Source organism: Entelurus aequoreus, linkage group LG10 (genome assembly GCF_033978785.1).
Source record: "Entelurus aequoreus isolate RoL-2023_Sb linkage group LG10, RoL_Eaeq_v1.1, whole genome shotgun sequence".
NCBI lineage: Eukaryota > Metazoa > Chordata > Actinopteri > Syngnathiformes > Syngnathidae > Entelurus > Entelurus aequoreus.
The window spans coordinates 50,930,035-51,032,347 of NC_084740.1; the positions used below are offsets into that span (position 1 = coordinate 50,930,035).

The following is a 102,313-nucleotide window of genomic DNA, read 5'->3' on the forward strand; positions in this document are numbered from 1 at the left end:
AAGCCGAATTTTCTTGTTTTATTGGCAGATAATTTTGCTTAGTTCAAATAAAATACCCCTCATTTTTGTATTTTTTTTTCTTGTTTTTGAACACTGACTTTTTGCAGTGCATGTAGTCGCTGCTCAATGGACCAAATTACAACCACAATAGTTTATGCTGTGAACAATGCCAAATGGTTCATTGTGTAGATATCGCAGAATGCAGCCAAAGCTGCTATGCAGCCTTGCAAAGCAAAATGAATCCCGTACAGAGCGGAATAAATGACATTAGCTCAGAGGGTTAAAGGCTTACATTAGCTTCTCATTGATTGATTGCAGCAAAGACATGGAACACTGGCATGTATGGTGGACTCTAGATACATCACTTAATCAGATATATACGGTCGCCAAATGAAGACGTTAACCCTTTAACCCCTTTTTCTGTGCCGGACAATGCTCTGCTTCTCATAATGGACCTCCATGCATAAAGGGACAGATTATAGACCATTAGCCGGGGCCAAGCTGATACAAGACAAGCTGCACAATAGCTGACACTGCCAAACTGCTCTATTATGAGACAGCAGCAGTACATTTCCGTACAAAGGGTAATAGAAACACACATTACTTCTCCAGCTGTGCCTTAAAGATATGGGCTTCAGCGGGGGCACTTCAAAGAGCTGAAACCACACAGGAGCCCCGCATCCTGCATCCCCGCTCTGCACTTATCGGAGAACAACAGGACAACCAAGTAAACAAGTGAGAAATTAGAAAGAAATAAGCCTATAAGAAGCTTTCCAAATGACTTTCTTGGCATGTAGACGTCATGGGGTTTTAACAAGAAGCTTATATCTCTAGAGTAGGGCTGTTAAACTCATTTTAGTTGAGGGGCCGCATGGAGGAAAATCTGTGCACACTCGGGCCGGACTATTAAAATCATGACATTGAGACTAAAAAAATAAAGACAACTTCAGATTGTTTTCTTTGTCTTACTTTGGCCAAAAATAGAACGTACACATTCTGAAAATATTACAATACAAATATAGAAAAAGAAAATACAGGCAGAAGTAAAGTTTAGATCCATGAAGGAAAGAAGAAAGTGAATGAATGTTTATAACTGAATACATTGACATATGCATACAAATGTGTTTTCTTTTGTATTATATTTTAAATGAATACAATATATAATATGAGATATAACAGGATAATGCATACATTTATCATTTGCTTTCAAAACCGTAACAAAAAAGTAGGACCCCAAAAATGTACTGTGGGACCCCATTTTTATGACTTGATGGGGTCCCTGGGAACCCATTTTGAAAAGTCCTAGCACCAACACTGATGGAGTATTGGTGCGTGCAAGACAGCAGCAGGCGGCTGTGGCCTGCGGGCCGGTTCTAATACTAATCAAATATCATCCCGGGGGCCATAGATCATTCATTCACAGGCCTGATCTGGCCCGCGGGCCTTGACTTTGACACTTGGCTCTAGAGCAGTGGTTCTTAACCTAGGTTCGATCGAACCCTAGGGGTTCGGTGAGTCCGGCTCAGGGGTTCGGCGGAGGTCAACATTATGATGTGCAGTGACGTTTTCAAATTACGGTAAGTCTTGAATTATACAAAGTATTTCAATGGTTGGAATTTGCACTTTTGCATGATATACTAGTTGCTATGGTAATCTAAGTCACAGCCGCTCAGATGAGGCACCAAGCAATATGGGCGTGGTTTTAAATGTGGGTGTCAGGGACAGACGTGGAAGGAGACTTTTATAACAAAGTTGTAAAGCTTAGTGATGTATCACATATATCAGATAGTAGGTGGGTTGTTTTTTTTACCCTTCGCGTTCATATTTCACTGTTTGTTGCATTTCGCTTGATTGTAAAATATGTCGATCAAGAGTGGGTGTGACGTTCATATGTTGTCAATATTCAGTGTTTTATCATTCATGGTTAATATTGTAAATCCCACATTCTTTATTTTCATGTATATTCTGGGTGTCTCATTCAGTAAAAAAAAAATAAATTCCGTTCCGTTTTTTTGAGGTGGTCTGTCATAACATTTTCAGCATTCAATCAGACATTATTGTAAGGTTTTGTATTAGTGTTCCTAAAAATAGATATATATTTAACGGCCCCCGGACACATTTTTTTCTCAAATTTTGGCCCCCACAGTCAAAAATATTGCCCAGGCCTGGTCTAATTCCTTGTGTGTTAAGCATACTTGGCCATTAAAGCTGATATTGCTAATAAACACATTGTGGATTAACATTTACAGGTTAAATGTAGTGCTGTCAAACAAATATTAAAAAAAAAATCTAATCACAATTTTGCATTTTGATACATAATGACCAATTGATTAAAATGTATTAAAAAACAGATATATTGACACAGTTACAATTTTATTTTTAGCATGTCCTACACAAACATTGTCTTAATGTTCTACCTGAATGTGTTTTATCTAAAGTATCTAGCTCTACATCTGAGTCTATGTATTCTATTGTATTGGTTATGTGGTGCGGCCGTACTTTTCTGTTTTTCATGGACCTTTTTGTCCAACCTGCTAAGCACTACAGATGGACATTAGCCTTTGGCTACAACCTGGCACATTTATATCGTATATGTTCATTATGTAACAAATAAAGCATCAGTATCAGCAAGTACCATCGGCGTGTATTTTGAAGTGAAATTTGCCAATGAGCACACAAGCCGGAGTCTCACCACACATCTTTGCACTGACATGTGCAATAATCTGATCACTAAAGCAAACTGCTACTCCTTTCAGGTAACCATCCAAAGCAGCAAAAATGAAATGTGTGATTAATCTGCTTTTATGCAGGATTAATATGATAATAATTTGTGAATAAAAGATTGATGCATTAATTCTGACAAACTAAATAAATATAATGAAACAATGATGTACAATTATAACCCTTAAATTATATTTTAAAAATGTTGCTATTACAAAAAAGCGCCACTTGGTGTCGCTGTAGACACACCCACTGCTCTTATCAAGCTGACAGAGTTGAGGTACTGAGAGGCTGCTTGTGTGCATGGATGCTTTTAAACACATTGAGACCATGCTGCTCAGATGAAATGCGTGCGTGTGTGTGTGTGTGTGTGTGTGTTTTCTTGTATTTCTGCCCTTCTTGAGACATCAACAAGGAAAAGTACCTTCCATTGAAAAAGTCAGGACCAAAATCATGATCCCAATACGGAAAACCATTGCATCTAATAACGAATGTCTCATGTGCACCCCTGCTGGTGAAATCCATCAAAATTAGGGCTGGCCAACGTATGAAATAACAAGTGTGTGTACACATTTGAAGTGCTACCCCTCTGGCCAACTTATGAAATAACAAGTGTGTGTAAGAAATTGAAACGCGCCCCCTTAATAAATAAAATATGCATATACTGTAAGTAAATAATGAAGATTAAAAACCTATTACAAACAAAAAATAAAACCTTTTTTTATATTTGTATAGTATGTATATATTATTAATGTTGTAAATACAAATCTTTATATATCTAGAACGGGTGGTCCTAAAGAGGTACGCATTTTTTGGAGGTCTCAAAAAGGTAGGAAATACAAGAATGTGTGTGTGTGTGTTCTTGTATTTATATCCTGCTTGAGACATGAACAAGGAAAAGTACCTTCCTTATGAGGACCGGTGACCAAGTTAGGACCAAAATCCTGGTCCCAATACGGAAAACCATTGCATCTAATAGAGAGTGTCTCATTTGCACCCCCTGGTGGTGAAATCTGTCAAAATTAGGGTGGTCCCAAAAAGGAGGGATTTTTCATATTGACTGTGTGTCAGTTTTAAAAGTGCTCCCCCTCAGTCCAACATATGAAATAACAAGTGTGTGTAAGAAATAGAAATGCGCCCCCTTTGGCCAAAATTAATTAAAACATTTTAAATAAATATGCATCTAGAGACATACTGTAATAACTTGAAGTAAATAATGAAGATTAAAATCAAATTACAAACAAAAAATTCAACAAAAAAAAAGCTAACTAAAAGCAGTCTTTTTCTCTCCATGTGTCGACTTTTTTCTTATAAAATTGGGAACAATTTCTCATATTCTTTCTGTTTCTGTAATTTTGCAATATTTTCTCGTAAAATTATTACTTGTTAATGCAAAATAGTGACATTTGTCGTATTAAATTTAGACTTTTATCACAATATTGCAACTTTTTTTTTGTTCTTGTAAAACAGTGAAATTTTTTGAGTAGAAATATGACCTGTCATAATTTTGCCAAGTAAAATTCCGATTATTATTATAATATCGCCAAAATGTTTGTTTTCTTATATAATTGTGACTTTTGTTGGGTAAAATTACGACTCTTTTCAGAAAATTGCCAAAATTTTAAGCTTTTCTTGTAAAATTGCGACTGTCATTGAGTAAAATTTCAACTTTTACTGCACAAATGTTCAGTTTTTCTTGTAAAAGTAGGGTGGTCCTAAAGAGGTAGGCGTTTTTTGGGGGTCTCAAGAAGGTAATAAATACAAGAATGTGTGTGTGTGTGTGTGTGTGTGTGTGTGTGTAGGTCCTCTCATCTATCTGTCTGCAATACTCTCCAAACATAACAGTGCCCGGCGGCTCACAAATGACTGCATAGTGCCCCTCTGCTGAAGCAGAACCGCATACATTATTCCACATCTGAACCGGAGGTCCTGCCAGCAGGGACTGCGACTTCCCAGCCAATAAAAAATACATAACATGCGGAGTTGATATTGAAATAACTGCAGCAGACAAAAGAAGAGTTCAAAATTGCACACAAAACAATCGTCACCAGAAATGAGTTGCATCTGATATTTGCAAGATTGTTCCAGCAGCAATATGATGTAGATGATTACATGCAAATAAATAACAGATGGAGAACATAATTATCTCGTGTTTTTTATACATCCAAACTGTAACCTTTCTAAAATCATAATTATTTCCCCATCTGCTGCTATCAAGCTTTACTTTGCTCTGACTGGTGAAGGAAAGGTAATCAGACTCTTTAAAAGGTGGCTGGACAAAAAATAATCAATAGTATATAAGCGGGCATGATGAATGTGAAGTTTGTGCTCAGAGGACATATCGATCAGTTTCAGTCAAAAACCATGTAGATGTACAATCAATGAGGATCTTAACACGCACACACATACATTATTGTATTTGTTACCTTCTTGAGACCTCCGAAAAATGCCTACCTCTTTAGGACCACCCTCTCTAAACATATAATAAAGAGTTGTATTTACAACATTAATAATATATACATACTATGCACATATAAAAAAGGTTGTTGTGAAAAATGAGTCGGAAATTCACAAGAAAAAGGTCACAATTTCACAAGAAAAACTTAGAATTTTGGCAGTATTAAAATAAAAGTCGTAATTTTACTCAGCGCAAGTCAACATTTTACAAGAAAAACTGAAAATGTGTGCCATAAAAGTTGGAATTTTACAAGAAAAGCTTAAAATTTTGGCAATTTTATGAAATGAGTCGTAATTTTACTCAACAAAAGTCCTAATTTAATAAGAAAACTTAAACATTTTGGCGATGTTATAATAATAATCGGAATTTTACTTGGCAAAATTATGACAAGTCATAATTCTACTCAAAATGTCACTGTTTTACAAGGACAACAAAACAAATTGGCAATATTGTGATAAAAGTCAGAATTTAATATGACAAATGTCCCCATTTTGCATTAAAAAGTAATAATTTTATGAGAAAATATTGCACTATTACAGAAACAGAAAGAATACGAGAAAGTGTTCCCAATTTTATAAGAAAAAAGTCGACACATGGAGAGAAAAAGACTGCTTTTAGTAAACTTTTTATTTTTGAAATTTTTGTTTGTAATTTGTTTTGAATCTTTATTATTTACTTCAAGTTATTACAGTATGGCTCTATATACATATTTATTTAAATTGTTTTAAATTAATTTGGCCAAAGAAGCGCATTTCAATTTCTTACACACACTTGTTATTTCATATGTTGGCCAGAGGGGGAGCACTTAAAATTTCTACACACACTTGTTATTTCATATGTAGACCAGAGGGGGAGCACTTTTAAAACCGACACACAGTCAATTTGAAAAATCCCTCCTTTTTGGGACCACCCTAATTTTGATACATTTCACCACCAGGGGTGCAAATGAGACATTGTCTTTTAGATGAAATGGTTTTCCGTATTGTGACCATGATTTATGTCATCACTTGTTCACACCTCCTCATATGGAAGGTACTTTTCCTTGTTGATGTCTCAAGCAGGGTATAAATACAAGAACACATACACACACACACACATTCTTGTATTTGTTACCTTCCCGAGACGTCCAAAAAATGCCTACCTCTTTAGGACCACCCTTTCTAGATGTATAAAGATTTGTATTTCCAACATTAATAATATATACATACTATGCAAATACAAAAAAGGTAAGCTTTTAGTTAATTTTTTAGCTGTTGAATTTTGTTTGTAATTGTTTTTTAATCTTTATTATTTACTTCAGGTTATTACAGTATTTCTCTATATACATATTTATTTATTTAAAAAAAAAAAAAAAAGGGCCAAAGGGGGCACTTTTCAATTTCTTACACACACTTGTTATTACATATGTTGGCCAGAGGGGGAGCACTTCACATTTTGAAATTTTTACACACACTTGTTGTTTCATATGTTGACCAGAGGGGGAGCACTTTTAAAACCGACACACAGTCAATTTGAAAAATCCCTCCTTTTTGGGACCACCCTAATTTTGATAGATTTCACCACCAGGGTTGCAAAAGAGACATTGTCTATTAGATGCAATGGTTTTCCGTATTGTGACCATGATTTATGTCATCACTTGTTCACACCTCCTCATATGGAAGGTACTTTTCCTTGTTGATGTCTCAAGCAGGGTATAAATACAAGAACACACACACACACACACACACACACACACAAAAACACACGCACACATTCTTGTATTTGTTACCTTCTTGAGACATTCAAACAATGCCTACCTCTTTAGGACCACCCTTTCTAGATATGTAAAGATTTGTATTTGCAACATTAATAATATATACATACTATGCAAATATAAAAAAGGTAAGCTTTTAGTTAATTTTTTTGCTGTTGAATTTTGTTTGTAATTGGTTTTTAATCTTCATTATTTACTTCAGGTTATTGTCTCTATGTCTCTATATACATGTTTATCTATTTTTTAAAATTAATTTTGGCCAAAGGGGGCGCATTTCAATTTCTTACACACACTTATTACATATGTTGGCCAGAGGGGGAGCACTTCAAATTGTTGCATTTTTACACACACTTGTTATTTCATATGTTGACCAGAGGGGGAGCACTTTTAAAACCGACAGTCAATTTGAAAAATTTCTCCTTTTTGGGACCACCCTCATTTTGATAGATTTCACCACCAGGGGTGCAAATGAGACATTCTCTATTAGATGCAATGGTTTTCCTTATTGGGACCATGATTTGGGTCCTAACTTGTTCACCGGTCCTCATATGGAAGCTACTTTTCCTTGTTGATGTCTCAAGCAGGGTAAAAATACAAGAACACACACACACACGCGCACACACACGCACGCACGCACGCATGTTGACAAGGATAAGTTTGCAGCTAAAATAATCACAACTATGTTATTGTTCAAGCTCAAGCAGTTTTCTTTTTTCAACATAGCACACAGCCTTGATGGCGACCACGGCTGGGCGTGGTGCTCTTGTCTGGGAAGGACAATAAGATCTTCTGGTGAGCCTCTAGCAGGAGACATGGATCAGCCCTGCAAGTCCATAAAGATCCTGGATGACAACCAGTGCATTACCTGTGGTATCAGTGCTATCACATTGCTCAACACTAACAGACATAAAATCCGGATTGCATGTGAGAAATTGTAGCCCCATATTAATGCACAATAAAGCGGAAATATTATGTTGCCTGTGTAATATGTTTGAAATGCAACTGAACGCCAATCAGCTTGTATCATGTACAATCTCAACTGCCATGGTCCAGTCTCCCTTTGGTCTATCAATATGAGACGTGTGCTGGAAGCTATTCTCCAGACTCCAATGTAATATCATTAAGAGCGGATACACTGACATATAGCTGTTGCTAGTGATTATATTTTAGCCACTGAGGCACATCTGGAAAAAGTTGAATGCAATAGAGATTTCTAGGCAATAACCCTTGATAGCTAGGTGGGAAATACATGTTGGGGTTACATTGCGGCTCATGGTTGTTGATTTTTTTATTGGCCTGCGGCACATTTAAAATAGATGCAAAATAAATACAGTATATTTACATAAGGGCTGACCAAAATAATGAGTCAAGTCGTGTGATTAATCGCAAAAAAATGTGCATTAATCATGTATGTACGCAGATTAATCACGCAAATCATTTTGCTTGAACATGCTGCTTCACCTAACCATGGATGGTTACCTGATAAGTGGCACAGGTAGTTTTTTTTTTTGATTGATTGAGACTTTTATTAGTAGATTGCACAGTGAAGTACATATTCCGTACAATTGACCACTAAATGGTAACACCCAAATAAGTTTTTCATCTTGTTTAAGTCGGGGTCCACTTAAATTGATTCATGATACAGATATATACTATCATCATAATACAGTCATCACACAAGATAATCATCAGAGTATATACATTGAATTATTTACATTATTTACAATCCGGGGTGTGGGATGAGGAGGGGGAGGGGGGTGGGGGATTGCATCATCAGAGAAATGGACATTGAAACAGTGTAGGACTGACTTGGTAGGATATGTACAGCGAGCAGTGGACATAGAGAGAGAGAGATCAGAAAGCATAAGAACAAGTATCTACATTTGATTATTTACATTTGATTATTAACAAACCGGGGAGGTGGGATGTGGAAGGGAGGGTGTTAGTCAAGGGTTGAAGTTGCCTTGAGGTGTTGTTTTAGTGCGGTTTTGAAGGAGGATAGAGATGCCCTTTCTTTTACACCTGTTGGGAGCGCATTCCATATTGATGTGGCATAGAAGGAGAATGAGTTAAGACCTTTGTTAGATCGGAATCTGGGTTTAACGTGGTTAGTTATTATTGGTTAGTTAGTTATGTGGTCAGTGATAAGGTCAATGCAAAGATGAGTGAGGAGACTGTTGCTTGCTGTCAAATTTCACTCCAAAATAAACCTTGACTGGACTTTAGACAAAGCTGTTACCAGGTCTAAATAATGCATTCGCGTACAATATTCATATTGGGGTATTTTTTAATCATGATTAGTAGGGGTGTAACATTTCATTTAGCATCAATTCGATTCGGTATTTGTGGTTGCCGATACAATTCAGGGACTATCTTTTTTTTTTTTTTTAGGACTGTACTATCCAAAACAATTCAATGAGTTAAAATCGATTCAGTAACTGAAATAAATACAGGATTCTGGACACTGCAGGGGGAGTTTCCTATATTCATGTTTTTTCTTGTAAGGTAATGAGGTATTATGTAATGAATTATGGATACAAACAAGCAAGTAAAGAACAATCAATGCAGTCACATCTTATTGACATAAAGTGCAAGCAACGCTTCAGGTTGAATTAATAAGAGGAAACCTTTTCAGTAATTTTCAATAAAACTAGAGTCACCAAAATTTTAACAGTAGATTTACATGCTAAGTCAAGGTCTACGAGCCGGCCATACAGTATCTGTTCTCCGCCCTTGCATCGCCAATAACGTGACAACTTTTTTGCAATGTGTTACTGCCATTAAATTCTAAGTACCGTATTTTTCGGACTATAAGTCGCAGTTTTTTTCATAGTTTGGCCGGGGGGTGCGACTTATACTCAGGAGTGACTTATGTGTGAAATGATTAACACATTAGCGTAAAATATCAAATAATATTATTTAGCTCATTCACGTAAGAGACTAGACGTATAAGATTTCATGGGATTTAACGATTAGGAGTGACAGATTGTTTGGTAAACGTATAGCATGTTCTATATGTTATAGTTATTTGAATGACTCTTACCATGATATGTTACGTTAACATACCAGGCACGTTCTCAGTTGGTTATTTATGCCTCATATAACGTACACTTATTCAGCCTGTTGTTCACTATTCTTTATTTATTTTAAATTGCCTTTCAAATGTCTATTCTTGGTGTTGCGTTTTATCAAATACATTTCCCCAAAAAATGCGACTTATACTCCAGTGCGACTTATATATGTTTTTTTCCTTCTTTATTATGCATTTTCGGCAGGTGCGACTTATACTCCGGAGCGATTTATACTCCGAAAAATACGGTATCTAATGTATCTAATCCATTATTATTATTATTATTATGTATGCATCCCTGTTGATGGTGTTGGCCCCTAGCTTCCTAATTTCCATAGCCTTCTTGATGCATCTCTTCTATTTATTTGTTTCTGAAGAAATAACTTCCCCTTTGGTTCCGGAAGTCGGTGCGTCGCCATAGTTTACTTTGCTGTCACTTTAGTTGTGTCGGTCGCTTCTTTTGTGGCTTTAAGTTGTCTTGCGGCGTTATTGTTGTGTTGTGTCGTTTGTCTGTGTAGTGGCTTTTGCAGTCGTGCAGATGCTAAAAGCTTTTGTGTTGTAATGATATTGTAATGCCCGGCGGTGGAGATACAGACACAGATGAACGCGTCACAGATATTACACTATTGTTTTGTGAAGTTTGCATTTTTTATGACCTTTCTCTACAACTGTAGATATCCGCCATTATGTGTTTATTATTAAAAGTGCTAAACTTCATATTAAGTCTGCCGTTCTAAATCCAATGTTTTCCTTTTTCTAGTACCGATACAATCGATCGATTCCCTTCTGAAACGATATCTGAAAGGTATCTACGGTACAGGCCAAAAGTTTGGACACACCTTCTCCTCATTCAATGTGTTTTCTTTATTTTCATGACTATTTACATTGTAGATTGTCACATCAAAACTACGAATGAACACATGTTGAGTTATGTACTTAACAAAAAAAGGTAAAATAACTGAAAACATGTTTTATATTCTAATTTCTTCAAAATAGCCACCCTTTGCTCGAATTACTGCTTTGCACACTCTTGGCATTCTCTCCATGAGCTTCAAGCACACCTGTGAAGTGAAAACCATTTCAGGTGACTACCTCTTGAAGCTCACTGAGAGAATGCCATGAGTGTGCAAAAAAGTAATCAGGGCAAAGAGTGGCTATTTTGAAGAAATAAGAATATAAAACATGTTTTCAGTTATTTCACCTTTTTTTGTTAAGTACATAACTCCACATGTGTTCATTCATAGTTTTGATGTGACAATCTACAATGTAAATAGTCAATAGTCATAGTCAATGAGAAGGTGTGTCTAAAATTTTGGCATGTACTGTATATTTTCCGAAAGGCAAAGATTGATATACTTGAAATTTAAGAATATAAATCGATCTATCGATATATCGATCAATCGTCACACCGCTAATGATTAGTCCAAATTTAAAAGTGTGATTAATCGGATTTAAAAAATATAATAATTTGACATCACTAATATGTTATATGTTCAATTAGAAAAATATACAAAAACATCAAAGTGGCCTCGCACATTTTTCTTACTTTTTCAGTACATGGCCCTTGGAAGAAAACATTTGGAAATTTCATCAGAATCAATTAAATTACATTTGATTTTGATTACAGCAATCTAAATATATTAAATGTAGGCTTATGTATTGCTACAGAAACATCTAAATTTCAATGCATTACAATCGTACAATTCTAACAAATCAAAGAAAATAAATGTTGTTTTTTTTACACTTGTTAAAAATCATGTTAAAAAGTGGGACACAGGAGCACATCTGTCATGAGAATCAAATTAACATTTATTGTAATTGTTTTATTGTAACACAATTTTTTTATTTTCCCCACTAGTATAACCGTCAAAAATAGTTGATAATAGTTAACAGATTAGAATAGCTGACAAAGGCTGTATGATGATGACAATTTTATATGCTATTATAAACACATCATCTCATTTTGTGAATCACAACTTAACGGTTCATTTATGAAAACTGTTGTATTTACTATTATTAATTTAAATTGTGTTACAACGTGAGAACAGGAAGTGAAGAAATAGTAACTGCTATGAAGTGGGAAAGGGGACCGATTAAAAAAAGTCAGCTTTTTCTTACTCCTTTTCGGACATGTTTCTAATGAGAAAGTGGACATTTGTGAAATATGTGCTGTATCACAATGTAACTGAATAATGTATGTTTGAAATAAAATTGAACAACAGCAACAAACAACAGCAGCAGCAAGAGGAACATGTCTTAAAATCTAAAAAAAATGCTTGAACGAGTATGAATTTTAGTTTTCATGACTGACCATAAACCCACAAGTGGAAATAACACTTTGCTGTATTGTGTTGCACACCACAAAGAACCAGACGACATGCATGCAGGCATGGAGGGAGAGACGTCAGAGAAACTAACCAAATTAAAAAACACTTAAAACTAGAGATGTCCGATAATGGCTTTTTTGCCGATATCCGATATTCCGATATTGTGCAACTCTTATTATACAGTCGTGGAATGAACACATTATTATGCCTAATTTTGTTGTGATGCCCCGCTGGATGCATTAAACAATGTAACAAGGTTTTCCAAAATAAATCAACTCAAGTTATGGAAAAAAAAATGCCAACATGGCACTGCCATATTTATTATTGAAGTCACAAAGTGCATTATTTTTTTTAACATGCCTCAAAACAGCAGCTTGGAATTTGGGACATGCTCTCCCTGAGAGAGCATGAGGAGGTTGATGTGGGCGGGGTTGGGGTGGGAGGGGTTGAGGTGGGGGCGGGTAGGGGGTAGCGGGGGGTGTATATTGTAGCGTTCCGGAAGAGTTAGTGCTGCAAGGGGTTCTGGGTATTTGTTCTGTTGTGTTTATGTTGTGTTATGGTGCGGATGTTCTCCCGAAATGTGTTTGTCATTCTTGTTTGGTGTGGGTTCACAGTGTGGCGCAAATTTGTAACAGTGTTAAACTTGTTTATACGCCCACCCTCAGTGTGACCTGTATGGCTGTTGACCAAGTATACCTTGCATTCACTTGTGTGTGTGAAAAGTTGAAGATATTATGTGACTGGGCCGGCACGCAAAGGCAGTGCCTTTAAGATTTATTAGCGCTCTGTACTTCTCCCTACGTCCGTGTACACAGCGGCGTTTTCGAATTCATACATTTTACTTTTTGAAACCGATACCGATAATGTCCGATATTACATTTTAAAGCATTTATCGGCCGATAATATCGGCAGTCCGATATTATCGGACATCTCTACTTAAAAGCTAAAACTCCTAAAGAAGTGAGCTCAGGCATAGAGATGTTGCAGCTTACGCTTCAGAGACATTTGTACATTTGCTCGGTGGTAGCCCGGGTGTGTTTGTGGAAGAGATGAAAAGGGATGAAATACAAGGTGTTAAGCTATGCGCAGTCACACCGCCTCGTCTCCCTAATATTTGCTCTCTTGGTCAGGGCCACCTGCCCACTGACACGTAAATCAAATACTGATGTTGTTGCGGTCCATTCAGAACCCAATGGAGTGCACATTTTTTAATCAGTAGTTCAGGCTAGGTTCTGTGGCTGTGAGAAGCTAGGAATGATTTGCAACAGCTTTGTAAAGAGCTACAGCGTGCGCTACCATAGCATCCAGCAACTAGTAGTTGCAGTGTGAAGTCAAACCCCCTTGGTGCTGTCCATGGTTCTGAGAAGAACAAACCCCCTTGGTGCTGTCCATGGTTCTGAGAAGAACAAAAGCATCAAAGCAAAGCTGCCCTTCACTCAGTATGGGGAGGATGTGCACTGTGAGGAGGGAGGCGCTATGTGCACTTGATTCAATTAAGCATGCTGTAAGGCCTCCCTTGGGAGTAGCCTGCAAAGAAGGCGGCTGCTGGCCTGTCTAACAAAGACATTCAACCCACCCCTCGGACCTTCTGAATCCGCCTCATTAGTCTGCAGAGTAAGCGGTAAAATATCTCAGACGCTGGAGCCTACGTGCGATAATATCAAGAGGAGTATTTTTGTTTCTCACTGTCTGCCTGGCAACATTAAAGACAATGATTTTTGAGGATTTTCATCCAAACGGTGAACAAAAGAAGTACTGACCAGAGAAGACAGAACATCTGTTTGGGTTATTTTGTGAATGCAGATGTTTTTTTTTTTTTTATACATTTCTAATATTGCAACTCTCTAGGATCTGTTTGAATTACTACAGAAGAACTACTGGTAAATTATACCATATGTTCCATATTTATCGGTCTAATATGAGGAATTACCGTATTTTTCGGACTATAAGGCGCACTTAAAATTATTATTTTTCTTTCAAAACTCGACAGTGCGCCTTATAACCCGGTGCGCCTAATGTACGGAATAATTCTGGTTTTGCTTACCGACCTCAAAGCAATTTTATTTGGTACATGGTGAAATGATAAGTGTGACCAGTAGATGGCAGTCAAACATAAGAGATATGTGTAGCCTGCAATATGATGGCAGTCACACACAAGAGATACGTGTAGACTGCAATATGACTCAAGTAAACAACACCAACATTTTATATGTTCCATTGAAAATATACACTACCGTTTAAAAGTTTGGGGTCACATTGAAATGTCCTTATTTTTGAAGGAAAAGCACTGTACTTTTCAATGAAGATAACTTTAAACTAGTCTTAACTTTAAAGAAATACACTCTATACATTGCTAATGTGGTAAATGACTATTCTAGCTGCAAATGTCTGGTTTTTGGTGCAATATCTACATAGGTGTATAGAGGCCCATTTCCAGCAACTATCACTCCAGTGTTCTAATGGTACAATGTGTTTGCTCATTGGCTCAGAAGGCTAATTGATGATTAGAAAACCCTTGTGTAATCATGTTCACACATCTGAAAACCATTTAGCTCGTTACAGAAGCTACAAAACTGACCTTCCTTTGAGCAGATTGAGTTTCTGGAGCATCACATTTGTGGGGTCAATTAAACGCTCAAAATGGCCAGAAAAAGAGAACTTTCATCTGAAACTCGACAGTCTATTCTTGTTCTTAGAAATGAAGGCTATTCCACAAAATTGTTTGGGTGACCCCAAACTTTTGAACGGTAGTGTAGAACATTACACAAGGCACTCAAAAATCTATCAAAATGTTTTAGTAGGACTTTGGAAAGCTATGAAGCCACACCGCTTCAACATAGGAGTATTATTATGGTGTGTGTATAAGGTAAGACATTATCTGGCGTTTTGTTTCGCAATATTATGCAAAAGCAACTTTTTTTACCTTCTGGTACCTGCTGATGTGTATTTAGCCTATGCACAAGAACAAGAAACAAGAACGAACAAGAAAATTTGGCATCACATCTCAGCCACAAGCTGTAATACCTTACTGAGATCATTTAGGACCAAAACCCTTAAAACAAGTAAAACACTCTTGGGAATAATAATTGATCATAAATTATGTTGGAAACCGCATATTGAATATATAAAGGGAAAAATATCCAAATCCATTGCTATTCTTTATAAAGTAAAACACATGCTAAATAAGAAATGTTTGCATATGTTATATTATTATTTTATTTTTCCATAGTTAACATATTGTGTTGAAGTTTGGGGAAATGTTTATAAAACAAACGTAGACCCAATAATTAAACTTCAAAAAAGGGTCATTAGAATAATAAATAAAGCGTGCTACTATGAACGTACCAATCCATTATTTATAAGTTCTAATGTGTTAAAATTTTCAGATATTGTGTTTTTAAAAACAATGGAAATTATGTTTGGAGTAAAGAACAACAGCCTTCCAGCTTGTATTTTTAGGTTATTTCAAGTAAGAGGAGAAAACTATAATTTACGGGGGATATTGGTTTTTGAAATATGTAAAGCAAGAACGAATACAAAATACTAATGTATTTCAGTTTTAGGAGTTAAATGGTGGAACAAGCTCAGTGATGAGTTGAAGACATGTACTTCTTTGTTAAGGTTTAAGAAAACATTGAAAGGTGAAATAATTGAAAATTATAAAATATAGCAACGATTACTTTCATCCCATTGATTTTTTTTTTCCTTTTTTAATGTTGATGTTCCAGGTAATCTTATTTTCAGTGAATGTATAGGATAGGCAAATATAAGCCTTGGCTTCAGCCTATTCCTTTTTCGGTCATGCTTTTTCTTTTCTTTTCTTTTTGTGTGTAAATGTGTATGATTGTTATATATGTATAATTTGTACTGTACTGTCACACAAAATGGTTAATGGTTGATTATATGACCGAAATAAACTTATTTCATTTCATTTCATTTCACTCTAACATAAAATCTGCTTAGTGAGAAGAATTATCTTATCAGACAGAAAATAAGCAAATATCACCCTTATTTGAGATATTTCATCTTACTTAGATTTCAGTTTTTGCAGTGTACCAAGTGAACGAACAACAAAGTGAACCACTGAATCATCGTTTGTCGCTGAACGATGATTCAGTGAGACTAACTCACTAGCCATTGGGGGCGGGGCCATCGACGTCAGCGAGTCAGGAAGGAAACATTGAAAACTGAATTGGCGTCTTTGTAAGCCTGTTGTCCTCTATGTTATAGTTAATTTTTGTATTTATTAATATATATGTTGTATATGTGTTATGATTTAGGGACGGCATGGCGTAGTGGGTAGAGCAACCGTGCCAGAAACCTGAGGGTTGCAGGTTCGCTCCCCGCCTCTTACCATCCAAAAAATCGCTGCCGTTGTGTCCTTGGGCAGGACACTTCACCCTTTGCCCCCGGTGCCGCTCACACCGGTGAAATGAATGATGAATGAATGGTAGGTGGTGGTCGGAGGGGCCGTAGGCGCAAACTGGCAGCCTCGCTTCCGTCAGTCTACCCCAGGGCAGCTGTGGCTACAAATGTGGCTTACCACCACCAGGTGTGAATGAATGATGGGTTCCCACTTCTCTGTGAGCGCTTTGAGTATCTAACAATAGAAAAGCGCGATATAAAATCTAATCCATTATTATTATTATTATTATGATCCGTTGCCCGGATCATGTTTTGTTGTGTTAGTTTGCCTACCTCAGTTCTGTTTTCAGCACCCCTGGGTTTGTGTTTTGGTTTCCATGGGTGTTTCACCTGCCTCTGATTAGTGTTCGAGACGCTCACCTGCTCCTGGGCACTAATCAGAGAGCTACATATTCCTGTCTTTCGCCACACACTGTCTGGCTGTCTTAGTTGCTTCTATGCAACAAGTCTACTTATTTCATTCCTTATGCTAAGCTTTCGCGCTAGCTTCCTTAGCTTTGCTTACCGTGCAATCGGCATGCTAGTTTTATTTATTTTGTATCCTGTATGATTTATGCGAATAAATCATTATCTCACCTGCACCTTGCCCCTGGGGTTCCTGCTGCATCTTGGGAGAACGACCCGTGCATAACCGTGCGACCATGACGTTACAATGTGTTCACAATATATGTATGATGTGTTGTATGTTGCACGATTGTACCAAGAAAAATTCCTAGTTTGTGAACCCGTTCTCAAACAATGGCAATGAAACGATTCTGATTCTGTATTGATGTATCAACCCACCCGCTACTGACAAGCAGGTGGACTACAGATGTCTTTTGTCATGATCCATGTCCCGGATCATGTTTTGTTATGTTCTGTTAGTTTTGGTAGTTCCTGTTTTTTGTGCACCCTTGTTTGTTTTAGTTACCATGGTTACTTATTATTTCCACCTGCCTCTGATTAGTGTTCGCCCGCTCACCTGCTGTTTACGGATGTATGTTATATTGTCTTCATAGTCCAGCGAGTTAATCCGTTTTTGGGGGGAATTGAAGGGATTATTATGATGCGTCTTATGAGTCTTACGGCCTGAGGGAAGAAGCTGTTACAGAACCTGGAGGTTCTGCTATGGAGGCGGCGGAACCTCTTTCCAGTATATGGTGTGCAACCCTTAGAACAACTGCAAAAAAAAAGTAAATGGGAAATAAAACTGCAGCAATATCTGTCTGTGTGAGTTGTGGGAGCGTTAATAGAAAATATATCTCCTGGCAAACATCACTCACGTCTGTTATTGCACTCGCTTTCAAAGTTTCCTTTGCTTCACAGAAAATAAGCTCAGGATTTAGCCTTTGCGAATGTCAGCCCAATAAATATTGTACTCTCTCGCCACAATGCATGTTCATGTTGCTTACATGCAGAAATAGGAGAGTAAACATCTGCTTGCCTGGATGCCGCACTACGTATGTGAATATGAGCTTGGGGGATTGTTTTTCAAGCTCATATTGCAACATTGGAAGGACAGAAAAATGTACGGAACTGAATGTTTTTAAATTAGATTATTGATGGAGTTTTCTCCCATAAAAGCCTTCAAATACAATATGTGCACTCATATTCCACCGCCCTGGTGCCTCACACTCACACCTGCAGTGCTATGGGACACTTGACTATTTGAGCCATCATTGCTGGACCCACTGATAATTACACCGCCTCCACCCACCTTTCCCCGCCCAACCGGCATGCCTCGCTAGAGTCGTGTCGCTCCATTGCAGCAATAACACTTGTCTAAATGATTGCATGGCACTTTACTGCGCGCCTGACAGTCCCCATTTATTCTTCCACCCAACTGAAAAGAAAAAACACAAATTAATCTGGCACTTTAGGTCCCCAACCCCACGCCTGTGAATAATTTATTACTGCCACCTCAAACCACAACCCCCCCTTCTCCAAAATCTCCACCATTAGTCAGGATGCTTTTTATGGCTGCCTGGATCAGGGGGACTAGTTCTAATTTGCTAAGTAATCACACATTTATGCTAAGTGGTCAATTTCTCATGTATAACTACACAATACAATCTGTACTAAAAATGTTATCTTTACCAAGATAATGATACTGTCAGAGAGGTATTCATTTAACAATACTGCTTTTATTGTGATTCAACTGATGCACTGCAGATCCACCCTACAACCAAAAAAATAAATAAATATATATATATATATATATATATATATATATATATGGCTAAATTAATACCCCTCTGGCAGTTTTTCAAAAATATGCTGATCTCATTTGCGTTTGCCTCATTTTGACAGTCCACTTGCAGGTACCGTATTTTTTGGAGTATAAGTCGCACCGGAGTATAAGTCGCACCTGCCGAAAATGCATAATAAAGAAGGAAAAAAACATAAGTCGCACTGGAGTATAAGTCGCATTTTTGGGGGAAATGTATTTGATAAAACCCAACACCAAGAATAGACATTTGAAAGGCAATTTATAATAAATAAAGAATAGTGAACAACAGGCTGAATAAGTGTACGTTATATGAGGCATAAATAACCAACTGAGAACGTGCCTGGTATGTTAACGTAACATATTATGGTCTTCTTCATCGTATGGGCAGCTGTTTTCCGGCACCCGGACCTGAGGCCGAGGGTCTATGCCTTTTACCACCCCAGGCCCGGGGGGCCCTCCCGTTCATATGTCAGGACACACAGAAGTGAGCCAGGTCACCGAGCAGTCATCCAGGTCCGCCAGGCCACGCAAACCATTAGGAGCACGATAAATCGGGCAACGCAGGATCACGTGGTCGGCAGTCTGCTCCTCCGCGCCACACTCACACGTCGCGTTAGGTGCTAAGCCCCACTGGAACATGTTTGAGCGAAAGCGACCGACACCAGTTCGGAGGCGGTTAAGCCTCACCCAGGCCGCTCGTGGTAGTGAGAGGCCTGGTATTGAGCCGGTGTCAGGTATAAAGTCACGGAGTCTGGAGGAGATGGTATGCTCCAGGTCCGTGCTCCATTTGTGATTCGCCCAGTGAGCCGCCCTGATGTTGTTGTCACTGCATTGCTGCAGGAGCTTCAGGGCGGCTGGTACCAGTGGGTCTCTGGAGGGGAGGCGGGGCGTTGGCTCTGAGGAGAGTGTGAGCCTTTCATGGAGCAGGTGGTTCTCATCCATGTTTGCCCGGCCCGCCAGAGTTGCTACAGCACCTTGGCGACGAAGCTCAGCGGGTTGGATGCCTGCTAAGATGGGCAGTAGCTCCACAGGGGTGGGGCGCAGGCATCCAGTGATAACACGCAAGGCTTCGTTGATCGGGACATCAAGTTGTTTAGAGTGAGCACTGCGCGCCCAGACAGGTGCGCAGTACTCAGCAGTTGAGTAGACCAGGGCAAGTGCTGCTGTTCGCAGAGTTCTTGCCCCGGCACCCCAACCGGACCCGACCAACCGTCTCAGCAGTGAGACGCGGGTGTTGAGTTTCTTGCGTGTTGCCAAGAGGTGTTTACGGAAAGTGAGCGACCTGTCCAGGGTGACCCCAAGGTATTTAGGGTCAGGACGAGGGTCTTCAGGTGTAGGACGAGGCCGGCATAGGGTAAGGGAAGCCCCATCCGGCTTCCGCACCTCGAACCTGATCTCACGATCCGCTTCCCAATTGTATAGGTGGAAAGCTTGTGTCACCGTCTTGGATTCGCTGAGCTTCAATCTCCAGTTATGGAGGTAAGCCACTAAAGTCTCCATGTCCTGGCTTAGAGTTCCCTCCAAGGCCTGCCAGTCCCTGTCGGAGTGCAGCAGCGCGAGATCGTCTGCGTATGCGAACCTCCGTGAGACTGTGGCAGGCAGGTCGTATGTATAGATGTTATACAGGAGGGGAGCCAGGACAGATCCCTGGGGGACGCCATTTTTCAGGCGCCGCAACCTGCTTTTATCTCCGTTACTGGTGGTGAGAGTAAAGCTGCGGTTCCAGACAAGCTCCATGATCATTTTGACCATGTGCCTGTCTGGAAGCAGGCGGAGAAGTTTGCAGGTGAGGCCGCGGTGCCAGACTGTGTCATAGGCAGCAGTCAGGTCTATGAAGACGGCACCGGCCTTCTTTTTCGCCTCAAAGCAGTCCTCGATGTCCTGGGTAAGGAGGGCGACCTGATCCACCGTGGACTTCCCACGTCGAAAACCCGCCTGCTCCCGGGGGAGGTGGGGGTCTATGATGGGCTCGACACGGGCGTGAATCAGGCGCTCGAGGACTTTAAAGGGGACGCAGAGCAACGAGATTGGTCTGTAGCTCGTTACGTCATCCTTTGGCTTGTTCAGCTTGGGGATAGCGACAACAGTGGCCCTTCTCCAAATCCTGGGGATCCGGAGTTGGCGCAGGCAAGAAGACAGGAAAACTCTCAGCCAGGACTTCATTGCAGGGGCAGCGTGGAGCACGAGTTCTGGGCAGATGTTGTCAGGCCCAGCAGACTTGCCTGGTTTGGTATACTGGAGGGCAGCTGTGAACTCCTCCGGTGAAAACTCACCGGAGATGTTACACTCGCTAGATGTTGTTGTCCTCCAGAGGTCTGCAGTTTCATGGCGCACCGCCCGGGAAAAATCTTGATTTATCCCGGTATATGCCCCGTTTTTCACAACCTGTGCTGCAATAGCATTTGCGGTAACGGGGCATGTTCGGGGTGCGCGCTCAGACCTACCAGTCAAGTTGTTCAAAGTGCTCCACGCGATACGGCTAGTGTGCGAGAAGTCGATGGAGTGGACTGCCTCTTTCCAGCGCTGGTGCCTCTTCCTTCCAAGAGTGGAAAGAAGGGCAGTGGCTGAATTGTTAGCCTCCGGGCCATAGGGAGCCCGGAGGAAGGCGCTGTAGAGGGTCTCGCACTCGCCATCCCAGCATGGTTTGTAGTTCTTACGCCGGCCGCGTGGGATGGCTTTTTTGGCCGCAGATGTTAGTGCCCTACAGAAGTCCTGGTATGCCTCGTCCACGTTGGGTGTGTCTGGTGGTGGGAGACACCGTGTGGACTTGTTGGTATGGAGGCGATAGAGTTTCCAATTGGCCTTCCGGAAGTTCCATCGCTTCATCGGTCCGCTCGGAACTGTTGTCACGAGGTCGGGCACCGATATCAGCGACGGTCGGTGTTGCGACCTGGGGAACATTCCTAGAACACGTCTGTCGGGGAGCTGGGTGTCCACACCGACACTCACAAAAGCCAGGTCAGGGTTCGTGTCAGTGTTATGCCGAGCGGAGTGAAAGCTGGCTGGGCCCTTCGGGTTGTAGAGAAGGTTGAGCGAGTTGCGCTCTGCCCAGTCAGAAAGAGTTTCCCCGCTCGGTGAGGTGGTACTGTATCCCCACCGTGTATGCCGGCAGTTGAAATCACCAGCATATACACACGGTGGTTCAAGCACTGGCAGTGACACTGGCGTGAGTTGTGAGGGTGGTGGTTTGTAGACGTTGACAATTTTGATGTCGCCAACGTCCACTCGCAGCCACTCGATCTCGGAGTTGTCCGGTGATCGATCGGCGAGGGTCCAGCTCAGATCGTTGTGGACAAACGTGGCAAGGCCATGCTTCTTGCTCAGGATTGACCCAGCTAGCGTGAAGTTGGTGATCGCTAGCTTGTCCGCTGTTGGGCGGTGGGTTTCCTGAAGGAGGATGACCATGGCTTGGGTGGTGTGGGCCATGTGCTCGATGACGGATGTTTTGGCATCTGTGAGCCCTTCAACGTTCAGTTGCAGTATTCTTGGTTGGAGACCGGCAGCAGTGTTGCTACCAGATCTCCGCCCAGACTGCCCCTGGACGCCAGAACGGGAGGGTACCCGAGTTGAAAGTTTTTTGTTTCGCCGCGTTGCCATGGAGTAGAGCAGCGCGGTTACTTGCAGGGATCACGGCGTGAACGTAAACTTTCTCGATCCCCACACATATTATGGTAAGAGTCATTCAAATAACTATAACATATAGAACATGCTATACGTTTACCAAACAATCTGTCACTCCGAATCGCTAAATCCCATGAAATCTTATACGTCTAGTCTCTTACGTGAATGAGCTAAATAATATTATTTGATATTTTACGGTAATGTATTAATAATTTCACACATAAGTCGCTCCTAAGTATAAGTCGCACCCCCGGCCAAACTATGAAAAAAACTGCGACTTATAATCCGAAAAATACGGTAATGCTGAAAGGTACAAACAGGTTTTGGAGCAACATATGTTGCCATCCAAGCAACGTTATCATGGACGCCCCTGCTTATTTCATCAAGACAATGCCAAACCACATGTTACAACAGCGTGGCTTCATAGTAAAAGAGTGCGGGTACTAGACTGGCCTGCCTGTAGTCCAGACCTGTCTCCCATTGAAAATGTGTGGAGCATTATGAAGCCTAAAATACGAGAACGGAGACTGTTGAACAACTTAAGCTGTACATCAAGCAAAAATGGAAAATAATTCCATCCCTGAAAAGCTTAAAAAAAAAATGGTCTCCTCAGTTCCCAAACGTTTACTGAGTGTTGGTAAAAGGAAAGGCCATGTAACACAGTGGTAAAAATGCCCCTGTGACAAATTTTTTGCAACGTGTTGCTGCCATTAAATTTTAAGTTAATGATTATTTGCAAAAAACAAAAAAGTTTCTCAGTTTGAACATGAAATATCTTGTCTTTGCAGTCTATTCAATTGAATATAAGTTGAAAAGGATTTGCAAATCATTGTATTCTGTTTTTATGTACGAATTACACAACATGCTAACTCCACTGGTTTTGGGGTGTTGTACTATAACTGCAGAGCTGTGATTTTAAAGTTAATTTCAACAAAGTTACAACTAAATGCTGTAACTGCACAGCATACAAATCAGTTTGAATTGACAGTCACTTGTTACAGAAGACTATGATTACAGTATTTTACTGTGGAAAAATACTGTTAAACGATGTCAAATCCTGGTCAATTCTTACAGCGTAGTCATTTCTTAAAATGTCTTTCAAAACCCTTTTAGGGTCAATAGTAAGTAAGTCGCATTTATTTGTAAAAGTCATTACTTTTAGTCACATGGTCTAGTTTGTAGTCTGGACATGAGAACAGAAGTGACTCTATGACAATTATCACTTTTGCACCCCCCACACCCCCAAGGGGGAGCACAGACTTCAGGCTTCACACTCTCTTGTGTGCCATTATATTTATGTAAATTAGACACAAATCAGGGCCAAATCTGGGGGCATCCTTTCCTGTTAGTGCTAATTATTGATGAATGCTATATTGTATACATTATGCATGAAGTATCTCCTGTGCAGTCACACGTTATGACCTTGAGCACAAGGACCCGGTCTAGCAAGTCCGATAAAAGCATCTTGCAGTTTCATCACAAGCCATAAAAAAAAAAAAAAGATGGTAAACGGAGCAGTCAGATATCTGGCAAAATGTATCATGATAACCTTTGAGAGCTTATAGGTTGTATTTTTTGTGATCTATAAAAGAACAGAGTGTTGGCACAATAATGTGGAGAGGCAACTACAAACCCCGTTTCCATATGAGTTGGGAAATTGTGTTGGATGTAAATATAAATGGAATACAATGATTTGCAAATCATTTTCAACCCATATTCAATTGAATGCACTACAAAGACAACATATTTGATGTTCAAACTGATAAACATTTTTTTGATGCCAGCAACACGTGACAAAGAAGTTGGGAAAGGTGGCAATAAATACTGATAAAGTTGAGGAATGCTAACTTAACTTATTTTTGCACTTAACTTGTTTTATGATGGTGATATTTTGAAACTGGAGCTATAGGAAAATATAATGGTCGGCCAGCATAACAAAATGGATGAACCTTTGACTTCCATCTGCATGTTCTGAGTGACTCAGTTCACTTCCAATAAAGACATCAGCACAGCCCGACTCAGAAGCTGAGCTCAGCCCAGACTGCATCTCTAGGGAGAACATCTTAGGAGCAAACACCAGGGAGGAGAACAGCAACTCTCAACAAATATTCTCTGCTGTGGCTTGAGCAAATCAAGTGAATAACACAAGAAGTATGCAGTTTACAGTCACACCATTTTTATGTTAATAGGAGAGTCTGGCTGAGAATGAGAGATATGTGCAGATCAACAGTTGGCACAAGAAGTGCGATGCCAGCAGGCAGGGCTGTTGTGGCCGAGCTGGGGTGAGAGCGTGCCCAGCACCTGGCTGGGAGGCTGGCAGATGGTACTGACACTGGGGCATAGGTCCTCATGATGCAGCCACTAATACTTCTTGGGGAGAGGATGAAAAAAGGGCAAGGGGTATAGGTGAAAGAGAGGAAAGTATGGTGCCTAAGATTTTGGGTCAAATTGCTTAGAAGACCTCAATATGCCTCAAGCAAACAGATGTTTAGACACATTAAAAAAAAGATATACAACAGAGCATACAAATGTCATCAGTATGCTCCACCAGGCAGACATGAATATTGCCAAGAATGCTATACCCAAACCACCTGACGTGTGCTTATCCACAGGGATGTTTCAGCTTGAAATGTCATTGGCAGTGCGCAAACAAAAGGTCACCGGTGACACAGGATTCAGAGCTTCTTATTGATTCCCAATCCAGCACCATTATGGCTAACAATTACAGCTGGCACTGAAATGCTAATTTTTCAGTGTGCCTAGACTTCTAATGTGGTGCATACGCATGTATAATAAGGTCAGAGACTCCTCTGTGACTTGTGGAACACATGTGTATTGGGTACCTTTCCATTTCCAAAGAGCACATGCAGGAAGTTGTCCATCCATCTTCAACCGCTTATCCGGAATGGGGTCGCGGGGACAACAGCTCCAGCAGAGACCCCCAGACTTCCCTCTCCAGAGCAACATTAGCAACTTCCTCCTGGGGAATCCCGAAGCGTTCCCAGGCCAGAGAGGAGATGTAATCCCCCCCATCTGGTCCTTGGCCTGCTGCGGGGTCTCCTCCCAGTGGGACGTGCAACGAGGACCTCCCTAGGGAGACGCTCGTGAGGCATCAGCACGAGATGCTCGAACCACCTAAGCTGGCTCCTTTCCAAGCGAAGAAGCAGCGGCTCCACTCAGAGTCTCTCTCGGGTGACTGAACTTCTCACCCTATCTCAAAGGGAGATGTCAGCCACCCTTCTGAGGAAACTCATTTCAGCCGATTGTATCCGCGATCTTATTCTTTCGGTCATGACCCACACTTCATGACCATAGGTGAGAGTAGGAATGTAGATAGCTCGGTAGATCGAGAGCTTTGCCTTCTGGCTCAGCTCTCGTTTCGTCACAACAGTGCGGCAAAGAGACTGCAATACTGCCCCAGCTGCTCCCATTCTCCGGCTGATTTCCTTCTCCATCTTTCCCTTACTCGTGAACAAGACCCCGAGATACTTAAACTCCTCCACCTGGGACAGAGTCTCATCCTCTACCTGGACTGTACAAACCATCGGTTTCATGCTGAGAACCATGGCCTCAGATTTGGAGATGCTGATCCTCATTCCAGTCGCTGAACACTCGGCTGCGAACCGCTCCAGTGAGAGCTGAAGGTCACGAACCAAAGGCACCTTTGGTCCGTGACCTTCAGCTCTCACTGGATCAGGACCACATCATCTGCAAACAGCAGTGACGCAACCTTTAACCCCCCGAGACGTATACCCTCTACGCCATGGTCACGACGCTGCCTAGAAATCCTGTCCATGAAAATCACAAACGCAGGAAGTTGTATATAATATTATTATTATATTCTCTTTGTAGTGGGAGGGACCATATTTGGTAACTTAAACTTGAAACGAAATGGATCTTACACACATTACTAGTATAGTGTTCAAGTGATTTATCACAGCCAATCATGAAGAAAGGTAAATATAATAGGAACAAAGTTACAATTAAATACAATTAAAACTACATGTATTTTATTATTATAACTAATATAAAAATAAAGATTGGGGGGAAAAAAGTTATAGTAATGAATATAATTTCTCTAAGGTTTAAACTATGTAGGACAGTGGCACCTCAACTTATTTGAGTAATTTGAGTTACAAGCCTCCCAACCGCTAGTTGTCATAGTGATTGTCAAAAGGAACCCAGTAAGATCCACTCCTGAACTTCTGGTCTTAATCACTAGTATTAGCTTCTAGCGAAAGATCGGCATCAATGTCACGGTGCGGACTTGAACCCGCTTCCCTCCTGCAACTGAGTGTCACAGTTCCTCCTCTGGCTGCTCGCCTGGACACGCCCCCCGCTCACGCTGAGCGCAGCACGACCACGCAGCGACAAGCCTGCAGACAATCGGCATTATGCACACCTGGGATTAATGAGGGCGAGCTGGATAAAGGACCAGTGGACCCAAGGATCCATGCAGTAACTTAGTTACCTCTTTGTGTACCGTAAGCCTTATGCTCTCTCTCTCTGCGTTTTCCCCTACGTGTTTCTGACGTCCGTGTTGCTCTCCCGCAGTGCCTTCCCGAGGTTTCCCCTTTGAGATCTCACGTTGTTTCCCCGGTGTTTTGGACTGCCTTCCTCGATTCCCGACTCTCGCCTGGACACGGACCTAGTCTCTTCTCTCCTGCCCTGGATCATCTGCCTGCCCCTCAGACTGCCTTGCTCCTTCGCTCTCGACAACACTTGGTAACACACACTTCAGTTAACCTAACACATAGCCTCACACATACACACACCTGAGTTTTGTCACACACTCCATTTCCTTAGTTTAGTTTATTAGTTAGAAATGTTTATTATTATATTATATATTGACTATATATATAATAAATTATTGAACATTACTTCTCCCTGGTGTCTGTGGCCGTCATCTCCCCTTAGTAAACATAACAATCAATTTGTTTTCCAGAAGAATAAATTAAAGAAATAATCAAAACTATGTCCTACTGTGTGGCCGATATGACAAGGCAGTTTGAGCGCTGCAATGCTAGTCTGCAGACTCGGCACCTTACTGAAGCAGTAGGAGCCAGCTTTTTTTTGCCAGCTAAGACGTTAAAATAATACATAAATGTCAGACATTTATCAATGATAATATGAAGCAGCTGCTGATGGTGTGTTTGATGGAGAAGCAGCCCGCAGGAGACACCGTGGAAGTAGACTCTGCTAAGTATAAACGACCAGCGTTCAGAGCAGCATTTCTTGTGCTAGCTCTGCGCACCATAGAGAGCAGTCCATGCAACAGCTGCTGTAGCTATGGTGACAAATATGCAACGATTAACTAACTTAACTGTGGACCTTGGACACTATCCAAGATAAATTCTGTACATTATTAAATTACATAATAAAATGACAATATAGCAATTGTTTATAGTACATCGTTGCGCGTCTCCCATAACAATGTGACGTCGGAGTATGTTAAGGTAACGTGAGGAGTTCCACAGGGTTCGGTTCTTGGCCCTGCACTCTTCAGCATCTACATACTGCCGCTATGTGACATCATACACAAATACGGTGTTAGCTTTCACTGTTATGTTGATGACACCCAACTCTACTGACCTGATTGTAGTCACCTGGAAGTGTGTCTAAATGAAAATAAACAATAGATGTCCAGCAACGTTTTGCATATTAACGCTAAGAAAATACACCGGCACCTATTTAATAATACCACCTAAAGGCCTATTGAAAGCCACTACTACCGACCACGCAGTCTGATAGTTTATATATCAATGATGAAATCTTAACATTGCAACACATGCCAATACGGCTGGGTTAACTTATAAAGTGCAATTTTAAATTTCCCACTAAACTTCCGGTTGAAAACGTCTATGTATGATGACGTATGCGCGTGACGTCAATGGTTGAAACGGAAGTATTCGGACACATTGTATCCAATACAAAAAGCTCGGTTTTCATCGCAAATTTTCCACAGTTTTGTGGACATCTGTGTTGGTGAATCTTTTGCAATTTGTTTAATGAACAATGAAGACTGCAAAGAAGAAAGCTGTAGGTGGGATCGGTGTATTAGCGGCTGGCTGCAGCAACACAACAAGGAGGACTTTGACTTGGATAGCAGACGCGCTATCCGACGCTAGCCGCCGACCGCACGGATGATCGGGTGAAGTCCTCCGTCGCTCTGTCGATCGCTGGAACGCAGGTGAGCACGGGTGTTGATGAGCAGATGAGGGCTGGCTGGCGTAGGTGGATAGCTAATGTTTTTAGCATAGCTCTGTGAGGTCCCGTTGCTAAGTTAGTTTCAATGGCGTCGTTAGCCACAGCATTGTTAAGCTTCCCCAGGCTGAAAAGCATTAACCGTGTATTTACAGGTCCATGGCTTAATAGTATTGTTGATTTTCTGTCTATCCTTCCAGTCAGGGGTTTATTTCTTTTGTTTCTATCTGCAGTTAAGCTCGATGCTATCACGTTAGCTCCGTAGCTAAAGTGCTTCGCCGATGTATTGTCGTGGAGATAAAAGTCACTGTGAATGTCCATTTCGCGTTCTCGACTCTCATTTTCAAGAGGATATAGTATCCGAGGTGGTTTAAAATACAAATCCGTGATCCACAATAGAAAAAGGAGAGAGTGTGGAATCCAATGAGCCAGCTTGTACCCAAGTTACGGTCAGAGCGAAAAAAGATGCGTCCTGCACTGCACTCTAGTCCTTCACTCTCACGTACCTCATCCACGAATCTTTCATCCTCGCTCAAATTAATGGGGTAATCGTCGCTTTCTCGGTCCGAATCGCTCTCGCTGCTGGTGTAAACAATGGGTAAATGTGAGGAGCCTTTCAACCTGTGACGTCACGCTATTACCGGTACAGGCAAGGCTTTTTTTATCAGCGACCAAAAGTTGCGAACTTTATCGTCGATGTTCTCTACTAAATCCTTTCAGCAAAAATATGGCAATATCGCGAAGTGATCAAGTATGACACATAGAATGGATCTGCTATCCCCGTTTAAATTAAAAAAAATAATTTCAGTAGGCCTTTAAGGGTTTACTACTTACGTATAAAATACTACACAGTCTAGATCCATCCTATCTTGTATTGTATTGTACCATATGTCCCAGCAAGAAATCTGCTTTCAAAGATGAAAGCGTCAGATGAAAAAAAATTTCTCTGCCTTCAATCGTCTCCATCTTTCAAAGGCATCCCCAATACATATCCTCGTTTTGTTCCTGTCTTGGTCATGAATAAGTTGAGAATCGTAACTTTTAGATTTACTAAGGTCTGACATGTTTAGTAACTTTACCAGTGGCAGTAGCTAGACGAAGATGGTGGTGCGTAACTGGCAACCTGGATGTGACACAATCACGGACTTTCTAATTGGTCAAACGGTGGAAGGTGGGACATCGAAATGAAAACAACAAGATTTCGGGTCTGTAAACATAATTTTGAAATGAGCATATCCTGGCTGAACTACTGTTATCAGTTATAAAGGTATTCGAAAAGAACATGATTTATTAATGCCTTTTGACATATCAGTGCCATTTAATGATGACTTGACATGAAATTATTATATATGGCTCCTTTAAATTATCTGCGATATGTTGTCTAATTTTGAGTTAACTATAAACTAATTGCGATTAATCGCAATAAGTTGTTTTTATCGTTTGACAGCCCTAATTTCAATACATTTCAATGAGACGTTGATTTAAAATAACAGTTAAAAGCTCTTTCACATAACCGAGCTCGTAAATTGAGGTACGAGTGTATTTCAAATATTAAACTAAGTAACAAAGAGTTGTTCTATTTATTATGAAAAAATACATCAACTATGTTTTGCAACAAATTCCACCAATCTATATAGTTAAATTAGGGCTAAAAGTTTTGTACTTGGGGGAAAAAAAGAAACTTCAAGTTTTGATGTTGAGTATATAAAGAATACAATGTATTCAATTAAAATATATATATATGTACAAACGTTTTTTTCCAGGTTGAATAAAATCATTCTTCAGTTTTTCGGTTCTTTTGAACACATGTATTATTTTTATTTTTTACTTGTGTATATTTTGTTGTCCAAATATCACAAGGACACACTCCCCACACTAAATTCGGGCCAAATGTCTAAATCTGAAAAAAAAAATAAAAAAAATAAAAAAAAGATTTTAATTAACCAAAAGAAGATCAGAACCTCAAAAGAAATTATTAAAAATTTTAACAAAAAAAAAAATTGGAATTTGATAAAAAGCTCAATTCAAAATAAATAAAAGTTAAACATTTAAATATAGAATGTATTCAAAATAATTATCAGAGTGTATCATATTCAACCTTAAAAAAAAGATTCTCTGCACGTATTTTTATTTTAAATACACCAATATATTTGTCATAACTAGTATTTCAGTTTCAAAGTATTTTTTCAAGGATGAAACTTTGGCCCTAATTTAGCTTCATACTAACCAACATATTAGTGTCATGATCATCCTTTCCCATTTAAATATGTGTTTGATTTGTTTTCCCACAATCACAATTCACTGCAATATACATCCTGCAATCCAATTATATGCACCACCATCCATCCATCCATCCATCCATTTTCTACCGCTTGTCCCTTTTTTGGGGTTGCGGGGGGAGCTGGAGCCTATCACCACGATCCAATCAGTAATTATTTTCTTGCATGTCTTCAAAAACAGATCGAAGCACAACAGAGCTATGAGAGTCTGAGACGATCATGCGAAGTGGTCTGTTGCCTGCCTGAGCACAGATGGAAGCCGAGCAGGATGTACCGACACTGCTCTTGCCCATTTGCGCAAGCACGCGCATGCGTATGCATGTACATGACTAATGCTCTCACCTCATAAATTCATATCTACACAGTGGAGGTGACCATGCAGCCAAGTGCACAGCACAGGAAATGAGACGCTGATAGGCAAATTGGCCTTTTAAAAATGTGTCACATTCTGTTAGGGAGTCATAACCTGCCATACTCTGTAATCAAACCTTTTATTTCCGGTTTTAAAAATGGCAATGCAACAACTCCCAGACATGTCGATCAAAGGCTGCCTGTGGTTCACAGAGACATGCAAGGCCACGCAAGATAATTAGTGCATCAGGGCGATCAATACCGCACGCATGGGAGGGGGGTTGAACATGCAAGAAAAAGCAATCTAAGGAAGAGAAGTGCAAAGTAAAGCACAATTCAAACAGGCAGCAGTCATTCAATTTAGTGATTCAATTCACCATGCAAGGCAATCAATAGTGTGGGATCGCTATAGTACAGAATGTTTTGTGCAGGACGCCAAGCTTTTTCAATTCACAACAATATTCATAACACAATGCATGAATGAGCAGTGAGGGGTAAAACCTATTGATTCCCAGCAAAAGCTACTGAAAGCTCCTGAGTGAGTGGACAGGCAAGCAGTAAACAAACAAATGGCGAGGCGCAAAGGCAGGAAGACGGATGGATGAATGCAGGGGGATCAATCGGCAGAGGAAGAGTGGAGCTCCCCGAGGGCGAGCGGGGCCTTTTTAGCACCATGTAACGAAAGAGTGATGAAAGGTGCCCTGAGCATGGAAGACAAGCAGCATGCAAAGATGTGTATGTATCTGTGTGAGTTGGACCATGGGGCGCTGTGTGACAGACGGCGAGCGCGAGCGACAAACAGAGCTTGAAAGAGAGGAAGACATAACCCTCCCTTCCTGCCTTGCTACCTGGAGGACAGCCATGGCCCACCCTCAGTCAGTTACAGCCAACATGACAAAAACAGGCATTTTGAGTCCATTTAGATTAAGCTGAGGATATAAAACCCCATCTTCTTTTTGCAAGTTATTCTTGGGGGAACTCTATTAAAATAAGCCAGAAAAATCATGACAATATTCAACAGTTAAAAAATGCTAAAATGTAATTATTGCAGACTGGGGTCTAAAGGCAAAATAAATCAGCAAGAATGATTCCATTTAAACCCAAATAGCAATCAAGAGTGCAGATATCTGACAAGGCTGAACAGTTCTAATTTGCATCAGCACCATCATAGAAACTCACCAGTTGTAAAGTATTTGTCGGAGTTGTGTCCAGGATTGATACATTATTGACAGTGAAATATTGGCACATATACAATAGAAAAATAGGGATGATACTCGAACCCGGTTTTCCCGGTTGTTCGATAAGAAAATAACCAAGTCCTCGGACTCGAATCCCTATTTGAGAACCGGTACCCGTTATCGAGACCACTATATTAAAGAAAAAGAGTTGGTTCTTTATTCGAATCCCTGGGAACGAATCCCGTCCCGACAAGAAATGCCCCGTGGGACAGCACAAGAAATTACGTCACGTAGCTCAGTCATTAGGTGCAGATGGGGAAAGCAGGAAAAAAATGGACCGGAAAAAGCGCTCCAAGGCATGGCTTAATTTCACCAAAAAAAAAGAGGAAGCGGCAATATGCAATTATTGCCAGGCTTCGCTCTCGTGTAAGGGGGGTAAGCACAACAAGCGTGTCGTGTCTTCGACACGTGTTGAAGCAGCGGCAGAGACGACGAAGAACGCCCCTCTTCTTCTGCCAGCTGCCCAAGTCCCAGCTACAGTGCCGGTGACGCCGGTGAGTAACTAACGTTAACTGTTGCCGGTTAATTTCCATATCTGTTCACTTGTAGTAACGTTACCTCTTATGTCAACCAGGACTGCAGTAATGTTAGCTAGACTAAAGTTACCTTAGCATAGTCAGTGGCTAACGATAACGTTAACGTGAGCCTTTTTGTATGTGTCTGATAACGTTAACGTTATCTTGTAGCCTACACCACGACAGAGTTTGCAAGTCTGTCCAATAAACTAGTGCTTTCTTTATTTCTTTAGTTTATTTGGAACATGAACACACTTACAGTATAATACATCACAGTTTCATATCATTTCACTTCACAGGAGTAGGAAGAAGTAAAGCTTATTTAATCCTACCCCTTTCCCACTTCATAGCGTTTACAAATATATACATCATTTACTGACCTTTTTATGATAAAATATCTGTGAATTAGTATATACAACAGTTTTGTAATATGTAATTAATTAATTCAGTCATTATAAATATACTGAGATGAAGAATCTTATTTTCAATAAGGTTGAAAGTATTTCTCATAATTTTTCTTCTTCATTTGAACAACCTCTTAAACTGGATCATATCAGTACAATGTTTAACTTCTTTACTTAATCCATTCCATCATTTAATTCACATCATTTTAGCTGTTTTCAATTTTACCGATTCATCGAACTTTAATATTTTTGACTCAATAAATAAAGTGTTTTTTATGTTCTCTATATCCAACATTATGTATCAGTCTAATTAATTTTTTTTTGTAACACGGTTAACGAATGTAGCGCACATTTGTAGTTATTTCCCCACATTTCCGCACAATAACTCAGATATGGTAATACTATAGTAGCGAGCAGTAGAGAATGTGAAGTGATTTGTTAAACCAAATATTGTGTGTTTTTTTCCATATACAACAACCTATCTGGACTCCATAAGAGAATCGATAAGGAATCGGTTCGATAAGAGGATTCGATAATAGGCTTGAACTCGATAATTTCTTATCAAACATCTTCCCTATAGAAAAATGCCACGCAAAAGTCAACAGAAAAAAGAAAACATATTCCTGGAACCCCCTTAAAACGTAATGGTTCATTCCTTGGCCTACACCACCTAAAACACAGCTGGTAAAAGTAATATCAACCCCTGATGCCAAAATTAGATTGGTGATTGAAACACGATTTTATGGAAATAGAGAATTAAATTGCTTCACAAGAATTTGCAATGAAAACATGATGTGTGTGTCGGCCGCCGCCATCCGTGCTTCAGATTGGGGTTGTGACATTCAGACACTCAGCTAAAAATCCATTTGAAAGGCAAAAAAAAAGGTATTTTCACCTTGACAACGTCTTTGCTGTTATTAGAAGACAGGTAGGAGAAGGAAAGAAAAGCATAATGGAGATCAGGGCATGTTCCACCTGTGATGCTAATATAGTCTAGTCTAAAAATCGACTATGTTTTGTATTCTATTTGCAACATTAGGTGCACGCACATAGTATACTGAGATCTAACCGAGGGCATAAAGAAAAATGCTGTTTTTCCGAAAATAATACAACTTATTTTAAGTGAGATTGTTAATTAACAATGGTATTGCTGTGGTAGTAGTATGTAGCGTAAATACATTATAAGGCGGGGGTCAGCAACCCGCGGCTCTCGAGACGCATGCGGCTCTTTAGTGCCGCCCTGGTGGCTCCCTGGAGCATTTTTTAAAAAAGGATTAAAAATGGATAAAGATGGGGGGAAATATTTTTTTGTTTTAGTATGTTTTTTGTTTAAGGACAAACATGACACAAACCTTCCCAATTGTTAGTAAGCCCACTGTTTAATATGTTTGTGTGTATGCTTCACTGATGACACTATTTGGTGAACATAGTTTTGTCCTACTAATTTCGGCGGTTCTTGAACTCACCATAGTGTGGACTGTGACGCAACAGATTGTTTACATGTAAAATTTTCCACTCCTTCTTTGTCTCATTTTGTCCACCAAAAGTTTCATGCTCTGCGCTTTGTTGATGTTATTGTCTTGTTGGAGTGCTAATCAGGCATATTTGGTCAGTGCATGACTGCAAGCTAATCAAGCTAACATGCTATTCAGGCAAGCTGTATGTACATATTGCATCATTATGCCTCATTTGTAGGTATATTTGAGATCATTTAATATCCTTTACTCTTATCCTCAATGTGTATAATTTAGTTTTGCATGTCTCATGACACATTATCTGTACGTAATATTGGCTGCATGTCAGATAGTTGTTTGTGTGCCATGTTGTTCCAGACCACAGCAAACATTACCTAGCTTGCCAAAGATTGGAATAAATCTATTAAAAGAAGACAGCCTGCCGTTTCCTTTAACTTGGAAACACACATCTATACCTTTGGCCATTAAAAGTCAGTAATTTCCAGGAGTTATCTCACCTTCTGAGTAGCCTCTGATTTACTAATGGTTTCTAATGTTGTAAAAATGTGTAGAATAAATATTACATTTCAACATTTCTTTCAACGAAGATTTGCTTCAGCCTGTGATACACAGTAATTTTGATAGTAGGCTATCTGTAATGTTTATCTGATCTTGAATGGGATTGTGCTGAAAATTTTAATTTCCCCTCGGGGATTAATAAAGTATTTCTGATTCTGATTCTAGCTAATATAGATACTTATGTCATGTGTAGCCTTCGTCTACAGCAGGGGTCCCCAAACTTTTTGACTCGGGGACCGCATTGGTTTAAAACAATTTGGCCGGGGGCCGGGCTGTGTATATATATATATATATATATATATATATATATATATATATATATATATATATATATATATATATATATATATATACACTGTATATATATATATATATATATATATATATATATATATATATATATATATATATATATATATATATATATACACTGTATATATATATATATATATATATATATATATATATATATATATATATATAGCGCACTTTCCGCGCGCGCGATGATGTCACGTTATCGATGAGAAAATGCATTTTTAGACAATATGATTGGCCTGAGCGGCTAGGAGACACAGTGAGTAGCAAGCTGTACAAAGTGGATAAGAAAAGACAGAAGTAAAAAAAAAATTGTATTTTATTTTTATTTTTTTTAATACTTGTGATTTTATACGGGCCTGATTTTGGACGCTGGCGGGCCGAATCCGGCCCGCGGGCCGTAGTGTGGGGACCCCTGGTCTACAGCCTACAGCTTTTCATTTTTTGCGGCTCCAGACAGATTTGTTTTTTGTACTTTTGGTCCAATACAGCTCTTTCAACGATTTGGGTTGCCGACCCCTGTTATAAGTAGGGATGTCCGATAATATCGGCCTGCCGATATTATCGGCCGATAAATGCGTTAAAATGTAATATCGGAAATTATCGGTATCGGTTTTTTAATTATCTGTATCGGTTTTTTTTATTTTTTTTTATTAAATCAACATAAAAAACACAAGATACACTTACAATTAGTGCACCAACCCAAAAAACCTCCCTCCCCCCATTTCTTTCTGTTATCAATATTCTGGTTCCTACATTATATATCAATATATATCAATACAGTCTGCAAGGGATACAGTCTGTAAGCACACATGATTGTGCGTGCTGCTGGTCCACTAATAGTACTAACCTTTAACAGTTAATTTTACTAATTTTCATTAATTACTAGTTTCTATGTAACTGTTTTTATATTGTTTTACTTTCTTTTTTATTCAAGAAAATATTTTTAATTTAGTTATCTTATTCTATTATTTAAAAAAAAAAGTATCTTATCTTCACCATACATGGTTGTCCAAATTAGGCATAATAATGTGTTAATTCCACGACTGCATATATCGGTTGATATCGGTATCGGTTGATATCGGTAATTAAAGAGTTGGACAATATCGGAATATCGGATATCGGCAAAAAGCCATTATCGGACATCCCTAGTTATAAGGTAATGAAAATAGAATAATGAAATTCACTCAGTGGAGGGCTTATCTCAGCCAAAGCTGAAAAATTGGAGGTAGTGAGCAATTATTCATATAAAAGCATTCATTTTCATGCCCTATTCAATAAGAAATTAAGATATCAAACAATGTTTTTTGGGACGCTTACAAACAGAAACAAAAATAATCAGGAATTTGCAATGTTGAGATTGTGGCAGTTCAGGCAAATTTAACCAATTCCCACAAATTTTACACGTACTGCAACTTCCCTGCATATTTGGGTGAATCAGCGTCATTTTCGTCAATCCAATTTTTTCTTGTGTAGACTAAGCAGGAACAGCAACGCGTAACAAAACATATCGCTTTATTGCTAAAATAGCTCATTTGTCGTCCTCCTGCATACCTTAAACCTACTCTCTGTTAATGTCTACGGCGTGCTACTGTCGGAACATTTAGCAACACACCGGTGTCCTGATTTCCTAGTTTACATGTATTTATATATCTAACATTTATTTATCCAAGGTAAGACAATTAAGGTCAGTTTTTAATTTGCAATGCTGACCTGGCAAAGAGCATTTACATGACACAGATGTTAAAGTGTGAGGATATTTCCCATTCACCAACAAAATGTTGCGCTATAGATCGCTATCAACAGTTCACAAATGCTCTTAACGTGCGGGGGTAAATGTTTTGAAACATAAATTAATGTTTGAGATGAACAAACAGTTTCAAGTGTAAAACATACACGGAGAATGCCTGCAACTTGTGGACGATAAGGGTGCTGTTTCTCTCATAATTAGAATTAACTATTAAATTATTAGATATAATGAATGAAAACAGTAAAGTAATTTAACAAGTTTTTGTGCCATCTAATGTCTGCTTTTAAGTCTGTGTGGTATAAAAGAAAAAAACAGTTAATTTTCCAATGTTTGTTGAACTATTGTGCTTTATTAGCTTAATGTTACAAGGAACTCTTAAAACATTGAGCACAAATTCATAAAAATGTAAAAAGCTGCCGCAAATTTAGGCATTAAAGGCCTACTGAAACCCACTACACTAAAAACTAGTGAGCATCCTGGATGATGCCAGTCACCCTCTGCATACCGTTGTCAGTAGCCAGAGGAGCCTGTTCAGTGCTAGACTGCTTCATCCCAAGTGCAGGACTAATAGACTAAAAAACTCCTTTGTCCCACACGCCATTAGACTGTACAACTCCTCTCTGGGAGGGAGGGGGGTACTAGAATGACGGGGGATGCAAAACAATAACAGTGTAATACGTTTTCATAACATGGTCACTAATGCCTAGTTTCTCTTGTTATATTCTTATTTTACTGTTATATTTGTATTCTCATTGATGCTTTTTGTTTTTATTCTACTGTAATATTTTTCTATTTTGTTTCCATTTATACCCCCATTATTTACTTTTTTAAATTCGATCTCAATTCTGTACACTGCTGCTGGAATTTTAATTTTCCTGAGGGAACTCTCCTGAAGGAATCAATAAAGTACTATCTACTACCGACCACGCAGTCTGATAGTTTATATATCAATGATGAAATCTTAACATTGCAACACATGTCAATACGGCCGGGTTAACTTATAAAGTGACATTTAAAATTTCCCGGGAAATATCCGGCTGAAACGTCGCGGTATGATGACGTATGCGCGTGACGTAGTCAGTTAAACGGAAGTTATGGTACCCCGTAGAATCCTATACAAAAAGCTCTGTTTTCATTTCATAATTCCACAGTATTCTGGACATCTTTTGCAATTTGTTTAATGAACAATGAAGGCTGCAAAGAAGACAGTTGTAGGTGGGATCGGTGTATTAGCAGCGGACTACAGCAACACAACCAGGAGGACTTTGTTGGACAGCAGACGCGCTAGCCGGCGACCTCACCTTGACTTCCTACGTCTCCGGGCCGCCAAACGCATCGGGTGAAGTCCTTCGTCCTTCCGCCGATCGCTGGAACGCAGGTGAGCACGGGTGTTGATGAGCAGATGAAGGCTGGCTGGCGTAGGTGGAGAGCTAATGTTTTTAGCATAGCTCTGTGCGGTCCGGTTGCTAAGTAGGCTTCAATGGCGTCGTTAGCACAGCATTGTTAACCTTCGCCAGCCTGGAAAGCATTAACAGTGTATTTACATGTCCACGGTTTAATAGTATTGTTGATTTTCTATCTATCCTTCCAGTCAGGGGTTTATTTTTTTGGTTTCTATATGCAGTTAAAGCACGATACTATCACGTTAGCTCGTAGCTAAAGCGTTTCGCCGATGTATTGTCGTGGAGATAAAAGGCACTGAATGTCCATTTCGCGTTCTCGACTCTCATTTTCAAGAGGATATAGTATCCGAGGTGGTTTAAAATACAAATCCGTGATCCACAATAGAAAAAGGAGAGAGTGTGGAATCCAATGAGCCAGCTTGTACCAAAGTTACGGTCAGAGCAAAAAAAAAAAAGTATTTCACTGCATTCTAGTCCGTCACTCTAACGTTCCTCGTCCACGAATCTTTCATCCTCGCTCAAATTAATGGGGTAATGGTCCGAATAGCTCTAGCTGCGTTGAAAACAATTGGAAAATATGAGGGAGTGAACAACTGACAACGTCACGCTACTTCCGGTAGGGGCAAGGTTTTTTTTTATCAGAGACCAAAAGTTGCGAACTTTATCGACGTTGTTCTATACTAAATCCTTTCGGCAAAAATATGGCAATATCGCAAAATGATCAAGTATGACACATAGAATGGATCTGCTATTCCCGTTTAAATAAAAAAATGTCATTTCAGTAGGCCTTTAAGGCCGCAAAAATCACAAAAAAAGTCTTATTTTGCCTCTGCTCCACCCGGCCACAAAGTGGTCTGTCGGTTGAGTAGGTTTTGTGTAAACAACTGGCACTACAAACGTAACGTTTCCGACAGGGGTGAGTGATCATCTCTGACCGTGTCATTCAAAACAGAGCTGTTATTTAGATTTTGATAGTGTTCTTCTCATTAGATTGTGTAGATCTTAATGCTGTGTCTGGATAATTTGTATCCATTATCACTCTATGACATCATGACTAAATCATAAATCTGACCAAACCAGCAATGGTGGCACACAATCACATATTCCCATCTCCCAGCAGTGTTTTAGTCTATAGTGTACAAAACAGATGTCCATTGTCTGTCTTAATTTATGTCAGAGCCCTGATGGGGCATCGTCCTATTGTAGCATGTGTGCGTGCTGTTGTGCATTTGTCCCCCCCAAAAAACCTCGCCCACCAGCTGCAATAACAAAGCCAGAGCATATCGATTTTGCTGCTCATGGAAGCAGAATAAAAACGAGGAGGGTGTTTTTTTCCTGTCTGACTCATCTGACAGGTGCTAGGGGGCTGCATGGGTCAGAAAGGAATTGTTCCTCAATGGAAATCAGCAGCTGATTTATGAGTATGGGCGGGAAAGGAGAGTCAAACATCACTGCTGAGCAGATGAAGTTATGCAGCATCACATGCTATCTGGTGGGCAGCCAATTATTGCAAAATGTTATTTTTTTTAATGATATAACTTTGGTTTATTGACTTCAGGGATACTTGTGCGCTGGGGGCCAGTGTGACACTGCCCCACTAGATCCAGCAGATGGAGCTGCAATTAAAAAGATGAAAAAAGTGATCGTACTGAATATAAAATAGAGGTCTTACATACATAGGTACCTACGCTCCCACATACATATACAAATAAATACAGTACATATTTACACACTCAAAGTTCGTACATCCACACGCACATTCATTATACAAACATACTGTATACACATACTGTACATATACATTCACTGTAAAAACATACATATACACATACTGTACATATACACTCACTGTACAAACACACACATACTACACAAATACATTCACTGTACAAACACACACATACATATACTGTACATATACATTCACTGTACAAACACACATTTACACATACTGTACATATACATTCACTGTACAAACACACATATACACACTGTACATATACATTCACTGTTCAAACACACATACTGTATACACATACTGTACATATACATTCACTGTACAAGCACACATACACATACTGTACATATACAAGTACATATGCACACATACACTCATGCACATAATCACGTTTCATCAAACATATATTAACGTTGTTGCCCTAGGGTAAACTGGGTATAACACATGGCACACTGACAAAGCTTAACCTATTGTTACTATAACAATCTACAAGGTTAATGTAGGTTGCTTCTCTTTCTTCCCCTCCATTTTTCTGCATTCTTTCGTATCTCAAGTTATCATTACGTATATGTATTGTTGCATTTGAACAATTGTATTGTTGATAATAAAGGTAAAGTATTGGTATTGTTTATTATCAATAGCACTATTTCTATTGGTATTCATATTGCTCCATTTTTAGTGTAATAATGCTCATTGTCATTTCTGTATTTTTATTTTCGCTAACTGCTTATTTGCTATTACTTTTACCATCATATTTGTACATGTCATATTTGCTGATGTTGCTCTGTTGTTGTTGTTGTTGTGTTTGCTGTTGTTGTTTTTGTCTCTCTGTCTAATCCCCCTCTTGTCCCCACAATTCCCCCCTCTGTCTTCCTTTTTCTCTCTTTCTATCCCCTCCTGCTCCGGCCCGGCTGCACCAAATGATAATATAAATACATTTAATAAAGTCAAAATACAAGTAAGGCAACAAGAGAAGTATCCTACACTTCTCTTTTGTAAAGTAAATCTGAACAGCCGATATGGGCATCTACATCTGCTATATGATTTGCCCGAGAAGCTGGGCAGGACATAAAAAATAAATAAAAAAAAAAGGATATATCATCTGGGAAGTTGTGTTCAATCAATCAATCAATCAATGTTTATTTATATAGCCCTAAATCACAAGTGTCTCAAAGGGCTGTACAAGCCACAACGACATCCTCGGTACAGAGCCCACATACGGGCAAGGAAAAACTCACCCCAGTGGGACGTCGGTGAATGACTATGAGAAACCTTGGAGAGGACCGCATATGTGGGTAACCCCCCCCCTCTAGGGGAGACCGAAAGCAACGGATGTCGAGTGGGTCTGACATAACATTGTGAAAGTCCAGTCCACAGTGGATCCAACACATCAGCGGGAGTCCAGTCCACAGCGGGGCCAACAGGAAACCATCCCGAGCGGAGACGGGTCAGCAGCGCAGAGATGTCCCCAACCGATGCACAGGCTAGTGGTCCACCCGGGGTCCCGGCTCTGGACAGCCAGCACTTCATCCATGGCCACCGGACCTATGCAACTCCCCCTCGCAAGGGACAGGGGAGAAGAGGAGAGAAGAAAAGAAACGGCAGATCAACTGGTCTAAAAAAGGGGGGGTCTATTTAAAGGCTAGATTATACAAATGAGTTTTAAGATGGGACTTAAATGCTTCTACTGAGGTAGCATCTCTAACTGTTACCGGGAGGGCATTCCAGAGTACTGGAGCCCGAATAGAAAACGCTCTATAGCCCGCAGACTTTTTTTTGGCTCTGGGAATCACTAATAAGCCGGAGTTCTTTGAACGCAGATTTCTTGTCGGGACATATGGTACAATACAATCGGCGAGATAGGCTGGAGCTAAACCGTGTAATATTTTATACGTAAGTAGTAAAACCTTAAAGTCGCATCTTAAGTGCACAGGAAGCCAGTGCAAGTGAGCCAGTATAGGCGTAATATGATCAAACTTTCTTGTTTTTGTCAAAAGCCTTGCAGCCGCATTTTGTACCAACTGTAATCTTTTAATGCTAGACATAGGGAGGCCCGAAAATAATACGTTACAGTAATCGAGACGAGACGTAACGAACGCATGAATAATGATCTCAGCGTCGCTAGTGGACAAGATGGAACGAATTTTAGCGATATTACGGAGATGAAAGGCCGTTTTAGTAACACTCTTAATGTGTGACTCAAACGAGAGAGTTGGGTCGAAGATAATACCCAGATTCTTTACCGAGTCTCCTTGTTTAATTGTTTGGTTGTCAAATGTTAAGGTGGTATTATTAAATAGATGTTGGTGTCTAGCAGGACCGATAATCAGCATTTCCGTTTTCTTAGCGTTGAGTTGCAAAAAGTTAGCGGACATCCATTGTTTAATTTCATTAAGACACGCCTCCAGCTGACTACAGTCCGGCGTGTTGGTCAGCTTTAGGGGCATGTAGAGTTGAGTGTCATCAGCATAACAGTGAAAGCTAACACCGTACTTGCGTATGATGTCACCCAGCGGCAGCATGTAAATACTAAAGAGTGCAGGGCCAAGAACCGAACCCTGGGGAACTCCGCACGTTACCTTGACATAGTCCGAGGTCACATTGTTATGGGAGACGCACTGCATCCTGTCAGTAAGATAAGAGTTAAACCAAGACAAGGCTAAGTCTGACATACCAATACGTGTTTTGATACGCTCTAATAAAATATTATGATCGACGGTATCGAAAGCGGCGCTAAGATCAAGAAGCAGCAACATAGATGACGCATCAGAATCCATCGTTAGCAATAGATCATTAGTCATTTTTGCGAGGGCTGTCTCCGTAGAGTGATTTGCCCTGAAACCGGATTGAAAAGGTTCACAGAGATTGTTAGTCACTAAGTGTTCATTTAGCTGCTGTGCGACAGTTTTTTCGAGAATTTTGGAAATAAACGGAAGGTGGGAGACCGGTCGGTAGTTTACCATGAGGTCAGGATCGAGGTTAGGTCTTTTGAGCAGAGGATGAATAACCGCTTTTTTGAATGCTAGGGGAACAGTGCCGGAGGAAAGTGATAAGTTTATAATATTTAACACTGATGGACCTAATAATACAAACAGTTCCTTGATAAGTTTCCCAGGAAGTGGGTCAAGTAAACATGTTGTTTGTTTTATCCCACTTACACGCTGTAATAATTCCTCTAATGTTATTTCATCAAAAATAGAGAGACTATTTTGGAGGGCAGTGTCCGTCGTATATACAGTCGTATTTGTGTTAATAGAGCCCAGTTGTAGCTGGGATGCGTTGTCTTTAATCTCCTTTCTAATGAGTTCAATTTTCTTATTAAAGAAATTCATAAAATCATCTGCCGAGTGGGTGGAGCTACTGGGAGGAGTCCCTTGTTGGGTTAGCGATGCTACTGTACTAAACAGAAATTTAGGATCGTTTTTGTTGAGGCGGATGAGATTTGAGTAGTATTTCGCTTTAGCTAAGGTAAGCATGCGTTTATAAGTTATTAAACTATCACTCCATGCTTGATGGAAAACCTCAAGTTTAGTCGCGCGCCATTTGCGTTCCAGTTTTCTACATGATAATTTATGAGCTCTAATTTCTTCTGTAAACCATGGGGTGCGCCTTTTAGGGGCCCTTTTTTGCTTTAGCGGTGCTATACTATCAATAATTTCGCGCAAGGCATCGTCAAAGTTGTTAGTGAGTTTATCAATAGAGCCGACATAATTTGGGAATGGTGCTATTACCGAAGGCAGTAGGTCAGCAAGAGTCATCGTTGTGGCAGCATTAATGTTGCGGCCGCTATAGCAGTTATTATTATTATTAGCTTGTTGACAAAGAGTCAAAACTTCAAATTTTATAAGGTAATGATCGGACATTACTTTAGTATATGGAAGTATCATAACTTTGGAGGTGGTGACACCCCTGACAAGCACTAGATCTATTGTATTACCGTTGCGATGCGTGGGTTCATGTATTATTTGTGTAAGACCACAGCTATCAATTATGGTTTGGAGCGCCACGCACTGAGGGTCCGATGGGGTATTCATATGGATATTAAAGTCCCCCATTATGATTATATTGTCGGCGTGCGTCACTAGATCAGCAACGAACTCTGAGAATTCACTGATAAAGTCCGAATAGGGCCCAGGGGGGCGGTAGATAACAGCCAGGTCGAGAGGTAGCGGTGTGACAGACCTCATAGTAAGCACCTCAAACGATTTATATTTATTATTTAGGTTAGGGGTAAGGTTGAAATTTTCATTGTATATTAGTGCGACACCCCCTCCCCTTTTAAGAGGACGGGCAACATGCGCATTCGTATAGTTAGGAGGAGATGCCTCATTGAGCGCAAAAAATTCGTCCGGTTTGAGCCAGGTTTCGCTAAGACCAATGACGTTAAGATTGTTGTCTCTAATGACCTCATTAACCAATAACGCCTTGGGAGACAATGATCTTATGTTTAAAAAGCCCATATTATAGGTATTGGGCTGTTTTGACGAGTTTTTGTTAAGATTATCCGTAGTGGCAATATTAACAATGTTGCGTTTATTATGCGGAGTGCACTTTAAATAGTTTCGACCATATCTAGGAATTGATATGACGGGAATTTTCCGATTGTTTGCTTGGTGCTGCAATAGACTGGACATATCATAATTTGCCACCTCAGTAGAATGCATGTCCACCTCTGACACAGACACAACAGAAAAAACATTATGTGAATTGTGTATTATTCTAAGAGAATTGCTATGCGTACATGGATTATCCAACCTGGCGCTGGCTAGTTCTAGCTTAACTGACTCCTCACCCGGACTAACAGACATTGTAATTGCCTGTGACTGGGCTTGCTCTAGTGTAGTCAGTCAAGTGAGACTTAAATAGTAGTCTATGTTTCTAGACAGGATGATGGCGCCTTCCTGGTTAGGGTGAAGGCCGTCTCTCATCAGCAAGCCTGGTTTGCCCCAGAAAGAGGGCCAGTTATCAATAAACGTTAGTCCCTGCTGCCTACAGTAGCTAGACAGCCACTTGTTAAGCGAGACTAATCTGCTATACCTCTCATCATTGCCTCTCGCAGGCAGGGGGCCAGAGACAATTACGCGATGCCTGGACATCTTTCTGGCGAGATCACAAGTCCTGGCTATGTTTCTCTTTGTAATCTCTGACTGTCTCATTCTAGTGTCATTGGGGCCAACGTGTACAACTATATTCGCATAATTAGTGGTGCGATTAGCCTGTCGTACGTGTTTACTAGGCCTGTTGCGAGTTAGCTCCCTAAGATTAGCTTCAATGTCAGGTGCTCTGGCCCCGGGGATACACTTTATTGTGGCTGGTTTGCTAAGCTTTATGTTTTGGGTGATGGAGTCCCCTATGACTAAAGTGTGGTGCCCGGTAGACTGGGGTGTAGGACTAGCTAAAGAGCTAAATCTATTATGCGTCTCAACCGGTACACCGTAGCTTGTAGGCCGCTTAGGACTGCTACAAGCTGGGCAAGTTAGCTCGCTACAGCTAACGCTAGCAGATATGTCCGCAACATCTAAAGTTACGACATTACTCTGTTCTAACTGGCGGACACGGCCCTCTAGCAGAGCCAACCTCTCCGTGAGTATGGTGCAAGACGCGCAGGAAGCCATTACTCACAGTGTTTTCTGTCACCGAGTGAAGTTCCTGCTGTCCTCAGGGAAGTGGTCGCGGTCTACGGGAGTAGCTTCCTACTGACCGGCGCTGCCTTTCTCCGCGCTAGCTTAGCAGCTAGCTAGCTGAGGAAAGGGTGGTGGGAGAGAGATCGGGTGATTTGCAAGTTAAATAGTACCACTAAATATGTTTGAGAAGTGATAAAGAAAGCTGTAGAACAGTTAAAAGCACACAGATAGAGCGATACTTAGCTTTTTCGCAACAGCGAACAGACGGCGAGCAGTCACGCACGGTGAATCAAACCCGGGCCGCGGCGGTGAGAGCGCCGAATCCTAGCCACTAGACCACCAGGGAGCTGACAACTTACCCAGACTCTTGCCTCCCGCCTGCTTTTTTGACGGATGCACGAAGCACCCGTACCATGTCAGTTGTACAAAGTCAGAAATGTGTTTTGCAACGGTCATTGGTTGAAGTCTTTGAGCGGGAACTTTTGTGTCTTAGGAAACTGCTGCAGGAACATGGACTTGGAGGTGGAAAAAGTATACAACTCTAACAAGAGCGTACAGACGTTCCCTTCTCATGTGCTCTATTGACTCCTTGGTGTAGTCCGTGTTGAGGGTGAGGTTGTTGTTTCCACACAATGTCACCAGACAGGCCATCTCCCTCCTGCAAGTCGCTCCGTGCCGACCAGCGATACATGCTATCACTGCGGTGTGATCCGAATACAGGAACAAATACAAGTGGCCTGAGTGTCTAAGGTAGGGGCGCAGGTCTTCAAACGACAGGTTGACAAAAACATACATGTCCTCCTTTTAGCCATACCAAGTCATTGGAACAAAACTGTCCTTTGATATATTGAATAATTGATGTTGAAGATGAATACATTTTTGTTTCTGGCACAGATGCCATGAACCTTCCTGAATCCACTTCTCTTTTGGAAAGTCTACCCTTTTTCACTATCCTTGGGCTTCATCCTTAAAACTGTGTGGGGAAGTCAGACCAAAAGCCTTCGTAGTCTGCATACGTACAAAATGATTTAGGTTGATAAAACATGGCGTATTTACACTTTCACCCATTTTGTGTTGTATTTGGACTACTGCGCACATCCTCACCCCTGGTTGTGTTCTTTTTGATCACATTCCTAGCGTAAAGAACTCCAAAGCTAATGTTTTGGCCCGATTTCCACAAGCTTTCCAGAGCATTCCAAATGAGGACCAAGGCAGGTCTTATTGCTTAGGTCAGGAAAGATACAATTGCAGTACCAGAACAGAAATGGCAGTGGTGGGATTCGAACCCACGCCTCGTGAGAGACTGGAGCCTAAATCCAGCGCCTTAGACCACTCGGCCACACAACCTCCGTCTCCCCGTTTCAGAGGATCAATTTATCGGCATTATGAGACGGCAAACGTATGACATGGCATCTCTTTGGTTGTGGCGTTGCAGGGACAAGCCTGGATCGTTTGCTTGTCCTTTAGAAAACACTGGACAACGCAGTCCTCGTTAGTATAGTGGACAGTATCTCTGCCTGTCACGCGGAAGACCAGGGTTCGATTCCCTGACGGGGAGATGGTTTTGGTTCCTCATATTTTCATCAGTGAACATCTTGTTCAACCTTGAGCAGTGACCACAGTATGCCTCTCTGAAAATTGTGAAGCGTGGACCCGGAGATACTGCACAGTCCTACAGATATCATAGTACTGTACTACCGTTTGTTGCATTCCTCGAAATCAGGATGCATAACAAGTTTTCAAAAAGGAAAAATTGTGTATTAGAGTCAGTGACTCAAATTCAGTATTGCGGATTGATTTGAAACCAAGAATATATGTAAAAGATTAGAAGGGATTTGAACCTTTTCTTACTGCCAAATTTGTCAGCATTTCATCTTTTTAAGTCCACAGTGTCCGTACCTCTACTGTTGGAAGTGCAGTTCTGCGGAAGAAACAAACGCCTCTACTTTGGGGTGCATTAGTACTATTTGACAAGGACAAATTATTTTCGTCTCAGAAAACAGACAAGATTCTCACCAGGAAAACATAAGCGATGGTATTTAAATCTACACCTCCATAAAGCTAGGAAGCATGTACAGTTAGCAGAGTGGCGCAGCGGAAGCGTGCTGGGCCCATAACCCAGAGGTCGATAGATCGGAACTATCCTCTGCTATCTTGAGTGTTTTACGTGAAAGGTATCCGCTAAGATCCACTTGGACTCTTTGTTTTCACATCATAAGAACACCCATTGTGCAGACTTCCACGCTGAAGAACAGTTGAACAATTTTCCTGTTGCCTTTTTTGAAAATGTCAATGTTAATGATTTGCATCCAATGAGCATAAACAAGAGAATCGTGGAAATCAATTGTAAATTGACTGCTCCCAGACAGGTTAGACCGTGTTTCCCTGACCGGGAATCAAACCCGGGCCGCGGCGGTGAGAGCGCCGAATCCTAGCCACTAGACCACCAGGGAGCTGCCAACTTACCCAGACTCTTGCCTCCTGCCTGCTTTTTTGACGGATGCACGAAGCACCCGTACCACGTCAGTTGTACAAAGTCAGAAATGTGTTTTGCAACGGTCATTGGTTGAAGTCTTTGAGCGGGAACTTTTGTGTCTTAGGAAACTGCTGCAGGAATATGGACTTGGAGGTGGAAAAAGTATACAACTCTAACAAGAGCGTACAGACGTTTCCTTCTCATGTGCTCTATTGACTCCTTGGTGTAGTCCTTGTTGAGGGTGAGGTTGTTGTTTCCACACAATGTCACCAGACAGGCCATCTCCCTCCTGTGTGTTGCTCCGTGCCGACCAGCGATACATGCTATCACTGCGGTGTGATCCGAATACAGGAACAAATACAAGTGGCCTGAGTGTCTAAGGTAGGGGCGCAGGTCTTCAAACGACAGGTTGACAAAAACATACATGTCCACCTTTTAGCCATACCAAGTCAATGGAACAAAACTGTCCTTTGATATATTGAATAATTGATGTTGAAGATGAATACATTTTTGTTCCTGGCACAGATGCCATGAACCTTCCTGAATCCACTTCTCTTTTGGAAAGTCTACCCTTTTTCACTATCCTTGGGCTTCATCCTTAAAACTGTGTGGGGAAGTCAGACCAAAAGCCTTTGTAATCTGCATACGTACAAAATGATTTAGGTTGATAAAACATGGCGTATTTACGCTTTCACCCATTTTGTGTTGTATTTGGACTACTGCGCACATCCTCACCCCTGGTTGTGTTCTTTTTGATCACATTCCTAGCGTAAAGAACTCCAAAGCTAATGTTTTGGCCCGATTTCCACAAGCTTTCCAGGGCATTCCAAATGAGGACCAAGGCAGGTCTTATTGCTTAGGTCAGGAAAGATACAATTGCAGTACCAGAACAGAAATGGCAGTGGTGGGATTCGAACCCACGCCTCCTGCGAGACTGGAGCCTAAATCCAGCGCCTTAGACCACTCGGCCACACAACCTCCGTCTACCCGTTTCAGAGGATCAATTTATCGGCATTATGAGACGGCAAACGTATGACATGGCATCTCTTTGGTTGTGGCGTTGCAGGGACAAGCCTGGATCGTTTGCTTGTCCTTTAGAAAACACTGGACAAAGCAGTCCTCGTTAGTATAGTGGACAGTATCTCCGCCTGTCACGCGGAAGACCGGGGTTCGATTCCCTGACGGGGAGATGGTTTTGGTTCCTCTTATTTTCATCAGTGAACATCTTGTTCAACCTTGAGCAGTGACCACAGTATGCCTCTCTGAAAATTGTGAAGCGTGGACCCGGAGATACTGCACAGTCCTACAGATATCATAGTACTGTACTACCGTTTGTTGCATTCCTCGAAATCAGGATGCATAACAAGTTTTCAAAAAGGAAAAATTGTGTATTAGAGTCAGTGACTCAAATTCAGTATTGCGGATTGATTTGAAACCAAGAATATATGTAAAAGATTAGAAGGGATTTGAACCTTTTCTTACTGCCAAATTTGTCAGCATTTCATCTTTTTAAGTCCACAGTACCTCTACTGTTGGAAGTGCAGTTCTGCGGAAGAAACAAACGCCTCTACTTTGGGGTGCATTAGTACTATTTGACAAGGACAAATTATTTTCGTCTCAGAAAACAGACAAGATTCTCACCAGGAAAACATAAGCGATGGTATTTCAATTTACACCTCCATAAAGCTAGGAAGCATGTACAGTTAGCAGAGTGGCGCAGCGGAAGCGTGCTGGGCCCATAACCCAGAGGTCGATAGATCGAAACTATCCTCTGCTATCTGGAGTGTTTTACGTGAAAGGTATCCGCTAAGTTCCACTTGGACTCTTTGTTTTCACATCATAAGAACACCCATTGTGCAGACTTCCACGCTGAAGAACAGTTGAACAATTTTCCTGTTGCCTTTGTCAACGTTGCCAATGTCAATGTTAATGATTTGCATCCAATGAGCATAAACAAGAGAATTGTGGAAATCAATTGTAAATTGCCTGCTCCCAGACAGGTTAGACCGTGTTTCCCTGACCGGGAATTGAACCCGGGCCGCGGCGGTGAGAGCGCCGAATCCTAGCCACTAGACCACCAGGGAGCTGACAATTTGCCCAGACACTTGCCTCCTGCCTGCTTTTTTGACGGATGCACGAAGCACCGTACCATGTCAGTTGTACAAAGTCAGAAATGTGTTTTGCAACGGTCATTGGTTGAAGTCTTTGAGCGGGAACTTTTGTGTCTTAGGAAACTGCTGCAGGAATATGGACTTGGAGGTGGAAAAAGTATACAACTCTAACAAGAGCATACAGACGTTCCCTTCTCATGTGCTCTATTGACTCCTTGGTGTAGTCCGTGTTGAGGGTGAGGTTGTTGTTTCCACACAATGTCACCAGACAGGCCATCTCCCTCCTGCAAGTCGCTCTGTGCCGACCAGCGATACATGCTATCACTGCGGTGTGATCCGAATACAGGAACAAATACAAGTGGCCTGAGTGTCTAAGGTAGGGGCGCAGGTCTTCAAACGACAGGTTGACAAAAACATACATGTCCACTTTTTAGCCATACCAAGTCAATGGAACAAAACTGTCCTTTGATATATTGAATAATTGATGTTGAAGATGAATACAATTTTGATTCTGGCACAGATGCCATGAACCTTCCTGAATCCACTTCTCTTTTGGAAAGTCTACCCTTTTTCACTATCCTTGGGCTTCATCCTTAAAACTGTGTGGGGAAGTCAGACCAAAAGCCTTCGTAATCTGCATACGTAAAAAATGAATTATGTTGATAAAACATGGCGTATTTACACTTTCACCCATTTTGTGTTGTATTTGGACTACTGCGCACATCCTCACCCCTGGTTGTGTTCTTTTTGATCACATTCCTAGCGTAAAGAACTCCAAAGCTAATGTTTTCCACAAGCTTTCCAGAGCATTCCAAATGAGGACCAAGCCAGGTCTTATTGCTTAGGTCAGGAAAGATACAATTGCAGTACCAGAACAGAAATGGCAGTGGTGGGATTCGAACCCACGCCTCGTGAGAGACTGGAGCCTAAATCCAGCACCTTAGACCACTCGGCCACACAACCTCCGTCTACCCGTTTCAGAGGATCAATTTATCGGCATTATGAGACGGCAAACGTATGACATGGCATCGCTTTGGTTGTGGCGTTGCAGGAACAAGCCTGGATCGTTTGCTTGTCCTTTAGAAAACACTGGACAACGCAGTCCTCGTTAGTATAGTGGACAGTATCTCCGCCTGTCACGCGGAAGACCGGGGTTCGATTCCCTGACGGGGAGATGGTTTTGGTTCCTCTTATTTTCATCAGTGAACATCTTGTTCAACCTTGAGCAGTGACCACAGTATGCCTCTCTGAAAATTGTGAAGCGTGGACCCGGAGATACTGCACAGTCCTACAGATATCATAGTACTGTACTACCGTTTGTTGCATTCCTCGAAATCAGGATGCATAACAAGTTTTCAAAAAGGAAAAATTGTTTATTAGAGTCAGTGACTCAAATTCAGTATTGCGGATTGATTTGAAACCAAGAATATATGTAAAAGATTAGAAGGGATTTGAACCTTTTCTTACTGACAAATTTGTCAGCATTTCATCGTTTTAAGTCCACAGTGTCGGTACCTCTACTGTTGGAAGTGCAGTTCTGCGGAAGAAACAAACGCCTCTACTTTGGGGTGCATTAGTACTATTTGACAAGGACAAATTATTTTCGTCTCAGAAAACAGACAAGATTCTCACCAGGAAAACATAAGCGATGGTATTTCAATCTACACCTCCATAAAGCTAGGAAGCATGTACAGTTAGCAGAGTGGCGCAGCGGAAGCGTGCTGGGCCCATAACCCAGAGGTCGATAGATCGAAACTATCCTCTGCTATCTTGAGTGTTTTACGTGAAAGGTGTCCGCTAAGTTCCACTTGGACTCTTTGTTTTCACATCATAAGAACACCCATTGTGCAGACTTCCACGCTGAAAAACAGTTGAACAATTTTCCTGTTGCCTTTTTTGAAAATGTCAATGTTAATGATTTGCATCCAATGAGCATAAACAAGAGAATTGTGGAAGTCAATTGTAAATTGACTGCTCCCAGACAGGTTAGACCGTGTTTCCCTGACCGGGAATCGAACCCGGGCCTCGGCGGTGAGAGCGCCGAATCCTAGCCACTAGACCACCAGGGAGCTGGCAACTTACCCGGACTCTTGCCTCCTGCCTGCTTTTTTGACGGATGCACGAAGCACCCGTACCATGTCAGTTGTACAAAGTCAGAAATGTGTTTTGCAACGGTCATTGGTTGAAGTCTTTGAGCGGGAACTTTTGTGTCTTAGGAAACTGCTGCAGGAATATGGACTTGGAGGTGGAAAAAGTATACAACTCTAACAAGAGCGTACAGACGTTCCCTTCTCATGTGCTCTATTGACTCCTTGGTGTAGTCCGTGTTGAGGGTGAGGTTGTTGTTTCCACACAATGTCACCAGACAGGCCATCTCCCTCCTGCAAGTCGCTCCGTGCCGACCAGCGATACATGCTATCACTGCGGTGTCATCCGAATACAGGAACAAATACAAGTGGCCTGAGTGTCTAAGGTAGGGGCGCAGGTCTTCAAACGACAGGTTGACAAAAACATACATGTCCTCCTTTTAGCCATACCAAGTCAATGGAACAAAACTGTTGTAAGGAAGGGATAGTAGTTCTTTTAGAGTTGGGACACAATGGACAGATTCCGGCCAGAGAATCCTTTAATCATCTTTATTGTTGAAAGGTAGATTTAAATGTGTATGGTTTTGTGTGTGTGTGTGTGTGTGTGTGTGTGTGTGGTCTAAACAAACAAAGAAAAGAGGAAAAATTACAATCCAATTATATACTCATTAATATGCAGCAATATACATGGATATGCATACATAATATAACATAATATAATATAATATAAAGGTGTGCATAACAACAACATATATACTGCATTTAACTATGTATGAACTTCCAACAAGTTTCTAAGCTTCAGAGCCATACATGGCGATTATGTGGTCTCTGTCGCCATCTAAAGGCCAAACTCCGCCATCGCAGTTGCAATGACGTTAAATAAACTACACGTAAATGTAAACGCCGTCAACAAGACTAATTAGCTCTCAATCGACCCAAAAACAACTGATCTTAGCATACAATGCACCAAACATTTGCAGAAGTAGCAAGGCACGACAGTCAGTTCAAATGCTGTAACAGTATGTGACAAAACTTACATTTAGTCGTCAACGCACACAAGGCTGGCTGCCACCACTGATTGAAACCGGCTATTCTGACAAAGACGTGCTTTAAAGGGGAAATGACGTCACAGATTGACCTATCAACCTAAATGCATAGGAACATTACAAAACTGGTTAAAGGCACACAATAGGCTTTCGTACACAGCCGCCTCCAACTGTCCGTATGGCAGTTGAAACTAGAAGAAAGTCTATGAGGTAGTGTCCTCATCATCAAGAGGTGGAAGCATGATCAGTCGGGCGACTGGGCGAAGGTAGGTGCGATTCTTCACTTGTATTCTGGCAGTCCGGACCCGTCCATCTGCTCCTGGATGTGTCTGAGTGATCCGTCCTACAGGCCACGATCCTCGGGGGAGTTGAGGATCCACTATCAAGACAACTTGACCGGCCAAAAGGGTCTTGCCATCGTTCCTCCACTTGTTACGTTCTTGAAGCCCTGGCAGGTAATGCTGGATGAAAGATGACCAGAAGTGATCTGCTAGGACTTGGCTGTGCCTCCAACGTCTTTTTCCGAGACCACAGGGATCGTAGATTGCTTGAGGTAGAGATGAATCGTGACGGCCCATAAGAAGGAGATTGGGCGTGACTGGGTCTGGGTCTGAGGCGTCCGAAGACAGGTAACCAAGAGGTTTAGCATTCATTATGCCTTCAACCTCTATCAATGTTGTCAGTAATACTGGTTCAGGGACTGTTTGGTCTTTGAGAACAACTCTGAGTGCTGTCTTAATGGATTTTACTTCTCTCTCCCATGTGCCCCCAAAATGTGGTGCGCTTGGAGGATTGAATCGGAATGAAATCTGGTGCTCTGCAAGTTGCTCTCTCAACTGTGGTTCCATTGAAGCAACTGCTTCACGTAATTCACGTTCTCCACCAACAAAGTTGGTACCATTGTCCATGAGGAGTTCAAAGGGTTTTCCGCGTCGTGAGATGAATCTTCTTAAGGATAGCAGGAATGCGTCCGTATCAAGATTCTCCAGTAGTTCCAAGTGTACAGAACGAGTTGTCATGCACTTATAGATAATACCCCATCGTTTCTCTGTGCGGCGCCCAATTTTCACTTGGAGAGGTCCAAAGCAATCAACTCCAGTTGAATAGAAAGGTGGCTTATGAAGTCGCAGTCGAGCAGGGGGGTAATCAGCCATTTTAGGAATGTCAGGCTTGGCTTTCCAACGACGACATTCTAGACATGTATACTGATGTTTCCGTATTGCTTCTCTGCCCCTTAAGATCCAAAATCTACGTCGTATTTCAGCAAGAACTCTTTCTGGGCCAGGGTGCAACAGTACTTCATCATGTTCCTTTATGACAAGCTTTGTCACATGGTGGCTTGGATCCAAGATTATAGGGTGGATTCTCTCCCAATCTAAACTCTCCGCATGCCGCAACCGTCCACCAACTCTGAGTAATCCTGTGGCTCCTTCATATTCTGGTGAAAGTGATGCAAGTCGACTGTCTGAAGGCAGAGACCGTCCAGCCTTGAGCGCTCTCAACTCTTCTGGGAAACAATCTCCTTGAACCCTTTACAATATAAGTTTTTCGGCTTGCAGAAAATCCACGGCGGAAGGTGGGGATGAAGCACCAGCATCAGCCGCCCCATGAAGGGAGCTAGCTGTCTCTTGTAGAAGCTGTTTCCATGTGGAGAACTTACTGAAATCAGTAAGCTGAGTGGATGAAGCACAGGAAATAGTTCCAACGAAGGCGGATTTCCTTAGCTCTGTGGCATCCGGTTCCAGTTCAGATGAAGGCAAATTGGGCCACTCATTTTCTGGCAGGTAAAGGAAGTGCGGGCCCTTATTCCAGCGGTGCTCTTGGATCATTTCCTGCAGGGTGAGTCCACGAGTGATATCGTCTGCTGGATTATTCAGAGAATCAACATAACGCCACTGGGTGGGGTTTGTTAGGGTTTGAATTTCGGTGATGCGAGTCCCCACAAATACTTTGAAACGACACGATTCTGATTTGATCCAGTGCAGCACGGTCGTTGAGTCTGACCATAGCGTGATGCGATCTGAAGGGACACCGAGCTCTGTCTCTATCACTTTGGCCAGCTGTGCTCCTGTAAGTGCAGCACTGAGCTCTAGTCGCGGGATGGACAGTTGCTTTTTCGGTGAAACTCGTGATCTGGCGAACACGAAAGACACATGGGTGTGCTGATTGTCATCTACTGACTGCATAAAGGCCACTGACCCATAGGCGCGCTCGGAGGCATCGCAGAAGATGTGAATATGTCTGGTTGAAGTGGGAGTGTTCACAGTAAAAGGTACATAGGAACGGGGCACCTTAAATTGTTGTAAAGTGGGAATCTCACGTACCCAGGTTGACCACTTGTCAAGGAGATCTGCAGGCTGGATCTGGTCGTCCCAGCCGAGGTTGGACTTCCACATATCTTGGATGAGCACCTTACACCGAGTGGTAAATGGTACAATGAATCCTAGGGGGTCATAAAGCTTGGCCAGGACACTGTAGACATTTCGAAGAGTGGCAGCTGATGATTCTGTTGTGTGACGGTTGAAACTCAGCGTGTCATTCAAACAATCCCAGCATAGTCCAAGAGTGGGTTCGTGGAGGTTATCACTTTGCTTTGGATAACCGCAGCTCACTAGTTGCTGATCGTGCATCAGGTGGTAGATGGGCCACAACTTCTGGCATGTTGCTAGCCCACTGTCGGATCTCGAAACCTCCCTTGCTAAGAAGTTCACGCAGAGTGTCAATGAGAGCTTTGGCTTCTTCAACCTTACTCAGACTGTGGAGGCAATTATCCACATAGAAGGAGTGCTCAACCACTTGCATGAGCAGAGAGTCTGGTGGCTCATAGTCCCTGACGTGCTGCTGTAAGGCGTACACTGCACAACAGGGGCTGCAGGTTGTTCCGAAAGGTAGGACCTGCCATTCAAAGATCTGCGCTCTAGATTCCCTGTCCATGTTCCGCCACAGGAATCGAAGGAGTGGTTTATCATGGTCAAGTAAGCGGATCTGGTGAAACATTGACTTGATATCCCCGCTTATGGCTATTGCATGACATCGGAACCGCAAGAGGACCCCAATCATAGTAGGGCCCAACGTTGGTCCAGGGAGGAGATTATCATTCAAAGACTGGCCATTGTAGGAGAAAGAACAGTTGAAGACCACTCTGTCTTTCCCATTGTGGTGCACCATATGATGTGGTACGTACCACGACTCAGTACTCTTTGCTGCCTCCTCTGAAGGAATCTCGGCAACGTATCCTGTTTTGATAAGTTTGTCCATCTCTCTACGATAAGAGGTTGCAAGGTGAGGGTCTTTGGCCAACCTGCGTTCAATGCTGCGCAAGTTTGGCATTACAGCATCTGAGGATGCACATAGCATAGTGCTTGGCTGGCGACGTAACAGGGGTGTCGCGTAGCGCTGGATACCATCAACAGGTACACGCTTAGAGTCAGTCTGTAAAAGAGAGAGACCTTGTTGGTCTTGCTTGGAACGAGATGCAATCTTCTCGCTGACGTAAGGGAGAGTATCGATCTGCCAGAGACGTTCCACATTCTTGAAAAGTTCGGTATATGGGGATTCAGTGGTAACGTGCAGACAGGAAGGCTGATGGGAAGATGCATAAATCACAGACGGACCTTGTAGGGACCAGCCTAGGTTGGTACAGACTGCAATGGGGCCGCCAGATGGGCCTGCTCGCACCGGCTCTGTAGGAGCAAGAAGCTGGGACATATCAGAACCTATGAGGAGTAGCGGTTGCGCTCGATGGATAGGCAGCAAAGGAAGGTCTTTGAGGTGCTCGTAGCGTTTTTGGAGGGCCGCTACTGGATATGTGTGCTGAGATAGGCTCAGATTCTCAGCTGTGAAGGCATTTTTAATCCAATACTTCTTGCTTGGCTTGAAGATGGGAGAGACGTGAAGGCTGACTGACGAACCATTGAGCACTTTCACTTCTTGTTGAACAGTTCTCAGGTGAAGGGTTTCAGGATGCTTAGCAAGTTGTAGTTGCTCTACTGCATAGGGGAGGATGAGTGTTCTCTCAGAACCATCATCGAGCACAGCAAATGTCTCTAGAGTGCGGTCTCCATTTTGTAAGAGCACTTTAATAACTTTCAGCAAAACTCTTTGAGGGCTTCGAGGCTGTTCCAGGTAGACTGTGGGATTTTGGTTACTCATCATCAGGACTTGTTGAGATGACTCTTGGATCGTGTCATGCAGTACTGTGAGGTGCGTCTCTTTGCATAAGTTACAAGGGCGTTTAAGCGTACATGCTGCAGCTTTGTGACCACGACCGCACTTCCAACATCTGTTACCTTCTTGGATCCACTTATTGATCTCACTGGTATTCAGTTTCTTGAAGTCCAGGCATGAGTTGAGATAATGCTCCTTACTGTTGCAAAATGGACAATAAGGACTAGGTTTAAAGGGTTGTGACTTTGTCAGATTGGTGCTCTGGCTGCTACCGGTTCCACCAGAACATAAGAGAATTGATGCTGTCCTTTGTTTGGGCCATGGACTATTATAATCCCTCTTGGCAGGAGGAGGCCCCGGGTTGTAGAGGTGAGTGACTCGGCTGGCGAGGCGCTTAGCTTGAGCTTTAACTTGAAGCCAGGATGCCAGGTCGGGCAGGGTGTAAGTTTGGTTGGTACCTGGCTGTAGAATGCCTCGACAAAGACAGTATTCCATAAATCTGTCTCGGTGAGCAGGAGGCATTTTACTTATGAGGCGGTCAACGTGAGAACCACATTTGAGCTCGCATCCAAGGGGTCCCTCTAAAGTCCGCAGCATACCAACTAAGGTCTGAACTGAGAGAGCGAAGGTGTCGAAAGCTTCTGCATCCCCCACTCTGATGGCTGGTGAGTTCAGGATAGCTCCTAGTTCACTCTGTACTAGTTGTCTAGGCTGGCCATATTTGTCTTGTAGAGCCCCTAGCGCAGCCGTGTACGGGTTTGGGTCATACATGAATGACTTGGCTAACTGCAGAGCGTTAGGGAGTTTGAGCTGATTTAGTAGAACTTGATATTTATATTGCTCGCTGAGGTGAGGATGACTATTCATCTGTTTTTATTTTTATTGTCTGCATTTTAATTTTGCTTTTATTTTCTTTCATTTCACTTTGTTGTCTGTGAAGCACTTTGAGTCTGCCTTGTGTATGAAAAGCGCTATACAAATAAAGTTGCCTTGCCTTGCCTTGCCTTCTCTAGCGCTATCTTGAGTAGGGCGAAATCACTTTCCCGGCCACTCTCAAACTTTGGAAGTACTGGTTTGGGAATGCCATAGGATGTAGCGATCAGCGTCTCGATGCCCGGGTAGGGCCAGGGTGGTGCTGCCGGGGCTGGAGTAGCAGATGGTAATGTGTATTGAACATACTGCCCAGCAGGAGGAGGTGCACCAGCTGGAACTGGTGGTTGTGGTACAGAAGTTTGCATGGTTTGTGGCACTGCGGATGCATGTGTCATTGTTGATACATAACTAGATGTGGGAATGACTGGCATATGTTGACTTGTGAAAGACACAGATGCAGGAGTTGTAGTGGGGGCTACTAAAGTCGGGACACAAGTTTGTGCACCTTGCACAGGAATGGGAATCGTTGTCAATCGCTGTGTAATCGGGATAGCGGCAGCGGATTTCATTGGAGTTATTGATGGGAGCTGAAGCATGTCAGCAGCGGGCGGAGCTGACGTTGTTGACATTGCATCATCTTCAGACTCCGACAGGAAAGACTTGACAATACGGGCAATGTGTAAGTCTTTCTCCAGTTTCTTTAAGCGTCTGCGCCGTTCCATTTCCCTTGCCATATTCTCCTTGGCAAGGTGAGCATCCTCTTGTAGTCTTTGTCCTTCTTTAGCTTGTGCATCCAATCTCTTCGCCTTCAAGTCAGCTTTCCTTTCCTCCTCTATTTCTTGCTGTAGGTCAGCAAGCTCCAAACCTTTAATTCGCTCCTCTAGGGCAGCTGTTTGAACATCCGGAATATTTTGGAGCAGTTGAAGCCCATGCGATCGCCGAGAGGATCGACGTGAAGAAGCAGATGACTGGTACTCTGACGCACTCCTAGCTCTGGTTGGCCTTGCTTCACCGTGTTGTCCTACTGGTAGTGAGGAGATTTGGGCAGCAGGCAGTTGAGAGGGAAGGAGGGTGACATTGTAAGGGGCCAAATGCTGAATGTCTCTCTTTGGCCTGACAGAGGGCTGGTGATCAGCAGGTGATGACTCCATAGTGTCTGATGGTGGAACTCTCTCCGGCTCGAAGGACCAATGTAAGGAAGGGATAGTAGTTCTTTTAGAGTTGGGACACAATGGACAGATTCCGGCCAGAGAATCCTTTAATCATCTTTATTGTTGAAAGGTAGATTTAAATGTGTATGGTTTTGTGTGTGTGTATGTGTGTGTGTGTGGTCTAAACAAACAAAGAAAAGAGGAAAAATTACAATCCAATTATATACTCATTAATATGCAGCAATATACATGGATATGCATACATAATATAACATAATATAATATAATATAAAGGTGTGCATAACAACAACATATATACTGCATTTAACTATGTATGAACTTCCAACAAGTTTCTAAGCTTCAGAGCCATACATGGCGATTATGTGGTCTCTGTCGCCATCTAAAGGCCAAACTCCGCCATCGCAGTTGCAATGACGTTAAATAAACTACACGTAAATGTAAACGCCGTCAACGAGACTAATTAGCTCTCAATCGACCCAAAAACAACTGAACTTAGCATACGATGCACCAAACATTTGCAGAAGTAGCAAGGCACGACAGTCAGTTCAAATGCTGTAACAGTATGTGACAAAACTTACATTTAGTCGTCAACGCACACAAGGCTGGCTGCCACCACTGATTGAAACCGGCTATTCTGACAAAGACGTGCTTTAAAGGGGAAATGACGTCACAGATTGACCTATCAACCTAAATGCATAGGAACATTACAAAACTGGTTAAAGGCACACAATAGGCTTTCGTACAACTGTCCTTTGATATATTGAATAATTGATGTTGAAGATGAATACATTTTTGTTTCTGGCACAGATGCCATGAACCTTCCTGAATCCACTTCTCTTTTGGAAAGTCTACCCTTTTTCACTATCCTTGGGCTTCATCCTTAAAACTGTGTGGGGAAGTCAGACCAAAAGCCTTCGTAATCTGCATACGTACAAAATGATTTAGGTTGATAAAACATGGCGTATTTACACTTTCACCCATTTTGTGTTGTATTTGGACTACTGTGCACATCCTCACCCCTGGTTGTGTTCTTTTTGATCACATTCCTAGCGTAAAGAACTCCAAAGCTAATGTTTTGGCCCGATTTCCACAAGCTTTCCAGAGCGTTCCAAATGGGGACCAAGCCAGGTCTTATTGCTTAGGTCAGGAAAGATACAATTGCAGCACCAGAACAGAAATGGCAGTGGTGGGATTCGAACCCACGCCTCCTGAGAGACTGGAGCCTAAATCCAGCGCCTTAGACCACTCGGCCACACAACCTCCGTCTACCCGTTTCAGAGGATCAATTTATCGGCATTATGAGACGGCAAACGTATGACATGGCATCGCTTTCGTTGTGGCGTTGCAGGAACAAGCCTGGATCGTTTGCTTGTCCTTTAGAAAACACTGGACAACGCAGTCCTCGTTAGTATAGTGGACAGTATCTCCGCCTGTCACGCGGAAGACCGGGGTTCGATTCCCTGACGGGGAGATGGTTTTGGTTCCTCTTATTTTCATCAGTGAACATCTTGTTCAACCTTGAGCAGTGACCACAGTATGCCTCTCTGATAATTGTGAAGCGTGGACCCGGAGATACTGCACAGTCCTACAGATATCATAGCACTGTACTACCGTTTGTTGCATTCCTCGAAATCAGGATGCATAACAAGTTTTCAAAAAGGAAAAATTGTGTATTAGAGTCAGTGACTCAAATTCAGTATTGCGGATTGATTTGAAACCAAGAATATATGTAAAAGATTAGAAGGGATTTGAACCTTTTCTTACTGACACATTTGTCAGCATTTCATCTTTTTAAGTCCACAGTGTCGGTACCTTTACTGTTGGAAGTGCAGTTCTGCGGAAGAAACAAACGCCTCTACTTTGAGGTGCATTAGTACTATTTGACAAGGACAAATTATTTTCGTCTCAGAAAACAGACAAGATTCTCACCAGGAAAACATAAGCGATGGTATTTCAATCTACACCTCCATAAAGCTAGGAAGGATGTACAGTTAGCAGAGTGGCGCAGCGGAAGCGTGCTGGGCCCATAACCCAGAGGTCGATAGATCGAAACTATCCTCTGCTATCTTGAGTGTTTTACGTGAAAGGTATCCGCTACGTTCCACTTGGACTCTTTGTTTTCACATCATAAGAACACCCATTGTGCAGACTTCCACGCTGAAGAACAGTTGAACAATTTTCCTGTTGCCTTTTTTGAAAATGTCAATGTTAATGATTTGCATCCAATGAGCATAAACAAGAGAACTGTGGAAATCAAATGTAAATTGACTGCTCCCAGACAGGTTAAACCGTGTTTCCCTGACCGGGAATTGAACCCGGGCCGCGGCGGTGAGAGCGCCGAATACTAGCCACTAGACCACCAGGGAGCTGACAACCTACCCAGACTCTTGCCTCCTGCCTGCTTTTTTGACGGATGCACGAAGCACCCGTACCACGTCAGTTGTACAAAGTCAGAAATGTGTTTTGCAACGGTCATTGGTTGAAGTCTTTGAGCGGGAACTTTTGTGTCTTAGGAAACTGCTGCAGGAATATGGACTTGGAGGTGGAAAAAGTATACAACTCTAACAAGAGCGTACAGACGTTCCCTTCTCATGTGCTCTATTGACTCCTTGGTGTAGTCCGTGTTGAGGGTGAGGTTGTTGTTTCCACACAATGTCACCAGACAGGCCATCTCCCTCCTGCAAGTCGCTCCGTGCCGACCAGCGATACATGCTATCACTGCGGTGTGATCCGAATACAGGAACAAATACAAGTGGCCTGAGTGTCTAAGGTAGGGGGCGCAGGTCTTCAAACAACAGGTTGACAAAAACATACATGTCCACCTTTTAGCCATACCAAGTCAATGGAACAAAACTGTCCTTTGATATATTGAATAATTGATGTTGAAGATGATACATTTTTGTTTCTGGCACAGATGCCATGAACCTTCCTGAATCCACTTCTCTTTTGGAAAGTCTACCCTTTTTCACTATCCTTGGGCTTCATCCTTAAAACTGTGTGGGGAAGTCAGACCAAAAGCCTTCGTAATCTGCATACGTACAAAATGATTTAGGTTGATAAAACATGGCGTATTTACACTTTCACCCATTTTGTGTTGTATTTGGACTACTGCGCACATCCTCACCCCTGGTTGTGTTCTTTTTGATCACATTCCTAGCGTAAAGAACTCCAAAGCTAATGTTTTGGGCCGATTTCCACAAGCTTTCCAGAGCATTCCAAATGAGGACCAACCCAGGTCTTATTGCTTAGGTCAGGAAAGATACAATTGCAGTACCAGAACAGAAATGGCAGCAGTGGGATTCGAACCCACGCCTCCTGAGAGACTGGAGTCTAAATCCAGCGCCTTAGACCACTCGGCCACACAACCTCCATCTACCCGTTTCAGAGGATCAATTTATCGGCATTATGAGACGGCAAACGTATGACATGGCATCTCTTTGGTTGTGGCGTTGCAGGAACAAGCCTGGATCGTTTGCTTGTCCTTTAGAAAACACTGGACAACGCAGTCCTCGTTAGTATAGTGGACAGTATCTCCGCCTGTCACGCGGAAGACCGGGGTTCGATTCCCTGACGGGGAGATGGTTTTGGTTCCTCTTATTTTCATCAGTGAACATCTTGTTCAACCTTGAGCAGTGACCACAGTATGCCTCTCTGATAATTGTGAAGCGTGGACCCGGAGATACTGCACAGTCTTACAGATATCATAGCACTGTACTGCCGTTTGTTGCATTCCTCGAAATCAGGATGCATAACAAGTTTTCAAAAAGGAAAAATTGTGTATTAGAGTCAGTGACTCAAATTCAGTATTGCGGATTGATTTGAAACCAAGAATATATGTAAAAGATTAGAAGGGATTTGAACCTTTTCTTACTGCCAAATTTGTCAGCATTTCATCTTTTTAAGTCCACAGTGTCGGTACCTCTACTGTTGGAAGTGCAGTTCTGCGGAAGAAACAAACGCCTCTACTTTTGGGTGCATTAGTACTATTTGACAAGGACAAATTATTTTCGTCTCAGAAAACAGACAAGATTCTCACCAGGAAAACATAAGCGATGGTATTTCAATCTAACCCCTACATAAAGCTAGATTGCATGTAAAGTTAGCAGAGTGGGGCAGCGGACGTGTGCTGGGCCCATAACCCAGAGGTCGATAGATCGAAACTATCCTCTGCTATCTTGAGTGTTTTACGTGAAAGGTATCCGCTAAGTTCCACTTGGACTCTTTGTTTTCACATCATAAGAACACCCATTGTGCAGACTTCCACGCTGAAGAACAGTTGAACAATTTTCCTGTTGCCTTTTTTGAAAATGTCAATGTTAATGATTTGCATCCAATGAGCATAAACAAGAGAATTGTGGAAATCAATTGTAAATTGACTGCTCCCAGACAGGTTAGACCGTGTTTCCCTGACCGGGAATCGAACCCGGGCCGCGGCGGTGAGAGCGCCGAATCCTAGCCACTAGACCACCAGGGAGCTGACAACTTACCCAGACTCTTGCCCCCTGCCTGCTTTTTTGACGGATGCACGAAGCACCCGTACCACGTCAGTTGTACAAAGTCAGAAATGTGTTTTGCAACGGTCATTGGTTGAAGTCTTTGAGCGGGAACTTTTGTGTCTTAGGAAACTGCTGCAGGAATATGGACTTGGAGGTGGAAAAAGTATACAACTCTAACAAGAGCGTACAGACGTTCCCTTCTCATGTGCTCTATTGACTCCTTGGTGTAGTCCGTGTTGAGGGTGAGGTTGTTGTTTCCACACAATGTCACCAGACAGGCCATCTCCCTCCTGCAAGTCACTCCGTGCCGACCAGCGATACATGCTATCACTGCGGTGTGATCCGAATACAGGAACAAATACAAGTGGCCTGAGTGTCTAAGGTAGGGGTGCAGGTCTTCAAACGACAGGTTGACAAAAACATACATGTCCACCTTTTAGCCATACCAAGTCAATGGAACAAAACTGTCCTTTGATATATTGAATAATTGATGTTGAAGATGAATACATTTTTGTTTCTGGCACAGATGCCATGAACCTTCCTGAATCCACTTCTCTTTTGGAAAGTCTACCCTTTTTCACTATCCTTGGGCTTCATCCTTAAAACTGTGTGGGGAAGTCAGACCAAAAGCCTTTGTAATCTGCATACGTACAAAATGATTTAGGTTGATAAAACATGGCGTATTTACACTTTCACCCATTTTGTGTTGTATTTGGACTACCGCGCACATCCTCACCCCTGGTTGTGTTCTTTTTGATCACATTCCTAGCGTAAAGAACTCCAAGGCTAATGTTTTGGCCCGATTTCCACAAGCTTTCCAGAGCATTCCAAATGAGGACCAAGCCAGGTCTTATTGCTTAGGTCAGGAAAGATACAATTGCAGTACCAGAACAGAAATGGCAGTGGTGGGATTCGAACCCACGCCTCCTGAGAGACCGGAGCCTAAATCCAGCGCCTTAGACCACTCGGCCACACAAACTCCGTCTACCCGTTTCAGAGGATCAATTTATCGGCATTATGAGACGGCAAACGTATTACATGGCATCTCTTTGGTTGTGGCGTTGCAGGGACAAGCCTGGATCGTTTGCTTGTCCTTTAGAAAACACGGGACAAAGCAGTCCTCGTTAGTATAGTGGACAGTATCTCCGCCTGTCACGCGGAAGACCGGGGTTCGATTCCCTGACGGGGAGATGGTTTTGGTTCCTCTTATTTTCATCAGTGAACATCTTGTTCAACCTTGAGCAGTGACCACAGTATGCCTCTCTGATAATTGTGAAGCGTGGACCCGGAGATACTGCACAGTCCTACAGATATCATAGTACTGTACTACCGTTTGTTGCATTCCTCGAAATCAGGATGCATAACAAGTTTTCAAAAAGGAAAAATTGTGTATTAGAGTCAGTGACTCAAATTCAGTATTGCGGATTGATTTGAAACCAAGAATATATGTAATAGATTAGAAGGGATTTGAACCTTTTCTTACTGCCAAATTTGTCAGCATTTCATCTTTTTAAGTCCACAGTGTCGGTACCTCTACTGTTGGAAGTGCAGTTCTGCGGAAGAAACAAACGCCTCTACTTTGGGGTGCATTAGTACTATTTGACAAGGACAAATTATTTTCGTCTCAGAAAACAGACAAGATTCTCACCAGGAAAACATAAGCGATGGTATTTAAATCTACACCTCCATAAAGCTAGGAAGCATGTACAGTTAGCAGAGTGGCGCAGCGGAAGCGTGCTGGGCCCATAACCCAGAGGTCGATAGATCGAAACTATCCTCTGCTATCTTGAGTGTTTTACGTGAAAGGTATCCGCTAAGTTCCACTTGGACTCTTTGTTTTCACATCATAAGAACACCCATTGTGCAGACTTCCACGCTGAAGAACAGTTGAACAATTTTCCTGTTGCCTTTTTTGAAAATGTCAATGTTAATGATTTGCATCCAGTGAGCATAAACAAGAGAATCGTGGAAATCAATTGAAAATTGACTGCTCCCAGACAGGTTAGACTGTGTTTCCCTGACCGGGAATCGAACCCGGGCCGCGGCGGTGAGAGCACCGAATCCTAGCCACTAGACCACCAGGGAGCGGCCAACTTACCCAGACTCTTGCCTCCTGCCTGCTTTTTTGACGGATGCACGAAGCACCCGTACCACGTCAGTTGTACAAAGTCAGAAATGTGTTTTGCAACGGTCATTGGTTGAAGTCTTTGAGCGGGAACTTTTGTGTCTTAGGAAACTGCTGCAGGAATATGGACTTGGAGGTGGAAAAAGTATACAACTCTAACACGAGCGTACAGACGTTCCCTTCTCATGTGCTCTATTGACTCCTTGGTGTAGTCCGTGTTGAGGGTGAGGTTGTTGTTTCCACACAATGTCACCAGACAGGCCATCTCCCTCCTGTGTGTCGCTCCGTGCCGACCAGCGATACATGCTATCACTGCGGTGTGATCCGAATACAGGAACAAATACAAGTGGCCTGAGTGTCTAAGGTAGGGGCGCAGGTCTTCAAACGACAGGTTGACAAAAACATACATGTCCTCCTTTTAGCCATACCAAGTCATTGGAACAAAACTGTCCTTTGATATATTGAATAATTGATGTTGAAGATGAATACATTTTTGTTTCTGGCACAGATGCCATGAACCTTCCTGAATCCACTTCTCTTTTGGAAAGTCTACCCTTTTTCACTATCCTTGGGCTTCATCCTTAAAACTGTGTGGGGAAGTCAGACCAAAAGCCTTCGTAATCTGCATACGTACAAAATGATTTAGGTTGATAAAACATGGCGTATTTACACTTTCACCCATTTTGTGTTGTATTTGGACTACTGCGCACATCCTCACCCCTGGTTGTGTTCTTTTTGATCACATTCCTAGCGTAAAGAACTCCAAAGCTAATGTTTTGGCCCGATTTCCACAAGCTTTCCAGAGCATTCCAAATGAGGACCAAGCCAGGTCTTATTGCTTAGGTCAGGAAAGATACAATTGCAGTACCAGAACAGAAATGGCAGTGGTGGGATTCGAACCGACGCCTCCTGAGAGACTGGAGCCTAAATCCAGCGCCTTAGACCACTCGGCCACACAACCTCCGTCTACCCGTTTCAGAGGATCAATTTATCGGCATTATGAGACAGCAAACGTATGACATGGCATCTCTGTGGTTGTGGCGTTGCAGGAACAAGCCTGGATCGTTTGCTTGTCCTTTAGAAAACACTGGACAACGCAGTCCTCGTTAGTATAGTGGACAGTATCTCCGCCTGTCACGCGGAAGACCGGGGTTCGATTCCCTGACGGGGAGATGGTTTTGGTTCCTCTTATTTTCATCAGTGAACATCTTGTTCAACCTTGAGCAGTGTCGGTACCTCTACTGTTGGAAGTGCAGTTCTGCGGAAGAAACAAACGCCTCTACTTTGGGGTGCATTAGTACTATTTGACAAGGACAAATTATTTTCGTCTCAGAAAACAGACAAAATTCTCACCAGGAAAATATAAGCGATGGTATTTCAATCTACACCTCCATAAAGCTAGGAAGCATGTACAGTTAGCAGAGTGGCGCAGCGGAAGCGTGCTGGGCCCATAACCCAGAGGTCGATAGATCGAAACTATCCTCTGCTATCTTGAGTGTTTTACGTGAAAGGTGTCCGCTAAGTTCCACTTGGACTCTTTGTTTTCACATCATAAGAACACCCATTGTGCAGACTTCCACGCTGAAGAACAGTTGAACAATTTTCCTGTTGCCTTTTTTGAAAATGTCAATGTTAATGATTTGCATCCAATGAGCATAAACAAGAGAATTGTGGAAATCAATTGTAAATTGACTGCTCCCAGACAGGTTAGACCGTGTTTCCCTGTCCGGGAATCGACCCCGGGCCGCGGCGGTGAGAGCGCCGAATACTAGCCACTAGACCACCAGGGAGCTGACAACTTACCCAGACTCTTGCCTCCTGCCTGCTTTTTTGACGGATGCACGAAGCACCCGTACCATGTCAGTTGTACAAAGTCAGAAATGTGTTTTGCAACGGTCATTGGTTGAAGTCTTTGAGCGGGAACTTTTGTGTCTTAGGAAACTGCTGCAGGAATATGGACTTGGAGGTGGAAAAAGTATACAACTCTGACAAGAGCGTACAGACGTTCCCTTCTCATGTGCTCTATTGACTCCTTGGTGTAGTCCGTGTTGAGGGTGAGGTTTTTGTTTCCACACAATGTCACCAGACAGGCCATCTCCCTCCTGCAAGTCGCTCCGTGCCGACCAGCGATACATGCTATCACTGCGGTGTGATCCGAATACAGGAACAAATACAAGTGGCCTGAGTGTCTAAGGTAGGGGCGCAGGTCTTCAAACGACAGGTTGACAAAAACATACATGTCCACCTTTTAGCCATACCAAGTCAATGGAACAAAACTGTCCTTTGATATATTGAATAATTGATGTTGAAGATGAATACATTTTTGTTTCTGGCACAGATGCCATGAACCTTCCTGAATCCACTTCTCTTTTGGAAAGTCTACCCTTTTTCACTATCCTTGGGCTTCATCCTTAAAACTGTGTGGGGAAGTCAGACCAAAAGCCTTTGTAATCTGCATACGTACAAAATGATTTAGGTTGATAAAACATTGCGTATTTACACTTTCACCCATTTTGTGTTGTATTTGGACTACCGCGCACATCCTCACCCCTGGTTGTGTTCTTTTTGATCACATTCCTAGCGTAAAGAGCTCCAAAGCTAATGTTTTGGCCCGATTTCCACAAGCTTTCCAGAGCATTCCAAATGAGGACCAAGCGAGGTCTTATTGCTTAGGTCAGGAAAGATACAATTGCAGTACCAGAACAGAAATGGCAGTGGTGGGATTCGAACCCACGCCTCCTGAGAGACTGGAGCCTAAATCCAGCACCTTAGACCACTCGGCCACACAACCTCCGTCTACCCGTTTCAGAGGATCAATTTATCGGCATTATGAGACGGCAAACGTATGACTTGGCATCGCTTTGGTTGTGGCGTTGCAGGGACAAGCCTGGATCGTTTGCTTGTCCTTTAGAAAACACTGGACAACGCAGTCCTCGTTAGTATAGTGGACAGTATCTCCGCCTGTCACGCGGAAGACCGGGGTTCGATTCCCTGACGGGGAGATGGTTTTGGTTCCTCTTATTTTCATCAGTGAACATCTTGTTCAACCTTGAGCAGTGACCACAGTATGCCTCTCTGAAAATTGTGAAGCGTGGACCCGGAGATACTGCACAGTCCTACAGATATCATAGTACTGTACTACCGTTTGTTGCATTCCTCGAAATCAAGATGCATAACAAGTTTTCAAAAAGGAAAAATTGTTTATTAGAGTCAGTGACTCAAATTCAGTATTGCGGATTGATTTGAAACCAAGAATATATGTAAAAGATTAGAAGGGATTTGAACCTTTTCTTACTGCCAAATTTGTCAGCATTTCATCTTTTTAAGTCCACAGTGTCGTTACCTGTACTGTTGGAAGTGCAGTTCTGCGGAAGAAACACACACCTCTACTTTGGGGTGCATTAGTACTATTTGACAAGGACAAATTATTTTCGTCTCAGAAAACAGACAAGATTCTCACCAGGAAAACATAAGCGATGGTATTTCAATCTACACCTCCATAAAGCTAGGAAGCATGTACAGTTAGCAGAGTGGCGCAGCGGAAGCGTGCTGGGCCCATAACCCAGAGGTCGATAGATCGAAACTATCCTCTGCTATCTTGAGTGTTTTACGTGAAAGGTATCCGCTAAGTTCCACTTGGACTCTTTGTTTTCACATCATAAGAACACCCATTGTGCAGACTTCCACGCTGAAGAACAGTTGAACAATTTTCCCGTTGCCTTTGTCAACGTTGCCAATGTCAATGTTAATGATTTGCATCCAATGAGCATAAACAAGAGAATTGTGGAAATCAATTGTAACTTGACCACTCCCAGACAGGTTAGACCGTGTTTCCCTGACCGGGAATCGAACCCGGGCCGCGGCGGTGAGAGCGCCGAATCCTAGCCACTAGACCACCAGGGAGCTGTCAACCTACCCAGACTCTTGCCTCCTGCCTGCTTTTTTGACGGATGCACGAAGCACCCGTACCACGTCAGTTGTACAAAGTCAGAAATGTGTTTTGCAACGGTCATTGGTACCACATCAGTTGTACAAAGTCAGAAATGTGTTTGGCAACGGTCATTGGTTGAAGTCTTTGAGCGGGAACTTTTGTGTCTTAGGAAACTGCTGCAGGAATATGGACTTGGAGGTGGAAAAAGTATACAACTCTAACAAGAGCGTACAGACGTTCCCTTCTCATGTGCTCTATTGACTCCTTGGTGTAGTCCGTGTTGAGGGTGAGGTTGTTGTTTCCACACAATGTCACCAGACAGGCCATCTCCCTCCTGCAAGTCGCTCCGTGCCGACCAGCGATACATGCTATCACTGCGGTGTGATCCGAATACAGGAACAAATACAAGTGGCCTGAGTGTCTAAGGTAGGGGCGCAGGTCTTCAAACGACAGGTTGACAAAAACATACATGTCCACCTTTTAGCCATACCAAGTCAATGGAACAAAACTGTCCTTTTGGAAATCTACACCTCCATAAAGCTAGGAAGCATGTACAGTTAGCAGAGTGGCGCAGCGGAAGCGTGCTGGGCCCATAACCCAGAGGTTGATAGATCGAAACTATCCTCTGCTATCTTGAGTGTTTTACGTGAAAGGTATCCGCTAAGTTCCACTTGGACTCTTTGTTTTCACATCATAAGAACACCCATTGTGCAGACTTCCACGCTGAAGAACAGTTGAACAATTTTCCTGTTGCCTTTTTTGAAAATGTCAATGTTAATGATTTGCATCCAATGAGCATAAACAAGGGAATTGTGGAAATCAATTGTAAATTGACTGCTCCCAGACAGGTCAGACCGTGTTTCCCTGACCGGGAATCGAACCCGGGCCGCGGCGGTGAGAGCGCCGAATCCTAGCCACTAGACCACCAGGGAGCTGACAGCTTACCCAGACTCTTGCCTCCTGCCTGCTTTTTTGACGGATGCACGAAGCACCCGTACCATGTCAGTTGTACAAAGTCAGAAATGTGTTTGGCAACGGTCATTGGTTGAAGTCTTTGAGCGGGAACTTTTGTGTCTTAGGAAACTGCTGCAGGAATATGGACTTGGAGGTGGAAAAGGTATACAACTCTAACAAGAGCGTACAGACGTTCCCTTCTCATGTGCTCTATTGACTCCTTGGTGTAGTCCGTGTTGAGGGTGAGGTTTTTGTTTCCACACAATGTCACCAGACAGGCCATCTCCCTCCTGTGTGTTGCTCCGTGCCGACCAGCGATACATGCTATCACTGCGGTGTGATCCGAATACAGGAACAAATACAAGTGGCCTGAGTGTCTAAGGTAGGGGCGCAGGTCTTCAAACGACAGGTTGACAAAAACATACATGTCCACCTTTTAGCCATACCAAGTCAATGGAACAAAACTGTCCTTTGATATATTGAATAATTGATGTTGAAGATGAATACATTTTTGTTTCTGGCACAGATGCCATGAACCTTCCTGAATCCACTTCTCTTTTGGAAAGTCTACCCTTTTTCACTATCCTTGGGCTTCATCCTTAAAACTGTGTGGGTAAGTCAGACCAAAAGCCTTTGTAATCTGCATACGTACAAAATGATTTAGGTTGATAAAACATTGCGTATTTACACTTTCACCCATTTTGTGTTGTATTTGGACTACCGCGCACATCCTCACCCCTGGTTGTGTTCTTTTTGATCACATTCCTAGCGTAAAGAACTCCAAAGCTAATGTTTTGGCCCGATTTCCACAAGCTTTCCAGAGCATTCCAAATGAGGACCAAGCCAGGTCTTATTGCTTAGGTCAGGAAAGATACAATTGCAGTACCAGAACAGAAATGGCAGTGGTGGGATTCGAACCCACGCCTCCTGAGAGACTGGAGCCTAAATCCAGCACCTTAGACCACTCGGCCACACAACCTCCGTCTACCCGTTTCAGAGGATCAATTTATCGGCATTATGAGACGGCAAACGTATGACATGGCATCTCTTTGGTTGTGGCGTTGCAGGGACAAGCCTGGATCGTTTGCTTGTCCTTTAGAAAACACTGGACAACGCAGTCCTCGTTAGTATAGTGGACAGTATCTCCGCCTGTCACGCGGAAGACCGGGGTTCGATTCCCTGACGGGGAGATGGTTTTGGTTCCTCTTATTTTCATCAGTGAACATCTTGTTCAACCTTGAGCAGTGACCACAGTATGCCTCTCTGATAATTGTGAAGCGTGGACCCGGAGATACTGCACAGTCCTACAGATATCATAGTACTGTACTACCGTTTGTTGCATTCCTCGAAATCAGGATGCATAACAAGTTTTCAAAAAGGAAAAATTGTGTATTAGAGTCAGTGACTCAAATTCAGTATTGCGGATTGATTTGAAACCAAGAATATATGTAAAAGATTAGAAGGGATTTGAACCTTTTCTTACTGACAAATTTGTCAGCATTTCATCTTTTTAAGTCCACAGTGTCGGTACCTCTACTGTTGGAAGTGCAGTTCTGCGGAAGAAACAAACGCCTCTACTTTGGGGTGCATTAGTACTATTTGACAAGGACAAATTATTTTCGTCTCAGAAAACAGACAAGATTCTCACCAGGAAAACATAAGCGATGGTATTTCAATCTACACCTCCATAAAGCTAGGAAGCATGTACATTTAGCAGAGTGGCGCAGCGGAAGCGTGCTGGGCCCATAACCCAGAGGTCGATAGATCGAAACTATCCTCTGCTATGTTGAGTGTTTTACGTGAAAGGTATCCGCTAAGTTCCACTTGGACTCTTTGTTTTCACATCATAAGAACACCCATTGTGCAGACTTCCACGCTGAAGAACAGTTGAACAATTTTCCTGTTGCCTTTTTTGAAAATGTCAATGTTAATGATTTGCATCCAATGAGCATAAACAAGAGAATTGTGGAAATCAATTGTAACTTGACCACTCCCAGACAGGTTAGACCGTGTTTCCCTGACCGGGAATCGAACCCGGGCCGCGGCGGTGAGAGCGCCGAATCCTAGCCACTAAACCACCAGGGAGCTGACAACTTACCCAGACTCTTCAATCAATCAATCAATCAATGTTTATTTATATAGCCCTAAATCACAAGTGTCTCAAAGGGCTGTACAAGCCACAACGACATCCTCGGTACAGAGCCCACATACGGGCAAGGAAAAACTCACCCCAGTGGGACGTCGGTGAATGACTATGAGAAACCTTGGAGAGGACCGCATATGTGGGTAACCCCCCCCCCCCCCCCCCCCCTCTAGGGGAGACCGAAAGCAACGGATGTCGAGTGGGTCTGACATAACATTGTGAAAGTCCAGTCCACAGTGGATCCAACACATCAGCGGGAGTCCAGTCCACAGCGGGGCCAACAGGAAACCATCCCGAGCGGAGACGGGTCAGCAGCGCAGAGATGTCCCCAACCGATGCACAGGCTAGTGGTCCACCCGGGGTCCCGGCTCTGGACAGCCAGCACTTCATCCATGGCCACCGGACCTATGCAACTCCCCCTCGCAAGGGACAGGGGAGAAGAGGAGAGAAGAAAAGAAACGGCAGATCAACTGGTCTAAAAAAGGGGGGGTCTATTTAAAGGCTAGATTATACAAATGAGTTTTAAGATGGGACTTAAATGCTTCTACTGAGGTAGCATCTCTAACTGTTACCGGGAGGGCATTCCAGAGTACTGGAGCCCGAATAGAAAACGCTCTATAGCCCGCAGACTTTTTTTTGGCTCTGGGAATCACTAATAAGCCGGAGTTCTTTGAACGCAGATTTCTTGTCGGGACATATGGTACAATACAATCGGCGAGATAGGCTGGAGCTAAACCGTGTAATATTTTATACGTAAGTAGTAAAACCTTAAAGTCGCATCTTAAGTGCACAGGAAGCCAGTGCAAGTGAGCCAGTATAGGCGTAATATGATCAAACTTTCTTGTTTTTGTCAAAAGCCTTGCAGCCGCATTTTGTACCAACTGTAATCTTTTAATGCTAGACATAGGGAGGCCCGAAAATAATACGTTACAGTAATCGAGACGAGACGTAACGAACGCATGAATAATGATCTCAGCGTCGCTAGTGGACAAGATGGAACGAATTTTAGCGATATTACGGAGATGAAAGAAGGCCGTTTTAGTAACACTCTTAATGTGTGACTCAAACGAGAGAGTTGGGTCGAAGATAATACCCAGATTCTTTACCGAGTCTCCTTGTTTAATTGTTTGGTTGTCAAATGTTAAGGTGGTATTATTAAATAGATGTTGGTGTCTAGCAGGACCGATAATCAGCATTTCCGTTTTCTTAGCGTTGAGTTGCAAAAAGTTAGCGGACATCCATTGTTTAATTTCATTAAGACACGCCTCCAGCTGACTACAGTCCGGCGTGTTGGTCAGCTTTAGGGGCATGTAGAGTTGAGTGTCATCAGCATAACAGTGAAAGCTAACACCGTACTTGCGTATGATGTCACCCAGCGGCAGCATGTAAATACTAAAGAGTGCAGGGCCAAGAACCGAACCCTGGGGAACTCCGCACGTTACCTTGACATAGTCCGAGGTCACATTGTTATGGGAGACGCTCTGCATCCTGTCAGTAAGATAAGAGTTAAACCAAGACAAGGCTAAGTCTGACATACCAATACGTGTTTTGATACGCTCTAATAAAATATTATGATCGACGGTATCGAAAGCGGCGCTAAGATCAAGAAGCAGCAACATAGATGACGCATCAGAATCCATCGTTAGCAATAGATCATTAGTCATTTTTGCGAGGGCTGTCTCCGTAGAGTGATTTGCCCTGAAACCGGATTGAAAAGGTTCACAGAGATTGTTAGTCACTAAGTGTTCATTTAGCTGCTGTGCGACAGTTTTTTCGAGAATTTTGGAAATAAACGGAAGGTGGGAGACCGGTCGGTAGTTTACCATGAGGTCAGGATCGAGGTTAGGTCTTTTGAGCAGAGGATGAATAACCGCTTTTTTGAATGCTAGGGGAACAGTGCCGGAGGAAAGTGATAAGTTTATAATATTTAACACTGATGGACCTAATAATACAAACAGTTCCTTGATAAGTTTCCCAGGAAGTGGGTCAAGTAAACATGTTGTTTGTTTTATCCCACTTACACGCTGTAATAATTCCTCTAATGTTATTTCATCAAAAATAGAGAGACTATTTTGGAGGGCAGTGTCCGTCGTATATACAGTCGTATTTGTGTTAATAGAGCCCAGTTGTAGCTGGGATGCGTTGTCTTTAATCTCCTTTCTAATGAGTTCAATTTTCTTATTAAAGAAATTCATAAAATCATCTGCCGAGTGGGTGGAGCTACTGGGAGGAGTCCCTTGTTGGGTTAGCGATGCTACTGTACTAAACAGAAATTTAGGATCGTTTTTGTTGAGGCGGATGAGATTTGAGTAGTATTTCGCTTTAGCTAAGGTAAGCATGCGTTTATAAGTTATTAAACTATCACTCCATGCTTGATGGAAAACCTCAAGTTTAGTCGCGCGCCATTTGCGTTCCAGTTTTCTACATGATAATTTATGAGCTCTAATTTCTTCTGTAAACCATGGGGTGCGCCTTTTAGGGGCCCTTTTTTGCTTTAGCGGTGCTATACTATCAATAATTTCGCGCAAGGCATCGTCAAAGTTGTTAGTGAGTTTATCAATAGAGCCGACATAATTTGGGAATGGTGCTATTACCGAAGGCAGTAGGTCAGCAAGAGTCATCGTTGTGGCAGCATTAATGTTGCGGCCGCTATAGCAGTTATTATTATTATTAGCTTGTTGACAAAGAGTCAAAACTTCAAATTTTATAAGGTAATGATCGGACATTACTTTAGTATATGGAAGTATCATAACTTTGGAGGTGGTGACACCCCTGACAAGCACTAGATCTATTGTATTACCGTTGCGATGCGTGGGTTCATGTATTATTTGTGTAAGACCACAGCTATCAATTATGGTTTGGAGCGCCACGCACTGAGGGTCCGATGGGGTATTCATATGGATATTAAAGTCCCCCATTATGATTATATTGTCGGCGTGCGTCACTAGATCAGCAACGAACTCTGAGAATTCACTGATAAAGTCCGAATAGGGCCCAGGGGGGCGGTAGATAACAGCCAGGTCGAGAGGTAGCGGTGTGACAGACCTCATAGTAAGCACCTCAAACGATTTATATTTATTATTTAGGTTAGGGGTAAGGTTGAAATTTTCATTGTATATTAGTGCGACACCCCCTCCCCTTTAAAGAGGGCGGGCAACATGTGTTGTGGGGAAAGTCATGTAAAAATGAGATGAGTTGTCCATACTCCATACGGTCATAGCACAACAAATACAAAAACATGGCTGCCGAAGCGAGAACGAAGGCAAAGCCAGCGTGAGGGGGCGTGGTAAGGAGGGCTTCATTTGCATCTCACAACTCCGCCTCTCAAAACGGCTTGTTTCCAAGGGAGCAAAAAAGTGGCTTGAACAAAACAAAATCTATACAAACATTTTTGAATGCAAAATTTGACCAAAGGATCAACATGACATGTTTTGTAGATCAAAATGAAGTGTTTAAAAATAAAAAATCATGATTTAACCTTGATGACATGTGACAACAAGCTGGAAAAAAGTATTGGGACGCGCCAACTGCTTTTAACACTTTTTGTTTAGGCCAAAAAGCATAATACAAACAAAGTTACTGAACACTTTTTGACTCGATGAACCCAGTTCGACTTTACAGAAAAATATGTCCCACAACTTTATGATTGATAACAACCTGTAATTTCTTTGTCACATAACTGTAACCTGCTGCGCTGTCAGGAATACAAGTAATTATATAACTTAGATAGAATGTACACCAATGCACCCTAAAAGGGTTCATTATCGGACTTTAAGATAACATAAAGTGTCCAAAAAGGGACAAATATGTTTCAGATCAGTACCTTTGTACTTTTTTCCGAGAGTGTACATTTCTAAGGGGTTATTTTGGTCACATGACTTCCACTTTGTAGTAAATCTGCTTTCCTACACTTAATATTACTTGCACAAGTGTGTAATATTCATTGCAAGTAGCTACTTGATGCTAAAGCTGCTAACTGCGCTGTACCAGGGTTAGGTTTTTGTCGTCATGCTACGTTAAAACTTTCCACAGCACACTCCAATGACAAATACGTGTGTTGCAAGAGTGGGAATGAATGGTTCTTGTGTGTGATGGAATGAAAAAAAACCTATGCTGAAATATAAATAAGCAGAGACTGGTTGAGTTTCTGAATGAAGAAACAAAGACGGGTTTAAAAGATGGTCTTGTGTGCTGTTGTGTGTCAAACAGCAACACACAAACACTATTAAAAATGTTTGGACCGTTAATGCAGTGCTTCCCAACTATTTATTGCAGACCTCCGCCAAGTTGTTACATTTAGTAATTATTATTACTGAGTACTCCAAAAAGGAACATAAAAATAGCCTAAATAAGCGCAAGACATTACACCCAGTTTGTCAAACATTGAATGTCTAAACATGTAAAAAAAAAAGTTTTTTGGTTAAATCAGAATTGTTGTCAATCGTATTTATGTGTATTCCTAGTTAAGAGAATTAATAAAACATTTGTTATTAAACATGAAAACTGTATTTTGAAAATATATATGTTTTCCACTACAGGGGAAAACGTATGTCTTATTTTAGCATAGAATAATTTTTATTTTTTTTAACCATTTACTTACAAAAAACATACTGTACATATACATTCACTGTAAAAACATACATATACACATACTGTACATATACACTCACTGTACAAACACACACATACACATGCTACACAAATACATTCACTGTACAAACACACACATACATATACTGTACATATACATTCACTGTACAAACACACATATACACATACTGTACATATACATTCACTGTACAAACACACATACTGTATACACATACTGTACATATACATTCGCTGTACAAACACACACATACACATTCTATACATATACATTCACTGTACAAACACACATATACACATACTGTACATATACAAGTACATATGCACACATACACTCATGCAAATAATCACGTTTCATCAAACATATTAACGTTGTTGCCCTAGAGTAAACTGGGTATAACACATGGCACACTGACAAAGCTTAACCTATTGTTACTATAACAATCTACAAGGTTAATGTAGGTTGCTTCTCTTTCTTCCCCTCCATTTTTCTGCATTCTTTCGTATCTCAAGTTATCATTACGTATATGTATTGTTGCATTTGAACAATTGTATTGTTGATAATAAAGGTAAAGTATTGGTATTGTTTATTATCAATAGCACTATTTCTATTGGTATTCATATTGCTCCATTTTTAGTGTAATAATGCTCATTGTCATTTCTGTATTATTTTTTATTTTCGCTAATTGCTTATTTGCTATTACTTTTACCATCATATTTGTACATGTCGTATTTGCTGATGTTGCTCTGTTGTTGTTGTTGTTGTTGTGTTTGCTGTTGTTGTTTTTATCTCTCTGTCTAATCCCCCTCTTGTCCCCACAATTCCCCCCTCTGTCTTCCTTTTTCTCTCTTTCTATCCCCTCCTGCTCCGGCCCGGCTGCACCAAATGATAATATAAATACATTTAATAAAGTCAAAATACAAATAAGGCAACAAGAGAAGTATCCTACACTTCTCTTTTGTAAAGTAAATCTGAACAGCCGATATGGGCATCTACATCTGCTATATGATTTGCCCGAGAAGCTGGGCAGGACATTATAAAAAAAAAATAAAAAAAAATAGAGGTCTTATTGCACAATCAAAGCTGTTTTTTTTTTACAGCATGAATGAGCTGCAAGCATTATATCCGCATTCTTCCTTGTCCAACCATGTAAGCTCCACCCCAGTCATGGACACAGCAAAAGGATAAGGTTATGTTACAAAAGCAGATTAAACTCACCGGTTTAACAGAAATATACAGTAGCAACCACCAAAACACCAATGTTTGTGTATGTGCATGTGTGACATTTGTGCATTTTTGTCTGAGACAGCCATGATTGGGAGCCTGAATGCCAGCCATCTGACCCCAACCAAACAGCAACTTTTACAAGTTCATTAAGTTTTAATTGTTAGTAATATAAACATTTGTTAAAGCTACCCTCTTAAGCCACTTTTGGTAACAGCTAGCTGTTGGTAATGATCTTATATTTCTTGTTTTAATGTGTTTCTTTTTTTAGATGGAGACCGCTTTAAAGGCCTACTGAAATGAGATTTTCTTATTTAAACGGGGATAGTAGGTCCATTCTATGTGTCATACTTGATCATTTTGCGATATTGCCATATTTTTGCTGAAAGGATTTAGTAGAGAACATTGACGATAAAGTTCGCAACTTTTGGTCGCTGATAAAAAAGCCTTGCCTGTAATGGAAGTAGCGTGACGTCACAGGTTGTGTAGCTCCTCACATCTGCACATTGTTTACAATCATGGCCACCAGCAGCAAGAGCGATTCGGACCGAGAAAGCGACGATTTCCCCATTAATTTGAGTGAGAATGAAAGACTTGTGGATGAGGAAAGTGAGAGTGAAGGACTAGAGGGCAGTGGAAGCGTTTCAGATAGGGAAGATGCTGTGAGAGGCGGGTGGGACCTGATATTCAGCTGGGAATGACTAAAACAGTAAATAAACACAAGACATATATATACTCTATTAGCCACAACACAACCAGGCTTATGTTTAATATGCCACAAATTAATCCCGCATAACAAACACCTCCCCCCTCCCATCCATATAACCCGCCAATACAAATCAAACACCCGCACAACACACTCAATCCCACAGCCCAAAGTACCGTTCACCTCCGCAAAGTTCATACAGCACATATATTTCCCCAAAGTCCCCAAAGTTACGTACGTGACATGCCCATAGCGGCACGCACGTATGGGCAAGCGATCAAATGTTTGGAAGCCGCAGCTGCATACTCACGGTACCGCATATCCAACTCAAAGTCCTCCTGGTAAGAGTCTCTGTTGTCCCTGTTCTCCACAAGCCAATGGTAAAGCTTGACTGTCATCTTTCGGGAATGTAAACAATGAAACACCGGCTACGTGTTTGTGTTGCTGCAGCCGGCAGCTAATACACCGCTTCCCACCTACAGCTTTCTTCTTTGCTGTCTCCATTGTTCATTAAACAAATTGCAAAAGATTCACCAACACAGATGTCCAGAATACTGTGGAATTTTGTGATCAAAACAGACGACTTAAAGGCCTACTGAAACCTACTACTACCGACCACGCAGTCTGATAGTTTATATATCAATGATGAAATCTTAACATTGCAACACATGCCAATACGGCCGGGTTAATTTATAAAGTGACATTTAAAACTTCCCGGGAAATATCCGGCTGAAACGTCGCGGTATGATGACGTATGCGCGTGACGAAGTCAGAGTAATGGAAGTTATGGTACCCGTAGAATCCTATACAAAAAGCTCTGTTTTCATTTCATAATTCCACAGTATTCTGGACATCTTTTGCAATTTGTTTAATGAACAATGAAGGCTGCAAAGAAGACAGTTGTAGGTGGGATCGGTGTATTAGCAGCGGACTACAGCAACACAACCAGGAGGACTTTTTTGGAGCGCTAGCCGCGCTAGCCGCCGACCTCACCTTGACTTCCTACGTCTCCGGGCCGCCAAACGCATCGGGTGAAGTCCTTCGTCCTTCTGCCGATCGCTGGAACGCAGGTGAGCACGGGTGTTGATGAGTAGATGAGGGCTGGCTGGCGTAGGTGGAGAGCTAATGTTTTTAGCATAGCTCTGTGAGGTCCCGTTGCTAAGTTAGCTTCAATGGCGTCGTTAGCACAGCATTGTTAACCTTCGCCAGCCTGGAAAGCATTAACCGTGTATTTACATGTCCACGGTTTAATAGTATTGTTGATTTTCTACCTATCCTTTCAGTCAGGGGTTTATTTTTTTGTTTCTATATGCAGTTAAAGCACGATGCTATCACGCTAGCTCGTAGCTAAAGCATTTCGCCGATGTATTGTCGTGGAGATAAAAGGCACTGTGAATGTCCATTTCGCGTTCTCGACTCTCATTTTCAAGAGGATATAGTATCCGAGGTGGTTTAAAATACAAATCCGTGATCCACAATAAAAAAAGGAGAGTGTGGAATCCAATGATCCAGCTTGTACCTAAGTTACGGTCAGAGCGAAAAAAGATATGTCCATCACTGTCTCTCAAGTCCTTCACTGTAACGTTCCTCATCTACGAATCTTTCATCCTCGCTCAAATTAATGGGGTAATCATCACTTTCTCGGTCCGAATCTCTCTCGCTCCATTGTCAACAATGGGGAATTGTGAGGAATACTAGCTCCTGTGACGTCACGCTACTTCCGGTACAGGCAAGGCTTTTTTTATCAGCGAGCAAAAGTTGCGAACTTTATCGTCGATTTTCTCTACTAAATAATTTCAGCAAAAATATGGCAATATCGCGAAATGATCAAGTATGACGCATAGAATGGATCTGCTATTCCCGTTTAAATAAAAAAAATCATTTCAGTAGGCCTTTAATAGCTGGCCACAATGCTGTCCCAAAATGTCCGCTACAATCCGTGACGTCACGCGCAAACGTCATCATACCGATACCTTTTCAGCAGGATATTTCGCGGGAAATTTAAAATTGCCCTTTACTAATCTAACCCGGCCGTATTGGCATGTGTTGCAATGTTAAAGGCCTACTGAAACCCACTACTATCGACCACGCAGTCTGATAGTTTATATATCAATGATGAAATCTTAACATTGCAACACATGCCAATACGGCCGGGTTAACTTATAAAGTGCAATTTTAAATTTTCCGGGGAACTTCCGGTTCAAAACGCCTTTGGAGGATGATGTATGCGCGTGACGTCGCGAGGTCCACGGAAGTGTTTGGACACAATACACAGAGCTCTGTTTTCTTCGACAAAATTCCACAGTATTCTGGACATCTGTGTTGGTGAATCTTTTGCCATTTGTTTAATGAACAATGGAGGCTGCAAAGAAGAACGTTGTAGGTGGGATCGGTGTATTAGCGGCTGGCTGTAGCAACCCAACAAGGACTTCTTACCCTGATAGCAGACGCCTAGCCGATGCTAGCCGCCAAACCCACGGATGAAGTCCTTCGTCGCGCCGTCGATCGCTGGAACGCAGGTGAGCACGGCTGTTGAGGAGCAGATGAGGGCTTGCTGGCGTAGGTGGAGCGCTAATGTTTTTATCATAGCTCTGTGAGGTCCGGTTGCTAAGTTGCTAATTTAGCCTTAGCGTCGTTAGCAACAGCATTGTTAAGCTTTACCAGGCTGAGAGTTATTAACCGTGTAGTTACATGCACATGGTTTAATAGTATTGTTGATCTTCTGTCTATCCTTCCAGTCAGGGATTTATGTATTTTGTTTCTATCTGCATTTGAGAACGATGGTATCACGTTAGCTCAGTAGCTAAGTGTGTCACCGATATATTGTCGTGGAGATAAAAGTCACTGTGAATGTCCATTTCGCGTGCTCGACTCTCATTTTCAAGAGGATATAGTATCCGAGGTGGTTTAAAATACAAATCCGTGATCCACAATAGAAAAATGAGAGAGTGTGGAATCCAATGAGCCAGCTTGTACCTAAGTTACGGTCAGAGCGAAAAAAGATACGTCCTGCACTGCCTCTAGTCCTTCACTCTCACGTTCCTCATCCACAAATCTTTCATCCTCGCTCAAATTAATGGGGTAATCGTCGCTTTCTCGGTCCTAATCTCTCATTCTCCATTGTAAACAAAGGAAAATTGTGAGGAATATTACCTCCTGTGACGTCACGCTACTTCCGGTACAGGCAAGGCTTTTTTATCAGCGAGCAAAAGTTGCGAACTTTATCGTCGATTTTCTCTACTAAATCCTTTCAGCAAAAATATGGCAATATCGCGAAATGATCAAGTATGACACATAGAATGGATCTGCTATTCCCGTTTAAATTAAAAAAAATAATTTCAGTAGGCCTTTAAGATTTCATCATTGATATATAAACTATCAGACTGCGTGGTCGGTAGTAGTGGGTTTCAGTAGGCCTTTAATGTGTGTGAATACATAAATCATTATGCATGCCTGTTGCAACATTATTTAACTGGATTCATGGTGTTTCCTTCTTTTTAGTGCTTTCTGTGTTTGTGCCCAACAAGCAGTGTTGGGACTAACGCGTTACAAAGTAATGCCGTTACTTTTGGCGGTAAATAGTAATCAAACGCATAATTTTTTATATTCAGTAACTCAGTTACCGTTACTACATGATGCGTTACTGCGTTATTTTACGTTATTTTTTATGTAGTATCGGCTAGAAACTGAGAAGATCTGAGAGTGTTTTATTGCTGCGGTGTCGTCCTTCTGAATGTTCCTGTGTCACAAGGAAGAGGCGCGCCGCACGCTCTGTGTGGGTGTATGTGTGTGTGTGGGAGGGGTTTACTAACAAGACAAGCCGAAGCCGAGTTTCTTAACATGGAGATATTCTCACTACTTTTCTTTTGTCGACCACAAAGAAAATAACATTTTAGTTAAATGTAACTTGTGTCTTGGATCAAAGATCCTATTCTAGCAATTAAAATCTGCTGAAACAGCTACAAAAGCAACATGCTTCGACGAAGCTAGTAAAGCGAGACACACTTCACCTCCTAAGCAACAGCGGCTGGATTTTAACGAGGCACTGCTAGCCAGGACAACATTGATAGAGACATTGCAGCGTGTGTGCTACATGCAGGCTATTTCTACGGTGGAGTCACCCGCTTTCAGGCAGCTAATTAGCATGATACCGGGCGTCAAATTGCACCTGGACAGTGAGTACATAAAAATGGAAAGCGAGCTAAAGAAGACGCTCCAAACTCTGCCTCTGCTCATCATACAGCACTGAAGGTACACACACTCTGTCAATTCTCTTATATACTCTTTCATTCTAGACTTCTAGAATGTTTGATTATCACATCACTCTAAATGTATAGACTATAAAGTTCACAAACATAAAGAGGGATGCTACTGGGACAGGCAAATCTTTCCTTATCTCTAAACTAAAACTGGGGAAATGTGTAGAGTGTTCTGGGCTTTAGACATGATTTTATTTCAGAATTCCTTGAGAGAAAAAAACGCCTGGTTAGGCTTTGTGTATTTGTGTATTGCTTTACAGCTATGTTGTTATTATGCAGTTTGTTACTTATGTATGTTATGTTGCAGCTATTTAAAATAGTTTTGTCAATTTGTTCTGGCCTGAAACAAATTGGCCCTTTAAAACATCTTTGTCTTTGTGTGTTGTATGTAGACCACATTGCTTAGCAGAGTTCAGTGATGCAAATGCATGTCAAGTTGATCAACACATTGTATTATTCTCCAGTGCAATAACAGTACTGAAATGAAGGCTTCTAGGGCATTAATGGGGGCCTTAAAAAAAATAAAAAAAATATAAAAGTAACTAAATAGTTCCTTATTCACAGTAACACATTACTTTTTGGTGTAAGTAACTGAGTTAGTAACTGAGTTACTTTTAAAATAAAGAAACTAGTAACTGTAACTATGTTCTGGTTTTCAGTAACTAACCCAACACTGCCAACAAGTGACAGTGGAAAATAATCCGCACAAATCTACATTGCTGCATCTGAGGTTGAAAATGTATTTAATTTGTAAAAAAAAAAATGATACGGAGATGCTGACATACAGTAAATCCACGCTAATGTTAATGCACAGGAGATATGAGCCGAGTCTGCACTGCTAGTGGGAGAAATGAAGCTGATTTCCTATTCACAGAGAGGGACCTCAGCTGGAAATAGAGTAGTGAGCCTGCACAATAAAACTAAGGGAATGGCTGCCATTTGGTACTTGGCTCTAGTAAGTTTACTGCCACAGTAGGGCAGTAGTCCATTAAGACATCATCTGTGGAATGAAATTCCCTTGCTTCATTCGCTACCTAATGGATATGGCAAGTGTTAAGAATATTGCGGGCTAGTGAGGCTGAGGATTGTCTTTTGAGATTTGAAGTGAAGAAAAACAGATTTAAAAAATAGGGACTTGCGAATGAGATAGAGTGATTATGGCTTGTAGCTCTCAAGAGGGTCCTTCATTAACAACAATGCACAAATCAATGTTTATAGCCATCATAAAAAACTGCAAACGAGAAAGCCCCCTAAAGCACAATGCATCCGTCAAGTATGCTCTCTACACAGGGCAGAACCTTCTTGGAGCTGATTTAACATTAGGTTTGTAAACTCAGCACACCCTGCAATCAATTTATGATATATTTCCCCCAAAAACAAAATTAGAACATTTCAGATCCAAATTTCAGCCTGTTGTTTGTTTTGCTCCTCTGTTTCACTGCCTGTATCATTCCTTATGTCTAGACCGGGGGTCAGCAACCCGCGGCTAAGAGCCCTGGTGGCTCCACGGAGCTTTTTCAAAATTGTATGGAAATGGAAAAAAAATGGGGTGAAAAATATATTTTTTGTTGTAATATAGTTTCTGTAGAGGACAAACACAACACACACCTTCATAATAGGTTAGAAATCCCACTGTTTAATATGTTTGTGTTTATGCTTCACTGATGAGAGTATTTGGTGAGCGCCGTTTTGTCCTACTAATTTTCAGCGGCCCTTGAACTCACCGTTGTGTGGACTGTGACTCAGTTTGTTTACATGTATGACTTTCTCCGACGCTGCCACAGAAAGACGTGTTTTATGCCACTCCTTCTTTGTCTCATTTTGTCCACCAGACTTTTTATACTGTGCATGAATGCACAAAGGTGAGCTTTGTTGATATTATTGAGTTGTTATGGAGTGCTAATCAGGCATATTTGGTCACTGCATGACTGCAAGGTAATCGATGCTAACATGCTATTTAGGCTAGCTGTATGTACATATTGCATCATTATGCCTCGTTTGTAGGTATATTCGAGCTCAGTTAATTTCCTTTACTTATGTACTCTGTGTATTTAGTAAATTTTTGCTTGTTTAATGACACATTATCTGTATGTAATATTGGCTGCATTTCAGATAGTTTTTAGTGTGCCATGTTGTTCCAGACCACAGCAAACATTTGCCAGCTTGCAAAGATTGTAATAAATCCATTAGAAGAAGACAACCTGCCGTTTCCTTTAACTTGGACACACACATCTATACCTTTGGCCACTCTAAGACAGTGAATTCTAGGAGTTATCTCACCTTCTGAGAAGTTTTACTAATGTTTTCCAATGTTGTAAAAATGTGTAGAATAAATATTACATTTCAACATTTCTGTCAACGAAGATTTGCGTCAGCCTGCGACACATAGTCATTTTGATAGTAGGCTAATATAGCCAATTAGCCACTTACATCATGTGTTGCCATCATTATAACACTTATATAAGTCTTTAAATTTTTTGCGGCTCCAGATAGATTACTTTTTTGTATTTTTGGTCCAATATGGCTCTTTCAACATTTTGAGTTGCCGATCCCTGGTCTGGACTGTAAACTACATTGAAATATGAAATAAGATACTAATGTCATGTCTTTTCACTACTGTGTTTAATTGAAAACTGAAATTTACTGTGAACTGTAATGTTAGGACATAGGAGAAATTGTTTTGGTGCAATATAAAAAATTAATTTTGCTAGATTGGAAGAAGATGATTAGCAAAAAAGATAGAAGGAATGGATATTGCAAGGAGAGACAGCAGCAAATGTAATGGGATACACATAGTTACACTGAAAGGGTAAAGAAAGCATGGATTATTCATGTTTATTCCCAAAGTAGAAGGGCTCCTATTTGATGAATGGCGCCTGAGGCAGTCTTCCCTGCTCAATACCAACAGTCCCAGGCAGCCCAGCCTCATGCTGCTGCACACAGACATCATGATGAGCTCCCCCGTAATCACAGACAGGGCCGGCGGCACCCCTCTTGCATGCTGTTGTCGGCCATGATGACGATGATAATGATGAGGATGTGTGGTCCAAGGTGATCCCAAATTTAACAGGTCTCACAAGGTGAGGAGGGAAGTGGGGAAAAGGTTGTCGGGGCCTACTGGCAACACTTAAATAAGCTTTTTTTATAGTTCAAATGAAAAAATCCAGTCTATTAAAACACAACAATTTAATTACAGTGTTGGTAGTTTGCAGTGGTGTATATCTACCGTATTTTTCGGAGTATAAGTCGCTCCGGAGTATAAGTCGCACCGGCCGAAAATGCATAATAAAATAATAAAAAAAACATATATAAGTCGCACTGGAGTATAAGTCGCATTTTTTGGGGACATTTATTTGATAAAACCCAACACCAAGAATAGACATTTGAAAGGAAATTTAAAATAAATAAAGAATAGTGAACAACAGGCTGAATAAGTGTACGTTATATGAGGCATAAATAACCAACTGAGAACGTGCCTGGTATGTTAACGTAACATATTATGGTAAGAGTCATTCAAATAACTATAACATATAGGACATACTATACGTTTACCAAACAATCTGTCACTCCTAATCGCTAAATCCCATGAAATCTTATACGTCTAGTCTCTTACGTGAATGAGCTAAATAATATTATTTGATATTTTACGCTATTGTGTTAATCAATTCACACATAAGTCGCTCCTGAGTATAAGTCGCACCCCCGGCCAAACTATGAAAAAAACTGCGACTTAATAGTCCGAAAAATACGGTAATATTATTTAGCTCATTCACATAAGAGACTAGACGTATAAGATTTCATGGGTTTTATCAAATACATTTCCCCAAAAAATGTGACTTATATATGTTTTTTTTTCTTATTTTATTATGCATTTTCGGGCGGTGCGACTTATACTCCGGAGCGACTTATACTCCGAAAAATACGGTATATATAAAATAAAAGCAAATAAATGCAAATATACATACTTAATTAAGTTGCTTTATGTAAATTTGGATATCATGTAATTTCTTTGTAAAGGCAGAATCATATGATATTGTAGTAGTAGAAGTTTACCAAATTATGTGACCGGTGTGCGTACTGTACTAAAATAAATACAGTACATTTGGAAAAAAGTGGAACAAGCAAAGGCTAAAGCCAAAGTGCTTAAGGCATTGCTATGGTACTGTAAATATAAACTGGAAGGATTGAGCTATTGCAACACTGAACAAGCTGAACTGAGGATGAACTCCGGCTGGCTCATAGTCCTTTTTCAAAAGACGTATCTGCAGACAGCATGAGTCTGCCAAATTTCTTTAGGCAGACCATTTGAAAGAAGCGGAATCAAGGGGTAGTCCAACCCATTGTGGGTCAAATCCCAATAACACACGTTGCCTGCAGCCAGCAATGCCGCACACAGTCAGTGATCATGTTTTTTTGGCCCACTAATGAGAAACTGATTAATGCAGAGATTTTCACACTTGTCACACATTCCACACTCTCTCCTGGCATCAAGGAAGCAAATCAACTGCTCTAGTGGTCAACTTGCTGTTCAAAGTGCCTTAGCAACAGTTGTGCTGTACTCCAATGGTATCGCCTCGCCGCAAAGGGGAGGAGTCCCCTACATCGGCAAATGCAGAACTCCGGTGAACAAAAGGGAGGAGGCTTCAGAAAAATTGCTCTGCTTTGTCCATCAGTCTTCCCTTCAAATGTTCTGCTATCACGCCCACGCTGACTGAGAGTGTGACAGTATGTGGCCTTGTGTGTAATTATTCTGTCACGTTGCAGGCAGGAATCATGCTGCATGAATAAGCCGAATAAAATTAGCCTCACCTCGGATGTTTTTTTTTCTGATCCAGTACCAAAAATATGAAAATGACCTTTAACTGACAAAACTACTACAAAAGCTGCAAATACATGCAAAAATACACCATAAACCTTCTTTTTTCGTAACCACCTATCTGACTAAGCGGGTCAAAACAAGTAAATAGTAAAACTCGTGGTGTCATATTATTGTTAGTGGCGATTAATTATTATACTTGGCGTGATATGTTTTTTAATCGCGTTAATGTCATTTTAAATCTAACAGTGTTGTGTCTCCCTGTGCCTGCGAGTTGTACCGCCCACTTCTTGTGCTGGACTGAGAGCATCAACAGTTGCCATGCGGCACAGGGATCATACGTAGCCACGGCAAAAAAGCTGTCTCACTCTGTCACCGGACTGATGTTTGCAGATTTATAGTGCGGATACGATGAATTACATCTAACAATTAGTTTAAAATATTAATTGTGCAAATAAAGACGCATCATCAGTATGTTTATGGTTTGTATACGTTTCAATGTTGTCTTGGTTTTAGTGCAGAGTTGACAATGTTTTTTTTTTGTATCTACAGTAGCTATTACACAAGCTATGGAAAATGGTGTCACTTGTGAGTTCTGACCCCCAGTAGCCTCTACGACAAAATAATTATGCATACACTAAATTTACATACATTAGTACGAATGAATCTGAATTAAAACAAAGCCTTAAGTACAAACCCCGTTTCCATATGAGTTGGGAAATTGTGTTAGATGTAAATACAAACGGAATACAATGATTTGCAAATCATTTTTAACCCAGATTCAGTTGGATATGCTACAAAGACAACATTTTTGATGTTCAAACTGATAAACTTTTTTTTTTTTTGCAAATAATCATTAACTTTACAATTTGATGCCAGCAGCACGTGACAAAGAAGTTGGGAAAGGTGGCAATAAATACTGATAAAGTTGAGGAATGTTCATCAAACACTTATTTGGAACATCCCACAGGTATGTAGGCTAATTGGGAGCAGGTGGGTGCCATGATTGGGTATAAAAGTAGATTCCATTAAATGCTCAGTCATTCACAAACAAGGATGGGGCGAGGGTCACCACTTTGTCAACAAATGCGTGAGAAAATTGTTGAACAGTTTAAGAAAAACCTTTCTCAACCAGCTATTGCAAGGAATTTAGGGATTTCACCATCTACGGTCCGTAATATCATCAAAGGGTTCAGAGAATCTGAAGAAATCACTGCACGTAAGCAGCTAAGCCCGTGACCTTCAATCCCTCAGGCTGTACAGCATCAACAGGAGACATCAGTGTGTAAAGGATATCACCACATGGGCTCAGGAACACTTCAGAAACCCAGTGTCAGTAACTACAGTTGGTCCCTACATCTGTAAGTGCAAGTTAAAACTCTCCTATGCAAGGCAAAAACCGTTTATCAACAACACCCAGAAACGCCGTCGGCTGCGCTGGCCCTGAGCTCATCTAAGATGGACTGATACAAAGTGGAAAAGTGTTCTGTGGTCTGACGAGTCCACATTTCAAATTGTTTTTGGAAACTGTGGACGTCGTGTCCTCCGGACCAAAGAGGAAAAGAACCATCCGGATTGTTCTAGGCGCAAAGTTGAAAAGCCAGCATGTGTGATGGTATGGGGGTTTATTAGTGTCCAAGACATGGGTAACTTACACATCTGTGTAGGCGCCATTAATGCTGAAAGGTACATACAGGTTTTGGAGCAACATATGTTGCCATCCAAGCAACGTTACCATGGACGCCCCTGCTTATTTCAGCAAGACAATGCCAAGCCACGTGTTACATTAACGTGGCTTCATAGTAAAAGAGTGCGGGTACTAGACTGGCCTTCCTGTAGTCCAGACCTGTCTCCCATTGAAAATGTGTGGCGCATTATGAAGCCTAAAATACCACAACGGAGACCCCCGGACTGTTGAACAACTTGAGCTGTACATCAAGCAAGAATGGGAAAGAATTCCACCTGAGAAGCTTCAAAAATGTGTCTCCTCAGTTGCCAAACGTTTACTGAGTGTTGTTAAAAGGAAAGGCCATGTAACACAGTGGTGAACATGCCCTTTCCCAACTACTTTGGCACGTGTTGCAGCCATGAAATTCTAAGTTAATTATTATTTGCAAAAAAAAAAAAAAAAGTTTATGAGTTTGAACATCAAATATCTTGTCTTTGTAGTGCATTCAATTGAATATGGGTTGAAAAGGATTTGAAAATCATTGTATTCCGTTTATATTTACATCTAACACAATTTCCAAACTCATATGGAAACGGGGTTTGTATTTGCTCAGACACATGAAAAATTAGGAGCAACATTGATCCACACCGCGGTTCGTACCTGGTTCTTACTCGTCGGAACTAGGCGAGCGCGAGCAAAATCTAGCATGTTTAGGTTGCCCCCAAATAGCACACGTCCGGACACCAGAAAAGAGTTGAGGAGAAGGCCAAGAGTAGGAGGGCCCAGGACTTTACATGTTTTTTCTAAGAATGATAAGAGAGTAAAACTACTGAGGGTGGCCGAAACAGTTAGCCTACTTGTTCATTCATTTAATATCTGTCACATTACCTTTGACGGGGCACAAGCTGGACTCTGGAGCCTACATTAGCTGTCATCTGGTCCTACTACACTGTGTACAAGTCACCAGTTCATTAAAAAAAAAAAAAGTTGCCAGTTCATTGTAGAGCAACGGTGTGACTGTGCAGGTGTGCTTCACATATATCACTGTCGGACATTGCGCCCATTTAAGGCTGCATTAAATTGTACTACACATTCAAGTTCTATGCAATTATAAATAATTACAGAGTAATTGTTAAACATTATTAATAATAAAGACTGAGTAACTAAATAATGCCCTTTGTCAGATGCTCAAAATTAATAGTTATGAGCATCTGACAAAGGTCAGTTATGTTATCATGATGTGTTCAATGTGGTCTTGTAAAATGTGTTATTAGTGGGAAATGTTTGTATAGACTATCTACAAAAAAGTTTAAAGACAAGACATCATTTACATAATAATACTTTTTAAGTGGTTACTCGTAAAAAAGCTAACAAATCAGTTGTATTACACCAGGCACCGTCAAGAACACTAAAGAACAAGAACATTGAATGTGGCAATGATTGGGGTACAGGGGCCCACAATGATGCTCTTTCAGGGGGCCCAGAATTCCTAGCAACGGCCCTGCCCGTGTGTGTCTTGAGACGCACACTTACGGTTTCTGTTTTATGTCATTTGCCGGCAGACAAGCAAGTAATTAACTTCAAGTTTTGTCTTTAGATAAGGTTTTAAAATATTAGATAATGTTGCACATTATTGTACGTGTATTAAACATACTGTAATGTGATTGACAAAACCAATCAAAGCCATTATTTCCTCTGATCCGTTTAACAAAGTCTATCCAATTGTGAAAAATACAGACATTTGTTAAATTGATTCTCTTAAACACATATGCCAGCACTGTGATTGATGGGTCTGTTTTATCTATTTTATATAATCTGAAGTAGAGTAAAAGCAATAAGTTCAACATTCAATACAGTGTTCTTGCAGTTTTATGATTTATTAAGTTCAACACTTTATATGGACCTTATTCTTTTATTTTAGAAAATAGAGTCGAGTCTGTTTACAACAATAATTTACATTATAAAGCTACTTTTTTATATGGCATTTTTACAACAATGTAATTAATTTTGGGCCCCATCAGTGAATCGAAAGTGTTCTATCAGATGCAGAAACTGTCAACATTTGCTATATAATTTTTATAACACATGTAAATTATTCCAAGTCTCAATAAAACACAAATGATTGACACTGTCTGAGGTATGCAATGAAATGTTCATTCATCCGGCATAGAGCAGAGGGTAAACATAATTTTTTTTTTGCATTCTACAGGAGGCAAAAATGTCACAAAGCGATTGAGATTCTGTCGAAAGCTCTTATTAAACATACTTGCAAAGAAATCAAGAGTGCAGCTCAAAATGCCAAGCTAATCACATGAACCTTTGAACGCACTAATCAAATATGATCCCTCTCCCTTCAGAGGCCTATAATCCCTCTTAGAGGGGGACGCAAGAAACGTGCCACCTGTTTCCAGTCATACAGCTTGAGGCCCGAGTGGCCTTGTGACATCACGCTGCCCTTAATCCATTGCACATATGCATAGCTTCAACTAAATGCCTCTGCTCACCACCATAGTGAAGTGTCACCAACATTCATCCAGCTCTTGATCTTTTGATACGACCATCAGTGTCAAATTGAGATACTGATGCCTTTCATCCTGTGTTGCCACTCTTTTCCTACAAATACATTTTTAGCAGGTAGAGAAAAGTTATGTCATAAACTACAGTGGAACCTCTATTTACGAACTTAATTGGTTCTTGAACGGGATTCTTAAATAGAAAAGTTTGAATATTAAAGCAAATTTTTCAATATAAACATGAATAATGAGTTCCAAATTCAACAAAAGTCCACATTTTCATAAACATTTGTACACTATGAACACAATATAAAGCGCTACAGAGTACTACATATCAAACAAACATAACAAGGGGATATTTAATAAAGTCAAAACAACATTTAACTAGCTTAACTGTCCTCCTCGATTGCAGCCACCCTGCTTACATGTGCACACACTGCGCCCCATTCACCAATGAGTTCCTAACTATTCCTCTTATCTTTCTTCCTAAGTGATTTCCTAGGAGGAGTCCATTCAAATTCATGACGTGTTCGTAAACCGCCCAATTGTAAATTGCTGAATGCCAAATGGTTAGCGTGTGCGTGTCTATCATAATTTGCATATAAACACGCCCTTATTTTCCCAATATGCATATGTAAACGCCCTTAATTCCATAATTTGCATAGGTAAACGCCCTTAATTCCCCATATAAGGGCACAATTTCGGCGGAAAAGCTGGACATCAAACACACAGAGAAAACACAAACAGATTACAGAAGAGAAATTCGTATTATCCCGCGGGGAAAATACATAATGACAAAACGTAAGTTTAAGAAAGGGGGGACAGCTCTCGGTAGCCTAAAGCGTTCAAATAAATATTCGTCACTTCGGGCAAATAGGTTGACATGGTCGTGAAAAATGCGCTCCCTCCCCAGGGCACGATCCGCGGCATCTTGCAGTAGCAGCAAAAGCATTGCCATTGTTTGCGTGTGTGTGTGTGTGTGTGCGTGCGTGCGTTTGAAATGTCTATACATCGCTAAAAACGAAGGACCCAGATTTCCCTCGCCCGGACGCGGGTCACCGAGGCCCCCCTCTGGAGCCAGGCCCAGAGGTGGGGCACGATGGCAAGCGCCTGGTGGCCGGGCCTGTCTCCATGTGGCGCGGCCGGGCACAGCCCGAAGAGGCAACGTGGGTCCCCCCTCCAATGGGCTCACCACCCATAGCAGGGGCCATATAGGTCGGGTGCAATGTGAGCTGGGTGGAAGCCGAAGGCAGGGCACTTGGCGGTCCGATCCTCAGCTACATAAGCTAGCTCCTGGGACGTGGAACGTCACCTCGCTGGGGAGGAAGGAGCCTGAGCTAGTGCACGTGGTTGATATAGATATAGTCGGACTCACTTCGACGCACAGCAAGGGCTCTGGAATCAGTTCTCTCGAGAGGGGCTGGACTCTCTTCCACTCTGGCGTTGCCAGGAGTGAGAGGCGACGGGTTGGGGTGGCAATTCTTGTTTCCCCACGGCTCAGAGCCTGCACATTGGAGTTCAACCCAGTGGACGAGAGGGTAGCTTCCCTCCGCCTTCGGGTGGGGGGGGGACGGGTCCTGACTGTTGTTTGCGCTTGCACGCCAAACGGCAGCTCAGCGTACCCACCCTTTTTGGATTCACTCGAGAGAGTACTTGAGAGTGCTCCCCCGGGTGATTCCCTTGTTCTCCTGGGGGACTTCAACGCTCATATTGGCAACAACAGCGAAACCTGGAGAGGCGTGATTGGGAAGAATGGCCGCCCGGATCTGAACCCGAGCGGTGTTTTGTTATTGGACTTTTGCGCTCGTCACAGATTGTCCATGACGAACACCATGTTCAAACATAAGGGTGTCCATATGTGCACTTGGCACCAGGACACCCTAGGCCGCAGTTCCATGATCGACTTTGTAGTTGTGTCATCGGATTTGCGGTATCATGTTTTGGACACTCGAGTGAAGAGAGGGGCGGAGCTTTCTACCGATCACCACCTGATGGTAAGTTGACTGCGAAGGTGGGGAGCGATGCCGGACAGACCTGGCAGGCCCAAACGCATTGTGAGGGTCTGCTGGGAACGCCTAGCAGAGTCTCCTGTCAGAGAGAGTTTCAATTTCCGCCTCCGGAAGAACTTTGAACATGTCACGAGGGAGGTGCTGGACATTGAGTCCGAGTGGACGATGTTCCGTACCTCTATTGTCGAGGCGGCCGATTGGAGCTGTGGCCGCAAGGTGGTTGGTGCCTGTCGTGGCGGTAATCCTAGAACCAGTCCACCAGCGGTGAGGGATGCCGTCAAGCGATTCTGGACCACCATCCGCCGCCCCAGGAAGGGGAAGCAGTGCAATGTCAACACCGTGTATAGTGTAGATGGTGTTCTGCTGACCTCGACTGCGGATGTTGTAGATCGGTGGAGGGAATACTTCGAAGACCTCCTCAATCCTACCAACACGTCTCCCTATGAGGAAGCAGTGCCTGGGGAATCTGTGGTGGGCTCTCCTATTTCTGGGGCTGAGTTTGCCAAAGTAGTTAAAAAGCTCCTCGGTGGCAAGGCCCCGGGGGTGGATGAGATCCGCCCGGAGTTCCTTAAGTACTGTCTGATTGTGGCGGTCCCCTCCCTGTATGATCAGTGTCAGAGCTTGGTCCGCATCGCCGGCAGTAAGTCGGACCAGTTTCCAGTGAGGGTTGGACTCCGCCAAGGCTGCCCTTTGTCACCCATTCTGTTCATAACTTTTATGGACAGAATTTCTAGGCGCAGTCAGGGCTTTGAGGGTATCTGGTTTGGTGGCTGCAGGATTAGGTCTCTGCTTTTTGCAAATGATGTGGTCCTGATGGCTTCATCTGGCCAAGATCTTCAGCTCTCACTGGAGCGGTTCGCAGCCGAGTGTGAAGCGACTGGGATGGGAATCAGCACCTCCGAGTCGGAGTCCATGGTTCTCGGCCGGAAAAAGGTGGAGTGCCATCTCCGGGTTGGGGAGGAGATCTTGCCCCAAGTGGAGGAGTTCAAGTACCTCGGAGTCTTGTTCACGAGTGAGGGAAGACTGGATCGTGAGATCGACAGGCGGATCGGTGCGGCCTCTTCAGTAATACGGACACTGTATCGATCCGTTGTGGTGAAGAAGGAGCTGAGCCGGAAGGCAAAGCTCTCAATTTACCGGTTGATCTACGTTCCCATCCTCACCTATGGTCATGAGCTTTGGGTTATGACCGAAAGGACAAGATCAAGGGTACAAGCGGCCGAAATGAGCTTCCTCCGCCGGGTGGCGGGGCTCTCCCTTAGAGATAGGGTGAGAAGCTCTGTCATCTGGGGGGAGTTCAAACTAAAGCCGCTGCTCCTCCACATCGAGAGGAGCCAAATGAGGTGGTTCGGGCATCTGGTCAGGATGCCACCCGAACGCCTCCCTAGGGAGGTGTTTCGGGCACGTCCGACCGGTCACGGAGGGGGGGAGGTCAGGCCACGGGGAAGACCCAGGACACATTGGGAAGACTATGTCTCCTGGCTGGCCTGGGAACACCTCGGGATCCCCCGGGAGGAGCTGGACAAAGTGGTTGGGGAGAGGGAAGTCTGGGCTTCCCTGCTTAGGCTGCTGCCCCCGCGACTTGACCTCGGATAAGTGGAAGGAGATGGATGGATGGATGGATGGATAATGTAGATCAGGCTCTTGTCTGTGCAAGTTGCAATTAATGTGTCTTTTGTCACAGCTTATATAGGGCAGCAACAAATGTTATCATGCATTAGCTTGCATACTGACTGAACCCAGAGGACCAGCAGTGCGGAAAAAAAAGTCATTAAACATGTGGTCTTTCTTCAGAGAGTCCATAGGCTTACGGGAAGAACGACAACATTGCATGACAGGAAGCTTTTACCTCAGCACGGGTTCATGGTTCTCTTTTATCTTATAGATGAAAACTAGCGAGGGGTATGACACTACACTATATCTGAGATGCACACAGTGGTGGTTTATAGTCATGAACTGTAGAGAACACATCTCTAGCTTTTAAATAAAAAAACATTGTACTTAAAATGTTCCCTTAAGTTACAGCAAGCCCATTCAGAATGAATACTAATTATACCGTAACTGTGCTTTTAAGTCATTGTAAGGATAAATGACATGGTTGGTTATGTGTTGCCAACAAATGGCCTTTTTTTGGAAAAAAAACAAACATTTTGTCCTGATAAACATTGAAACTATGTGCCTGCTATGTATATACCTGTAATCTATTAGTCAAACATATTAATGTGGCCATTATTGGAGAATGGCTGCACTTCAATTACCTTTGCAATTGCGTGCGGAATGTAGCACTCAGCTGGAAGCAAAAGCTCGACTTTTATGAACTGTTACATGTATATTTATAGTAAAAAAAAACATTTTTGTTGCTTCACATTTCAGGAGCCCTTCCCCCATTTGTACCTTTTGTCTCAGAGAGCTCTGGTGTGTTATTGTTGGAAGCCCAGGAGCGCTGGGTCGGTGCATGGCTGGCCTGCCCCCTCTCGCCTCCTCAAAGCTGCTGGCAGATGAAATATTTATGACTATATGGCTTGAAAACCTCACATTCCATTTGAAGTGCTGCAGCCGCTCTGATGTGCCCCCACTGATGGCAACTGCCTCCGCCATGTTCATTCAACCAGCACTTTCCCTCTCAGCGGGGGGTGCCAAACAAGGTGCGATGGTGGGACGGAATGCATGCTCTGCCTTTCACCAATCAAGGACAGATTTTTCATGGTTGCATTACTTTACTGTTAATACCGAGAAAACAACTGTGCTCTATACATATGCAACACAGCATCCCTAGGGGGAAACGCCACCACTACACGCTTCAGAAATGTAAGCTCTTTCAATATTATCATATCATCCATGCACCTCTTAAAACATTTACATGTGTAAAATCACTATTTCATCAGATTATGCAGTTGTAAATAATATAGTGTAAAAAGATATAAAGAGAATGAAAGGCTATTCAGACAATTTTGTATTATTTTTTTTTAAACAAAGGGATTCATGATGTAACCACTAAAGACTAGCTGAATTTCATGTATAAATATGTGGGTGTCATTTTATGACACCTCACCATCCATCGCTATCACAGTCACTTGAACATATGTTTTCGCACATCAGCTTGTGTGTTTGTCTTAAATATGTGGCTCAAGGAAATAACATGTTTTCTCAGTTGTAACACACTCATCTCCTGCTTGTCACTGCATAGAGGACAGATTTATCCTGGCTTCTAATTTGCACAATGATATTACAAATTTGCGCCAATATTTCAGTATGAAAGTTCTACTGCTTGTAAAAAGCTTTACAATATAAGAATTTGTGTTCCACAAATTGAACAAAGCCTGCTCTTATGCATGCACGGAGTCACATCGGTTCCTAAGCAACAGGTCTTTGCACAACACACGCCGCTTTTCAACAGGTTTCAAGACCTCTGCAAGTCCCATTAGACAATAACCTTGAACAAACAGCTCACAGATCCCCTCACTTCTTGATGGAAGTCGCCAGGATAATTAGCACAACACAATAAAGATGCATTCATCTTCAGTGCAAGGTCTTCTTCAGCGCCACGTGAAATCAACATTCGCCTGTAGTCATCAGACAAGTCTCAGGTTGCCAAGCTTTGATGGCTGTTCTGAAAAATATTCTGAAATGCCTCGAAATGAACAAATATTGCATGTGCAGGCATTGAGTATATTATTTTCTTCAATAAGCCCTGAAACCTTCAAATCAAGTTTACTAAAACACAACATATATGTTTTAGAGAGCACTATATGGACATGAAAAATAGAGAGTATGTATTTTACTGCTGCTAATACTTATGTTCATGGCTGTAGATGAACAGTTAGGTTAACTTTTTTTCTTAAGATTAAAAAAAAATCCATCCAAAAACCTAATAGACAGCATGCAAATTAAGATATAGAGCATTACTTACCCTACAAAACATTTGCACCAAAGTAGGTAGGTACCAACCGAATTCAGTCAATACTACAGCGTACAAATTCACGCAAAATCAAATGTTAACATATTTTGATATGTTGCAGTTTCAACACCTCCAAATTTGGTAATCAAAATGACAATTAAAGGCCTACTGAAACCCACTACTACCGACCACGTTTATATATCAATGATGAAATCTTAACATTGCAACACATGCCAATACGGCCGGGTTAACTTATAAAGTGCAATTTTAAATTTCCCGCCACACTTCCGGTTGAAAACGTCTATGTATGATGACGTATGCGCGTGACGTCAACGGTTGATACGGAAGTATTCGGACCCATTGAATCCAATACAAAAAAGTTCTGTTTTCATCCAAAAATTCCACCGTATTCTGGACATCTGTGTTGGTGAATCTTTTGTAATTTGTTTAATGAACAACGGAGACTGCAAAGAAGAAAGCTGTAGGTGCGATCGGTGTATTAGCGGCGGACTACAGCAACACAACCAGGAGGACTTTGAGGATAGCAGACGCGCTAGCCGAACAACCTCACCTTGACTTCCTCCGTCTCCGGGCCGCCAACCGCATCGGTGATCGGGTGAAGTCCTTCGTCGTACCGTCGATCGCTGGAACGCAGGTGAGCACGGGTCGTGATGAGCAGATGAGAGCTGGCGTAGGTGCAGAGCTAATGTTTTTAGCATAGCTCTGTCGAGGTTCCGTAGATAAGTTAGCTTCAATGGCGTTGTTAGCAACAGCATTGCTAAGCTTCGCCAAGCTGGAAAGCATTAACCATGTATTTACATGTCCAGAGTTTGGTTATTATTGATCTTCTGTCTATCCTTCCAGTCAGGGACTTATTTGTTTTGTTTCTATATGCAGTAAAGCCCGATGCTATCACGTTAGCTCAGTAGCTAAAGAGCTTCACCGATGTATTGTCGTGGAGATAAAAGTCACTGTGAATGTCCATTTCGCGTTCTCGACTCTCATTTTCAAAAGGATATAGTATCCGAGGTGGTTTAAAATACAAATCCGTGATCCACAATAGAAAAAGGAGAGTGTGGAATCCAATGAACCCTTGTACCCAAGTTACGGTCAGAGTGAAAAAAGATACGTTCTGCACTGCACGCTAGTCCTTCACTTTCATGTACCTCATCCACGAATCTTTCATCCTGGCTCAAATTAATGGGGTAATCGTCGCTTTCTCGGTCCGAATCTCTCTTGCTGCTGGTGTAAACAATAGGAAAATGTGAGTAGTCCTTCCTCCGGTGTCGTCACGCTACTTCCGGTAGGGGCAAGGCTTTTTTTTAATCAGAGACCAAAAGTTGCGAACTTTATCGTCGTTGTTCTCTACTAAATCCTTTCAGCAAAAATATGGCAATATCGCGATATGATCAAGTATGACACAGAATGGATCTGCTATCCCCGTTTAAATAAAAAAAAATCATTTCAGTAGGCCTTTAAGATGCACGTTACAATCACCCAGCTTGTGTAATTAGTAATAAGTACAATACTTACAGTATAAACACCATGTAGGACTTAATAGTAGTGACAAGACCACACAATACATTTTTAAGTAGTTGTTCACGTTACCAAAAAAGTGTGAATGGAATAGGTCCTTAAAGAGACCTGTTTTGGCATACATTGTCCTGTTTACGGACGCAAACAAGGTTTTAAATAACCGGGGTCAACATATTTTTAACCAAATTATTTTGCATAGGAGATAAAGAAGGAAGAGGGCAAGAATTTTGGCTCTTGCAGTTTTTGGGTCACTTGCTGCGATGCCAGTTCTGAAGAGCGTGTGGGCAAACAGTCAGAGAAAGAAGTGGTGGGGCATTGATGAGATTTCTAAAACATCATCTTTTCGAATGTTTTCTGCTCATTTGTCCAATTTTTCTTGACCTTCTTTTTTAGCAAAACATTCATTTATGATTATATATGGGTGGGATGAATGCAAGCTAATTGTCCAGACTGCAGTTGCATCGAATACATATCGATTTCTAAAAAAAATCAGAAACAGGTCACATATTGGCAAAAATAAAAAATCTGAATTGACCTGCAGTGTGAACATTGCCTCATAAGTATAAGAAAACAAGATACCCCATTTGGACAGCACAGTTATCATTATCAGCTCAGTGTTAAAAAAATAGATGTACTTAGTAATTGTTAAATTAAAAAACATGATCACACAAAAGTACTGAAACTTACCATTGAGTACCAGTATTGATTGCCAGCTACCAAAAATCAGTACCATATCGGTTCAAATGCGAAAGTACCCATCCCTAATGCAACATGAAAGCAACATAACACAATAAAGCAGCTTTCAAGACATTTACAGTAATAACACTTCATTGATAATCCTCCACTTCTTTTAACTATTCAGCTAATGCTCAAGTGCAATGTGTACAATTTGTAAAAATCTTGTTCAAAATCTAATTAATCTATGTTGTTAAATGAAAGGCACTAATTATATTGTACTACTTGCTAAAAAAAAAAAAGGGCATTGTATTACTTTCTAAAGATTTACACCTAAAATGTTGTGTATAAAGACATGCTTGATATATGTCAGTATACAG

At 41.9% G+C, this 102,313-nt stretch overlaps 18 non-coding genes across 18 annotated transcripts; all 18 read right to left on the reverse strand.

The window, feature by feature from the left end:
- Window positions 1–47,703: 47,703 nt before the first annotated feature.
- On the reverse strand, window positions 47,704–47,785 carry trnal-uag (transfer RNA leucine (anticodon UAG)). The gene has a single exon. It is a non-coding gene; the product is annotated as a tRNA-Leu (tRNA).
- Window positions 47,786–48,819: 1,034 nt separating this feature from the next.
- trnae-cuc (transfer RNA glutamic acid (anticodon CUC)) lies at window positions 48,820–48,891 on the reverse strand. The gene has a single exon. It is a non-coding gene; the product is annotated as a tRNA-Glu (tRNA).
- Window positions 48,892–49,810: 919 nt separating this feature from the next.
- On the reverse strand, window positions 49,811–49,892 carry trnal-uag (transfer RNA leucine (anticodon UAG)). Its single transcript has one exon. It is a non-coding gene; the product is annotated as a tRNA-Leu (tRNA).
- A 1,034-nt stretch (window positions 49,893–50,926) lies between these two features.
- Window positions 50,927–50,998, reverse strand: trnae-cuc (transfer RNA glutamic acid (anticodon CUC)). Its single transcript has one exon. It is a non-coding gene; the product is annotated as a tRNA-Glu (tRNA).
- A 908-nt stretch (window positions 50,999–51,906) lies between these two features.
- Window positions 51,907–51,988, reverse strand: trnal-uag (transfer RNA leucine (anticodon UAG)). Its single transcript has one exon. It is a non-coding gene; the product is annotated as a tRNA-Leu (tRNA).
- Window positions 51,989–53,022: 1,034 nt separating this feature from the next.
- On the reverse strand, window positions 53,023–53,094 carry trnae-cuc (transfer RNA glutamic acid (anticodon CUC)). The gene has a single exon. It is a non-coding gene; the product is annotated as a tRNA-Glu (tRNA).
- An 8,454-nt stretch (window positions 53,095–61,548) lies between these two features.
- Window positions 61,549–61,630, reverse strand: trnal-uag (transfer RNA leucine (anticodon UAG)). The gene has a single exon. It is a non-coding gene; the product is annotated as a tRNA-Leu (tRNA).
- Window positions 61,631–62,664: 1,034 nt separating this feature from the next.
- trnae-cuc (transfer RNA glutamic acid (anticodon CUC)) lies at window positions 62,665–62,736 on the reverse strand. Its single transcript has one exon. It is a non-coding gene; the product is annotated as a tRNA-Glu (tRNA).
- A 919-nt stretch (window positions 62,737–63,655) lies between these two features.
- On the reverse strand, window positions 63,656–63,737 carry trnal-uag (transfer RNA leucine (anticodon UAG)). The gene has a single exon. It is a non-coding gene; the product is annotated as a tRNA-Leu (tRNA).
- Window positions 63,738–64,772: 1,035 nt separating this feature from the next.
- On the reverse strand, window positions 64,773–64,844 carry trnae-cuc (transfer RNA glutamic acid (anticodon CUC)). Its single transcript has one exon. It is a non-coding gene; the product is annotated as a tRNA-Glu (tRNA).
- Window positions 64,845–65,763: 919 nt separating this feature from the next.
- trnal-uag (transfer RNA leucine (anticodon UAG)) lies at window positions 65,764–65,855 on the reverse strand. Its single transcript has one exon. It is a non-coding gene; the product is annotated as a tRNA-Leu (tRNA).
- A 1,024-nt stretch (window positions 65,856–66,879) lies between these two features.
- On the reverse strand, window positions 66,880–66,951 carry trnae-cuc (transfer RNA glutamic acid (anticodon CUC)). Its single transcript has one exon. It is a non-coding gene; the product is annotated as a tRNA-Glu (tRNA).
- Window positions 66,952–67,870: 919 nt separating this feature from the next.
- trnal-uag (transfer RNA leucine (anticodon UAG)) lies at window positions 67,871–67,952 on the reverse strand. The gene has a single exon. It is a non-coding gene; the product is annotated as a tRNA-Leu (tRNA).
- Window positions 67,953–69,700: 1,748 nt separating this feature from the next.
- On the reverse strand, window positions 69,701–69,782 carry trnal-uag (transfer RNA leucine (anticodon UAG)). The gene has a single exon. It is a non-coding gene; the product is annotated as a tRNA-Leu (tRNA).
- Window positions 69,783–70,822: 1,040 nt separating this feature from the next.
- Window positions 70,823–70,894, reverse strand: trnae-cuc (transfer RNA glutamic acid (anticodon CUC)). Its single transcript has one exon. It is a non-coding gene; the product is annotated as a tRNA-Glu (tRNA).
- An 888-nt stretch (window positions 70,895–71,782) lies between these two features.
- trnae-cuc (transfer RNA glutamic acid (anticodon CUC)) lies at window positions 71,783–71,854 on the reverse strand. Its single transcript has one exon. It is a non-coding gene; the product is annotated as a tRNA-Glu (tRNA).
- Window positions 71,855–72,773: 919 nt separating this feature from the next.
- On the reverse strand, window positions 72,774–72,855 carry trnal-uag (transfer RNA leucine (anticodon UAG)). The gene has a single exon. It is a non-coding gene; the product is annotated as a tRNA-Leu (tRNA).
- A 1,034-nt stretch (window positions 72,856–73,889) lies between these two features.
- Window positions 73,890–73,961, reverse strand: trnae-cuc (transfer RNA glutamic acid (anticodon CUC)). The gene has a single exon. It is a non-coding gene; the product is annotated as a tRNA-Glu (tRNA).
- Window positions 73,962–102,313: the final 28,352 nt, after the last annotated feature.